Source organism: Leguminivora glycinivorella, chromosome 16 (genome assembly GCF_023078275.1).
Source record: "Leguminivora glycinivorella isolate SPB_JAAS2020 chromosome 16, LegGlyc_1.1, whole genome shotgun sequence".
Classification (NCBI taxonomy): domain Eukaryota; kingdom Metazoa; phylum Arthropoda; class Insecta; order Lepidoptera; family Tortricidae; genus Leguminivora; species Leguminivora glycinivorella.
Genome location: NC_062986.1, coordinates 14374284 through 14496179, shown reverse-complemented (window position 1 = coordinate 14496179; position 121896 = coordinate 14374284). Strand labels below are relative to the sequence as shown.

General features: G+C 36.9%; 16 protein-coding genes and 1 long non-coding RNA gene across 19 annotated transcripts; 9 read left to right on the top strand and 8 right to left on the bottom strand.

The window, feature by feature from the left end:
* Positions 1-313: 313 nt before the first annotated feature.
* LOC125234566 lies at positions 314-7296 on the top strand. Of its 2 annotated transcripts, XM_048140856.1 has the most exons (5): positions 314-529; positions 739-927; positions 1464-1559; positions 1688-1841; positions 6963-7296. In XM_048140856.1, the coding sequence occupies exons 1-4, from the start codon at positions 443-445 to the stop codon at positions 1835-1837; spliced, it is 522 nt and encodes a 173-aa protein (XP_047996813.1). In that variant the 5' UTR covers positions 314-442; the 3' UTR covers positions 1838-1841; positions 6963-7296. The 2 variants fall into 2 exon arrangements, with proteins under 2 accessions (XP_047996813.1, XP_047996812.1); XM_048140855.1 differs by lacking the exon at positions 6963-7296 and having other exon boundaries at positions 1688-2665.
* A 612-nt stretch (positions 7297-7908) lies between these two features.
* LOC125234636 lies at positions 7909-13481 on the bottom strand. Its single transcript, XM_048140964.1, has 5 exons — positions 12870-13481; positions 12235-12732; positions 11752-11785; positions 11007-11135; positions 7909-8723 (listed from the first exon to the last, which is right to left on the bottom strand). Exons 2-5 carry the CDS (start codon positions 12679-12681, stop codon positions 8611-8613), a joined length of 723 nt encoding a protein of 240 aa, XP_047996921.1. The 5' UTR covers positions 12682-12732; positions 12870-13481; the 3' UTR covers positions 7909-8610.
* Positions 13482-14098: 617 nt separating this feature from the next.
* Positions 14099-15756, top strand: LOC125234936 (proline-rich protein 2-like). The gene is made up of 2 exons (XM_048141358.1): positions 14099-15262; positions 15742-15756. The coding sequence occupies exons 1-2, from the start codon at positions 14099-14101 to the stop codon at positions 15754-15756; spliced, it is 1179 nt and encodes a 392-aa protein (XP_047997315.1).
* A 182-nt stretch (positions 15757-15938) lies between these two features.
* Positions 15939-96992, bottom strand: LOC125234508. 2 transcript variants are annotated; one of them, XM_048140773.1, is made up of 3 exons: positions 96779-96992; positions 19546-19705; positions 15939-16570 (listed from the first exon to the last, which is right to left on the bottom strand). In XM_048140773.1, exons 1-3 carry the CDS (start codon positions 96977-96979, stop codon positions 16221-16223), a joined length of 711 nt encoding a protein of 236 aa, XP_047996730.1. In that variant the 5' UTR covers positions 96980-96992; the 3' UTR covers positions 15939-16220. The 2 variants fall into 2 exon arrangements, with proteins under 2 accessions (XP_047996730.1, XP_047996731.1); XM_048140774.1 differs by lacking the exon at positions 96779-96992 and adding an exon at positions 21957-22099.
* On the top strand, positions 32450-37266 carry LOC125234513 (neuropeptide-like protein 32). The gene is made up of 2 exons (XM_048140779.1): positions 32450-32555; positions 36848-37266. Exons 1-2 carry the CDS (start codon positions 32547-32549, stop codon positions 37136-37138), a joined length of 300 nt encoding a protein of 99 aa, XP_047996736.1. The 5' UTR covers positions 32450-32546; the 3' UTR covers positions 37139-37266.
* LOC125234511 (glycine-rich protein 3-like) lies at positions 44831-46723 on the top strand. The gene is made up of 2 exons (XM_048140776.1): positions 44831-45013; positions 46384-46723. The coding sequence occupies exons 1-2, from the start codon at positions 44860-44862 to the stop codon at positions 46569-46571; spliced, it is 342 nt and encodes a 113-aa protein (XP_047996733.1). The 5' UTR covers positions 44831-44859; the 3' UTR covers positions 46572-46723.
* LOC125234506 (cell wall protein DAN4-like) lies at positions 46982-49861 on the bottom strand. The gene is made up of 2 exons (XM_048140771.1): positions 49225-49861; positions 46982-48764 (listed from the first exon to the last, which is right to left on the bottom strand). The coding sequence occupies exon 2, from the start codon at positions 48191-48193 to the stop codon at positions 47159-47161; it is 1035 nt and encodes a 344-aa protein (XP_047996728.1). The 5' UTR covers positions 48194-48764; positions 49225-49861; the 3' UTR covers positions 46982-47158.
* LOC125234504 lies at positions 51372-53108 on the bottom strand. The gene is made up of 2 exons (XM_048140769.1): positions 52999-53108; positions 51372-52892 (listed from the first exon to the last, which is right to left on the bottom strand). Exons 1-2 carry the CDS (start codon positions 53014-53016, stop codon positions 51726-51728), a joined length of 1185 nt encoding a protein of 394 aa, XP_047996726.1. The 5' UTR covers positions 53017-53108; the 3' UTR covers positions 51372-51725.
* LOC125234514 lies at positions 58507-59418 on the bottom strand. The gene is made up of 2 exons (XR_007178009.1): positions 59186-59418; positions 58507-58751 (listed from the first exon to the last, which is right to left on the bottom strand). It is a non-coding gene; the product is annotated as an uncharacterized LOC125234514 (long non-coding RNA).
* Positions 60285-63579, top strand: LOC125234512. The gene is made up of 4 exons (XM_048140777.1): positions 60285-60641; positions 61315-61362; positions 61886-61924; positions 63299-63579. The coding sequence occupies exons 1-4, from the start codon at positions 60552-60554 to the stop codon at positions 63431-63433; spliced, it is 312 nt and encodes a 103-aa protein (XP_047996734.1). The 5' UTR covers positions 60285-60551; the 3' UTR covers positions 63434-63579.
* LOC125234507 (salivary glue protein Sgs-3-like) lies at positions 64243-66602 on the top strand. Its single transcript, XM_048140772.1, has 4 exons — positions 64243-64368; positions 65013-65231; positions 65444-66020; positions 66410-66602. The coding sequence occupies exons 1-4, from the start codon at positions 64339-64341 to the stop codon at positions 66556-66558; spliced, it is 975 nt and encodes a 324-aa protein (XP_047996729.1). The 5' UTR covers positions 64243-64338; the 3' UTR covers positions 66559-66602.
* On the top strand, positions 68271-68913 carry LOC125234510. Its single transcript, XM_048140775.1, has 2 exons — positions 68271-68355; positions 68487-68913. Exons 1-2 carry the CDS (start codon positions 68332-68334, stop codon positions 68871-68873), a joined length of 411 nt encoding a protein of 136 aa, XP_047996732.1. The 5' UTR covers positions 68271-68331; the 3' UTR covers positions 68874-68913.
* Positions 72711-74021, top strand: LOC125234505 (integumentary mucin C.1-like). Its single transcript, XM_048140770.1, has one exon. It carries the CDS (start codon positions 72747-72749, stop codon positions 73884-73886), a length of 1140 nt encoding a protein of 379 aa, XP_047996727.1. The 5' UTR covers positions 72711-72746; the 3' UTR covers positions 73887-74021.
* A 7425-nt stretch (positions 96993-104417) lies between the features above and the next one.
* LOC125234934 (leucine-rich repeat extensin-like protein 3) lies at positions 104418-104951 on the top strand. The gene has a single exon (XM_048141357.1). It carries the CDS (start codon positions 104418-104420, stop codon positions 104949-104951), a length of 534 nt encoding a protein of 177 aa, XP_047997314.1.
* Positions 104952-105089: 138 nt separating this feature from the next.
* Positions 105090-106130, bottom strand: LOC125234933 (glycine-rich protein 23-like). Its single transcript, XM_048141356.1, has 2 exons — positions 106044-106130; positions 105090-105518 (listed from the first exon to the last, which is right to left on the bottom strand). The coding sequence occupies exons 1-2, from the start codon at positions 106050-106052 to the stop codon at positions 105090-105092; spliced, it is 438 nt and encodes a 145-aa protein (XP_047997313.1). The 5' UTR covers positions 106053-106130.
* Positions 106131-114090: 7960 nt separating this feature from the next.
* LOC125234984 (TATA-binding protein-associated factor 2N-like) lies at positions 114091-115794 on the bottom strand. Its single transcript, XM_048141419.1, has 2 exons — positions 115713-115794; positions 114091-114605 (listed from the first exon to the last, which is right to left on the bottom strand). The coding sequence occupies exons 1-2, from the start codon at positions 115719-115721 to the stop codon at positions 114195-114197; spliced, it is 420 nt and encodes a 139-aa protein (XP_047997376.1). The 5' UTR covers positions 115722-115794; the 3' UTR covers positions 114091-114194.
* A 3095-nt stretch (positions 115795-118889) lies between these two features.
* LOC125234991 (glycine-rich protein 3-like) lies at positions 118890-121709 on the bottom strand. Its single transcript, XM_048141433.1, has 3 exons — positions 121576-121709; positions 119141-119411; positions 118890-119021 (listed from the first exon to the last, which is right to left on the bottom strand). The coding sequence occupies exons 1-2, from the start codon at positions 121582-121584 to the stop codon at positions 119166-119168; spliced, it is 255 nt and encodes an 84-aa protein (XP_047997390.1). The 5' UTR covers positions 121585-121709; the 3' UTR covers positions 118890-119021; positions 119141-119165.
* Positions 121710-121896: the final 187 nt, after the last annotated feature.

Here is a 121896-nt window from a genome sequence, read left to right as displayed (position 1 = left end):
ACTGTATGGAAAAAAACGCTGCGTCGACATTGCGTCGACGTCGACGTCGCGCTGACGCGCCGTCAGGCTTTACCCGCCGTAAATAATCCAAAACATATCTCAATCAGTTGCGATATAATAATAATAACGTGAGTACAACCGTTTATTGATTACTTCCATCTTCTTTTCGACATTCATTTTCTTTCGACAAACGGTCCACCACGTCTTAAGTGCAAGAACAACAAATTTTTGAACGAATATGGAACGCATCGATTATTGAACGTGTCCTAGTATTCAAATCAAATGTCAATGTCAGATTTGATTTGACTTTTGGTAAGCTGCTGGCACATTTTGAGGTTTTGCATTTCCACAATATTTAATCTCTTCTTTCTTGAATGAAATACCTTTCGATCCAATAAATAAAATAAAGAGAGTAGTATAACACATATAAATACAGAGCAAAATGAGCGCTTGTACAGTGGAAGTCGTGAAAATAATTGGAAAATATCTCAACGCACCGGTTGGCACTGTTTGCTATAGCACGGAAAAGGTATTGTATTTTAATAGTTATTCTAATCCAATTGGAATGTATCTATATTCTAATTAATTTACCTAAATCGTCTTCTGTCCTTACTACGGCTTTTGACAAAGTAGCTCGTCTATTGTTCGTCTAAGTTAGTGCCACGTGAAAATCAATCACATTTCATAAATAATGTCATTTTACGATGTTTATGTAATATTTTGTATCACATTTTACAGGTATTGACAGCCGTAATAAATAAGCAAAGCGTAGAAGGCTTTGCCACGATAATTATGCGTTTAGCGGTTCAAAGTGGTGTACAAATGTCGCAGGAACAGACCTTGCAGTGCTACCAGTGGCTGGAGCACATCTCCATGTACGCTAATCAGGCGGCAGCAAACCCGCAATTTGGAAAGAGTTTCCTGCAAGTGAGTATTATTACTTTTGTATTATTTTGTGGACTTGTTATGGGCAATTCCACAGCAGAATGTATCATAAGTGACCAATAATTTGCCTGTTTCAGTAATTAAGTCATCATGCAAATTTAAATGTCAATATACCAAGATAAAAAAGTAACCCACATCGAGATAAATTAATACTTGCATCTGTGTTATAAATAAAAAATAAATAAACACACAATGTAATGGTCACTATTGGAAGGTCAGATGGCAATCGCTTTCGTAAAAACTAGTGCCTATGCCAAATCTTGGGATTAATTGTCAAAGTGGACCCCAGGCTCCCATGAGCCATGGAAAATGCCGGGAGAACGCAAGGAGGATGAGGATGATGTAATGGTCACTATTGTTACATTTAGGGTTTCCCCAAATATATTGGCGCTAGCTTTATATTATTATTTATGCATCAGATAGCCAAATCGGTGTAGATATGGTTGGGGAGACATTAGATGCATTTACTTATATTAAGTTAAAATTGGAGCAGTTGTGAATGAATGTTTTTTTTTCAGGATATTAATAGGGCTTTGCAAAGAAATACATACCTAACAGGACAATCATTAACCATAGCGGATGTGGCTGCCTATCATGTATTATATCCTTTACTGGTAAGTATTGTTTTTTCAATGTAAAATCATTTGAAAAAGCTATTAATATGTTCTAAGAAACATTGTTCATACAATGTACATGTCTGTAAATGGTGTGGCACAGGAATAAAACCAAATTTATTTTCTAGGAGCGACTTTCCATCTCCGAAAGAGAATCATTGCTGCACCTCTGCAGGTGGTCAAAGCACATCCAGGCTCAGCCGAAAGTGTGTGTTAACCGGCCGCCTCTACAGTTGAACACCCTAAACCTCACAGTGTTAGCTCCAGCTGTGCATTAGTGTTGTAAGTGTGAAACAATGAGTTGTAGGAGAGGTGTAAATTTTAAGAGATGTGACCTTATGGACTGGAACAATACTTGGTAAAGTAATAATTTTGATTGTCAACTTTTAATACTGCTTAGGCTCGATTTCCATTGTAACATTGGTCACATATGATAAAGAAAAATCACACAATGCGAAACCAATTGCCATACGGAACCAAACTTGCGTACAGCTCAGAGATCAGTGGTCTCTAACATGATGGCTCATATCAATAAATCTGCCGCAGACTTCAGCATTGTTGTGCGGTGGTCCATAGATATTGTTTATTGTTTTTACGCTTAACTGAAATCAGCGTCCGACGTTGCACACTGCACGCCGCTGGCTGAGCGTCCATTCAGGCGTAACACCTACAACTTGCAGACAATTGATTAGTATGTACAGTGAACTGAAAAAGTGCATGGCGAATTTATCAATGACTTCATTCATAATTTCTCCATGCAATTTAGCATCAGGTCACTGTACAGGTGCCGTAGCCGAATGGCATTTCTGGGATGCGAAACGAAAACGAAACGCCGCGAAAGATAGTCTGGCTCTGTCGCGCCAATAAGCAAGAGCGATAGAGATAGATATCTACGAGCGTTTCGTTTCGTGAGCGTTTGTGCCATTCGGCTACGTACACTGTCGAGTTCACAAACACTTTTACAAACTAACATTCTAAATACATGTACACGACCATATTGTCATTTGTAAGTAAATATTTTTTACTAGCTTTTGCCCGCGGTTCCGCTCGCGTTGAAAGAGACAAAATGTAGCCTATGTCACTCTCCATCCCTTCAACTATCTCCACTTAAATAAATTTATAGTTTAAAAAACTCTAGAAAAACACGCTTTTATAAATTCACGTAAAAGCCAAAAATAAATTATGGATCGTTCAAGTTGTCTCTATTTCTGGGATGAAGAGTAAACTATGTGCTTTTAATTATAATATTTGATTGTAAAAGCGTGGGGCGCTGCAGTCGTGCTGCAAGTCCAGTTAGCGCGCCAATCTGTGTAAACTGCTTCTCGTAATATAGTTTAACTTGATTTCTCAGCAAGTTATACAAAAAGATTTTCCTGTTACAGCGCCCCACGCTTTTACAATCAAATATTATATGTAATTAAAAGCACAGAGTTTACTCTTCATCCCAGAAATAGAGACAACTTGAACGATCCATAATTTATTTTTTGCTTTTACGTGCATTTATAAAAGCGTGTTTTTCTAGAGTTTTTTAAACTATAAATTTATTTTATACTTTTTAGTCGTTAATAATGAAATATCTTTAAAATTTAAACATAAATTTATTCCAAGTAGGCGAATTTCGCAAGCCATTTGTGGCTAACACGTATTGCTACTTAATAATAATTAATACCACCTGATGTATAGGTACCAAGCTTATCGCAATAAAGTTTTTCATTGATTCATTTAATTTTAATTTTTATTTCAATTTCTATTTTATTGAGCCCACATTCTCTCCATTTCCGCCAGTGTGTCTGTATTGCATGGTGTTTTACCTGTCAGCTTTAGAACAATCTAGCTCTTCTATCTGGAGAGCACTAAGTAATTTTACTCTACTCAGGGCCACATGAGCCTGTCCAACCGCAAAAGTAAGGGACCCTAAATACACCACTGCGTAGTGCCTTGCATCTTGTGCACGGTAGATGCCCAACTTGAAATCACTAGGAGTCAATGCCGGCCAGTGCCGGCCTGTGCAATCGATTAGGGTTGTGTGGGTTTATTGAGCGAATTTGAGTTTCGGCAGGTTTGGGAAGAAATTTTAGCATGTAGGGAAAAAATCGCGATCGCGAGCGTAGCGAGCGCGAAATTTTTTCATAGTGCTGCGCTAATTTGAAGATTAATGCAATACGGAACTTAAGGATTTCATCTTACTCTGTAAGAGGATAGAGACAAAGGGTTGAATTTTCTCAGTCGCACTCTAGTATATTTACGTTGGGTTGAACCTGGATATGGAACGTGGACGCGACATTTTGCTAAGCAACTAACCCTGGGCGCACACGGAGGCGACAGTTGCACGGCGACATTTTTTGTCTCTGTCGTTACTACATGCGTCCAAGACAGACAAAAAATGTCGCCGTGCAACTGTCGCCTCCGTGTGCGCTCAGCCTAAAAGACTGATAGTGGCTCTGGGAACTGTAGACCTTCGCGACATGGTTAGCAGTAGCGTGGCGTGAAATTTTTCGTTGATAAAGCCACCCCCCCCCCCCCCCCCACCTTATTTTCGCTCTTAAGGGTCGCAAAAAACCCACACCCACCTTTTTTATATACTACGTAAATCTTTCTTTTTTTCGGGGCCGAGCCCCCTTTATTTACTCTTAAGGGTCACAAGAAAACCCTAACCCAACTTATTTTTAATATTACGTTAATCTTTCTTTTATGCGGGGGGCTTCGCCCCCCGAGCCCCTCTTACTTTTGCTCTTAAGGGTCACAAGAAAACCCTTAACCAACTACGTTGATATTTATTTAGGCAATCATGGTCGCGCGATAAATGATAAAACAGCAGGCCGTCCCTATCGATGCCCGATGTTTTATCGTTTATCGCGCAACCATGATTGCCTGGCTGGGCTGCATATTTAAGGGTCACAAAAAAGACCCTAACCTGACTTAGTTTAGATATACTGATTCGGTCTTTCCTTTTTCCGAGAAAACCCTAACCTAGCTTAGGCCTCGCTTCGCTTCGGTCAATAATAGGTTTGTTATAACGTTGAAAACGTAACGTTCGAAGTTCATTACGTGGCCTTTCTCACAAGCGCAAACAGAACTATGATACGATATGCCATCATGTAATGCCAGTGCCGGTGCCTATCTTCGGGCTTCATTATCAGACCTTGAAACCTAATCGTGGTCAAAGTTCATTATAAGACTTTTCTAAGAAACCCAAAAACAGCTATGATAAGAAGTTCCATCATGTAGTTCCAGTTCATATCTTCCGGCTCCAACATCAGACCTTGAAACCTAATCGTAGTCAAAGTTCATTACAATACTTATCTAAGAAACCCAAAAACAGCTTTGATACGATGTTCCATCATGTAGTTCCAGTTCATATCTTCCGGCTCCATCATCAGACTTTGAAACCTAATCGTAGTCAAAGTTCATTACAAGACTTTTCTAAGAAACCCAAAAACAGCTATGATACGATGTTCCATCATGTAGTTCCAGTTCATATCTTCCGGCTCCATCATCAGACTTTGAAACCTAATCTTAGTCAAAGTTCATTACAAGACTTTTCTAAGAAACCCAAAAACAGCTATGATACGATGTTCCATCATGTAGTTCCAGTTCATATCTTCCGGCTCCATCATCAGATCAGTTCAACAGTACCATATTATTGTATTGTCATCAGAACTGCATACAGCTGCCAATTTTCATTACGCTACGATTCTTGGAAGATGGTTAAATTAGCCTCCGTAGATTCCATTACATAGTTAGTTACATACACGACAACCTAATAAAAGCGTGTTAAAAATCACATCAATTCGTCGCTCCGTTTTGCCGTGAAAGACGGACAAACAAACAGACACACACACTTTCCCATTTATAATATTAGTATCCACAAAGATAACAGATTTACATTAAACATACAGGTAGCAACAGGCGGTCTTATCGCTGTAAGCTATCTCTACCAGACAACCTTAGGGTAGCAGGAAATAAAGAATATAAATTTTGAAGATTTTGTCATAGAAAAGTGTAATTATATTTGTGGCATGTTGGCTTAGCTTATAAGGATGTTTCTGTACTGTACAAAATGAGTGGGGGCTATGATTTTGCATTAATATTTTACACCTCTTACAATCAACTCTTTCTGATTTAGTAACTGATTTAAACTATTTGATATCTAGTAAAAAGATCTCTTGAGGAATAAGTATTTAAAGAGTTGATTGACCTTGCATGTAAGTAATAGTAATAAAATGTAAGTTTCAATTTAAAATAAATTATTTCTTGGATGAGGTTGGTTATGTAAGTATTCAATAGTTTTATTTGAACTCTATCAGTGGCCCGTATTTCATGTAGACTAGAGTGTAATAACGTAGCTATGCTTCTTATATTATTATTTAGTGGATTTACCTTATATTTATTAGGGAATTCTATGATTTGTGTAAGTATTACATTTATTACATATGTACAGTCAACCAATTGGAACCCTAGGCCACTGTAGAACTATGTCATAGTGACGTTATAAATCAGATGGTGAGAAATCTCTTACTGCTTGTCATTTTGACATGGTTGTAGAGTGGCCTAGGGTTCCAATTGGTTGACTGTACGCTAATCATGTGAGGCCAATGTGGGTGAGTGTCTCATAAGGGGAAGTGTGTCTGGGGCCCGTTTCTGGAAAGGTACTTGTATTACAAGTGCGCGAACTGTCAAATCGTATGGGTTGTCATGGATACACACTTGTAATACAAGGCTTGTACCTTTCGAGAAACGGGCCCCGGTCTTCACATTTGGCCTGTTTAAACCAATGATCAGTGTTTATTGAGAGTTCATACGTTTACCACTAATCGTGAATAGCAAGTAGCAAAAGTATGAACGCAAAAACACCTGTAACAATGAGTAAAAAGGTCAAATGTGAAGACCAGACACACATCCCCTAGACACACTTTACCCGTATTGAACTTAATGTATTTGTGCAAGTATACCTATGTCGGCATTTCCTCTTTTTCTGTGCTAAAGAAAAGTGCGTGCTCCGCCTTGCGTCAGTTTACTTCTGAGGCAATCAAATTGTATTTTCGATATACTTGGGGACTAGCCACACTCAGGTGACACACGTCGTAAGACGCGGAACGGACGCCAGCGCCGCGCCGTCAGAGTGTAATTTAAAAGTGACGCGGCGCGCGCCTCAAGCGACGCGTCGCTCGAGTGTGGGTAGCCGCTTAGGTGCTCTAGAAGTGAAAGTCATTTTTAAAGCGCTCTTCTTTCCACATTCAGTACCAGACAAAAAATGGCACTTCGTCAGAAACGGTTGTAATTTATAACCGCCCGCGAGAACCCGCTCAGCGGGTTTTCCGGCTGCTGAGCAAATTTCTCAAGCCCACCAGGCGGGTTCTTGATTGCAAAAGTGTTAAGAGACGTATGTGTTACCTATTTCAGATCGGAGCGCCACTGGACACGGAAGGGTTACCAGACCCAGTATTACCACATCAAATTAGAAATATGACGTTTAAAAACGCCTCTCACTTCATATACTTCCCGAATCCGTTCTCCTACCCGCGCTATCCGATTATAGTATATGCGTAAATTAAATAAATCAGCAATCGAGGTTCAGAATTTATTCTGATTTGCTTCTATCTCTACTGGTGACACTTTTTCATACATATATCTAATTACAGTTAAAAATATACATAATATAATGTAACTATTAAAAAACTGTATTGCTTGGTTATACCTACCTTACCTATTACAAAATAAAAACATATATACACAAATAACTTTCGCAGGTTATGTGGGGGTTTTTGGGGGTGAAAAATCGGTCTAACTTATCCTTAGGTCCCGGAAAACGCGAATTCCCCTTCGCGCGCCACATCTAGCGTCTCGCGACCGAAGCGTCGGGCCAACTGCATGGAATGACGCCGACTCGGCGCGACGTCGCGGGCTTTACCATACCATTGGCTCAACGCTACGCTCGCGACACGCTAAATGTGGGGGAGGGGGAGGGGGTTTAATAAGATGCTAATAACAGGCGGGCTTATCACTAAAAAGCGGTTTCTTCTAGACATCCTTTAGTGCGAATCCTAAACTGCGAAAATAGTTAAGGAAGCCGTTTTTGTTACAATATCCTATCAAAATTATCATTTATCAAATACTTTAGCAATTTTTCATCACATTTGCTGTTTAAAGGTCTCATTGCGTCTACGTGTACTGAGGTATAATGTACTATTTTGTTCCCAAGGGAGTAAAAGAAAAAAAAATCGTTCAATTATAATATGCTTCTTTGAACATTGCATTTAATTTATATGCAGTGTTTTCGTTCAAAAAGTGTTTGTTATCAAAAACTATGGATTTATATGAATAATCTGATATAGATGAAGATACACTACTGGACTGGTCGCAACGCCGCCGTTGAAGGTTTTGCCTTATGACTTTTCCTCTGTTTTTCTCTCAAATGTGATGAAAAACATTGTGTGTAACTCAGGAGGTAAGGATATTAAATACTCGTGTCTATAATTCACTCCAGTCTGTGGCTGTCATGAATATATCACGACACTCGTATTTAAAATCCCCATTACTTCCCTTGTTGCACAATGTACTATTTATTACACACTCATATGACTCACATTCACCTGATTCAGTGCTTGCAAAGAAAGATGTTTACATACATGTAAATAAAAAAAAACATGTCTACTTATTTAGTATGATAACTTATCTATAAAATATAATAAAGTAATATGAAACTTTTTAACCTTTGACGTCGCTATATGTTGTCGAAATCCTTTAATTGATCGGGTAAATAGGATATGTTGCAGATTTTCAATAGTTAGATCTATATAGTGAAATATTCATCTCCTTTTCAGTATGTTGTTTGAAAGAAGTATGTATCATTGTAGGACAAATAAATCGCACGCGACACGCCAGTTGTCCTCTCTGGGAGTTCGCTTCACTTTAAACTCGCAGGTGTTATAAAGTCTCTCAAAATTTGCTCATACAATGTTTCGCTAACTTTGCACTCTCTCAAATATCTTCACCGACTATAAATCTGTCTATTCAAAAATTTGCCAAAACTCAAGCTCCTAATATATTATTATCCACTACTTTGAGATTGGGATCCAGAAGCGTTTGTTTTTCTGTCAGCAAGCCGCAGCATCAGGCATCGCTCTAGTTTGTTGGAGTATGAGCAGCCGTTGTCTTCCGCTTCTGAAATATAATTAGATTCAGTTTATTGACTGTAGGCACACCTCGGACACTGGCGATCAAATATATTGAAAGAGGCGCATTCCTAGCACACAGTCTTAGCTCGTGTAGGTGGACGCGTACTATGCTTGTATGAGTGAAATATGATAGGTCGACTGTTCGTGTTTTTGACAGGCGGTAACTGTGAGGTAACCGAGAGTGGGTGGGCGGCACTTTCACAAGCGCGGATCCAGCTTCGTGCCCAGGGGGGGGTCACGTGGTAAAGGCCCGGGGCCCCAGGGGGGGTCACGTGGTCTATTTGTATGGCCAACTCAGGCTCCAGCGGGGGGTCATGACATAATTGTACCAGTTAAAACAATTAAAACAATAGTTGTACCAGTTGTAAAAAATAAGACGGGAGACTTATCAGATAAGTGCAACTATAGACCAATATCACTTGCGACTATTGTTGCAAAAGTGCTCGACAGTGTGCTTAATGCTCAGTTAAGTAAAGTACTTAAGCTGCACGATAATCAGTTCGGTTTCAGACCCGGACTTTCGACTGAAAGTGCCATCTTAAGCCTTAAACACACTGTTGCGTACTATGTTAATAGAAAAACGCCAATTTATGCGTGCTACCTAGACCTGTCGAAGGCATTTGATCTGGTTTCCTACAATCTACTATGGAAAAAGCTGGAGTCGATAAACCTACCTCAGGAACTCATATTTTTATTCCGATATTGGTATGGAAATCAGATCAACTACGTTCGGTGGGCTGGTACGCTATCTGACGCATATGGTATGCAATGTGGTGTTAGGCAGGGGGATTGAGCTCACCAGCTCTGTTTAACCTGTACATAGATGAGCTGATTGTCGCGCTCAGCAGCATGCATATTGGGTGTCATGTAGATGGTGTTAACGTTAATAATCTCAGTTATGCTGATGATATGGTGCTGCTGAGCGCGTCAGTGTGCGGTATGAGAAGACTGCTCCAAGTATGTGAGGACTATGCTCTAGCACACGGGCTGAGATATAATGTCAGTAAAAGTCAGTATATGGTCTTTGGGGTCGGTGCTATTCTACCATCTGAAGTACCACCGATTCGTCTGAATTCGGTGGAGCTTGAAAGAGTATATAAATATAAATATCTAGGGCATATACTCACCACAGACCTCAAAGACAATACTGACATTGAACGTGAACGTAGGGCCTTGTCTATAAGAGCTAACATGATTGCCCGCAGGTTTGCACGTTGCTCTAGGGACAGCAAAATAACTCTTTTCAGGGCTTTTTGTACCAACTTTTACACGTGCAGCCTGTGGAGCAAATTTACAATAAAGTCTTACAAGGCCCTACAAGTTCAATACAATAATGCGTTCCGGGTTTTGATGGGGCTGCCGCGCTATTGTAGTGCGTCACAAATGTTCGCTGATGCAGGAGTAACGTGCTTTAAAGCGGCAATGCGTCTGCGAGCCGCCTCGCTCGTACGACGCGTGCGCGCCAGCCCCAACACCATCCTGGCCATGATTGCGGACAGACTTGACTGTCCGTACATAGTGCACTGTTGTGAACTTCACAAGCCCAGTAACGGTGTACCATTTAGTTAAGTTATTTATTGTATCACTAACATAGTTTTTAAGTATTATTGTACATAACTAACATCTTATGAGCCATGAGCTTGAAATAAATGAAATTTAATTTAATTTTAATTTAATGACCCCCATGACCCCCCCCCTGGATCCGCGCATGCACTTTCAGCGGGGAGCGGGAGTGGCCATACTGTACGATAGTACTCTTTATTATACTGTGCTGTAGGTATTATCTGGGTGCGTAACACAGGACCTGTATCTACACGTAATTACTGTTCCGTAGTTAACTGTGGGTGTCAGTTATGTAGGTTTAAAGAAAGATGTCATTTGCAGTCTTCACTGTCCTAGGATCACGGCCCTGCTGTGCATAGAGTACTTACTAGCCATCCATTTCTCAGTCCGTAGGTGTATGTATATTGTATAGACTGCCGCCTGTAGTGACTGGCCATCTAGCCATCCTAGGCTACCTATCAATTGTCACCGACTTCAGATAGCTTTAGGATTTCCTTGGTCCTGCCCACTAGCCAAAATAACAAACTGAGATGAGAGTACCTGACTGTAACTCTTGAAAGCACGCCTTAGTCTAGTCATATGACTGTTGTGACGTGACGGAGTCTTGGATGCGTGCCCACAACTCACTCTTTCGTGGAATACCCCTAGAGTCCACCTGTAAGATAATATTCCTGACCACTGGTGGTACATCTAACCATGACCGTACCTGACTGCAACTCCTGAAAGCACGCTCTGGTCTGGTCATGTAATGCTGCACGAGACTGCTGAGATGTCACGGAACCCTGGATGCGTGCCCACAGCTCGCTCTCACGCGGAATACCTCTGGAGTCCACCTGTCAGATAACAATTATTTTATCTCTTATTGCGGCCAGGGGTTTGTCTCTAAATAGCAGCGTTCAAAATATTGACAACACGTTTGACCCTCTTTTACCCAACCCAAATATATAATACTAGCTTTTGCCTGCGGCTTCGTACGCGTTAGAAAGAGACAAAACGTAGCCTATGTCACTCTCCATCCCTTAAACTACCCCCACTTAACAAATCACGTTGATTCGTCGCTCCGTTTGGCCGTGAAAGACGGACAAACAAACAGACACACACACTTTCCTATTTATAATATTATAAGTATGGATAACTGATGGTCAGTTAAGAGTGATGCTGTTAGAGGACTTAAATGTGAACACCAAAACACAAGTTTATTAGTTTTAGCTTAAATGTGAACACCCATGATGCTGAACATGATCCACTAGGTTTCCCAAAATTAGTTTTAGCTTTCCTTTTTTGTTACCGAAAATGTATAGAAATCTGGTAACAAAAAAGGAAGGTTTCATACAAACTACCTGGGACATTTTGGGAAACCTAGTGGATCTTGCTCAGAATCATGGACTCTATCAGTTTTTATCAAAATCGGAGACTGATCCAAATACCAACTTTTCGAAATTACTCATTTGCTTGAAGATTTGCGAAAACGCACTGGCTAAGACACTGCAACAAAGTCATAGGTTTTGAGAACATTTGCTAATGATATTCTGGCAGGAGCATTAATAATTATTTGCGTTAAGTAACCAGCAATAAGCTTAGCATAAGGTACGGCGGAGCAAATCTCGACTGGGGGACAAATGTAACTGGTCCATTTTTTCCATATTTTACAATGTTTGCATAATTAAATAGAGTGTAAACCGGTATATAGTAGGTGTGTTCAGTGGATACATGTAGAACTCAACATCATAGTGTAATAATGAAAAAAAATGGATTAGTTACAATTGTCCCCCAGTCGAGATTTGCCCCGCAGTACCTTATATTCCTTATGTTATATGGCTTCAAGCCATTTTTTACATTATTTGCAATAGGACATTTTGTGGTGTTTTATTTTCATATATACTCATATTCTTTTTCTCAGAAGGTTCGAGATTTTTGAGAGTTTCTTTACTTACTTGATCGGAGTCAGGTTTGTTAAGTAGCGGCTCGCTCCGTCTAGTCCTGTTCAGTGACGTCATATTCCCTGAGTCCCCGCCGAGCGCCGGGCGCGGCACCGTGTTCACCAGCTTCTCCCCCCCATTCCCCGCCCCGTACCCCCCGTAATCGAAGTCAGTCGCGTTCAGAACATGTATCTGTTCTTTCATGGATGTGTTCCGTCTTTCGTGGCCGTACTGATTAGTTTCTGGCTTAGAGTTGTTATCAATGCGAGGTGTCCTATCAACATATTCGTCGTATCCATATTCTTCTGAACGCCGCTGACGCGTCTCTTTACTGTCCTCGCCAGGTACGGAACAGGAGCGCAAAGCTTCAGCTATGTCGTCTTCAAGAAGATGAATATTTCCATCTCCAGTGCACGATATAAGCACGGGCAGTAGAGAGAGTATGACAAACGTTCCCAACATTGCAAGTCCAATGCATGAATTAGCGTGGTTTGCGGAATTTAAGCAAATCTGGTAGCACATGATGGCCGCGGGAGTATGTCGCCGCGAGATAGACTACCCGTCCTTATGTCATTAATACAGTTAGAAGAAGACGTGGCATCTATCTCGCGGCGACATACTCCCGCGGCCATCATGTGCTAGGCCTACTGGTCAGGAAGCGCTCATCACGTTGACATGTGACTGTCAGACATTGTGTTGCTCGCGTTGATTGGGTGCATTTGCGGCATTATGGTGGACATTGACGTGTTGACAATTAATGGAGGCCTATAGAAAGTTCCTATGAATGGGAGGGAACTACCGGGGTAATTTGACCTATAATAAGTAAGGTACAGCGGGGCAAATCTCGACTGAGGGGCAATGTAACTAATCAATGTTGTCCATTATTACCTACGCTATGATGTTCTACATGTATCCACTGAACACGTCTACCATATATAAACGGTGGACACTCTATTTAATAACGCAAACATAGTAAAACATGGAAAAATGGACCAGTTACATTGGCCCCCCCAGTCAAGATTTGCCCAGCTGTACCTTATAGTGATTTCAATTATATGTAGAACCATCTTTATATGAAATTGTAGTGTAGTGTGACAACCCTGATGATATATAACTCATCTCATACAGAGTGACAACCCTATGCTCATGCAGCTGTAGGTATGTTATGGATCATAGAGTTTTACGATGTAATTATAAGTAATCATAAAGTTTATGGTATAATTAAAGTAATGATTATTGGTCATAAAATATACAATAAATGCTGCGCAATAAATGTATATAATAAGCAATATATATGCAATATATAATAAGCAATATGTATGTGTATGTGCAATAAATGTATATAATAAGGGCTGCGTTTGGGGGTTCTGGAACAGTTGGAGATAATTAGGTACAACAATAGGGGGTTAATCCTTAATGAGCAGTTGAATGTTGCGTCATCGCCGTTATTACGAATTTTTCCATCTAACTTGCTTTGTAGGGGGGGTGGACAAAGTATAAATATGGCCGACCATTCTGGGGACGATCAGGCGATGAAGCGTCGCGACTGTGTCACCGCCCACATCCGAAGCCCGACTGCGCACGAATGACCCGACGCGCGCCGAGGTGCCCCCCCGCCCCCTCGGGCAGGGTGGGTACTTCGAAAAACGCGACGGGACATCTACCCGCAGCAGGTACGCCGAACCGCGAGTTTCTCGGCGTACCCGCAAGAAAACCACCGAGCCACGAACCCGCCGCCGGCCACCCAGCGCCGCGGCCCACCGTCACACAGACCCCGGACGCCCTTTCGCTCCCGCGGGAAGCCCCGATCCGACCGCCCCCTTGCGGTGAACAAGATCGTAGTCGTATCTTGGTCAACCGCCTGGGTAAAGTTGGGCTCATGCCGCCTGGTATGGTGGCGTGGGCGCAAACCTTCTTTAGGTTGCAGGGGCACGCCCGCGGTGAGAACGTCGAGCTCCGGCAAGAAGACCACAAGATCCTCCGCGCCATGCAGGGCCACCCTGAGGCGATGGAGTTGATCGCCCCACCAGCCACTGAAGCCGCCGACCACCACGGCACATTTGACGCCCTCATTGACGAGGCCCTGTCGAGCCCGCCGCGGTCACGGGACTTCACAGCCCTTGACGCGCACCTCGTCAGCGTCTTGTCGAGCCCTGGTGGTCCCCCGCAGCCAGCAAACCCGCCACCAGCCAAGCAGCCGCCGACGTTTGAGGAGATCCTCCAGAGCGTCGGCCCACCACTGCGCGTCGCACCCACACGCTACCCCAGCCTATGGCCGCGACCGCCAGACAACCCCACGCCGCAGCAGACCGCAGGCCCCTCCAAGGGCCCCGCCGACGCTCCGGCCAGCCCCACGGCCCCCAACCCGGAGGCCGTGGCCACCACAAACCCACCAGGCGCCGACCGCACGCCCGCCGCGCCCGCAACAGCGGACCCCGGACCCGAGGCCGCGCCCATAGCATCTCCGGATACACGCCACACCGAGCCGCAGCCGACCGTGGACCCCCCCAAGGGCCCCACCACAGCTCCGGCCCGCCCCGTCGCCCCCAACCCGGGGGTCACGGCCACCGACCAGCCCAACGTCGCGCCCGTCACCAAGGCCCCGTCGCGGGCCCCGGACCCACGGCCGCGACCCAAAGAACCCCGGATGCAAGGCTGCCGTCAAAAAAAGACAGCACGCGCCAAAAAGCGTACCAAAAAGAGCGGTGGTACACGGCAGCCTTGCAACGACAAAGGGGAGGGTAGAAGAGAAACCCGTTTTCTCAAATACCCACCCCCAGTCTCCGCACCTCAGAAAACACCGCGCCCGACTCCTCGCCGGCAGAGCACCGCGCCGCTCCACGCACGCCCACCAGACAACACCTGTCGTCGACCGCTGTCAGCCCGCGGAGCTGACAAACTGGGGCAACGAAGCCAGAGTTTCACCGCCCCACTACGACACACGCAGAAGCCATGGGACACCCGCACCTGCCCCCGCCAGCTCCTAGGAGTAGGCGGGCTCGGACGACGAGGTTGGAGACTCATCGCCCACCGGGGACGATCAGTCAGTTGCGGGACTTCGGACCGTCAACATCAGCTCCTGAGGATGCCTCGTAGAGAGGCGAAACACGTGTCGAGTTTTGTATTTTTGGTGGTGGGTTGTTATATTTATTTGCGTATTTATTTTTGCGGTGGGAGGGTGGGAAAATTAATTGCATGTAAAAAATACGCAAGTAATTATAACAGGTTAGCACTGATTGATTTGCACGTTATCTATTCGCGGATTAGCAAAGGAAAGTTCTAGTTTACGATATACAATAAATGTAATGTTAAAACAGATGGGAATGACTATTGACCGTGACCAGGATAGTATATAAGCACGATTTTTATTGAATAAAAAAAAGAGTATTGACTCGACTTTTGAGTTATCATTACACCTGAAGCACCCCACGCTTCAAAATGCTCATATAAACTACAAAGTAGAAATTAAGTAGATTTCTATGGTTTTGTAAGGTAAGTAAGACATTTCCCGTGTGATGCCAGGAACACAGTCGCTAGTTGTTAACTTAAATAATAATATCATTGGAGACCAAGATTATGGTTGGCTAATAATTATAATAACACAGTTAGGTATTGTGATTCAAACAGACTTGTGAATTGAATTAGCGATGCAAATATGTACCTACTTATCAGGAAAACGTAGGCAGGAAAATGCGATATTATGAATAATCGTTCGATGAATTATAGCTAAAGACTTTATAATGATCATATTAATTGTGAAAAACTTTAATTTTTTATGTGACGTGGAAAGGTGAATTGTGCTTTAATAAATTCGATGTGCTATGCCTCATTCATCATTAATTCGGTCATTTGCCTCAAATATTTTTTGGATTGAACTGAATTATCATAAGAACTAACTATCTACCTGTTTATGCTACATAAGCTAGGTACATACAGTTCGGACCTGATGTAAAGTCAAGTAACTTAAAAACAAACACAATAATGTTCTTAGATTACAATATTTATTTCTTATCCCTTACCATAATGCCCCCACTTCCCATTTCCCCATCCACTCCAAGAGGCTCCTCCACTCCCGCCATAGATCCTAGTCCCGGGACCAGACCTGTACAAGCCATAGCTACTTCCAGCCAGTCCCGACTTCCAAAGTCTTCCGATACACTGGCGTAGCTACTCCCCATGACGCCAGGTATGCCAGTTCTGTATGAGCTCCCGATAATTCCAGTGGGGGCAGCGTTTGCCCCATAAGTTCCAGTCAGGCTGAAGGTCAGAGGAATGTGGATGCCTCGGATCCCGTATGATGGTTGGGGCCAGAATGTTCGTGCTTGCGGTTCTTCAGGCTCCTCTGTAGAATCTGAAAATGGACAGTGAAATATTACTAAACGATTGTACAAGTTACATAAACTACCTACGTTTTGAATAAAGCAGTCGTGCCACAGTATAATAAAGAGTACTATCGTACAGTATGGCCACTCCCGCTCCCCACTGAAAGTGCCGCCCACCCCCTCACACCCACCTCACCTTCGGTTACCTCACAGTTACCGCCTGTCAAAAACAAACAGTCGACCTGTCATATGTCACTCATACAAGCATAGTACGCGTTCACTTACACCACCTTACACTTTCATATATTTGATTGCCAGTGTCCGAGGTGTGGTAGTGCTTTTTATTATTCTTTGGAATAGTACTTAACCTTACTCATACGAAAACTATACGTTTTTTTAACTAAAACCATCACCATTTGATGAGTAATCTTTGTCATCAACCTACCTAAACACTAAAGTTACAACATCGTATCTCATTCGTTTGTTTTACTTCAAAGCTTAAGCTTATTCTCAATACAATAAAGGTACAATTACAATAAAATTTCAATAAAACATAAAAACACGTTATGAGTTATGACTTTAGGTACATATTATTTATAATTGCAAGTTCCACGATCCAATAAAAGAATCTTTCATAAACTTTATTCTTACGAGATATGATCTATATTTGACTTCATAAAGTTGAAGTAAGCGGTGATTCCCATGATTCCGGATGTGAGGACGAAGCCCTCAAGTGCCCAGCAATGTCGCTGATCTGGTTTTGAGCACTTTAAATTCTTTATTTTAATGTCAATTACACTAGGCCGGAGTATTTACCTGCATAATTGTAAACGTAAAATTTAAAACTTCTTACTACGAGTCGAATGATATGGTTGACATTTTTTATTAAGTTAGGTGCTAAGAAATCTTTTGGTTACGTGCTGAGACGAATTAGGAAGCGTTTTTTTTGATAGTATGACATAGGTACTTTTAATTTGACGCTGATTGTGCCCACTTAGTAACTTGGTAGCAACTACCTACATCTTTAAGAAAAGTTCTCTATATTATTTGCTTAAGTGGGGTAAACTCGCCTCATTCGGTGAAAATTCGGTGAAACAACAGCAAAAGCTTGTATCACCGAATTAGGCGTGTCACCGAATGAGGCGAGTTTACCCTAAGCTGAGGAAGTTGAATTGCGCAATCAATTTATTAAGTGTTGCAATAGGCAATGTACAGAGGTCAATTTAGACTGGCGTTTATTTCAAGTAATCGAATTTTTTCAATTTTTAGCAGTTTTCACATTATTATAAAGAGACTCCGTTGGTCACATATGGTGTTTAGGGGATACAATATGGCACTCAAGTTAATAGTGTAAAACATGAACAGTATTTCGATTAAGTAATTGAAATTACCCGCCAGTTGAAATTGCTCGTCCTCTGTACCTTATTTATTAGCAAACAGTGTTGTTAATTATCTCATTTGCTTTGACTTAGCTGCGGTGTCGGGTTTCCTTTGCATTACTTAATGTGTTAATAATATAATAACACATTCATTTGCATAAATTCTACAACGCATTCAATACCTATACTACCTATACACAATATTCACATACCAGTTTGTATAATATGAGGCAAAAAAAAACCTTATTCCTAATCAGAACGGAACATATAGAATGTGCCTTTGAACGTATCCCTACTATTTTTTACATTATACAGGGTGTCCTAAGACTATGGAACATGAAGGAAAAGTACCTAAGATAACGTAGATTAGGACATTTTTTACTGAAATAAGTCTTTATTTTGTTTTTAAAAGTTAAGTAGTAATTCAAAGATTTTCTAAGAATTACCTACTTGCCTCGTCTGGGAATCGAACTGACTTAAATGTGGAAAAACATCACACTTCCATGATGCCAATCAAAAAAAATGTAGGTACCGAATTGGCCCTGACGGGAGATCAGCGTTGGCCCTCCCAGGCTAACACCATGCTGAGTCAGGACCATTTCGTGGCAAATATGTACCTACCTACTTAATTTATATATTTTTTGTAATTTGTAAATAATTTTCTGTTGTCCTTTTTTGTACTTGTGACTTTATTTCTTTTGTCAATGTTATGCCATGAATAAAAACTATACTTCTATTTCTACTTACCTTCTTTCCCTTCATGTCCCGTAGTCTCGGGAAATCCTGTATATTCATATCACTTTGCAAAATATTGACGATCGACTTGTCAAACTCCGCATTACATTTTATGAGGTCACCCCTGTTTTGCGTGTTAAATAATAATACGCGCATATACTCTGCGCTATAAGATAAGAAAACAGGAATCATTTCAAATAGGCCACGAAGAACCAATAGTTGGGACCTTTGGGCTCTATTTAGGCCCACATGCACCAACCACTTAACTCGGGGTGTGCGCGTATCTGTCAATTCCATATAAAATGGTGGGTTAACCCTCGGGTTAAATCTTTTTCGTTGGTGCAAGTTTAGGCCCTTAATGTCATTAACAGCTATAACCCCGTGTGGTGACGGGTTAAGAAGTCGACTGTGGGATATGGGCTAAATTGTGGCGCAGGCGAGAGGCTGGCAACCTGTTACTGTAATGTCACAATTTCGATTTCTTTCAACCCCTTTTTGCCAAGAGTGGCACTGAAACTTGAGTAGTTCATGTGCGTGATTATATGTATGTAACGGCTCTAACTAGAGCGATAGATTACATTATTTACCCGGCGTTAGCTTTGACTGGTTTCTCCACTTTTAACCTAGATTTGGACTTTTGGAGACCACTGAGTCAGGGCACGTATCTCTCTCGTCAGCGAAGAGGAGACTCAGTAACAGGTACAGGGGGGGGGGGGGGTTTACCATACTAAAGCCGTTCAGTTTAGGTCCTGAGAAAGGAACACAGCTATACCAGTCGTATCGCTCCGTCCCTCTCTCTCAACCTAAATTGAACGGCGTTAGTACTTCATGGTAACCTCCCAGGACAGTAGCCTGAGTCATGTAGACCACCAAACATGTTAATAAGTTACCTGATTGCTGTTCAGTTTGCACAGACTCAGTAGAAGCTTGTTCCCCAGACCACTGAGTTAGGGCTCTGGGCTCGCCCGTCAGTGGAGGACTCGGAGACAGGTACAAAGCCGGGTCTAGGACAGCAGCCTGCACTGTGGAGACCACCAAACATACTAACACCTGTAATAGATGAAGATTTTGAGGGAAAATAGTTAAGGCACGCAGTCCGGAAAATTGCGGGTCGCAACTGGATGAGACTACTTAGCTCAGGACCGTGAGTGGCGTACTAGAAGAGAGGCCTGGGTACGTAGCCAAATGGCACAAACGCTCACGAAACGCTCACGAAACGAAACGCTCGTAGATATCTATCTCTATCGCTCTTGCGCATTGGCGCGACAGAGCCAGACTACCTTTCACGGCGTTTCGTTTTCGTTTCGCGTCGCAGAAATGCCATTCGGCTACGGCACCTGTGCAGAGCAGTGGTCGATTAAAGGCTGATATGATGATTATAGAGACAGGTTAAGGCGAGTATATTTTGAGTTCTCGTTTTGTTTCAAAGATGCTACTTATTTCCGATGATACATGTTTTCCATAACACATATGTGTGTTAAAGAACTGCTAAACATAATGTATGTAAATGAGTTAGGTAGATAAGTAATCTAAATAATAGACTACGAGTTCATGAATCAGGTAAATACACATTTGATCTAACTAGTTGATTCCTTGAAAACTATAAACACACGGCAATCAACTCATTATTACACATGACTATTAATCAGTGAAATCATTAAATATTTTCCGAAGATTTTACCTGCTAATATTTGCTTATAATGCATTACTTTACTTTAGGTGCTTGCTTAAGTGTTTTTGCGTGACTTGCAGTAATAAGCCAAGTTCTCGAGTAGGTACTGTCATGTTGTTAAATACAGTATGTAAACTAACGAAAACCATTTACTGTAACCCGTAAATGTCCAGGTGATACTGAGAAACTTTTACTATGGGATCAACCCCGAAATCACGAAAATATCTTCTGACAGTTTCATAGGTAGTTTTATTTTATAGTAAGTATTTCCTATGGGAGAGTAAATTTTTATTTCGCGTTTTGGGTGTTGGTCCCATAGTAAAAGTTTCTCAGTATCACCTGGACATTTACGGGTTACAGTAAATGGTTTTCGTTAGTTTACATATTGTATAGATGCAAACAAGTGCCAAAAATATGAATACACGACTTTATTGCTTATACGTTACGATTGTGTTTACACTTCTTTGGCACGTTGTTCGACTGTTCGTGTCTATATTTAATACTTTGACAGTACTTGTACCGCTTACATTTCCTTAATGCAGATAATTTAGATTGTTGTGTTTTGTAGAAGGGGTCATTGACTTTAACGTTTGCTGTGTAACGCACGAGGACTACTAATGCGCAGAGAAATTGTAATTTCAGAATGATATCATCAGTGATCGGAACTATGGGAGCAAAACTTTAACAAAACTTGCTAAGTGGACATTATAGAGTGCTTACAGCCCTGAAAATATTAATATCATTGTAGTAAAGTATTGTAAATCTTGGATTCTGGTATAGAATCAAATTTAACACTGATCTGAAAATAATAAACTTGTTTTTTTTTTTAATTTACGTCAGCTCTAAGGTTTTGTTAAAGTTTTACTCTCATAGTTCCGATCACTGGATATCATCAGACCTACTTGAACTATGACTGACGTATAAAGTAGAAAAGAAACATATAAAGATGACTAACAGACCCTGTAATAGGTAAATAATAGTTTTTTAAAATCTTAAAAAGCGGCCATGCTACAGAAGGCGAGCCAAAGATTTAAAAAATCTTACTCGACAAAACTTAGATAGTGAGATTAAGGAGGCACAATGGATTATAATAACGTCATTCGAGTGTTATATTATTTATTAAGTACCTATACTCGTAGATATGAATGTATCGACAGCAATATCGATATGGTACCTAATATAACCAAGCGTCAGCTCATTATTGCCTCAAGTCAAATAGGGCTCTTAAGGGCCATACAGCAAAATAATCACCGTCACGTCACTCACAGAACACAGAACTTTTTTCGGGCTCCTTTATGATACCTAAAACATTAAGTGCGTATCAGCTAATATGGAATGGTAGGTGGGGCCTAGGTGATTCCCCGTGTACGAGACTTTTCCACCTGTTTACATGTTTTAATAGCCATTAAATTGTTGTGCTATGTTATAAATTTGTGGTTACTGATTCAGTAACTAAAGTTTAATTCATTCCAAAACAAATAATATTTCTAACACATATGATGATGATTGACATTCTTTTGTTAAATTAATGTAGTTATTACAGTTACAATATTTTCATTGCACCAATGAATTACTCTGATATTTTTGATTGTTGACTCTTGCTGTCTTAAAAAAAACCGATTGACTTACCTGTATTTTATACATATCGCCCATATCGCCAATTCGTATGTCACATAAAATTATAATTCGATAATTACTCGAAAAAAAAAATATTAAAAAAAATGTTGCACCGAACGCAAGCACTATACTAAAATGAGGATGGGATGGAACTGATAGGCTTTCCTCGGGACCTTTCTCCCACCGGTAGTTTTATTTTATGGCCTATATGGCGGCCAAGGGCGGTCGATGCATGGTGACGTAATGTGAAAGCGTATTTGTTGGATTTTATTACCAAGTTAGACTACTTAAGAGACTGATAGCACCCGATGACCTTGAACTGATGTTTAAGCAGTTAAAACACATACCTATCTATTTTAAGTACATAGTTAAGCAACAAAAAAATTGAATATTCATTATCCTTAGTCGGATTCGATCCATATATATATACAGATTTAGTGCGAAAAGGGTTTCCTTCGGAAACGTTCGTATTTGTCATGCTAATTCAGTCAATGTCAGTACATCTTGTATTGACACTGACTGAAATAACATGACACGTTCGTATGTTTCCGTAACAATTCGAAGGCAAATCTTTTCGCACTACATCTGTACTGTACTGATTGGATGAAATTGTCTCGATAGAAAATGATTACAAAGTTTGGTCTAAACCATGATTAAAAGGTTCCTTGTTTTCATTTAATGAAATTAATGGTTCAACGTGATCTTCCTTGAGTTGTCCCTGCATTCGCCACTCACGTTTTGACAACTAATCCCAAGATTTGGCGTAGGCACTAGTTTTAAGCGACTGCCATCTGACCTTCCAACCATAAATTATTGTATGTTGACCATATATTTTATTTTTATTGTTTTACTAAATCTAATTGTTTAAAATGCTTAAGTAACGTCAATTACAAGGACATTGAGTGTTGACAGCCCCTTAACGTAAACTTTTCTATGACAATATGTATTATACCTATACTCTTTACACTTGTTTATCTGAAGTGCTTGAAAGCAGCTGGAAGTTTATAGTATTTTATGCAACTGTTGGTTTAGAGAGGTCAAAAAATGCGAGTGGCTTAAGTAAGAATTTGAGACCGAAATTTGTTAGTAAAGAATTCTCGACTAATTATTTAACCCTTAAATGCATGAATTTTTCTTTTAGCGAGATATTAATATATGTGATAGACAATGGTTTTCTGACTCTGGGAAAAAAAAAAATTAACATCGTTTTTTATACTAAATCATTGTTAGAAGTTAAATAGGCCAAATTTTATTTATATAAATATATCGTAATTGGTAAGTTTTATTTTAAAAAACTGACTACTATTAAAAAGGTACACTATTTGTGAAACCTCTATGATAAAATGTTTAAACATAAACTAATTACTAATTTCGAAAAAATCAGCATAAACCACATACTAAAAATCGCCATCGTCCTGTTTTTTCACACTTTTCCGAAATGGCGGATCTTAATCCTTAAATAATAAATAGTAAATCATTATATTATTATTTTATTTAATTAAAAATAGCGTTCATTATTGGAAACAGATGTATTGTCTGTAGGTAGGTAGTGTATCTAATAGGTAGATTGTTATTTTTAGATAAGATGTTTTACAGTTTGGCGAAACTTTAATGATATGCTTGTGTACATTGTCTTTCTTTGTTAAAAAAAATGTTTATTAAATAATAATAAATAATAATTAAGCAATAAATGTGATTTTGGATAGTTACATATCGAGCCACGGGCCATCAAATATATGATGCATATATACATCACCATGCATTTAAGGGTTAACTCATGTAAACAACGCTGTATACAATACTTTTTCTACTTATGCACTACCTTTTGAAATAGTTTCTTGAAATACACACTATATTTACTGATCTCTATAATGTTATGTAGGTACCATGATTACCTACTTAATTATCTGCTGCTTATGAGTATATCGGGTACCCTAGATGAATTATTAGGTACCCATAAGCTAATTAAAACATAATGATGTTAGCCAATTACCATATTTTAAGCATTATCTAAGCACAACAAACTATAAAACGTGCTAACCGCAGAAATTAATCGTAAACCTTTTAACTGCTCGAGTGAATGACTAACGTACTGGTTTTGAGGAAAAACCACAACTTCTTAGTAAATATTTACGCTAAACGCACCTAAGACAAAGATCGACCATAGATCTAATAAACATAGATAATGTGTATATGTCCGTGAGGGGCACACACAACATATGCAATGCGCCGAAATTAAAAACACATAATTATGACATAAACATTCCTGAGACATACCATAGGCAGTCAACGTAATTTGTTTGGCCTCATTGTTACCCACCAAAATGTTGGCGGGCAATAAAAAGCGTCTACTTCTCTTTTGAAGTACTTAGGCATAAAGCAATTATTGCACCCATGCAGTTAAGACTGCAAGAGGCCATCACTTGGTGAGGAACAGCTGCTTAAGGAGGGACCTAGTCTTCAACAGAATGACATGACGTCATGATACTCAGCATTGAGGAAACGACTGAAGAAGAAGAAAGCGTGAAGCGTGATATAGAAAGAAAGAATATTTTTATTCAGGACGTTAACAATATTCCTTACGTCTATGGTACACATGACGCTGGTCTTCCGTGGAGACCTGTCCAAGCGATCGCGTCAGTACATATTGATAACAAAAATTAAACTTACGAGATCTGGAAAGATATTATAAATATTAAAACTAGATATATGACCTACTATTACATTAACATTGAGCATTAATTTATTATAAATTGAAATAGATATCATACACGAAAGAAAAAACGGCAAGGCCCACTGGTGGCTGAGCCGGGAATCGAACTCGGGTCTTCAGCTTACGCTGCTAACGTCTTTACCTCTAGACCACACGCCCTACTGAAAGTTCTATAAGGACGTGACGTATCGGTGACGTGGACTAACCATTGATTTGTTTTTGAGTTCGTGAAGGTAAAGTTTCGACCGTGACAGATTTCAAAATGGTCGTAGTTCCGGTAAACAAATGACAAACTGATAGAGTAGCGCGTAGGCATGTCGCCAATGTGCAATGTTTACAATTGTATTAGTGGTATTAATCAGTATTTTTAGTTGCAGTTAAGGCACTGGTCCCACCGCGAGCTAGTAAGCTATGCTATGAGCTATCGGCTATAAAACGATCAAAAGATAAGCGCTCCCGTGCAAATAAAAGAGACACGGCTATTTTGATAGCTCACCGCTGGGCGAGTAACTATAAACATCGCCGTGTGTCTTTTATTTGCACGGGAGTGCTTATCTTTCGTTCGATTTTATAGCCGATAGCTTACTAGCTCGCGGTGGGACCAGTGCCTATCTAGCAAAAGTTTTTATGTATGTAGGTATATGTAGATTACATTATTTAGGTTGAGATTAGGTACCTAATGGTAATGCAAAGTCATAATTTCTATCGATAATGACGCAAAAAGTAAAATTCGATTCAAAAAGTAGCCATGACTTTGAAGCGGACAAGTGCGCTGATGGTATTGACCTCTGTGTCTTCTGCGTACACGGTAGAGCGGGCCAAGTTCGATCGTCATTGATGTAATATGTAGGATCGTAGGTAAATGTACATAAACTTTAAGTACTTTTTTTATACCACGTCGGTGGCAAACAGGTATACAGCCCGCCTGATGGAAAGCGGCCACCGTAACCTATGGACGCCTGCAACTCAAGGGGTCTCACATGCGCGTTGCCGACCCATTAGAAACTTGTACACTCATTTTTTGAAGAACCCCATACTGCAGTTCATCGGAAATACCTCGGGACCTATTAGAAGTTGGGCACAGCTGCAGCTAAGGCGAGTACTTTGTACTAGTTTACGTATATCAGTACTCACAGTAAAAATCAGGACTGAAAACCAATTTTAGGGACAGCAAAATGGTCCAATTGTAGATGCAGGAAGGTAGGTACAAGGTGTTCCCACAACAAAATATGGTCGTACTCTTCACCTCTCAAGAGGATTAGAGGACTGCCGATTATGCCTATACACGACAGTTAGAAAGGCAATTAAGGGTCTAATCAAATATTGCCCCATCGGTAGGTGTGTTAGCACTTGAGCAGCCGCTGTCGGCTGGTGTCCACTAATTATAAGGCGGATTCTACTATTATTTGACACTGTCAAATACAATAGGAGTTTAAGATTAAACAACTGTTGTGCAATCTTTAACTGCAGATTAAGAAACTTGCCAACATTTTCGAACTTGGCTCGAAATTTACTATATTTTTTTAGAACCGCAAAAAACATCAAAAATAATAATCATCACCTTCGTTTTCAAAATACTTATTAGTTACCTATTACCCGAAAACCCAAAACCAAAAGCACTTAAGATAATATTATTAATAATCCTTAGTAATTTGAGAAATGTTATTGTTTTGTTTTAACCAAAGAGGATCAAGTATTATAGAGAGTTACTGTCAAAGTAAAATGTGTAATCACAGTGCATAGACTGCCATCTCTCGACACAGGCTTAAAACTTTTGAACCTCAATTTTGACAATTTGGCCCATATTCTTAGCTTGATATTTGTTAAACTGTCAAATATTAATATTAGCGCCATCTAACCGAGCGCCTCCCAAAGGTGTAAACACCATCTAGGCCACCGTACCTTTTCCTATATGGTCCTCAGGTACGTTTTTAGGGTTCCGTAGTCAACTAGGAACCCTTATAGTTTCGCCATGTCTGTCTGTCCGTCCGTCCGTCCGTCCGTCCGCGGATAATCTCAGTGACCGTTAGCACTAGAAAGCTGAAATTTGGTACCAATATGTATATCAATCACGCCAACAAAGTGCAAAAATAAAAAATGGAAAATAATGTTTTATTAGGGTACCCCCCCTACATGTAAAGTGGGGGCTGATATTTTTTTTCATTCCAACCCCAACGTGTGATGTATTTTTGGATAGGTATTTAAAAATGAATAAGGGTTTACTAAGATTGTTTTTTGATATTATTAATATTTTCGGAAATAATCGCTCCTAAAGGAAAAAAAAGTGCGTCCCCCCCCTCTAACTTTTGAACCATATGTTTAAAAAATATGAAAAAAAATCACAAAAGTAGAACTTTATAAAGACTTTCTAGGAAAATTATTTTGAACTTGATAGGTTCAGTAGTTTTTGAGAAAAATACGGAAAACTACGGAACCCTACACTGAGTGTGGCCCGACACGCTCTTGGCCGGTTTTTTCTTAGACTGTAGCTGTCTATACGGAGTTATATATGTCTTTGGTTTTAACGGACCTAATAAATAGTAGGTAAGTATTAGAGACTTGAATTATAAGGTTTTATAATAAAAAATAAACATTTAACTATTTCGTGTAGTGGTGTAGTGGTTCATTTATGTCATAAATTATTCTAGTTATAAGAAATATGTACCGTTTGTGCACTATTTTTAAAACCCAAAACCCAGGCCCCGTAGCCGAATGGCATTTCTGCGACGGAAACGCCTCCGAAACGCCGCAGAAATGTAGTCTGGGTACATAGCCGAATGGCACAAACGCTCACGAAACGAAACGCTCGTAGATATCTATCTCTATCGCTCTTGCGTATTGGCGTGACAGAGCCAGACTACCTATCGCGGCGTTTCGTTTTCGTTTCGCGTCGCAGAAATGCCATTCGGCTACGGCACCTGGCCGATGTTCTCAGGTTCGTTCCTGACAGCGATCTTTTTTTTTATATATTTTGACATGACCAAAACAAGATCAATCAATCAATCAAGAAATAATAGTTCGGTACCTAATTTAAAAAAGTCAGGACTAAAACTGTGAAGTCTGAAAGTCGAAAATGTTCCCTGAAGTATAGTGAGAGTTGAAGCAACTTATTGGTAACTTATCACTTATCAACAAAATAGCTAACTGTAATAGACAATATTGTATGTGTAATAACATAATATAGTTTTATATTATGCCCATTTAAACTTTATTTTAAGTATATTCTCTCGTTTAAACAATAAATTTCATGTTGCAGGAATGTTCTGCGAACATTCTCAAGAATGTTTTCGCTTTTTGGGAATGTTCTGCAATTTCTACATTACTAATTCGGATACGCACAGATACATTGTTTCAATGGTCACATCCTGTCTCAATCATAAGCTAGATTGTCCCACAAGGTGGATTAGGTATGGTGGATATCACCCGCGTAATTATTTATATAATTATGTAATCATGTTTTTCTTAAATATTTTGGAAACCAACTTACTAGGTACACCTTTCCTAGCAAAAACGTGAAATAATAAGTCTGTATTAAATTCGAGGGTTTAGAAGAATAATAAAAATGAATAACGAGTCAACATTAACATAAAATACTAACTTAAATAATAGGAACTCCACTCGACTTAATTTATTTAAATTTCATTAAAATGATCTCTTCCTAAAAAAACAAAATGTTGGTCATCCAAAATGAAGGTTAAGTGGGGAATACTCATAGAAGTCATAGAACTTGTTTATCAACTTGTACAACTTGTTGTGGGCTTGGCCACTACGTAAACTATCTACATCCTTATACGTGGTCATTCGTAAATGTCACTAGTAAGTAACATGTTCTTATTGTAACATCGTAGGTAAAGAATGTGGGCTTACTCAGTCCATCCGCAAAGAATCTACCTATTGAAATGTTAAGGGCCACTTGCACCAACGAAAATGGAGGGTTAACCCACCATTTTGTATCGAATTTGACAGATGACAGCCCACTAACCCTGAGTTAAGTTTGGTGCAAGTGGGTCTAAGATGTTGAAATTAGTTCTGCTGCTGTCAGTAGCACGAACAAGAACGACCTTCAAAATAATAAAAACAAATATTTTTGAATACCTATGTCAAAAGTCCAATTCAGTTAATCTTTATATTTTAGAGATAACAAAATTCTGTAATTTCTGTACCGATAATATTTTTCCGACAGTAAATATTTTTGCTTATTTAAGTGAAAATCCAACTTTGATAATGTTTTTGTTTCTGTTGAGAATACTTAACTGCTGCTGCTGATGGTGATAATGACTATTCTGAATTCTCAAGATGAGGACGCCTAAAAAAACCTTCTCTTTTGTGCGCAAAAAGTAATTTTATCCTTGAACTTTCACACGGATGTTACATTACAATATAACCTGAGAAGAGATAAGAAAAAACCCTGTAGGTTTTGTTTGAGAGACAGGTTATTCTTCAACGTATTACGCTTTGATTAAGATCTAAACTTAGGCAGGTGCCATTGTCTACTCTTTTAATTGGCAGATATATATCTCAGTAGGTACCTGCAGGTATTACGAGGATACCTAATTACCTATACCGTATTATAGAAATAAGATGTACAAATAGTCAGGGAACATAGTAATAACTACGTGACCATATTTGTGCCGTGTTTTGCCCCCCTCCCTCCCTGGGTGACCAAGCGTAGTATATGCCAAGATCCCCCCCCACCCCTTGTAGTTTTCACGTAGTATTTATAAATGAAGTTTTAAATATTTTTTAGCAGAAAATTGTTAAATAATAAATATATAAAATTTAATATTTGATTTTAATGACTGAGTGTTTGTTTGGCCTATAAACAATGATTTTCATCCCATCACCTTCATCATCATCACCTGCCAATATATGCGTCCCACTGGTGGCCACTGCTGGGCCAATATCCACTGGTTACGTTCCCTATACTGGTGGTTAGTACAGCACCCTTTGTTTGGTTTCTTCAGGGCTCTTCGATGCATCCGTTCTTTCTAATCACAATAAGTACTATATTAAGACGTTGTTGGTCTCATCTCATCTATCATATGTACATATATCATATACGGTATATGATATAAATTATTACCTACCTTACAAAAAAAAGTTGCGTCTGGCCGTCCTTCGCGATGAACTCTAAAAGTACGGAACGAATATTCAAGCAATTTTAATAAAGTGATTCACCTGAAGCAGTGCGTTAGATAATACCCATATGCATATAAAAATCTATATCAATTGTCATACTTCTTATCAACCGCTAAATAAGCCTAAACAGCTGATTAGGTAAAAAGCTGATCATTCCTCGTTTAAAGGTGTTTTATAAGACTTTTTGCGCTACTTGATAAAAACAGACAGTGATAGGTGATGGAACCACGGTGCTAGGCAACGGGGTCATTACCTTCACTACCTTCATCAAAACCACTGTAATTGTCATTGTCAGGGCCGCGAAAGTAGTTCCATAACATGTTATTATGTTGCGATATTAACATACCAATGTGCGTTTATAACACGGATGGGGTTAATATTTTACTAGTAGATAATAGTAGCGCGGAATTTATGTATTTTTCAATGGGATGACTGACGAAGTGGATTATATTAATAAAATAGAGGTCTCTAATAATGCTTCCACAGATTAGATTTAGATAGAAGAAACAAGATGAATACTTTTGCATGTTAAATTGTATCTTGTTTTTAATGCATGTTAATTATAAGATGTAATGTTTTGAAAAGAAGTGGCCCGCCGAGTTTCTTGCTTTTCCCATGGTGAAAACCCCCCTCCAACTGAGGGGGGACTGAAATCTTCTCGAGGCTGAGGCGTAGGGTTAGAGCCGGCGTAACTTTATTTGACGTTCATATGCGCATTGTAATATGCCTACTTGGAAAAATAAATATTTCATTTCATTTTATTTCATTTCATTTCAAGTTCAACTATTTGTATGGCGGCGGAGCGTGTCAGATTTTGTACTGAAGTGATTGCCTGTGATTTTGAATATGTCTCCCTTGAGTGTTCATATTTTTTGTGTTGTTGCAATTAAATATTACGTAACGAGGCATTTTTAATGTTTTTGTTGACTTCAACTTACAAAAATTGACGCCCGATAGCTGCAAAGCTGCGATTAAAGACGGTGGATATCATTGAATTCATTTGACACGATAAGTACATAGATACGTTAGCTTGATCTATGTATATACCTACGTTATGACATCTGTGAATGCTTCAATTCTGTCCGACTTCAATTGTGTCTGTTTTTCTTATCTTATTTGAAGGCAAGTTTGAGGTTGTGTTTTTAGAGACTGATCCTATTTTGCACACATTATTAAAAATCAATTCTACCAGCCATCTTTTGACAATCACGTTGATTAATTACTTTTCACTCTTTTGGTTAAAAAGCAACTTTCTCATCAGTTTCTTTCAATTTTATTGTGAGTTTTTATAGTATTAATTACCAAATTAATGGTTTCCAATTGTCTCTGGTGACAATTACGTGGATGTCCGCCCGACTTCCGCGTGGGGGCGTTAGGAGTTAAATTACATTAATTTGCCGTGTAGCAATTTGGCACAATTTTTTGGTAGCGATTATTCCTAAAAATATTTAATTAAAAAATGTATCTAATTGAGACTGCACATTGATATCAATTTGTCGCCCTTTACTGACAATGACTACAGTGCTTAGTACCTAACTAATAACAAGGACCATATAATACGGAACAGACAAAGCCCATACAAAAAAGCGTACCTCTGAAATGTATGGGTCTTTTAAGCTTAAAACTAGATGGCGTTGTTTCGCAGCCTGGAAGTGGCCAAAATCATATTTTCCCCAAATACTTTTGTGTGTTTTTATTTTTTATAAGAACAAATGACATGCTTATTTATTTTAATATCATTATATCAGGTCAATACATAGGTATTTTGAAAAAAAAATGTAGGCATCTTCAGTGTAGTTATGATAATATTTAATAGATGGCGCTAAAAAATGGAGGTACGATTCTTAGTATGAAGATTGTAAATCCTATATAAATAATCCTTGTTAAATAATGATGTTGAAAATCATCATTTCCTAAACGGACATTTTTGTGAGACATAAAAAAATCCCAAAGGATATATTTCACTAATTCTAGATCTTTTCGATGGCCCGTCATTACGTTCATCATTTTACGTAGATCCTTATTAGACTAGCTTTTCCGTTATAAGGATAAGAATCCAGCAACATTAAGTTTTTTCATAGTATGTAAGTACCTACATATCTTTGCAATATGGGCATTTTCAGAATTTGGGACCCCCCAATTAGCGTAAGTTGTTAACTCACTGTCAGTTTTGTGACGATAATGCATGAAACTTCAATAAAAATATTGTTTTTGTGTTAATTACAAACATAAACTTTAAGCGATAATCTACAAAAGTAAATTTTTAGACAGATTTTATGCTTAATTGTCGTCACAAAACTGACAGCGAGTTAATTTTTGTTAACAACTTACGCTAATCCGAAGTTCTGAAAATGCCCATATAAAGCACGAAACTGACAGTTAAAAGCTTGGACGATAATTACATACAAAGTTAAAAACAGATCAATGTCTAGACACCTATCGAGTCGAGTTCAGGATAACCCAGTATAACAAAACAGCTCTTATACTGGTCAACTTAACTAAACTTTAACTGCAGTGATCAACGTGATGTCCGAGAGATAGACTGACCGTCCTTTTCTATTTAATACAGCAAGAAAAGGACGGGTAGTATCGAGATATCCTGCTGGTCTCACCCTTCGAACTGTCTTGGACTATGAGTATTACATTGAAAGCCATTTGTTGTGGTGCTTTAGGTACAGCTGAGTCACTCATCTCTGGATATATAAGAACTCGTGTACGGATCACTGCACAGTACCTCAGGTGTTGATACAATGAATAAGGTGAGTACTTAGTGTATTGATTGATTTGTTTAGTTAAATATTGGTGTCGTTAGTAAGGGCGGAGCGAAGTTAGTAAGGACGTAAAGACGACAACGGACGAAAACGGTTTGCATAAGAACGTGGTCCTCATTATTATTAATAGATTATAAATAATATTATGATTGGAAATATTTTTAAACGATTTTGACAATAGCTATGTCCGAACCCTACTTACCTTTTACCTTTTAATTTTGTTTACCTTTTTAATTTTGTTGATTATTGTAATAATTGGGACCAAAAATGTGTTTTCATACATTTTTTTTTATTTTTAGTAATTTAATTAAAGGCCGCGCCAGGATAAGCGAAGTGATTCTGCCGCCCTTAAGTTGGGGCTTGTAATTTTTATGGGTGGTTGTGGTTACATTAGTAATTATTGTGCAAAATTTGAGCACTCCAAACTTTACATATTTTGTGATAAAAAAAAATTAAGATATATTAATCTAGTAAACTAATTATAACGTGTTTCTCATATATTTTATATATGTAAGATACAGTGGGGCAAATCTCGACTGGGGGGCAATTGTCACTAATCCATTTTTAGGGTTCCGTAGCCAAAATGGCAAAAACGGAACCCTTATAGTTTCGTCATGTCCGTCTGTCCGTCTGTCCGTCTGTCCGTCTGTCACAGCCGATTTACTCGGAAACTATAAGTACTACAGTGATGAAATTTGATGGGAATATGTGTTGTATGAACCGCTACAAAATTATGACACTAAATAGTAAAAAAAAGAATTGGGGGTGGGGCCCCCCATACATGTAACTGAGGGATGAAAATTTTTTTTTCGATGTACATACCCGTGTGGAAAGGTCTTTTAAAATGATATAAAGTTTTCTAAAAAACATTTTTCTTAAAGTGAACGGTTTTTGAGATATCAGCTCTCAAAGTCGTAAAAAGTATGTCCCCCCCCCTCTATTTTTATAACTACGGGGTATAAAATTCTAAAAAAAATAGAGGTGATGCATGCTAATTAACTCTTTCAACGATTTTTGGTTTGATCAAAGTATCTCTTATAGTTTTTGAGATAGGTTGATTTAACTGTAATTTTGGTTAAGTTATTGGTTTATTATATTTGCTGCTACGGAACCCTTTGTGCGCGAGCCCGACTCGCACTTGGCCGGTTTTTTCCATTATTGTACTATGATGTTGAACATTGTTGAGTTCTACGTGTATCCACTGAACACGCCTACCATATATAACCGGTGGACACTCTATTTAACTATGCAAACATTGTAAAACATGAAAAAATGGACCAGTTACATTGGCCCCCAGTCGAGTATTGCCCCGCTGCACCTTAATAAATGATTTAACTGTAAAAGATGATTAAATGATAATAATTACATTTTAATTATGTCATACAAAAAATAATAGAAAAGATTGATTACATTTTTAATTAGTTTTCTGTACATACTTCCAGGTTAGAGACCGCTCCAATTTTGTCAATTTTTTCAATAATAATAACCCCACTAAGAAAATTTGCATAAGACGCGAGTTGGTGCAGTGGCTTCACAGCCACTGGGCAGAAAGCGGTGTACACCTCTCGACACCCTTGAGTTCTCACACCGGTGTTGCCCTTGAGCCATCTTGGATGTCGCTTTTTGTGGGGGCCCATCTTGTAGGGACGAGTCACCGTCTGCCGGAAATAAAATTGGATACCGTTTTATTAGGCAGGCGTCCGGTTTTTTATCCATAGCCCAGTATTTAGTCCATCACTTTCATCAAAATAGACCAGTTCATTTTAGATTCCATTAACTCTCAAATAGTCCTTACACCCTGGCGGGTGTTGCCTCTGCGCAGCGTGTGTCCCATGATACGGGTAAGGGCAACATCCGCTCGGTGTACCCCTTACATTTCATTAAAGTGTCGAAAGGGCCTCTACGTGTTGGCTTCGGCCCCGCGCACGCCTCCCAAAGGTCCGGAATACCATTGTTCCGTGATGGGAAAGACCCCACTAACGTCATATAATAATTATGTATTTTTTTTCAATATTTTGCCGAGGGAGAACAAGGAGAATTTTTTACATCAAATGCTTTTACATACATTCCTAGAACTGTTATAGAACATTGGCAATATAAAACGCAATGATTGAAACGTAGGTCAGCAGTTCTCAAAAAGTTTGAACATATCCACGTCAGCAAATTTTAATTGATCCTATTTTGTTACCAACATTTAGTGATATAAGTCGACTTTCGTAAGATATATACAGGATAATTGTTATGATTAAGTAAAATATAGATACTAGAGAACCTTAATGACCAAATAAAACTTACAAAAATATCAATTCATGAAATAAATCTTGGTAACAAAAAAGGAATAAAAAAAAACAACTTTTTCCTTAATTTTTGTACAAAAATTTCGAGAACTGTTGAGGTACGTGTTACTGCTGGGGGCCGATTTTTGAGTCTCAAGGCGTTCGAATTCAGAAAATTGTCACTGAAAATAGTAGGCAAATCACCGTTTTCAACCGGTATTTTAGTGACAGTGAGACTCAAAAATCGGCCCCCTGGTCACTTACATTTCATTACGTTTAAAAAAACAATAAATATTTTTTAAATACGACCTGAGTGAAATGTAAGTGGCCAGTAACATGTACGTTTCAATCATTGCGCTTTGTAAGAGCGTGCGCAGACAGAGAGCGGTCTGCGTTCTGTCAGAGTTCCGCGTTCTGGTGACCGTTGACCGCTCAAGAGCTCCAACGCACACAGGCGGCGTTCAAATTCTCGCGTTCTAGTTTCGTTTGTATCTTTGTACATGCAACATGTCACTGAAAAGTTCGTTTTCCTATAAAGAACTATTTCTCAAAAATTCCACTTATTTAATTCTCCTTACAGATGAACAGCGATTCGATATTTTTATTCCATTGTCGATAAATAGTTTCATTAATTGAAAAAAATAAAGGCTGGCTGTATTTTAGGGCATTGTAATTATTTATTAAGGATAAAATAAACATAACAGCATTTCGTCGAGTACTATCCGTACATTCGACCTCAGAAATCCTTCCTTTTCCTAAGAAATTCATTATTTTTTCTGTGTTTGCAACCTCAGACATCTCCGCGTTCCGGCGTTCTCTGTCTCGGCGGGAAAAGAACGCTAGAACGCGGCGTTCCGCTCTGACCGCCGCGGGCAGACTGCCCGCTGTGTGCGTTGCTGCTACACAGACTCGGTACATTCTAAAGAACGCAGAACTCGGAACGCGGAACGCAGAACTCCGGACCGCTCTCTGTCTGCGCACGCTCTAAAGAAAGGCCAAATTGAGTTATATGCAAAAATAACGCAAGTATGACGGGCCAGCACTGATTGATTAGTACCAATAGTACCTTTGTTATCTATTCGCGGATTAGCAAAGTAATTTTCCGAAAAAAGCAAATTTCTTGATTTTAATAGAGCTACCATTTTTGAACTTTATTCGATGTAAGTCTAGTGAGGTACGTATAATCACGCCTGTATCCCATAAGGAAGTAAGGTAAAAGGGGTAGGCAGAGCACATGAATTACTAAGGTGGTGAAATTCTTAACCCGTCACCACACGGGGGCAAGTGAGGTGTATATCTTTAAATATTTAAAAGGGCCAGGGTGGTATAGGCTCCACGGAAGACCAGCGCTGTGGCACCATCATAACATATATGTTATTACTCAGTTAAAGATTTCCTTGATGATAACCTATGATTATTATTTTATTCTTTTAATTTTTTTTTAAATGATTATTAATATCTCAAATGTGAAATTTTAATTTTTTCTTTTAATTAATGTTAATAATTTATTGATTCTGACTATGATTTATTTTCTAACTTTTATAAAATGAAATTTATTATAATTGACCAATTTATTGTACTAGACTTAGAGAAAACATTGTATATTTTTTATTTATTTTTAGCCTAGATTAGTTAAGATAAGCTTGTTGTATGCCCTCACAGGGCGTCATGAACTGACCTACCTACTGCATTACACCTGCATTTTAATGTATGTACATGACTTTACAATGAATAAATGAAATGAAATGAAAATGAAACATTGCCAGAGCACATGCTGAGATTGCTGAGTACCCAACCCAACCCAACCCAATGTAACTGATTTTGTACTGTTTAGATGTAAGTGTAATGTAAGTGTCATATTGTCATATTCTATTTTTTTTTTGTTGCAATAAATACCTTTTCTTTCTTTCTTCTATAGCGACACAACCCAAATAACGAGGGTAAGGAGGGTGTTTGTATTAAAAATTAAAAACACAGAATTTTACAGCTCGTTTTAATTTTCAGATTATTTGCTTCGGACTCGTGCTTTGCGCTACGTTAGCGCTAACATCAGCTTACCCAGCCGAACTGGCACCCGAGGCCCCTGAAGCCCCTCCGCATGAGGCCCTCGCAGAAGTAGAAGAGCTTCAGCCAGAAGAGTCTCGCTGGGGGCACGGCGGCGGCTGGGGACACGGCGGCGGCTGGGGACACGGCGGTGGCTGGGGGCGCGGTGGCGGATGGGGACGTGGGGGCTACGGACGGGGGTACGGGGGCTACGGGCATGGCGGATGGGGGCGCGGTGGATGGGGCCGTTAATGCACTACACTTGAAATACTTGAATCCGTCTGAGAATTAAGTTTTTGGATTTTTTTAGATAAGTAAAATTACTAAGTGATTTTTTAAGACTGTGATGTAAAACTTAATAAAAGTACTAATTTTGTAAATGTCATTTTATTTATTAAGTCTAAGCAAAAGTATAAATTTTTAATAATTTTTAGGGTTTCCAAAAATAGTTATGATCATTGTTCATTTCTACAAATTGAAAGTAATATATTTTTGAAATATAATCTGAAGAGAGACAGAGAGAGAGAGAGAGAGAGAGAGAGAGAGAGAGATGTACATATAATTATGCTTTCATATTATCCGATGTAGGACCAATATCCCATACATTTAAGCCGCCATCTTTGATTTTTGCGTTTGAAATCCTTCCGACATCCGATCGGATAATGTGAAAACGCACTTATACTTCATCTGCGAAGATCGAATGTCTGTTGGACATGGAATTTCTGATAACATTCTTATTACCATTAAAGCATAAGGACCTTTCTTTGTGAAAAGTACTATTCAGATTTAAGAATTTGCCACAGTTTATCAAACTGGTGTAGTGTGTGTACCACACCTTACCCACACATGTGCATAGCTTAGTATATATTGGCATGTACTTGTTATTTAAGACACATTAAACGTATACTCCATACGAAGTAGTTATCATTTACGCTCCACATCACATGGCGATCCTGCCAGTGCGGCCTCGAGCTGCACTGGCGGCGCGCCGCGCCAGCCAGTATTACTGACCGTGAACTTTCAGACTAAATCGAAAGTTACGGATTGGTGCTTATTGCAAATAAAAAGAATATGTGCAGTGTGGACTAAATTACATTTCTAATATCTACTTAATAGACATGTTATCAGGAGATTTTGAAAATAAATCATTTTTCGAATAAACGAAAGTGGCAAGTTGTAAGTTGGACGTTGCAGCTGGGAGATTGTTCGCGTCACGGACACCGGGCGTGGCCTTGCCGACGTAGGACGCGACGACGAGGAGACTGGACACGAAGTCCTGGTCCCGCCACACAACGGTCATGGAATGGTCGTTGGTCGTAATCTAAACTAGGTGGTTATATGGTTTTAGTTAATAAGTATAAGCAGTTGATTGACAGTTTCTTCTTATGTTTAAAATAAATATGAAGCGTGTTATATGCATTATTTTCATTAGATAACTATTTTAAATTTCGTTTTTTGAGTAGGTAATAAAAATTAAGTTTCAAAATTGTGTCTATGTGTACGTAATATTAGCAATTTCTATTATTTACGGAAATTAAGTTTAATAATATAGCGATGTAGGAATACAATGCATATGCAAATTAAATATTATGTGGAATCTAATTAAATGCTGCTTGATGACGAAATGGTAATATGGTTAAAAGTGCGGCACGTTTTAATATTAAATCATTCGATCTCTACTTTGCATTCAGTAATTCAAATTGGTAAACTTAACAAATGATTTCGTGCACTTGGATACAACATTCGTCATAGCGTACAAGTGGGCCGTGTCATCCGCGACACGTGTTCACATATAAGGGATCGGTATGTAGCTTCTGTTATTACGTCTCGAATTTCAGTTTCAACATAATGCATTATTAATGTATTGTGCAATAATTTAGATTACTTCAAAATTATCGTATTTAACTTGGCAATTGCATATAATTAAAATCTTACCGACTTTTGACCATATTAAACTGAAAATTAGTATTTAGAACTAGATTGTTAAGAAATAATAATAATGTACTTGGATTTTTCAGATTTTTTTCTCGGAATTGACTATAATATGTTTACACGGATTTAACAATATAATAATCACGGCAAATGACATTATACTGTGGAAAATAAATATATTTGAGATTTAATGATTTTGTAAAATGTTAAAAGTGAATTGTTGGTATATGAAATGTTTTTGTTATTTAGGTATAGGAGTGTTCAAGTTTGATTTTATGGCTAGAGGTTTTATTAATGTTGGTAATTGTATGTACTTATAAGCAAAGGGTGGAATAGAAAAGAATGGTTTGTTTTTTGAAATTAGGTATGTGTGCGAGATTTTGGAAGTCGAGTAAATTGAAGCAGGTAAGTTTTTCAAAGAGCGACTGGTCTGATCAACCAAGGGTTGTTGAAATTCTTATTTGTTGAAGTTTTATGGTGTTGGTTTAATTGTGGTTGGTAATTGAATGTTTTTTTTTAATGAGTGTTACTGAATCGATATACTTATAAATATGCCTATCGTATCATCGGCAGCCCGAGAGGGGTCATGAGCGATATGGTATAGCAAGGGTACGCCAGGGTACAAGGCAGGTAGGGAATCCTTGGAGATCTGATCATGATTTGATCGAGCATCAATCGTGAAGACTCCTTGGACACATGGAAGGTTATTATGTAAGGACGTGTTAAAAGAACTGCCTGTGTGAGTAAATATATTGTATGTGTGCGCGCTTAAAAATAAATATCCTTGTATCCTGAGCAAATAAATAAATAAATATGTAAGGTCGGCCGGCCAGGTAAGTAAATGCGTTGTGTACCCTTGCCATAAAAAAGAGAAGCACGCTTTAGATGCACAACTATATACAATGTTATTATTATAATAAACAAAATGAAGACGTTTATCAATTAAAAATAATACTTGCAAGTCAGTAAATTATGAAATAAGAAATATGATTGTTCCCAGGTACCCATGGTTGAAATTATATACTCTTAACGTACGTTGAATTTGGATTTAAAATGTATCGACGGATACTTATTTGTCTGTGGAAATGAAATATATACCTACTTAGTGATGGTTTTAAGGTTTTTTTAAAGTCTATGATGTTATTCGTAGTCTTTTCTGCTTAGTTTTATATAAATAGGTATATTGTTTAACACACGTTTCGTCATCAACGCCGTCATAAAAGTAACTGTATAACCTATAAGTTGTATAACCTTTATAAAAATACATGGGTACCCACCCATGGTAATAACTATTGTATGGTGCCTAGCGTATAATGGAAATTTGTGTTTATTTTAGACAAATTTTGTATAACTTGTAATTTTCATTTATTGAAAAATGTATGAGTAACTCTTTAAATTGAATTTATTATTCAGCAAATATTCTTTCTTTCAACTTCAAAGTGTTTTTACTGTACCTACCTAATACTTGTATAAAAAAAAAGATTTAATTTTGTATAATACATACGCTAAGAGCTTTTGCTTACATTAGATAGTCTTCCTTACTTTTTACTTTGTGTAATTCTTTTTTTTTAATTTAGAAAAAAAAATATTCCTCATAGTATAGAACAATTTTTTTTTTCTCTGAGGGGGAAGGTGTAGTGTGTGTACCACACCTTACCCACACATGTGCATAGCTTAGTATATATTGGCATGTACTTGTTATTTAAGACACATTAAACGTATACTCCATACGAAGTAGTTATCATTTACGCTCCACATCACACTGGTTTTGACATGACTTTGACTGTCGTCTCATGCTTAATGCGAAACTCACGCATCAGTCGCATCACGCACATCATTCATTTATTTAACGAGCTATGACTATCACGGTGTTTTCAGTCAAAGGAAATTGCAAATCCGAAGTACTTAGGATATGTTTAGGAAAATCAACGATAGAGGTCGTGAAAAACAATTATTTGCCATAGTGCAAGTTGTTCTCTAGATGTCACTTACCGCAAACTGGGTAATGACTTGTTATCGTAAAATGTATAAGTATTTTTTGACGTCCAAATATTTCGCTAGATGTCACTGTACCACCTGCAAACTAGCGAACGATATTCTACGGTTAATTACATGTAATTAAATTGTAAATTTTAATATTTTCATCTTTTTTGACAAATAAGTCCGTTTTGAAATAGTTATTTATGTGACTGGTTGATGAATGATTACATCAAATTTAATTAAAGATCCCGCCATAAATATGTGGCGTTCCATTTTTAAAGGGTCCACATCCTTTATGTGCTATAAGGAACCTTTAGGCATGGAAAGTCACATGAAAAGTTGTCGTAACTTAATAATAGATGGCGCTGCATTCGAAAATCTTGACTGATAACCAGAGATCGGATTTTTGTGCGTCATCTCATACTAAAAGTCATTAAAATGATGTAAGTCACTAAGAATGTCGCAAATCCGTCCGATCTCTGCTGATAACTCACCATACTATTCAATATACTCTATGAAGTCTAAGATAGTCGTTATTGATATTTTTCTAGCACGAACGAAGTGACACCAGTGGCTTCATTCCGATATTTAGTTCATCGATAACTTACATTGTGATGTCATGATGTGTCATTAAGTATTATAATTATGTCATTAATTATTGCCGTGGCCCTGAATCTTGAGTAGTTTCATGTGCTCTGTCTAGGTCTACCCTTTTTAGGGAATATAGGCTTGAATTTATGTGTATATAACATTAATGTTTTATACAAAAGTCACATGTTTGAAAATTAATGCTCAATAATAATAAAACGAACCATCCTCATCCTCCTTGCGTTATCTCGGCATTTGCCGCGGCTCATGGTAGCCTGGGGTCCGCTGTGACAACTAATCCCAAGATTTGGCGTAGGCGCTAGTTTTACGAAAACGACTGCCATCCGACCTTCCAACCCAAAGGGTAACTAGGCCTTATTGGAATTAGTCCGGTTTCCTCACGATGTTTTCCTTCACCGAAAAACGACTGGCAAATATCAAATGATATTTCTCACATAAGTTCCGAAAAACTCATTGGTAAGTACGAGCCGGTGTTCGAACCCGCGACCTCCGGATTGAAAGTCGCACGCTCTTACCGCTAGGCCACCAGCGCTTAATAAAACGAACCATATTATTTTTATTTTGTCAATCACTAAGAACTTGACGTACTCGCTAGAAAAATATCTAGGTATAGACTCGTATCAAAACAAAAATCTACTGTGACAGTTTGTGGTATCTGAATCTAGTCGTCGTTTGGTAAATCCCCGGGTGAAGTGCGGTGCCGCAGGGTCCGGTACACGTACGACAGACTGTAATAATAATAACGGTAAGGCAGCTTGGGCCCTGCCCCGCTGCTGGCGGCACCCTAGGTTAGGTTTTTTATAATGTGTTTATATATTTTGTATTGTTTTGTATGTGGTTTTGTATTTTACTTTTATAATCATATTATAAAATAGCCTAATCTAAGAGAAAAGATAAATAAAGGAAATAACGGTAAAACTAGCATAGTCACTGACTGGGATACAGAAATATAAGTTGAAGGATTGCCAACAGGATATGGGACATTTTTACTTACTTAAAAGTTTATAGAGTTATCCATCCTCCTTGCGTTATCCCGGCGTTTTTCACGGCTCATGTGAGCCTCGGGTCCGCTTCCAAGAGTTTAAAGTAGTAATTTTGATAATTTAAATCATGATAGTTTCCTACTAGTTAAAGTCGCTCTTAAGTACCTATCCCAACAAATCTCAGAACTTCTCGAAAGTGCAAAACCCAAACTAGGATAGAGCTACCGTACGTACCCATAATGAAATAAAAATGTGAAAAAGGGATCGGCACCTACCAAAACCTGTATGCTAGGTTATTATGTACGAAACTCGTATCTACATTATTCATATATTTTGTTCTCAAAAACGACTATGTAGGCAAGCGTGGTATCGCTAATAGAACCATGATGACATTTTAAACTGTTTTGTGAAGTCATTTTTTTTTCTTAACGATTAAAACTATTTATTTGGCAAATATATCAAAAAATAAGTACCTATAGGCACGACCAAGGCACGACTATAACTTGACTTAATATAGTTAAAGCTGCCCCAACTAACTTTTTTTTATATACCTCGTCGGTGGCAAACGGTCATCGTAACCTATGGACGCCTGCAACTCAGGGGGTGTCACATGCGCGTTGCCGACTCATTAGAAACTTGTACACTCCTTTTTTGAAGAAGCCCATATTGTAGTTCATCGGGAATACCTTGGCAGGAAGCTCATTCCACAGCCGGAGCGTCCGCTGGAGAAAATTCCTCTGACTCCATTTAGGTTGCAAGGAACTTTTGTAGTTCCGGAGTATGATATCGTCACTACTTTTAAAAAATATCGTATTTCACGCTGTTCCTCAAAGTTAAAACGCAGTAAGTCTATATGTATTCCATACATACTTACTACAATTTTCTTTTCATTGACAGACGAAAATACAAGTTTTTTTTAAAGTAGTGACGATATTTAGTAGTAGTATATCAAGATTAGAATCTGCAAACTTGACCGCCATGGCGTTTGGGAAGTCGCGTGACGTTTAATGGTACCCTGTTATTTATGTAAATTTTGTTTATTCGGACGTGTTGATGGTTAAAACGCAGGTAAAATTGTATCCAGTATTTGAACTTCTCCGATTGGAGAAAATGATAAGAACAATGAGCGAATTTTAAGACATTTTTTTTTTTATGATTTTTTAATTCCTACAAGTAGAAGTACAGCACGGTTACGTTGTGCATATAGGCTTAACTAACAGTAGCTGATGGGAAATTGGCTCTTGGAATTGTATCGATGAGGATGAACTCTATAAAATAGTACATTGTGTATTAAGGGCGAAAAGTGAAGAATTACGAACGAGAGGCGGTGTGGCTTTAATTACTCGAGTTTGTAATTCTTCAGGCGCCCGTGATATACACAATGTTTTTCATCACACTTGCGAAGTAATAATTAAATTTTAAACTATTTGTATTCAAATACCTACGCTGACATTTTGGACATTCGTCCGCCATCTTGTAATTTTTGACAGGTCGTGGAAGGCCCCACTCAGCCCTAGGGCAGTAAAATAGCTCATTACGTATCAGTATGCAGGTACATGGTGTTTGCTTTGACGTTCATATGCGCATTGTAATATGCCTACTTGAAAAAATAAATATTTCATTTTCATTTTCAGGCATGTAATAACACCGTTTACGAGCGAGTGTGATGAAAATATAATGTAATTATTGAGAGAATTTATGGCACTTAGGAAAGGTATTTGTGCTGGGAAAATCCTAGTAAAAAGTCAAACTACTGTTTCTTACTTTGATCGCGAAGAGGTCAAATCCACGGTGCGTACGCGCCGTTGACTCACTCATCTCTGGATATATAAGGTCTGCTCCACTGACCACGGCACACTTGTCAACTTGACACCATGAACAAGGTGAGTGCTGAAGACATTTAGGTTTTAATATTGTTACACTTACAAAAACGTGTCTTGTTTTGAACTTGGCACAGTATCTTTAAACATATTTAATAACCTCATTTTTTATTTTTTAAGAGCATTTTTTTTCTCTATCAGGCTCAACTGTCGTTATTAAAAAAAAAAACTTCACATTAAAAAATGTAGGTACATAATCACATTAATCACAGTGCCGACTTACGTTTCTTTTAAAATGCGTAATGTTTTTTAATTTATGTATTTATGATATTATACTAAATAATAGAAATCCAAATTCAAGTAAGTTGTTACATATAACGTAGGCAGACTTGTCTAACCGGTCAATAAGAAAGACATATCCAAACTATGTGGCTTTAAGGAATATCAAATTTTATTTCGAAAAAAATGTTGACTTCAAACCGTATCAACAATATTGATGCTACAAATCCTTTAGTAAATGTAAATTCCTTCAAGTTGCGTGTCCTATCATCTTTACTTACAGGGGTTCACAAATTGAATTACTTTGTGATGACTTAACAATTAATTTTCTTTTTAGATAATCTGCTTTGCTCTCGTGCTCTGCGCCAGCATGGCGCTTTCATCAGCATACCCTGCGGCTGAACCAGCCCAGGACGTTCCCTACATAACCTTGGAAGAAACAGCTCCAGTGGAGGAAGAGACCCTGCAGCCTGAGGAATCACGACACGGCCGCCACGGCTGGGGAGGCGGCTGGGGGCATAGAGGTAATTTTATTTATTTATTTTCCCCTTACTACTTTAATACCAGCGGATAAAAACACATTTTATCCACTAGTGGGTAAAGCAATTTGACCTTGAATATAGTCAAATTAACTGCTTTAAAATTGATAAAAGTAGGTGAATCTAGTGATGAAGATGATTTACCACCTCTGGAGTTACTGGAAGCAGTGATAAACGCATTTTTTGCGTTGTAGTTTCCTCGCTATAGTGAGGCGAAAAATTTTGTGTTACACTCGGGTGCAAATGTATTTTACTTCTCATGTGTTAAAAAACCCGCAAGTTCAGGATTCTATTCTCGAACCACTCGCTTCGCTCGTGGTTCAACTATAGCATCCTTTCACTTGTTCGTTTTTCAAATCCACACTCGGCGTTAAAATATAACTTTGCCCCCTTGGATAACAAATAACTATTATTTATTTAAGGTTCATCAACAAATATACAACCAAATCTTGACATTAAAGAAAGGCGCGAAATTTTTTATGACAATTAAACCTTCGTGTCGTCATCTACATTTTCAATCAATTGTCAAGTGTTATGGCTCATCGATGATTCCGCCAACATTAAGGTTTAGGAAGGCACGCGTTTTTCATGAACCCTATGTTTTTCAAATTTGCAGCCTATTTTGTGCCTAGATTTGTTGTTGATAGTTGACCGTCTGATTCAACACTACAACAATTACAGATAGAAGAGCTAAAAGACACATCAATAAGTATCTTTAGTGCGTTTTTACTTTATCCAATCTGATATCGGATGTCGGAAGGATTTCAATAGAAAAAATCCGAGATGGCGCCTGTAATGTATGGGATATCGGTCCGACATCCGATATCGGATCGGATAATGTGAAAACGCACTTATAGTCACGACTTGCGACAATACTTCCTTATAGTATAAATCTAAGACCTATCATAATATATATTGAGTAAGGTACAGCAGGTCAAATATCGACTGGGGGACAATTGTAACTAATCCATTTCTTCCATTATTACACTATGAGTTCTACATGTATCCACTGAACACGCCTACCATGTATAACCGGTGGACACTCTATTTAATAATGCAAACATTGTAATACATGGAAATAATGGACCAGTTACATTTGCCCCCAGTCGAGATTTGCCCCGCTGTACCTTAATATAACTTATGTACACATGGTACAATTTATTAGCTAGATGTAGATAGCGTTTATACAAGAATCTATTAAAACTAATAAAACTAATTTGACTTAATGACAATATATTTCCTTGGGTAGCTTTGTACGACTTGTTGTGTTCCCTACTTATTCTGGTTCTGGATAAGTTTTAAATAAGAGCAAAAATCTAAAGGTCTTGGCACTGAAATTCCCTATTTTACTTCAGGTTGGGGGCATAGGGGCTACGGACATGGCGGATATGGCCCCGGATGGGGTTACGGCGACGGATGGGGCTACGGGGGCGGCTATGGAGGCGGCTACGGGGGCGGCTACGGGGGCGGTTACGGGGGCGGTTACGGGGGCGGTTACGGGGGCGGTTTCGGCTACGGCGGAGGCTGGGGAGGTGGCTGGTAAACCTGACTGCATAACGCCTCTTAAGAGTTTGTGGAATACTCAATAAGCTTTAGTCATGTAGATAAATAATGTGTGAGTAAAATGTGCATGTAATGAACAAAGTCGTGTTTAAAAAAAACTGTGATAAAAATTAATAAAATTATTTAAGATGAGTATGGTCATTTATTTTCCAAACGTTTATTTACTTGGTAACAGAAACATGTAGGATTTATATTGTGCATTTGGACATTTAATTTACTTAAGTATATAATATGACTATTACAATCATTTTGGCCGTTAATGTGGCCTACTAACTAACTAAAAACTACGTATACTAACTTAATAAATAAATAAAAGGCAGCAAACATATTATCCTAAATACATTCTACGCGAGAGTATATATAAGTATTAGGTAGAAAAAAAACATTTTTAAGTACCTACGGTCTATAGGCATTCATTACCAACTGATATTTGAAGATGCAATACACTTTTTCTTATTTGATATACAGTATAAATCACACTTCTTGGGTAAATATGTAAAATCAGTCGTCAGGCAGATTCAGATCGCATTAAGCACAACACTTCAATAAAATCTGAAGTGTTTTAACTTATTTTTCTAAAAAATCATCGTCGATATCGTAAACTTCTTGTGGGTTGTCATAACACACGATCCGGCCATCTTTCTCGACGCAATATTCGGCATCGTCGATATATGGGATAGGAGTTGTTGTTGTAGTTGTTGTTGTTGTTGTTGCACTAGTTGTTGTTGAAGTAGAAGTAGTACTAGTAGTAGAAGTAGTAGTAATACTAGTAGATTTAGTACTCGGTGAAGTTATATTAGTATTAGTTGTAGCAGATGTTGAAACACTAGTATTAATAGTAAAATCAGCGGTACGGGTCGAAGAGTTTTCGTTAGATTTTCTGCCTGTCATATTGAAAACGTTTGTAGGCTCTTTTAAGGTAGACATTGGAGTAAAAGATTTATTGCTAGCATTATTAGTTTTGGAAGTTGTAATAGCACCAGCTGAGGATAATATTTTTTCAACACGGTCAATAAGTTCGAAAATTTTCAAGCTGTCAAATTTTGTTTGTGTTTCTCTAATCGTCGTAGAAGAAGGTGTATTTGTCATAGTAGAGGTATCAGTGAAAACCCTGGGAGTAGTTGTTACAGAAGTAGTGCTAATACTTGCGTTTGTAATAATGAGAGCAATGCTTTTTTCGACATCTTCTAGTAATTCTTCTGTATCAATTTTTGATAGCTCTGGTTGATCTTCAATGCTACTAACACCAGAACGAGTATTAACTTCAGTATTGTTGAGTGGAGGAAGGGTGTTAGTAGTTTTATTTGTGGCATTTGTATAGGAAGGGACAACAATTTCAATAGCATCTGTTGTTATATAGTCAGTCACGTTTTGAATTGTAGATCCAGCTTCTACGACTTTAATGTCTTTATTATTGCGCCTGTTATCAGTCCTGCGATTGACATAGCCACATTCGATCCTGTCCCCACGGGGAATGCAATCCTTGTTTGCTGGTTCGGGCTCAATAGTTTCTAATCCTTCATTGTTATAGCCACATAGAACTCGATCACCTCTCATTTGACAATTATTATCATTAAATGCATAACCATTAGATTGTAGCATAGCGCCATATCGACGACTTTTCGGCGTAACTGAACTTTTCTGGCCTACACTAGTTTTCACTGTTGTTTTGTTTACTGGTAGATCCCATGTTACCTTTTCTTTTTCCAAATGCTTTTTAGTTTTACCCTTAGTACTGTTTTTTAGGTGAATAATACGTTGTGTTTATTTTGATAGTAGTGAAGGGTACCGTAGACGCAAATGTCGACGGAAAACTTGTAGTAAGATTATTATTTATGATTCCATTAGAATTATTGAAAAGAGAATTATTAGAAATAGTATTAACATTATTATCAAGAAGCTTTAATTTTATATTATTGTGCCTCCATCTTGAAATTTCTGAGTTATTCATTGAATTACTAGTTAATTTGGCATATAGCGATGTACTATTTTTAATGTTTGTTCGGTAAACTGGTACTCGTACATTAAGTTCTCTTTTGTAGTTACCATTAGTATTATTTTCGTCGTCCATAAAAGTTTCAAGAAATAACTGTTCGAAAAGTATACCTCCAAGTCTAGGTGCACATTGTCCTCCATTTATGATTAAAAGTAGTTGAATTGAAAGTAGTAACTTCTGCAATGGAAATATTTACCAGTTTATTTACCATTCAACTACAAGTGTTGTTTACAAGCAGTGTACGATCAGTTTTTTTTTCGCAGCGGCCAGTGCACGCGTGCAGCGGCAATGTAGCCACATTATATTTTTTATATTTTCATGAATTCATTAAACATTAATACACGGTGATAGAAAAAGGACCGTTCAAACTTTGCATAGTGACTTTTGAGGTCATAATGAATAACTTTTATTATGGGACCAATGACAAAATCACGAAAAAAAATTTGGGTGTTTCATACATTTCGATTCTCATAATGCCGCTCAATTCTATGGAACAGCCAAGTTTTTTTTCGCGATTTCAGCATTGGTCCCATAATAAAAGTTGTTCATTATGACCTCAAAAGTCAGTTGTTCACTATGCAAAGTTCGAACGGTCCTTTTTATTTCACTCTGTATAAGTAGGTGTTAATTTACATACATAAACATCTTGGAGGAGTGAAGCGCACATTTTCAAATAAAATGCTATAAACAACCAATCAATGGCCAGCATCTATCGTTAGACATTGTTCAACAGTCGTTACATAGTATACTCAAACTTACGTGACAAGAAATAGCGATAACAGTTTTATGTGGTGTTTTACTGTTACATTCAACCTTTACCCTTCGATTTTAAATATAATTAAAATGTTACATTCTTTTACAAAATCTCACATTTAGGTGCAGTAAATGCAACTTTATAAATGTTTTTTACCTAAATTTATATAGTACTAGATTTGGCCCGCGGCTTCGCTCGCGTTACAAAGAGACAAAATGTAACCTATCTCACTCTCCATCCTTTCAACTATCTCCACTTAAAAATCACGCCAATTCGTCGTTCCGTTTTGCCGCGACAGACGGACAAACATACAGACACACACACTTTCCCATTTATAATATTAGTATGGATAAAATAAAACTATGGAAACGCATTAAATGGACGGATTAAATGGATTATTATGGGCCGGTTTGGCTCAGTCGGTAGTGACCCTGCCTGCTAAGCCGCGGTCCTGGGTTCGAATCCCGGTAAGGGCATTTATTTGTGTGATGAGCACTGATATTTGTTCCTGAGTCATGGATGTTTTGTTTTCTATGTATATAAGTACCTATGTATTTATCTATTTAAGTATGTATATCGTTGCCTAGCACCCATAGTACAAGATTTGCTTAGTTTGGGGCTAAGTTGATCTGTGTAAAGTGTCCCCAATATTTATTTATTTATTTAAATCGCGTATAATGAATTTACAATTCATCCCGATGTTTCGAACAATTTACAGCTTTCGTGGTCAACGGGTGACTAAGGAAAAATTACAATGTGCAAAAATCACCCCGTTGACCACGAATGCTGTAGTGTTCGAAACGTCGGGATGAACTGTAAATTCATTATACGCGATTTAATCCGTTTCCATGGTTTTATTTCATTTCACAATATTAGTATGGATGTTAACAAATTTGTTTTACGATATTTCTCGTATTTATGAATCTCGATGTTTCAATTAAAAGAAAACATATTTTCCCCTCACTAGCTCGGAAACACGTGTTTTGTCCTTCAATACCAGCGGGTAAAAACGCATTTTATCCACTAGTGGATAAAGTAATTTGACCTCGAATATAGACATTTTTAATGCTTTAAAATTGATAAAAATTAGTGAATCTAGTGATGACGATGTTTTACCACCTGTGGAACTACTGAAAGCAGTGATAAACACGTTTTTTTTGCGTTTTACTTTCCTCGCTATAGTGAGGGGAAAAGTTTTGTGTTACACTCGGGTGCAAATGTATTTTACTTATCGTGTGTTAAAAACTCGCAAGTTCAGGATTCTATTCTCGAACCACTCGCTTCGCTCGTGGTTCAACTATGGAATCCTTTCACTTGCTCGTTTTTCAATTTCACACTCGGCGTTAAAATACAACTTTGCACCCTTGTATAACAAATAACTATTTTAATGTTCCCAATTATGCCTTAAACCGTAATTGAATAATAGTCGGTGAACCCAAAATCATCAGCAAAACTAAATATCAAACACTTCGTTGGTTCGGTCACCTCTTGCTTTGATTGCATGATCTTGTTTTGGAAGTTAAGTCACTATAAAGGTTTTGAGGAGCCATATTCATTAGGTTAAAATGTAGGTTAGAAATCGTAACAAACGATTCTATCTCCAATTTCCACACAATTTTCCAATTTTACTGTAGGCCTTTGGCTTCTTGTTTTACAACTTTTCGATGTTGTATGTGTATCTACTTCTACTGTAGTAGTGGTAATTGCAGTAGTGTCAGTTGCAGTGGTGGTAACTGACGTAGCAACGTCGGCATCTGAGGCACTATTGGTAGGTACTGGTACTCCATTGATTACATTCACAGTGTCAGAGAAACATAGTAATAGTAAACTAATCTGTAATAGAAATTACGTTTTGTAATTAGTCTCGATATCTATACATCTGAACATACTTACCAAGACAATTCGTTTCCCTTTGCCTAGGTACTTGCTTTTGTTGGATGACTGATGTTAGAATAGGCGTTGCCAATGCGATTAATTGTAATACAATTTAGATTTTTTTTTAAATAATAATATGATTGTATTGAAATTATTGTTTGTTTAAATATGGACTTACGGAGTCAACTTACCGATATAAGCATTAACATTTTATGAGACGTATGACTATGATTTTTTAATTTATTTGGCGTGTTTAAAAGTTGTGTAGAGTAAGCAAATCGTACATTTTGTTAATGTAAGTAGTTTTAAAGTAGCTGAATTATCAATCTAAGTACCTACAGACATAAGTACGAATAAAGTAGGTACAGCGAGCTGCAGAGGTGCATGACGAATTTATCAAAAAAATATCATAAATTATCCAAGTAATTTTGCAGCTCACTGTACATATTTCATTTGGGCTAATACTTGCCTACAAACTAAAATACTTTTACTTCTACAATACATTTTCATTATATTAATATTGTACGACAGTATATTTTTCCATTTTTCTCTACACATTTTTTCTCTCCCTTTTTCTCAAAAGGCTTTGGGATTGTATCACCTGTAGGACAAAATATACGCCCGCCTTTCTCGACACATTTTGTCTCGCTCTCTTTTTTAACATACTTAGGAGTTGTAACCTCAGTGCCAAACATAAGATGTGAAAGAGTTAATTTTGAAGTAGTCCCACTACGTAAATTTAGTATTTTCGATAGATCTAAATATTGTTCTGGAAGTAATTTGGTCGTTTCTTTAGTAGAAGCATCAGTATTTGTAGACATAGGAATGGTATAAGGAGTGGTATTAAGAACTCTATTGGATACAGAAGGAATTCCAGTATTTCCTGGAAGTGCAGCCACAAGTTTTGAAATTTCAACTCTCAATTTTACTATTTCGTTTTGTAATGAGTTTGGACCACTTCCCATTCTCAGTGCTTCGCTGTAGTCATTTGTATCATTTAAATCAAGATTACCACCAGATCGCGCTATATTACTAAAATAATTCGATAAAACTATCTTAGCAATCTTATCCTTTTCCGGGTCTGGATTATATGGATCAGGGTAAGGACCAGTCACATAGCCACATTCTATTCTGTCTCCATGAGATCTGCAAAGATCATCTAAATCAATGACTTCTTTTTTCCTGGGTTCATCTGGGTTTTTATCATAGCCACACAAAACTCGATCGTCTACATATTGACAACGATTAAGGTCATAAACGTAGCCCTCCGGTTGAAGCTCTGACTGACTTGGAGGTTCTTTATCTCTAGCACGACGGTATCGTATTCTTTTTCCAGGGGACTTGGTTTTGTAAAATAATTTTGGTTTTCCAGATTGTGTTACGTCCATATGCTCCGTAGTGTTATCGTTTCTTCTTGACTTGGAATTGTTTACATATTGAAATGCTTGCATATTTTTGATAGTTGATTCAGTATTTGATAGTAATACAGAAGTACCACTCTTGGTGTTCTGCATTATAGTATCGAGTTTGTTGGTAGAATTTGTAATGGATATTCCGAATTTATGACTTTGAAGAAAGATTGTGTCAGAAGCAGGGTTAGAAGTTGAAGCTACTTCAAGTACAGTGCAGGGTAATTCTCGTATAGTTAAAAGTATGCAGGTCAAGAGTAATGATGGCTGCAATTAGAAAATATATATCGATCTAAAACACAGCCGGGCAATCCAAATTCTCTGTGTTACTGTAGGACATAGGTTGGAATTAACAAGATAGCTTAAAACTTACCCGCAATCGCTCTATCATTGTTATTTTTGAAATAAGTCTGATCAAAATGTTCGCTTTTAAGATTAATTTTATTCTTTTAAAATAAATCGGCTCATCGACTGAATGCAAAATCTTATCATAAACTACTCGCCTGTCAGCTCCATCCATGTTAGATTATCATCAAAAGTACACGCCTCCTTAATGCGAAACAAATCAACGTTGAAGAATGTGGTGGATGCAATAATTGATAAAAGTGACTTACAGAAACTCCGCAGAAATATGACAGACTAGCTTTTGCCCGCGGATTCGCTCGCTTTAGAAAGAGACAAAAAGTAGCCTATGTCACTCTCCATCCATTCAACTACCTCCACTTAAAAAATCACGTCAATTCGTCGCTCCGTTTTGCCGTGAAAGACGGACAAACAAACAGACACACACACTTTCCCATTTATTAATTAGTAAGTAAGTAAGTTGGATTATAGCGGCACCATTTTACTTATTATTTAGTCAAAAGTGTCAAAACACCAAAAAGTCGGGTGCGTCCCACGAGATATAACGTTAATATATATAATTTCATGTTACTAACGTTCAGCAGCAATAATGAACGTTAGATATAACACCAACATCAATACTTTTGTAAGAAATAACGCTGAATTGCCATAATATTAGTTTCACATAACGTTTTTTAGTATAACGTTTACGTTACTTAATTTCAGTTTATATACCATACACAACGGATACCGTTCACCATGCATAACATTTCTTAATATAATATTTAAATTAGCTAATTTCAGTTTAGATATCATACACTAAGTATACCGTCCACCATAAATAAGATTACTTAATATAACGATTATAATATTAGCTTAATATCAGTTTATACACCATACCGTTCTCTATATATAACATTTAACTGTTGCTAAGAAAGTAGGTTTAGGTTAGGTTAGAACTGCGACCCCCACACAAAACTGTTACTAAGAAAGTAGGTTTAGGTTAGGTTAGAACTGCGACCCCCAAACAAAACTGTTGCTAAGAAAGTAGGTTTAGGTTAGGTTAGAACTGCGACCCCCACATAAAACTGTTGCTAAGAAAGTAGGTTTAGGTTAGGTTAGAACTGCGACCCCCATACAAAACTGTTGCTAAGAGAGTAGGTTTAGGTTAGGTTAGAACTGCGACCCCCACACAAAACTGTTGCTAAGAAAGTAGGTTTAGGTTAGGTTAGAACTGCAACCCCCACACAAAACTGTTGCTAAGAAAGTAGGTTTAGGTTAGGTTAGAACTGCGACCCCACACAAAACTGTTGCTAAGAAAGTAGGTTTAGGTTAGGTTAGAACTGCGACCCCCACACAAAACTGTTGCTAAGAAAGTAGGTTTAGGTTAGGTTAGAACTGCAACCCCCATACAAAACTGTTGCTAAGAGAGTAGGTTTAGGTTAGGTTAGAACTGCGACCCCCACACAAAACTGTTGCTAAGAAAGTAGGTTTAGGTTAGGTTAGAACTGCGACCCGCACACAAAACTGTTGCTAAGAAAGTGGGTTAAGTTAGGTTATTATGCATTTAAAATCTTACACACAGAATGAACATTACGCCTACAGTTTTATTGGATTAGTACCAAAGAAGTTAGTATCTGTAGGTCGCAAAGAAACTTTTTTTATATAAATAACATTACGTCACAATGACAATGCTTGCCAAGATGTGTCTGAGATTTGTTTAAAGCAAATCAGAATTAGGAAAAATGTAGTTTTTACATATAAGTTTATCAATAAAAAACGTGTTACAATAAAATGCCTTCCACCAAAGTCCCCGTCGAGATACTTTCTCTGAAATTATGAAAAGCGCTGCCCACTTAAAGAAAAGAATGGTTTAAATTTCATTGATGCATCTAACCAATATTGCAACATATAATTCGTAAATAATAATCAGCAACACCATGGATAAACAGGACGAATGCAAAATGTACGGTACAAGTACTATGCCATACCTTAAAATATAAAATACAGCTTTCAGAAAAAAATTCATACCCATGATCAAGTATGAACCAGAAGTAACAATTTAATCCAGAGAATAATTAACTTTTATCTTGCTCAGTAACTTGCAAAACCTTCAAAATGAAGAAGAATTTTCATTCATCGTTCCGCTTTCAGCCAAATGAATTTGTTCGGGAATTAGGTCTCAGAAAGAACAAAGGGAAAGTAATTACAAGTACTTACATACCTCAAACAAGTAAAAGTGACAGTAATCTTTTAAATAAATTGAAAAATCGGAATTTAGAAAGGACAAGATCTAACTTCAATATTATCAATCCACAAAAACTTGAAAGTTCAGGAAAGGAACAAACATACTTTTTGGACTCGAAGGAAAGAACCCATACTCCTATAGTATATGATAATAAATTAGCACAACTAGCAACACTCAGGGTAAAACTCTTCGCACCTTTGGATAGATTATTGGAAAAGTTCAAATTATTCTTATTTAGCCGCAATAAAAATGCTCGTATCAATACTGATAGATATTGGTTCAAGAGAACAGGGGAGTATCAAAAAACATATAAAAGTGCCACAGAAAGTAAAACTTTTTTTTTAAAGGGACCAGCCGGGGGGATTTCCTCCGCTGACCCCTTACCAAGGGTGGTACTGTTCAGCTTTAGATATCCTAACCCGTACCCATATATTTATCATAGGGTATTTTATAAATATAAGGAAAAGGACAAGAAAGAAGTTGGCGATGACGGAGACAAAAATAAATAGTCAAAAGAGAAAACAGAATCGAAAAAAGAGTGAAACAAATCAAACGTAGTGACAAGGCAAGTTTTGTTATATATTTTTCCCATATCCTGTCAAATGTTGTAATAAAGTCCTTCCATGTCAGAAACATTATTTTTATTTCGTTAAAATAATCTTATTCTTGTTTCATTGTCTAACAGGTAAGACATCTGCCGTTTAAGTCAAAGCGAATGGTTTCACTTTACCATTTACAATTATTATAATATTTATAATTGTAACTCATTAGGAGTCTTACAAGACACGCACTCACAGAAATCAAATGCCTGTGAGTTTTTAAATAGCAATTTCAACAATGCGAAGAAAAGTTTTAAAACTTAATGCAATAACACTAAAGTTTGCAATCAGAAACGGCCTATGCCATCAGAATCCATAATAAATTCAGATCAAATTTGCAACTACAATATAATTTCTTTCAACCCCTTCATTGCAAAGTGGCACTGGAATTTGAGCAGTTGTATGTCCTGTGCCTACCCTGATTAAGAAAACATATACATTAGGTAATTCCGAATGATAGAAATGCTCTGGTAATTGCGAAAGGGGAATCTTGATATGATGGAAATAATGGTGGTTTTGTGCGACTTTCGGAATTACCCGAATGCACCTTAATACTATTTTTACAGTCAAAATTTTGCTTTTTTTGGCTTTTACCGATCAGAGACCGTAATACCTGTGGATAATTTAATGTTATCTATAATTTACTTTAAGTTTTCTGTTGATTGTACTAATCTCTGGTTAACTTGATAATTTTAATTGATATTGACATGAAAATGCAATCAAAATAATGATAAGAAGCAGGTATGAACGCATGTTTATGTAATATACCAAACAATTTACAAAATTATTATTTTTAAATGCAAAACAAATATTGAGATATGAATGGCAGTCATTTCAGTGTATTTATGGTGAGTGTACGTATCACTTAGTATAAATTGTTAGATTTAATATAAATTTAATTTATTTAAAGAAAATAGTGATAATGGTAAAATTTAACAAATTGTATTTTAGATGAGCGTAGCACTAACATACAGCGCCCCTCAAAGAAAATGCATCTCTCGAAGACCTAGCTCATACACTGACGACTCCGGTAGAATAGTTGTAAAAAATAATAAAAATACAAACAATGTTGGAAATAATCGGAACAATAATCAAGGAAATAACAAAAATCGTGGGAATAATGATAAAGGAGGTGTCAATTACTTGACGCTTAATAGGTTAGCACAGTTAAAAAGTGAGACAACCATCCGGCCACGAAAGAGGTGTTGCCCTTACGATTTCGACAGCGAAAAGTGTATTTTCGTGAATGACAGGAAGGTGTGTGGGTATGATTTGAACAGTGGGGGTCCGGAGGCGAACCCCGCGGAACTGACCTTCAATGCGGGCAACGGTTGTATATTTCGTCGGGGACGACTCGAATGTGGGTACATAGATGCACCCTATGAAGGTAATGTGTTTCTTCATCTTGTCTTTTAAACCTTTCATTTTATCTACAGGATTGGCAAATTAATACTTATGAGGCAGATTTTTTGTTGTTTTCTCATGTTAGAGGTAGAATCGAATTTAATGTGATGGTTTGGAATCATAATTGTTTAATAGCGTCAATTTGGATTTGTTTTTTAACATTTATTGTTAAGTAGTTGTATCCTTGCGATGGACTGGTGAAATATTTGTATTTCAATCAAAGCAATCTTTGTTTATACATTGATGCTGCCTTGAAACCCTAAAGACTCAAAAGACGCGATCTTAATAACATAAATTATAATGTACCTACAGCGTAGAATTTGCCTAAAATTTTGAATAATGTCAAAGTATCTGAAAAATTGTTATGGTGAAAAATTCACTTCATATTTCCGCACCTTTTGTAGGTATCCGTCGACCCCCCGTGTACGACAGAACAGAAACTCCTGCCCAAGATAGTGCGGATGATAAAGATATCACGGATCAAACAATCGACGATCAAGACTACGACGATAAAAAGCAGAGACTTGTATATACGATGCATGCGCGCCCAAGAACGAAAACAACTCTGCCAAGCTGCGTGCAGATACGGAGGAAGATAGTTTGTAACACGATTAAAGTATAGAGCATGTGCAAGTACTTTATTTCTTAGCAAAACACTTAAGTGAAAAAAGAGTCCCAAGGCGCAAAGGCCCCCCACGTATCCCGGTCTTGACCCATTTCCCACCAGTACCAGTCCTTATCAAAGTCGTCAAAATCATCTCGCTAACGCAGTCTAGTTTTTCCACGACCCTCATGTTCGATTTTGTGGGACTCAGTGAGTTGGCGTTTTAGCCCACAAGAACAAGTTCAACTAAAAAAATATTCTCGATATGAATAAAAACCTCTAGGTTAACTCCGTCACTCAAATACGCTGGTTCGAATCTAGTTCCCACTGATGGAAGGCTTGTACTTAGTAATTTTTGAATTTATAGGAATGACATCTATTTGTGTTAGAAAATAATGGGCCATTAGTTGAAATGCATGACTGGTGCTGCCCTCTTTGAGACTCCTAAAATGACTTCCAACACTACGACTACTACTACTACGATTACCTAATGTTTGACATGATTCCATAAGGTCCTATACCCATTGCCTTTAGGCAATAAAAACTTACAAGGACCCTACTGGCTAAATGTAGCTAAGCAAGATGTCGCCATAAATTCGACCATTCGAAAGTCAGCTAATCAAACATAACACTTGTAGGTAGGTCTAACGTTTAATGGGATCAAGAAAAACCATACTAATTAGCAGGAAGTAGTTTATCTAATCCCCCCAAAATTTTTCGTAAAAGCTCTACGCATTTGGGGGATTTTGGTTTTACAGTCTGTTGCACTATCACACGAGAGGAAGTCTGGCTGTTTAAAAGTATTTCTTGTTCTTCGCTGTCACTGTCCAGCTGGTGGTCTAGCTTGGTCACGTTAGTGCGGTGGCTAGTTGCATATATTTTGTTTGGCCTCATGTATTTTTTGTCGTAGACTGGCGGTCGGCGAATACCTGGGGATCCAACACGGTAATGTTCATTTTTAGGTCGGCCTTAATGCGTTTTCACATTATCCGAAACGATATCGGATGTCGGACCGACATCCTATACATTACAGGCACTATCTGGAATTTTATCCATTGAAATCCTTACGACATCCGATATCGGATCAGATAATGCGAAAACGGCCATAAGGCAAAAAGCAAAAAAGCTATAAAGCAGAAAGTGACAATCTTTAACGTTACGTGGCAATCGAAATGCAATATGGTTCTGTCACGTGGGTTGCACTACTACAGAAGAGAAGAGATGCTGATGATGATCGGAACGGAACTCTTCACTTCCGCTACATTTCACATCTCATTTTTAGCTGTCTGTGATGTATTTAGTGTTATAATATGTACTTATAATATACAGTATACAGTAAATAAAACGGTAATAAAACGCTTACCATCATACATAGACCTCCGATATCCACATTCGATTCTGCCTCCACGGCGTTGACACAAGTTTGGCAAAATATTCTCAGATTGTCCTCCATTCTTATTGTCCCCTCCTTCCACAGAACGATATGTAAAAATCATGTAAAAGACGATTAATAATGCTCTCGTGTCAAATCTCATTCGGACTAATGAAGTTTTTGTAATAGTAAAATGTAAAATTCTAAGGCACCAGCAAACATAGAACTTGTGTTAACAGAATGGTGGCCGCTCACAGATGTAAGAAGCGCTTGGCATCCGTTGGCTCGTTGGGTGGACGACATCCGGAAAATTGCGGGCCACAACTGCTCAGCAGTGGGCGATAAAGGGCTGATATGATGATGATGATGATGATGAAACATAGAACTGTTGCATAATATACTGCTTGCTTCTCGTGATTTCCTATCATTCTGTTATTTTGGTATTTTAATAAGTAAGTACTTGTTTATTAGCTATCCTGTCTTATTTTTTATTCGTCTCAAATATCTTTAACCTGTAGTTAAATTATGATTCTTAATTAATTTACTACGCGTCAGCTTCACATTTTAATGTTGTGATATTGATATAACATTGAACGACGTAATATTTTTCTTGGCTTCTGGGAGACTCATTAGGGCCTTCTTTATAAACTTTGCATCCTCTCCATTGAATAAAATCATCTTAAACTTGTAGTTTCGATAAAGGGACTTCCTTTTGGAATTACAAGCTTTAAGTCAAAAATCCATCATACTTAAAATAATAAGTTAAGAAAAGAGGCTTAAAATTGCATAAATCCAAATTGACTTAGATGTTTCCAAATACTTTTCATCTTTTAATTTAACAATTTAGACTGTACAGGAACATAATGAAATAAGAATGACTACGCATGTGCCAATAAGTACTAGAATTTTTATTACTTTTGCTTAACGAGATAATTATTTACCTGCCTACAACGATAACAGTATAAGTCGTCATAGGCTTTGATTGTCTTACGTCACTGACTGCAGTAACGTTAGCAGAAAATTGAAATAGAACAGAATTATCAACATAATAATATAACATAAAAAATGTAGGTATCAGAATCTAAAGCACTTTATAAAGAATTTGTTTACCCTGGTGACTCAGTTAAAGCTAGAGTTAGAACTGCAATAGGCCAAAACCATGACAAAATATTATGGAAATCCAAGTACCAAAAATAATGGAGGGAATTAAAGTCGGATGGCACCTTCGAATTTGATGTTTTGAAAGGAATAAATCTAAACAAGCGAATAGTATAACCAATGACACTGGACAGCGTTGCGTTTTTAGCCACGTTTATAATGATTGGTACTACATATTGTTCAGTGGGGGAGATTATGAATGGTGGACAGTCTGAGAGTGGTTTACCAAACATGTGTCAGAGCCGTAGTGGTAGAATCGAATGTGGATATCGCAGATCAATGTATGCAGGTAAGCGGTTCTTTATCTTTTACATTTTTAGCCTTTCGCGGACAATTAATCAACGTGTAGGCCATAAATATAACTTCATTAAATATTAAGTTGCTAAGGGATTTATGTTCTATTTCTCTCTGTTTGACGACCGGTCTGGCTCAGTCAGTGGTGACCCTGCCTGCTAAGCCTCGGTCCTGAGTTCGAATCCTGGTAAGGGCGTTTATTTGTGTGATGAGCACAGATATTTGTTCCTGAGTCATGGATGTTTTCTCTTATATAACTATGTATTTATCTATTTAAGTATGTATATCGTCGCTTAGCACCCATAGTACAAGCTTTGCTTAGTTTGGGGCTAAGTTGATCTATGTGAGGTGTCTCAAACACATATATGTAGATAGGTACAAGTGGCGGCTGGTGAAAATTTCTGATAGGCAACACTGAGCAAAAAAAAACCTAATATTAACCTAACATTAGGTACTTTACTACTTAAATAGTAATCAAATTTAAGAAGTATGAGACAAGCCTGCGGAATCGGCTATATGGACCAGCCGCTGCTGATTGGTACATACCGTCACACCTTCCTTTTCTACGAAATGAATACTTACCTACCCATTTTAAGATCCCCTTTACATTCCCCCAAATTTTTTTTTGTTTTATTTTTGATGACAAAATGTTGGATTATATCACCTAGGTATCCGCCGACCGGCAGTTTACGACACACATCACAAAGGACCAATTGGTGAGCATCGGAACATTAGTGTTCTTCCTATAAAAATTAGGTTATTTTTTAATTATAAGTACTTAATTCTGTGTATAAATACCAAAAAAGTCCAAAAACACGGTAAAATCGCCGTCAATAGAAATTGTCAACAATGTAAACAACCCATTCTATAAAATATCAATATTCTAGCACAATTTTATTACTTTAATAACATAAATATGAATTGATTAAATAACACATGGATTTAGCCAGTATCTGATGAGTTAGAATGAAAATTCATTTTGACAAGGTTTGTTTACATTGTTCACAGCGTCTATTCTTTAGAGTAAATTGACATAACATTATAATAACGTGTCTCACGCTGCTTCTCAAAGTTAAAACAACTATATGCCTTCCATACCACCACAATTTCTACTTGTGAGTTCCTATAATTGGCTCTGTATTTTTCAAAATGTATATTGTATCATTATAATGATTTGAAATTGTCATTACTATAAATAAATAAATATTATAAATAACAATAATGTTGGATTTTGCCTAGGTATTCGTCGACCGCCAGTCTACGATACGAATCACAATGGTGAGCATCACAGCAGTTTCGACTTTCGATTCCTATTAACTGATGTCCCAGATTCTGTATTTGATTTGATGTGTGTTTTAGTGCAACATACCTGTCCACTCTAACCTACTTAACCGTACATACTACCAACATGGTAGAATTAGTTCAAGAACAATTGCAATGATTATGAAGGCATCGCCGGTGCAAATAGTTATTTGTTTTACAAGGGGGCAAAGTCGTTGTTTAACCGCACGTGCCAATATTGATACCCAAGCAATCGAAAGATTCCAATATTGAACCGCGAGCGTAGCGAGTGGTTCAAAAAGTGGAATCTTGAGCGTTGCGAGGGTTTCAAGGCACGTAGGTTAAACAAACTTTGCCACCGAGTGAAACACAAAATTTTTCACCACCCCAACACGAACAAAATACTTACTGACTATAAAATCAAACTAAATCAAATCCAGCAATCTATTCAATAATTATGATTCAAATTAATTATTCGTAGGTTTATTAGTAAGTAAAATAGCATTTTATCCACAAGAGCGCAATTTTGCTATCCGTTTTCGAAAAGTAAAATTGATCTTTAACAGTTGGTGTCGTGAAAATGAAATTATATGTTGCCAACTTATCGCAGGGCTAAGAAAGATGGCTGTCTATCATTTGTCTGTCTGTCACGTATGTAAGTGACGCATTATATGACGAGTGACAAAAACACGACTATGATACGGCCACTGGCCTGCTGACTATAGTTTTTCAATCTGGCCTTAAAAAGTTCACTCCCCCTGGATCTGTCAAATTTGACAGGGGTTTGTTTACACTTTTTTCAAGAGCCAAAAGTACAACTTATAGAATCCGGCCACGATAAGTCTGCAAAGATTTGAACTACCCCGCCTCTGCATGGGTTAACTATTAAACTTCATAATTTCATTAGTTTGACGTTTAAAATTATTATTATTGTTTATTTCGACCCGACGCAAAAACTATGGGGTGTTATAAGTTTGACGTGTCTGTCTGTCTGTCTGTCTGTCTGTCCGTCTGTCCGTCTGTCTGTCTGTGTGTGTGTCTGTCTGTGGCATCGTAGCTCCCGAACGGATGAACCGATTTAGATTAAGTTTTTTTTTGAAAGCTGAGTTAGTCGGGAGTGTTCTTAGCCATGTTTCATGAAAATCGGTCGGTTTTTACAAAATTTTAAAAATTGTGCTTGGTTTTTAGTAAAAACATGTTTACATGACATTACAGTAAAACCAATGCGTCACGAAACTAAGATAACAAAAAAGAGAGAAAATAAAGAGAATTGGTCGATGACATCATCAAATAACATCTGCACTGGCGAGGCTGTGAAAATCGTTGGAAACTTATCTTGGATTACCTATAATGACAAAAACCTTTACCTAGGTATTCATCACCCGCCAGGCCACGACACACAAAACAACCAGGAACCCCCCACAGCCCAACCAGACTTCCCCCAAACAGACGACGAAGCTGATGAGGAAGAGCTCAGTAGTGAAGAAGAAGAAAAAGTCTTATTAAATAAAGATAATACCATCCGGTTTAAAATAATAGTTCCAAGGGCAACAAGAACTAGCGAAACACCATGTCAAGAGCTTTTGCGAAAAATTTTGGGAGACGTGGATAAACTTCTTCCCTGTTGATATGGTTAGGTTTCCATAGTTGGATCATTAAATTATGTACCTATATGTATTCTATCATTATTATCATTATGTTGCTCGGAAAATGATACAATACAAGTACCTTTTGTAAAGGAAGTACCAAAAGTAAGGAAGTTCGTAAAGAAGGAGGTAAGGATTAGATAGGTTAGCTGGAAGAGATCCGTTATAGGGAAAAGCTCGCCTTTGTATCTCTATTCCTACAAATTGTATTTATTTTAATAAAAAAAATGTACTATATAAATACAATAAATTACAATTCAAGTTACAATACATTTCAATTAATAACCGTATGTCAAGTTACCCCGAGTTATGACCCATAACGGTCATAAATAAGCAAGTGTGGCTAACAAAATCTTTGCCAATCGGACCTCTTAGCACAACTTGGCTTGTCGCGCGCGAGTCCATACTTGAAGTCGCGCTTGATGTATGGACTCGCGCGCGACAAGGCAGGTTGTGCTAAAGGGTCTGATTCTAGTATTTTTTACCCCGACTCGAATGACAAGTGTCATTATACATTTTCTATCGAGTTTGAAAAGTAGGTACCTAATGAAAATCAAGTGTCGGTATTGTGATCAGTTGTTCAAGTATCCAAATTGTTTAAAATCGTAATATTCTATTCTATTATAAGATTGATCTCAGTTAGGAGTAGCACACGTAATATTCGTAAAACGGTAATCGGGATTTTATATTTTAATTTATATCGATATTGGTTGGTACTGATTGCTAAGTTAATTAAAATATCCATATACCGTGACGAGAAGGGACATGAAAAGCCGCTATGCCACTATAGTTATGGTAAGTCATATGTTTTATTTCTATGTACTTTTTTATAATAGTTATTTGTTATACAAGGGGGCAAAGTTGTATTTTAACGCCGAGTGTGGAATTGAAAAACGAGCAAGTGAAAGGATTCTATAGTTGAACCACGAGCGAAGCGAGTGGTTCGAGAATAGAATCCTGAACTTGCGAGTTTTTTAACACACGAGAAGTAAAATACATTTGCACCCGAGTGTAACACAAAACTTTTCCCCTCACTATAGCGAGGAAACTACAACGCAAAAAATGCGTTTATCACTGCTTCCAGTAGTTCCACAAGTGGTAAATCATCTTTATTACTAGATTCACCTACTTTTATCAATTTTAAAGCAGTTAATTTGACTTTATTCAAGGTCAAATTACTTTACCCACTAGTTGATAAAATGCGTTTTTACCCGCTGGATTAAAGGACAAAACACGTGTTTCCGAGCTAGTGAGGGGAAAAATTATAAGTAGGTTATTTCCAAATAAATACTTATTGTCAGGCTTAGCTGAGTCAGGAACGATTTTGGTAGCCTAGACATTTTTCTATCAAAACTAGCTTAATGCAAGTCACTTGGGTTGGGACAGCTCTCTTATTAAGATAAAAAAACAATAATCAGTTATTCTTTCAAAATGTCCAGATGACCGTAACTCTAGCATACAGTGCCCCCATTGAATACGAGTATGTCTCCCTGGAAGTAACTTCGAGCAAACCAATCGAGCGACGAAACGACAATGCTCCCTGTTGCCAATCAGGGTCGCCAAGCTGCTGCCCTTATGACTATGATGACGCATGTGAGACGGCTAAGAACAGGACGCTGTGTGGGTACAATAAAAACCAGAAGAAATCAGATGAAATGGTAAGATTGTTGGTAGTACGAGCCCACTGAATTCATTCGCCGGATGATAATGGTGTTATTTATGAAATTATATTCTACTGCCTATTTATGTTGTTGAAACGTGCGCTTCCTTCTACTGAATGCCACACCCTGACAACTAAAAATTGACGCTATTTCAATCTTCTTCTGTTTTATTTCACCTAATTTAATACTTAAAAGCCATTTTATTACAGACAAACGTATCGATATACGGTCTTCCTTGTCGGGTAAACGATGATCGTCTCGAATGCGGATATAACGGGCCTTACATAACTGATCGGATACCAAATATTCAAACCAATACTCCCCCACCAATAAATAACAATCATAAACAAAATAACCAAAACCAAGACTGTTGTAATTGTTGTAACAAAGAAACTACTAAAGCCGCTGATTGTATAACAACAGAAATTCCTACAACATCAACAACAACTAAACCAACTGATCCGACACCTAACATTCAACCAATACATAATCCTCAAAATAACCAAGACTGTTGTGATTGTTGTAACCAAGAACCTAGTACAGTGGATGATTGCACAACAACAACATTGCCTACAACAACAACAACAACGCCAACAACAACAACAGCAACGCCTACAAAAACAAAAAAACCTATAACAACACCTACGCCTACAACAACACCAACAACAGAAGCCACTACTGTAACGACTATAAAAACTACAGCGTCCACCACCAGCACTAGCTCGACTACTACAACAACCACAACTAGTACCACCACCCCAAAACCTATCACCACCATTGAATACGGTAAGTATTTTTCAGTAAGTACATAATATACGGTGCTTTTTTTTCGCACTAGTTTGCAAAGTATGTACTACATTTCTTGTTAGGTCGAAACTTCAAAGGGCCCTATTTATTTTACCTGTTTGTAACTAGAAACTGAAATAAATATCATGAAACACATATACTGAAAGAAATGATCAAGGTCTCCAAGTGTTCAAAGCTGTATTCAAACCAGCGTCCCTCGATAGCTACGGATGCCTGAATCACTCAGCCATTCGGTCCCGGTGGCAAGGGTCGAAAATTTCAAGTATATGACACAATTACCGAAGGCGTGTGGAATACAAATTATTTTCAAAATATTTTCTATGAAGATACTTAATTTGTTCTAAGAGCCTGTTTGTAATTGTTTCCAGAACAAAGCACAAAGATCAGGAAGTTGGATTTCACTGTCACAAAGAAAGCTACATCATGCGCGACCGTGGAGGAGAGATGTGTTATCATCTACGATAGTCCCTGCATACCGGAGCAACCTTGTGGGCAGGTTGATATTAGTGACGAATAGAAAGCAAGCTTCAACAGGGCAATAATATAAATGTAATAACATCTTAGATAATTAATATCCTTTTCCCTGGGTCTAATATCATTCTACTTCAGAAGTTGCATAATTACATGTATCGATATATTAATTATAATAATTATAAGAAACTATGACTACACTTATAAACTATATTAGCTTATATACAGGGTGCCCGGTAATTAATGGACAACCTTTTATCCACCAAGAGGGCACCTTATACTGGTCCAGAAAATCGACTTTAAGGTTTAGTAAAAGTCGCCTGGTTTTCGAGATTTTCACACTTTTTAAAATTTCAATGGATATTAATGCACAACCTTTTAACCACCAAGAGGGCACCTTATACTGGTCCAAAAAACCGACATTAACGTTTAGTAAAAGTCGCCTGGTTTTCGAGATTTTTACACTTTTTAAATTTTTAGGTAGTATTAAAATTTTAAAAAGTGTGAAAATCTCGAAAACCAGGCGACTTTTACTAAACCTAAAAGTCAATTTTCTGGACCAGTATAAGGTGCCCTCTTGGTGGTTAAAAGGTTGTCCATTAATTACCGGGCACCCGGTATACGAGTAAAATAGGCCCTTCAGGCATTGTAGGTACCAAGGATGCTGGTGACATTTCCTCAATATCTTAGATAGTCCTCTGGGACCTGTATTTATAAGTAATATTACTGATTCATCGTAAAAATTCTCGGTCATAAATAAGTACCTACAGCAATACGCTGTACTTATTTATGTAAGTTATTTTTTGGAATGCTTAACCTTATTGCTAAATATAAAATTAAATTAATTTGAAAATCCATTTCCTACAATAAGTACCTATTTTATTAAATACCAAACCAACACATTCCTTGTTTGTGTGCAATTCAAGGTAGTTTTGCAAGGATTCCGTCTTGCTAAAATTTGTAGAGTTTTTATAAGCTACTTGACCCTTTTGTAAAGTCCGTCGTATATGATTAAGTACTGTCCAATTAACCGAAATAAAATATTAGGTACCATATTTTATTATGACTTAAAAACAGAAAAAATATTTTTAAAGTATACTTTTACGTAATGAGGCGAAAACAACACAGTCATGTTAATCTATAGATTATCTGTGCATCAGGTCATTCTACTCGAAAACAACATTTTCTGACTTTTTAAGTATGAAGGCATAGAGTTCAATATGCAGTGATTGTTTTGACATGCAGTAAGGTTCGAATTCGATGACGTCACATACATCGCTGACAGCGTTTTCAGTGGCCAAAATAAATAAAAAATTACACACAGTTTTAATCGAAAATACGTAGTCATCATACACTTTTAATATATCTATAAATCAAATCAAAATCTATAACTGTTTTTTTTTAATGTCAAATACTACAGAAGACATTCATTTATTGTGCCAAATTCGATATGTCTAGTAGCCTATTGCCTATTTGTCGTTATGCAGTATATTAAAATTACCACAGTAATATCAAGTTTAGTTCAAAAATATTTTTAAAAAGCTCCCAAAAATGTGACTAATTTTTTATTTATGTGTTGCTGTACTCGTATGTATTATAGTTTGCCTAATTTGAATAAAAAAAAAAAATGTCTTACGCAATAAATATTATGTTTTAATATTATTAATTCGTAGTTAACTAGTCAGCAACGTTGATTGCGAAATTGCATGCCCAGCTAATTCGTACTGAAATACAGTTTGCTGGATTTATAGCATTGAGCTATAAAAATGATTTAATTAAAATGAAACTTTAACAAACATGGAATAAAAACCACATCACCATGTCATACATCAGTATTTTTATGGTAAGTATCAAGTATCAAAACATGTACTTATTGATTTTCCATTAAATCATTATGGCAGAACGTTCCTGATGCTTCTCAGTGCATAGTTCTACCATTTGTGGGACATATGGATTACTTTCTTTTCTTTTCAGATGAGCGTGGCCATAACCTACAGTGTTCCCATAGAAAATAGCACAGTTACCCTGAATTCTACAAGTATTAGTTCTACCTCAAATGTCTCTACAACTCTAGACAAACCTATCCTTCGAAATCTGGAAGACAATACTCCAGGAAAGTGCTGCACTGATCCGTCAAAAAAGTGTTGTCCGTACGATTACGACGCTAATAAATGTGAAAGTATAGAAAGTAGGAAGCTTTGTGGATATAATAAGAACCAGAAGAAACCTGATAGTGCTCCAGTTCATGTTACCAAGATGGGTCTGGATTGTAAGATAGTTGAGGAACGCGTTGAGTGTGGGTACGAGAAAGGACCTGAAGTTGCGAATCTGGAATCTAAAACTGGACCACAAAAATCATAGTAACTAAAAAATATACAGCGCTATAAATAAAGTCGCAGAATGTGATAATGATAATGCATATTATAACCATCACCAAACATTTGGCTCATTTTACTTAACAACTTGGCTTAATGACTATCGTTACCACTAAACGTTCTACTAAGTAAAGTTACTCGTGAAGTCTGCTACGCCATTATTTATAGACCTACTCAATATTTGGACAGATAAATGTAACATAGGTATTGACTATCTTATTTAAATACTAAAAGCTAGAAATACACCAAGGTTTTGTGGACATGCACAATTAAACAAGTTATAACAGCAAGCTACTAAAACAAAAGTGAAATAACCATTTTTTCCATAAAATTAAGTTGACGTCTTATCAATAGTGAGTGGCGGACATGAAAGGCTGCCATATCACTATTTTTATGGTAAAGTGCATTTTTAATTAATTACCTTCCACACATAACATGCTTTCAATTACTTACGCTTATTTTAATTCTTCACTCAACATTGCAACTATTTTTCTCCAGGCGCCTGAGTTAACTGCTTAATGGACTTTGTCTTGTGTAGAGATGGGCGGCGGGAAAATACCCGGGGTAGATATCGGGTATTTACCGGGTATTTACCCAATCTACCCGATATTTACCTTTTCTACCCTAATGGGTGGGTATAAATAAATATTGTAATAAAATGGGTCATAAATTGAATTTAATCGTGAAAAAATGTTTTCTTGGTATTGTATAATATATTTATATTTTATTAATATAGTTCTATAAACATATATCGAAGTATTTGTATTGAATAAGGAATTTGTTAAATATCATTGACATGCTTGTGTGTTAGTTACCTCCTCCTCCTAAACGGCTGAACCGATGGGGATGAAATTTTGTGTGCTTATTATAGTTCCTCTCAAGTAACAATTTCTGGTCCTATAGTGGTCGAGGACACCAAATTAAATCACACTAAATGGTCCTATAAATAGTCTATATTGGTACTGTAGAGCCGATTTGGCGCAATTTGCAGCCATTTAGTGATATAATAGGCCTATAGCAGTATCATCCGTGACGTTTAAGGTCTATAATGGTGATGTAATGATGACTTGTGCTAATTTGTTGACATAGAGGACACAGTAACGCTATTATAGTATCAATTTATGCTATAGTAGCATTTGAGATTCCGTTATACAGGTTATTTTGTTCTATAATAGCAGTTGCCGTCCCTTTTAATGCGAAATTTCTAAAATAATTTAATGTGTGTAATATTTAACAAAAACTGTTCTAAACGAGGAACTTAACGAAAAGTGGCGTGTGAACTTGTGAAGTTTAGTGTCAATTAACATAATTTGGATTACGTATACTTCCATCATTAGAATCATCATCATCATCATCATCATCATTACTGCAAAAAGGTATGCGATGGAAATTTTACCGTTAAAAGAATATTAGTTTAATGGAGTATTTTAAATGCGCCCTCGATTTATACATGTTTTGAATAAAATAAATAAATATAATTCAATACAATAAAATTATTGGCACCATAGTTTCTACTATGGATCCAAGAAGTAAAACATACGCTTTTATAGTTCGACTATATCACTTATCATACGCATTCACTGCCATAAGCCCGCCATCGTGGATTCAATTAGGGTTGCATGAGAATTTAACTATGATCCAGTTTAACTTATAAGTTCTTTATATAGAAAACAATACTTGTTTTCAATGTTTTACTATAGAAAGATCTTTTAAACAGTATTAATAAATGTTGTTTTCTTTTTAGTATGAAAAATCTAAACTACAATTGGTCGCTATGTGTATTTTTAAAGTTAATTTCTAGAAAAACACTGTACGGAACCAGATACCGCATCTTTGGCCTGATTTCATAATTACGATGTATAAACACCTTAAAGCAGCCTTTTAAGGTCAAAATTGTCATTTAAAAGTAATCGTTTTCTACTCTTATATATCTGATTTGGTTTATAAAACATATAGTAAACTCAGCTATAACGCTATTGTGTTTTAAAAGAGATACCGAAACCATTATTCAACAGGTCTGTGATATTTAAAGAGTCATTGTGGCGTATACGGCGATGAGATATAAAAGGCATTTGAAAACGACTATAACCTTTTCAAAGCTATATAAACGTATCCTGAAAACTTCATTATACAGCAAAATAGCTCTATAATGGTATTCATATCACTACTATACAGTGTTAAATACTATAGCAGTGTTTTCCAAAACCACTATATCCAAAAATAGTGGTATAGTTAGGTTTTAAATCTCTTAAAACACAACTACTAAAAATACTATAAGCGGCTTGTTGGTAACCTTAATAGCGCAAATTGATAGCATAACAGTGATTCCTAACACTATTATACAATAATATTGTTCTTATTTGATCCTGTTAGAGACCAGGCCTATAACGGCTCTATAAAATGGTGATATAAACGTTTACATCACTTCCTAATAACACCTTTTAGCTGTATAACACAACAACTATAGCGGCTTGTCGGGAACCTTAATAGCGCAAATTGATTGCATAACAGTGATTTCTAACACCATTATACAGTAATATTGTTCTATAATAGTCATATTTGATCCTGTTATAGACCAGGCCTATAGCGGCTCTATAAAATGGTGATATAAACGTTTACATCACTTCCTAATAACACCTTTTAGCTGTATAACGCAACAACTATAGCGGCTTGTCGGGAACTTTAATAGCGCAAATTGATTGCATAGCAGTGATTCCTAACACTATTATACAATAATATAGACCTATAGTAGTCATATTTGATCCTGTTATAGACCAGCACGGGAAGCATGGTCGCGCGATAGACGATAAAATATCAGGCCATCCCTATCGCACTTACAAATAGTGCGATAGGGATGGCCTGCTATTTTATCGTCTATCGCGCGACCATGCTTCCCGTGCAGGCCTATAGTGGCTCTATAAAATGGTGATATAAACGATTACATCACTTCCTAATAACACCTTTTAGCGGTACAAGCTTATAGAGCTAAAAGGTGTTACTGGAGGCTTTTATACGACAGGCGGTCACGCCGGAGACCTTTATACGACATCTATAGTAGCTTCTAGCGTCGAAAACCAAAATTATAGCACTAAAATGTTACTTGCTGTTTGTTTGGTAAAGCCTACTATCTAGCCGAAGTCCAGTATCTAGCCGAAGTCACATAGAAGGCATTATTACAGTCCGAATTCAAAGCAAGTGTTAATTAAAATCACACATGGACGTGGCGCTTGTTTAGCTAAGTACAAACTAAAGTATAAGTATCCCATAAATAAAAATAAAAAAAGTAACTGACCGGTCAAGTGACTTATTGCACCCTTTCAATACGGATGCACCTACCTGGCGTTTTGCAAAGCTGTGACCTCATTGGCTAATGAATTTGAATTTGTCTGTCCACCGTGTTTTAAGTTAAGTAAGTTATTTGAATACTTAGTGGGCCTAAAACATCTGGGGAATACAACTTTTTAATTGAATGTGGTAAATTACACATGATATATGGAATATTTGGAATCTCTGTTAACATTTAAATATTAGTTAGTCAAATATATATATTTATTTTAGTAGAAAAATATATTTCAGTCATGTAAATTAAGAATAATCTTTAATTTCATAGATTATTTTTTATACCCGCTCATTTGGGTAGATACGGGTAAATACCGGGTAGATTGGGTAGATATGGGTATTTTCCCGGTATTTACCCGTCAGCGCCCATCTCTAGTCTTGTGTCATTATTGTTCTAGACATCAACATTTTTAAATAGGTACTCTAATGCAGAAAAGTACTCAATAACAATACAACAAATTATTTTTAGATGAGCATGTCTCTTGCATACTGTGCTCCTACAAGGAACTTTACGACTGGCATGAACATCTCTGAAGCCGACTCTTCCACAACCATGGACTTGCCTCGAGGACTCACACCTGGCAAACAAAATCTCCGCAGCGAAACAGATAACACACCTGGAAGATGCTGTTCCTCTGACTTGTCAAAGAAATGCTGCCCTTACGATTACGATGACAGCAAATGTGGAATCTCTGATAACAGAACTCTGTGTGGTTACAATAAAAACCTGGAAAAACCTAAAGTAATTGAAACGACTACAGTTAAATATGGTCTTATTTGTCGGCTTGTAAATGATCGATTAGAGTGTGGATATGATAAAGGATCCCCTGTCGATGAACCGGTTACACAAGAACTCATAACAGGAAATTCAAAACTTACTTCAACTGTAACTTCAGAAAAGATTACCTCTAAAGCTACTATAGGAACGAGTACCGAAACAACAAAAAAAAGCACCACAACTAAAATTATAACGGAAACTGCAGAAAAAACTACTAGCACCACGCCTACAACAAAAACAGAGACTACAAGAGAAACCACAACTACACAACAAACCACAACTACAAAACAAACCACTACCACAACACAAACCACCCCTACAAGACATACTACTATTGAAGAACCCACATCTCAAAGTGCTATTCCAGGAAACTGTTGCTCTTCGAATTTTTCAAAAGGTTGCTGTCCCTACGACTATGATGACAGCAATTGTGAGATTTCTGACAACAGAACAGTATGTGGCTACAATAAAAATCAGAAAATGCCAGACGATGATACAACCAAGCAATTTACTAAGCAAGGATTAAACTGTCAAAACAGAGACGATCGAGTGGAGTGTGAATACAATAAACGATCTGATATTACCGATAGCTTTACTCCTTCAACTAAATCACACAGTAAAAAGCGTTTAATCCACAAGGTACGCCCAAAGACTAGGCGTATAACATCAACTTCAAAGGTAACAGAAGCAACACTCCCGCAAACAAGTACGCCAACAACAACGACAGAAATGAAAACAACAACACCACCAACAACAACAGCACCACCAACAACACCATCAACAACAATACCACTAACAACAACACCGACAACACAACACCGACAACACCAACAACAACACCGACAACAATACCAACAACAACAGCAGCAACAACAAAGGTGAAGTTGACAACAGGGCGCCGCACTACCATAGAATGCGTTGAGATTCACTCCAAAAAGGCTTGTCGCGTTATTCGTATCGATGAAGAATTAAATTATGAATAAACGCAAATATATACAAAAATAAAGATATACTTGTGCAAATAAATTAATACACACTACCTAACACGTAACGTAAGCGTCTATGTATTACTGAAGGTTTTTACTGAGATTAATCTAATAAATACATGCCAAGTCGAGCAAAAGAGGTTTACTTTTGTATACGGATCGTTGTGTCAATGGAAATTGTCGTTTACAGCTTGCTCGGCAAAAAAAAATGAAATGCAACTATTTTTTTTATTAAAGCAGTTTTACTGTTCTCATACAAAAGTGACGCAAAAGTTGCCACATTCAAAACGGTTTACATAGACGGTGGCGCCCTGGGTGCGTAGCCGAATGGCACAAACGCTCATGAAACGAAACGCTCGTAGAAATCTATCTCTATCACTCTTGCGTATTGGCGCGACAGAGCCAGACTACCTTTCGCGGCGTTTTGTTTTCGTTTCGCTTCGGAGAAATGCCATTCGGCTACGGCACCTGGTGCCCCTATTATTGTCTACAACTTTTGCCTGGCTGTAACGTTATGTAAGCAGGTCCTATGTCCTATTTATATTTTGGGGTTGATTTAGAACCTACCTGGGGTACCTTAGAACTTGTACACTCCTTTTTCTGCGTATTTAACACAGCAAAATGGAGTGTACAAGTTTCTAATGGGGTGGAAACGCGCATGTGACACTCTTTGAGTTGCAGGCGTCCATAGGTTACGGTGACCGCTTTCCATCAGGCGGGCCGTACGCTTGCTTGCCACCGACGTAGTATAAAAAAAAAAATATACAACTTGGGTAATTGACGACCATAAACTACATTTTATTTAAAAAATCATACGACAGTCTATCAGTTATTGTGAGTTAGTCAATTTATAATAAATAAATAGATTTAATACACGACGTTTTGACGACCGGTCTGGCCTAGCGCGTAGTGACCCTGACTGCTACGCCGCGGTCCCTGGTTCGAATCCCGGTAAGGGCATTTATTTGTGTGATGAGCACAGATATTCTTGTTCTTGAGTCATGGATGTTTTCTGTGTATATAAGTATTTTCATTTGTATATTATATATATCGTTGTCTGAGTACCTGCAACACAAGCCATCTTGAGCTTACCGTGGGACTCATTCAATCTGCGTAAGAATGTCCTATAATATTTATTTATTTATATTATCTAGAATGATACATCTAAATTACATAGTGCCGCAGGAAAATGTATTAATATTGTGAATTAAAAACATTAAAGGTAGAATTCAATTTCAATTTAAGTATATTTTATCATTACAAACTTTACGACTAAACTTTATTAGTCAACCAAGATGGCTATACACGTCATTCTATTCTTGGTAAGTGCTTAAACTTATACATATATGTAAACAGTTACACTTAAATCTGACAGTCAGTCAGTAAGAAAAAAGAAGTTAATAAAAGTTTTATAACCTTATTTGCTGTTCGTGTCATCAATAAGTTATACTCGCTGATCCTAAACGATAAATATTTCGTTTCTCTTAGATCTGTGTCACTTCAATAAGCAGTCTGCCCTGTAAAAACGTATAACAGACGAGTTCGAATCCGCGCGGCGTAACAACGGATTCCGTTACTACTTCCACACAACTACAACCACAACCCCGAGGCCTACAAGAAGTCCATTTACCTTCAAGACGATAACTCCTAGAGGAAAGATTTGCGCCCCCTATGAGTTCAATGAAACGATTTGCGAGTACGTTGGGGATAGAGAATTATGTGGATATAATAAAAATCCAGAAGTAGTGCAAAGTAAGTCGAACGCAAAAGTGAAGTTTCTGTCCAATGGTTGCTGGTTGAGGAAAGGCCGAGTGGAGTGCGGGTACCACGAACCGTTCGACACTATACGCCGGCCGCCTATAGTCTACCCAAACTTCTTCCGCAAGGAGAATGATCAAAACACCGTCCACTACCTTTTAAACGGAAGAAATAAATTAGTTACGGTAACGACTACCACGAGTACTACAACGACGACAATGGCGTCGACTACGGTCTTTAAGGAATGCGTGGAGATACATTCTCGGATTGTCTGTCGCACTACTCACGAAAGAGTTGTGGGATAGAATATTAGTTAAGTATTTTAGAAAAATATTTAATTGTTCCTTATTAAAAATGTAGTCATGAATTATGAGATGTATGTTGATCCTATTAAAGTCGTTTGTATAATTTCTTCGTAATACTAGAAAAGGTTACTTGATTCACTGTTTTCAGTCACCCTTCCTTTTTCTGAACCAGTCTCCAAATTTGCCCATTTCAAACTATATCACATTAATAAAGAGCCTAAACTGAATTGGGATTTATGAAAGGAACGATGAGAACACATCGCGGTTTCTTTAGTTTGCCTAATGATTGGGGATTCCTATTAAAAAAACACCAAACTTTTACTTTAATGTCTATTAAAAATAGGCTACAATCATAATTACTAATTAATCACTACTTCAACATAAAACATAACCTATCTAAAAAAATAAATCCCACATTAAACCCTGGCATCTTGTAAGCCCAGGCGAGTAATCTGCTCAAGTGCTCATTTCTTGTTGCCTCCGCTGGTAAAATCTGTGTATTTTTGACGGTCGTTTTTAATTATATCAAAATTACTCGAACTACTAGAAGCAGTAGTGAAGGCACATCACTTTATTATAAGTAGGACCTCTAGGCGCTATTTTCGTCGTTACTCAGTCCTATAAACTGACTGCTAAACTGGGAAAGTTCTAAATCAGAGACCAGCATAAATACCCGCTTAAGCATTAAAGAACTATAGTCATCCTTTGGGAACACCTCATCCAGGTAATACGACAGTGCATCTGTCATGTCTAACCGGCCTTCCTCCTGTGAATCTCGTGACTGTGTGACTTGTTGGATATACTCTTTCATCGCGCCGCTGCGCGTGACGATTAATATGGTAATGACCAATAATTCATTGACTATTAGCGTTCGCATGGTTGTTTCTGGAAATGAAAGAGAAAGCTGTCAATACACGGTTGAAATAACATAGCGTTAGTGATGTTGAGGTTAATAATTGTTTAGGGGGATCTGAGAGACTAGGTGGGATACTTCGATCACGGTAGTAAAAAGTGCCAACTTATTTTTTCTTTTCAAAAATCACAATATCACCTAACTATATCTATCCGGACATGACGCATATGGTAAAAGGTATTGAAATGTTTTTATTGTTATAAATTATAAAATGATGCAAATCTTCGTCCAGACTCCCCATACTTTTCAAAATTCGATATCACCTAATGATAATTATCTATTCGGACATGCAAAAAATTTTTTATGTTTTTATTTTTTTAGTATTGGATCAAATTTCCCGGACATCCTCTAGTTTTAGGTTCTAATACCCAATTTTTAATGCCTTACTATATTAACGGAAAATTATTTAATGATACATTAGGCCTCAAAGTAACAGGCTGTAACGTCGGGCGCAGAAGGTAGTATGTGGTAGTATTACCACTCTTGGCCGTGGCTATTGACCGTAGGTGTTGACTAATTATTGCTAAAAAGGCTTTTTAATGTCTTTCCGTGTTTATATTTTGAAGAAACTCATCCTGTTACATAACACTACATTTTAATTTAAAGTGATTTGTTTGTCCATCTAATTCAATATATTTGCCTTAAAATATGACGTCCTTTACTATTACAGAATGAAATAGAAATGGAACTATCAAGAACTTTGATGTAATAATTCTCATCTTTATTTTGATATGTTAAAATATATATAGAACCATTAGATATATAAGCTAATTTTAGACATATTCTTCTTTAAATTTTTAATAATTGTTACTATATTTTTTTTTGGTGTGGAATTAAAAGGCTTTTTTATTTTTATTTATTTTATTTTGATATGTAGCTGACATTAATTAAGCAACTGGGCCAAGTTTGCTATCGTTTATCAAAATAAAACTTTAGCTACTTTGGAGGATTGGGCTGTAAATGGCAAATTGGAAATACTGTGTTTTACGAAACCTGAGACTACCTCAATTTGTGATTGTTTAGGTATTTATAAATCCGTTTTGCCGTGAAAGACGGACAATAAACACACACACACACTTTCCCATTTATAATATTAATATAGCATGGATTATTTTCCGTGTTTGGTCGGACAAAATTTACACAATGACGAAGCCTCTTACGGTACAATAATATAATACACCACAAAAGTTTAAGAAACCCATATTTTCACTTACTTCAAATGAATACAGCACTCTCGTTTTCTATGAAGAGCTAACATAAGAAGGTATCACTTGTTTCACTTCAATCCAACACTTTTTCAATAATTTCAATTCAGAAATAGGGCAGGAGCACACATGGTGAAAGGAGGCAGCACTGTCGAGTGTCGGTGATTGTGTGGTGGACTGGTGCGTCCACGACCACCACACATCTAACTTGGGGGGTTTGGGTTGCCTAAATTAGGCTAGTCAAAATAATAAAGTCAGAATTAACTGATCCTTTTGGTTACATTTTATCCTCTTTGAAAATAAAAATTTTTAGGTTTGTAGGTTCGTTGTGTTATAAGTTATAAAAACGTATTCTTACCTACTTACATAAACTTATTGTTAACTAATAATAGTTATTTTCCCCTCACTAGCTCGGAAACACGTGTTTTGTCCTTTAATACCAGCGGGTAAAAACGCATTTTATCCACTAGTGGGTAAAGTAATTTGACATTGAATAAAGTCAAATTATCTGCTTTAAAATTGATAAAAGTAGGTGAATCTAGTAATAAAGATGATTTACCACCTGTGGAACTACTGGAAGCAGTGATAAATGCATTTGTTGCGTTGTAGTTTCCTCGCTATAGTGAGAGGAAAAGTTTTGTGTTACACTCGGGTGCAAATGTATTTTACTTCTCGTTGTTAAAAAACTCACAGATTCTATTCTCGAACCACTCGCTTCGCTCGTGGTTCAACTATAGAATCCTTTCACGAGCGTAGCGAGTGGTTCGAGAATAGAATCCTGAACTTGCGAGTTTTTTAACACACGAGAAGTAAAATACATTTGCACCCGAGTGTAACACAAAACTTTTCCCCTCACTATAGCGAGGAAACTACAACGCAAAAAAATGCGTTTATCACTGCTTCCAGTAGTTCCACAGGTGGTAAATCGTCTTTATTACTAGATTCACCTACTTTTATAAATTTTAAAGCAGTTAATTTGACTTTATTCAAGGTTAAATTACTTTACCCACTAGTGGATAAAATGCGTTTTTACCCGCTGGTATTAAAGGACAAAACACGTGTTTCCGAGCTAGTGAGGGGAAAAATTAATTATTATCACTACGCCAACTGGTAAAGGCTCTCTTGATTCTTCAAAAACAGATAAAAAAGTTGTATTTTATTCACAAGAGTGCAAAAAATAATTTCAATTTCTAGTTATATTATTAGTAAAAACGTAATATTATATAAGTAACACAATTATGATAATACTATATGAATCATATAGTATTATCATAGTTGTGGTACTTACTTAATCATATAATGTGATTCATGCTGTATAAAAATAGATAAGTATAATAACTTAATAACGGCTTTTCTCTATATTTTTATTTTGTGTGGTGACGGGTTAAGAATTTCACCACCCCCTATCTTCCCGTGGGTGTCGTAGAAGTCGACTGTGGGATTTGGGTTAAAATTGTGGCGTAGGCGAGAGGCTGGCAACCTGTCACTGCAATGTCACAATTTTCGTTTTCTTTTAACCCCTTAATTGCCAAGAGTGGCACTGAGACTTTAGTAGTTTCATGTGCTCTGCCTACCCCTTTATGGGATACAGGCGTGATTGTATGTATGTATGTATAAAATGGAAATATGAACCCTTTAGGTGGGACTTGAACCCGCATCTTTTGCACACCGGGCAACAACGTAGCTACGGTTTTTCATATGATATATAAATTTAAAGTGTCGTCTTAGCGGACTTTCTGCTTCTTAAAAATTGGTTTCTTCACTCCAGAAATTAATGTTTTCAATGTAGGTATGCATTCTTTATTTCCTAGACATGCAAATAAGACTTTAATAAGAAATCACCTATTTTTGTAAATAAACTTATCAATTGAATCATAACTGAAATTAGCATAGCTTCCATTGTAGACCTGAACTCACGCTAAGGCCACTTGATTCATCGCTCCGTTGACCCATTAAATAATTGTTGTAAAATGAGCCAGATGACCTTTAAAATAATAAATATGGTTGACGTAGTACAATACGAAATTGATCCGATCTTCACTGTTCAGGTACTTAGTCAGTCAACCCATACAACCATTTCGGTCGCAAAATCTTCAAATCAGTAACTAACTGTCAAATGTGACATAATGCCTAAGCATTGAGACCCGAAGACCTGTGTGTACCTACACAAAATAGGACGATTTGCGTAGGAACGGCGACCGATTATGGTTATATGGGAAGGGGATTGGGTCAAAGAAAATCAAAGGCAAAGTTTATTTATTTATAAGTATTTTTTAATGTTTAATATCTATTCAATAAATACTAACTTATTAAAGCCTCCATAGTTATGACTAAGATAATACTTGAACCTTTGAACCCTTTATTTATGGTTTTTTCACGGTCATTGCGTGAAATGATTTAATACAATGAGGAGGCCCACTCAAAACTTATGACAGATGGCGCCACCCTATTAGTCCATACGTGAGAGCGAGAAGATGATATGTTTTTTTCTCTCTCACATATGAATGACAGTGACATGCCTAGACACTTGCACAGGTGCCGCCTGGCGGGATAAAATGTCAGTGTGCCTCCTCATTGGAGCTAATCCAATGTTGGTATTATTTGTACTATTATTTTGTACATTATTTATTTTAAACTGCACATAAATAATGATACCATATTTTTCGTAATTCTATAAAAAACACTATTATCTAATTGATATGATAAAATTGTTTAGGTACTGTTATTTGTTTACCCTATAGCACGAATATTTACATTATATTATATACCTAACTATGTACAACTCCAATACATAACATATGTACTTAGGTACTTCAATCATTAATGTAACTGTAGTTATTTACCGCCCTTACCGATGGTCTAATAAATAATAATTCAACTTTCTGATTGGAATGTCACAAAGTAACTCTGGAGTCTCTGGATACGATACTAACGTTTTTGTTTTAAAAAAGATTACTTCTGATACTTTCATATTCGATCCGTAGGTATCGTCTAAAGATTTTTTTGTCATAATGTTACAGTTGAAAACAGTCGGCGAATGATATTTTTTTCCACTTTTCTAAAAACTCGACAAAACCCTACCAGTTTTCTTGTAAATCTACAAATTCACTACTGAATTCTATAAAATTGTCTGCAGTAAACAGCATGAATATCCTCTTCAATATCGTAGAAGTCCAGTCATCCTTCGGGAAGAGATAATCCAGGTAGTTGACCAGGGCATCAGACATGGAGCCGCGGCCTTCAACGTGTGACCCTGACTCTGTGACTTGGAACCAGTCTTTGATCGCGCCGCCACTGCACGTCACTATTAGCATGGTAATAACTAATAATTCCTTGGCCATTGACGCTCGCATCGTTCGATTTCTGGAAACAAAAGAGAAAGTTACTATGTGGTTAAAATAATACAGTAGCGTAAGTTGGCACTTAGAGTAGGTACAGATGTAGTGAATGCACTTATGCAGTGCATAATTGTTTACCATTGTTGTTTCACGGAAATGTAGTATGACCATAGCTGGGCACCGTTAATCAAATAGTTAACTTCGATAATCGTTAATCCGTTACTTAAAAAGTTAACTTCGGTAATCGTTAAAGCGATACATTTCGGTAGATTTAACGGAAGTTAAAGTTAATCGATAATCCGTTAACACGTCATAAATAAAAGTAGGACTCCACTGTAGGTATTATGTATTTCTATTTACTAAGTATTCACCAAAAACTATTAAAACCTGTGACGCCAATCGGTAAAAAACCGAAATGTAATAATTTCGGTCTCTTCGGGCGTGTACCGCCGTTGGTTGGCTAAATCCTAGGTTTTACTTCGGATTGGTAATTATTGGGTCATTCATGCGATCGAGATCGTGGTGCGTCGGTTCTTCAGATTGAGATTTGAGATGACAACTCGATGCTGTGGGCCACGATAACTTGGTAGAGTAATCTAAGGCCCGCGCCGGACTCTAACTCGTCGATGCGTCGGTTGCGCGATATGTCTGTCATGCCTGATGATTGCACTCTATTCCCAGGTTAGTTGATCGATCTAGCACGCCTAATAAGATTTAGAAGATCTCGAATAAGTGATCCAAAGTCGCCAATTGGTCTTTAGACTGTTTATAACCGACGGATCTGCTTTTACCGATAAAACCTAGGTTTTGCCGTACTACGGGCTTTTACAGTAGCAGTAAGAACGTGGTTTTCGCGGCGCAGCGAGCCGCTTGGGGTGCTGGATTAACGATTAACGGACTCTATGAAATTAAACGAAAGTTAACGAGTCCGTTAACATTTTTTAAAGTTAACTTAAAAACTAATCCGTTAATCGAAATGTTAACTTCGTTAATTAACGATTAACGGATTAACGTAATCCTCCTTTATGAAGTAAGCATCAACTTACTGTAATCTACTCCTCCTTTTAAGAAATCGCTTGTAATTTAATTAGGTACCTCAGTACCTTTTCGGACTGTATTTCATTTTATTCTGTCTACATAAGTACAGTTATACATAAGTATTGTACATTTGGATCACGTTATTTTGATAAAAATTGGTAGGCTGATAGTTAGAGCACATAGTTAAATAATGTATGTATAGAAATCTGGTAGAATCTACAATTTTTAAACCTAGTGGATCTTGCTCATTTTTTCACCTACCAATTTTTATCAAAATCGTCCAAATGCCTCATATCTCTCAAGAAGGACGGTTATCAAGTCGTCTGTATGTTTTTTATTTTTTATGTTTGTTCCTTGATATCTCCGTCGTTACTGGACCGATTTTGAAAAATTTTTTTTTTGATTGAATGTATATGCATACAGGTTGGTCCCATTTTTCTCAGAACCTAGTTCTGATGATGGGATCCTGGAGAAATCGAGGTAACTCCTCAAATCTGAATGGCATACATATGGTGATTTTTGTGTTTTTAAAGGAACAGCATGCATTTAGGTACGGAACAGTGACATTTGGTGCAGTGGAACTGCTGATGATGGCCAGAACGGAACTCTTCAAATCTGAACGGCACGCTTATAGTGACTTTGGTATATTTATAAGAACAGCATGCACTTTCGTCCAGAACAGTGACATTTGGTGCAGTGGAATTGCTGATGATGGTCAGAACCGAACTCCTCAAATCTGAACGGCACGCTTACAGTGACTTTGGTATTTTTATAAGAACAGCATGCACTTTCGTCCAGAACAGTGACATTTGGTGCAGTGGAACTGCTGATGATGGCCAGAACCAAACTCCTCAAATCTGAACGGCACGCTTATAGTGACTTTGGTATTTTTATAAGAACAACATGCGCTTACGTCCAGAACAGTGACATTTGGTGCAGTGGAATTGCTGATGATGGTCAGAACCGAACTCCTCAAATCTGAACGGCACACTCATAGTGACTTTGGTATTTTTATAAGAACAACATGCGCTTACGTCCAGAACAGTGACATTTGGTGCAGTGGAATTGCTGATGATGGTCAGAACCGAACTCCTCAAATCTGAACGGCACACTCATAGTGACTTTGGTATTTTCGTAAGAAAAGTATGCATTTAAGTTCAGAACAGTGACATTTATTTAGTTATGTTTGTTAAGCATATTGAGTTTTCAAGTCAAAAATTGTCAAGCTTCGATTTCTTATAATATAATCGGATTCATGAGGAATTGAGGAAACTCCTCAAACCTTAACGTTATACGTATATTCATTTGTGTTGCCATCTAATAATTAAAGCATTAAAAGCAGTTTTAAAAAATATTTACACATTTCTACATAATCCAACATTCGCAAGTAGCTTTCACCAGAACCCGCAAGGCGACGGTTTTTTTTTCTTAAAAATTATTTATTTATGTGTAGGTCAGTGTAGGGAAGACCGTCTACCCGGAAAGACCGTCTACTTAATATACCTTTCGTATATTTATATATGTAGGCTTCTTACACCTCCGAAGGTATACCAGTTTTACATCCTTAATCCATTGGTCTTCAATAGATATCCCTAGGACGAACACTAGTTAACAATAAACCTGATTCTTGTTTTGAACTCGAACATCGAGTTCAACATGGTTACGCAAAAAATTTAAATAAAATAGTAGCAGTCGGAATATTTGTGCATTATGTATGTAACGTAGTAATTTAATAATCGTTGTCCCTGCTCTTAACACTTTCGCTACCAAGAACCCGACTGTCGGGCACACCGCTCGTAGAAGCGTAGTTACAATGTTGTCGTATTTTCGTGTTAAAACGAGTTCAATTTATTGTTTTATGTTCTGAAATATGTAACTTCGAAATTGTGCCTAGTCCACTCAAACTTTATTTGAAATAAAGTATGCCGGTCTTGTCCCCACTGACCTTAATACAAACTTGTGCTAAAACTATTATGTATATACGCGGTTAGAAAGATTAGTAGGGCGTGTTTTCGTGAGTGTTATAAACAAAGTAGGTACCTATAGGGGGCTTACCGTGATAATTATATAATATATACCACAAATGGAAAATTCCCCAAGGTCCGGTGTGGAATTGGATGCAATCAATTTACATATCTGCTGTATAGTTTACCATGTGAAATGTGAAAGTGTTGTAGGCTTAATATATGTTGATAAAAACCTTGCGTTTAATTGTCAGGCACTACAGAACCTGTATGGAAAAATTGAGGAACTGGTTTTTAGCGGGTTTTGTTTTAAGGGAGTTAAAGATATTGAGGATGCGAATGTTAAGGTCATAATTCTGCGAAACATTGCGAAATATATATTTTTTTCTATTTTGCACAACATTATGTCCATTAGGTATATTATAATTTGTTGAACAAAAATGTGTGATGTAAATATAGGAAATTTTTATTCTTATATACTATGTTATCTGTATGTAAACAGATGCAACAAACTTCTGCTTATTTTTCTCTTCATCCAAAAAATATTTTACATGAGATTATGTTTATAGTAATTAGAGGCCTAAGTTGCATAAAATATAAAATAACTTAGCAATAAGTACCATACATTCATTAAATATTTTGCAAAAAAAAAAAAAAAAAAAAAACATTTATTCAGAAAAAATAACCTGGCTACATTTATTAACGTGCCCGCCAAACCGTAAAAACAATTGTTAGTTAAGACGATACGGTAGGGGTCAATTCTATATACAAAACGCTCTCGACTAGGTATTTCCTCCCTAGTTTTTGAAGATAGAGCAATGATTTTTTCAACACAGATTGTTATTATTTTTATTTGTGTCGGACCGTTTTGATTTTTTTGATATTCTGCTTTTTAAAGACTCTAGAGCCACTCGAAAATTTCCAAAAACGGCCTTTTTCATTGTGGCGCAAAAAAAGGTGTGATACTCAAGATTGATAAGAATTAACCAAATAATTTTTAAGAAAAAAAAACCGTCGCCTTTCGGGTTCTGGTGAAAGCTACTTGCGAATGTTGGATTATGTAGAAATGTGTAAGTATTTTTTAAAACTGCTTTTAATACTTTAATTTTTAGATGGCAACAGAAATGAATATACGTATAACGTTAAAGTTTGAGGAGTTTCCTCAATTCCTCATGAATCCGATTATATTATAAGAAATCGAAGCTTGACAAACTTTGACTTCAAAACTTATGCTTAACAAACATAACTAAATAAATGTCACTGTTCTGAACTTAAATGCATGCTTTTCTTACAAAAATACCAAAGTCACTATGAGTCTGCCGTTCAGGTTTGAGGAGTTTGGTTCTGGCCATCATCAGCAGTTCCACTGCACCAAATGTCACTGTTCTGGACGAAAGTGCATGCTGTTCTTATAAAAATACCAAAGTCACTATAAGCGTGCCGTTCAGATTTGAGGAGTTCGGTTCTGACCATCATCAGAAATTCCACTGCACCAAATGTCACTGTTCTGGACGAAAGTGCATGCTGTTCGTATAAAAATACCAAAGTCACTATAAGCGTGCCGTTCAGATTTGAAGAGTTCCGTTCTGGCCATCATCAGCAGTTCCACTGCACCAAATGTCACTGTTCCGTACCTAAATGCATGCTGTTCCTTTAAAAACACAAAAATCACCATATGTATGCCATTCAGATTTGAGGAGTTCCCTCAATTTCTCCAGGATCCCATCATCAGAACTGGGTTCTGAGAAAAATGGGACCAATCTGTATGCATATACATTCAATCAAAAAAAAAAATTTCAAAATCGGTCAAAAACGACGGAGATATCGAGGAACAAACATAAAAAAAAATAAAAAAAAGAATAACATACAGACGACTTGATAACCGTCCTTCTTGAGATATGAGGCGATGGTTAAAAAGATAAACGGTCCGACATATTATTTCATTGTTATTCAGATTCTCAAATCTCGTTCCGATTGATTAAGTTTTGAAGGAGGAAAGAGTCGAGAGCGGAACCTCGATTTTAAAGATTTTTTTGAAATATCTTTTGACTGAGTTGTTCTTAATGGACAATTTTTTTTCGATAAATCTAGTTAATAACACTTGTATATTTAACTAAAACTCTCAAGTTGAAAGGGGGCTCTTTCCATTTTAGCATTTTCGCTACTGTATCTTCTTAACGATTATACGTAGACGAAGTCGACGGCAGAAGCTATTTAGATATATATATTTATTTTAATGAGTTGCTCTTGGCCGTGGCTATTGACCGTATAAAACACATAAATTAATGCAGATCATCATAGGCTTGAATTTTAATGTTGTTACGCATATGTCTAAGAAGACATTCATCTGTTACATAGGATATTTGAATTTAATATGTGTCGTATAAGTAGGCACAACCACGGATTGAATGGGCGTGGGCACAACATACTAAACACTTAATTCTTGGTGTCATTATAGCAGTCAGGTCACATTAATAGTTTTAAGCGACATATATGCTATTGTCGCTTAAGTCCTTTATGACAATTCTCACATTAACAAAAAAATCAAATAAAGACGAATCTGGTCACAATTTTATTACGAGAATTGGTTGAGAATTGCAACCTGTAGAGGAGAGCATCCGGACATACAAAAAGCAAAAACCTATGCCCCGGATCACAAGTGGTTTTAGGTAAAGAAACTCCGAAATTAAGATGCGCGGTGCGTCATGCTTGGTTATTTATTCTAGCCGTGTGCTAGCTGTGTGGATATCCTGTGCTAAGTAGAAAGTGCGTGTGAAATGGCTTAAAAAAACTAGAACGCCCAAAAATGTAAGAGCTGCACAGACTTTTCAATAAAATTGTATGCGATTTTGAAAAAAAATATATATTAAAATAAACTTAAAATGCTGTAGGAAGGCCGTAGGTATGTTCAGAAAAGAGAGTTATAATATGGCTGACATAAAAACTAAGAAATGTTGAATCTTTTCTGGGCGGACATACATTTTTCATAATAGTCATATCTTTTTGGTTTATGTAAAATGTAGGTTATCATTATTTAAAGTGTATTTTAGACGTACTTGACACAAACCTGATTTATTTCTATCGAACTTAAGTCATAAAATCAGGATTCGAACACTATAGTTCTTTTAAGAACGGCGTTAGACTGTTTTCACATTATCCGATCCGATATCGGATGTCGGAAGGATTTCAATAGCAAAAATCCAAGATGGCGCCTGTAATGTATGGGATATCGGTCCGACATCCGATATCGGATCGGATAATGTGAAAACGCACTTACAATTACAATTCCTAATTAAATTATGACCACATTTTTAAAATTTTATTTTCTGTACCTTCTGTTGTATCTTAAGTTTGAATCTCAAAGAAAGCTAAAAACCGGTCATTCGTGTGTTGTATAACGAATTCATAATATGTGCCCACGGCCGGCAAACCGTCCTACTTCCTCGCTTACTGTAAGACGAGATTTGCTTGTATATGTATACGAATGACGTGTCAAATCGTCTTTATCACGCATATTAGTGGATGGTATACATAGTAAACTTTTTGTGTAACTTTTTATTTATTTATTTATTTAATTTTAAGAAACAAACGGCCATATACAAAAATGTCTACAATGATACTGTCTACGCTAAAGACCTACAGTTTCCTTAATTAATTATAGATGTGCTAATTATAATATTACCTATATGTATATTAATATTAAAAATTTACAAATCAACAAAGGAGAAAACTAAGACAGTTACACATGGTGTTGTAAAATGTAATACTTAATTGTATGTAAGTATATGGAATCTAGTGGTTTTAAGTAACAATGGCAAATCGTAATACTAATCATTGGAACAATCTCTTCAAAGATGTTATACTCCCGTTAAAAATATCAAAGTCTGTTAGTGTATCACATTTATTAAAAAAGTTGCAAGCGCGTCTAATAAACATATTACGGGCATAACATGTTTTGCTAATAGGGATTGAGAATAATTCCTTTCTGCGACATTTACGTATATGAGCACGAGGGACCTTGAGAGAAACCTTTTCAAGTAAGCAAGGGATTTCTAATTTTGAATTTAAAATTTTATAAAGAAATACAGAGTCTGCACAGTCACGCCGATTACTGAGCGGCTGCATTTTATGACGCTGTAGAGAGTTAGTGTAATTAACATAGTGATTACCAGTTCTGAAATCAAGTGATTTTATAAATTTATTTTAGAGCTTTTCAATTCTATTAATATGAATAGAATGAAAAGGCTTCCAAACGGTGCAAGCAAATTCAAGTCGGCTACGGACATAGCTGTTGTATAATATTTTATAATTTAATGAATTTTTGAAATGCTGATCACTTAATCTTACGGCCAGCAAGAACAAAATATGGTAAGCGCAGTATAATCTACGAAGGTGCACAACTTTATAACAGGTTGCCAAAAGATATCAAGGAATCTAAATCCTTGGCTAGGTTTAAAAAGCATTTAAAATTTCATATAATAAATAATGTAATTACTAAATGATCTGCATATATATTTGTTAGGCAAATACTATATACTAATTATAAAATACTAATTATATTTTTGTAGGTACCTATCCTAAAAATTGTACGCATGAAAATGAATATTAATATTTTATGTTTTAATTAATAATTATCTTATATCTCCTAAGTACTCAAATTTAATCAAAATACCACCTATAAGCAAAATATGAAAATACCATTATAAATATTAATAAATAAATACAAAACTATACCACTCATTTGATTATTGTAAATATATATATATATATATATGTTTATTTATTTATTTATTTATAAGTAAACAACCATACATACATACATAAATACTTAAATAATAGTAATAATAATAACAAACAACATTAACATTAATAACTATACTTACCCAGCATGTTTATAATCTCTAATATACTTAGTAGCATCATTGTAATATATAACCAATTGACTTATCCATGCTAACCGCTTCGTAGCTCGCCGACACTCGCACGGCAACGGGTTCCCATAGACCCGCTGACGGACGCATGTTCAGCTCACCAGTATAACGCGACTCCTCACTCTTAATGACCGAGCTAAACCGAAAGACCTAATTATACTTGGTAGCGTAAACTCGTATGCGCTAGGTAAGCGTTGGGAATGCACCACAGTTACTTGCAAGAGTTTAGTTACTCAAGCCGACTAGTAACATACTTCTACCCACTTTGTTAATATTTTGTTATGATCATTTATTTATCACTGCCTGCACGTTAGTTGTAAGATATATTAAAACAATTATTGTGTTCTCAAGTAAGCGAATTTATGTAAATTCTTATTGAGAATAAATTTCTTAAACCATAAACCATAATTTTTGAAGGGTTTTCCGACACGTAATATAAAACCTAATTGTTTAAAAGATTTTTTTAAAGTATTTTCTATATGAGGAATGAATGTCAATTTTGCATCTAGTGTTACACCAAGGTCTCTAATTTCAGATACTCTACTTAAAATTTATTACAAAGTGTATAACGATACTCAATATTTTTTTTTTCTTGAGAAACTAATTATGTTACATTTATCATTATTTAAAAATAGATTATTGTCCAAGCAATACCTTTCAAAATTTAGTAAATCCTGTTGCAATAGGTCACAGTCGGAGACATTTTTGATTACTCTAAAAATTTTAGTATCATCAGCATACAGTAATATGTTTGAATATTGTATATACTCTGTGATATCGTTTATATATAACATAAATAGTAAGGGGCCCAAGTGAGAGCCCTGTGGTACCCCAGAAGTCATAGATTTGTATTGTGATGTATATCCAGACAAAACAACAGCCTGAGTCCTATTTTCTACATAGGATTTTATCCAGCGAAATAGGGTGGTTTAGCCGGTTATCCGACCACCTCTGGTTGTCGGCCACCACGCAGTTAATCTACAATAACATGACAACTATATAGTATTTCTTCAAAAAATGAGGGTAGATACATAAAGTCACTTGATATTGACATGTCCTACATTTATTTTCTTGGTGACGTATTGATTCGCTCGTCAGTGTACGGAAGCAATTTGAGCAGTGTGAATGGTGGACAAATTTTATAAAAAAAATTAGGATACAACATTTTTTCGAGGTATGTAAACATATTGTTTTCGTGGCTTTGAGACCATTGTTGAGGTTAAAGTAGATTGTGAATAAGTTGAACTCATGTTATTTCAATTTAAATGTTCAAAATATGTAATATAATTAAATTAAATTGGGTGGTCGGGTATCTAAATGCAATTTTACAAAGATATTTAGTTGTCGGCCCCCGGCCGAGAACGGACTTGAAGGACGTCATTTTTAATCGATTGTCTTTCCTATATTATTAGAGCAAATAAAATAAATACTTCAAAAAACACTTATTTTGAACAAAATTGATATTGCATTTAACAGCCGGCCACATGCTTTCTTGGAAATAATTGGTTAAAATCTGATTTATTTTTTGAAATATTTGGCGGCCGAGAACAGGCATTTTTAAAGTTGATTGTCGGCCTAGCCAATTTATGACGGCCGAGAAACAAATAATTTTAATTTAGTTGTCGGCCCTGCAATATATTCTCGTCCCAGATTCAAAATAATTTGTCTTTGGGGGTCAATTAATTGCGTTGTTTGTAAGGATTATTTAAAAAAAATGCATTTATTTATTAATAAATACAATAATATCCAATAGCAACACAACTTGTTCTTAGGTAATTATTATACTATACATTTTTGCTACAGGTATTTTTTTAAGGATTACACCAGATTTTATACAGTCTAATACATCATCATTATGTACCTACCTGCATATAATATTTTTACTTTAGCAAATTTAGTTAAATTGTTTTGTGTTTGTTGTTGTCTCCTCATTAAATGTAAAATATTACTAAAAATACATTGTGACATTGACTATTACTTGTTTTATTCCAAAATAAATCCTGTTAGTTCTGACATAAGATTCATTTTAAAACCCTAATAACAGTGGCCGACAACTAACTAAACAAGCGGCCGAGAACCAAAAGAAGTGGTCGACAACCGGCTAAATTGCTACTTTTTCATATTCGGAGCTATATAAAGAAAACTAAGTTAGTTAGTCATAATTTTTTATACCAAAAGGAAACTGTATTAAATTCTTTGCCTAAAAATCATACAATGACAAAATTTTGTCGAATATGTTGTACAGAAAATCCATTTGAATGCGTAGTTTTGCTAAACTGGCCGACAACCGGCTAATTCACCCTAGATCGCCATGTATACCGAGTCGCCAAAGCTTGTTTAATAAAGTGTTGTGACAGATTTTATCAAATGCTTTGGCAAAATCAGTATACACGGCGTCTACAGCATGACTATCCTCCATTGCAGTAAGCGCTACTTCTGTAAATGTTAATAAATTAGTCTCCACAGACCGCCCTTTAAAGAAACCATGTTGACATGTGGTTATATGATGTTTAACGACTTCAAAAAGCTGTTCTTTAATATTTTTTTCAAGCATTTTACTGAAATGACAGAGTTTAGAGATAGGACGATACTTTTCTACTTCTTTAGAAACTGTTCCTTTAGGTATTGGAGTTCTCCATGCTTTCTTCCACAATAATGGAACATGACCTTCACTTAAAGATTTGTTAAATAGGATACATAGCGGTTTTGCTAAAGAATTTGAACAATTCCTAATAAAAAGAGGATGAATACCATCAGGGCCAGAGGTTTTATGAATATTTATGGAGTTTAGAAGTTTGAGTACCCTATTAATATTAATTTCTACAGTATTAATATCTATAAGATTGTTTCCATTCGGCATTAAATTATCAGTGGATAATATATATCAACATTATAGTCTACGAAAACTGAATGGAAATGGTCATTGAAAAAATTACAAATTAGTCCTGTGTCTGAAGACTCCACTCCTCTGTATGACATTGTTTGCGGAAGTCTGTTTGTAGAAAATAATGCTTTGACATAAGACCAGAAGAAAGCAGGGTGAGTTTTTATTTTTTGTTCAGAATAAGATATGTAATGGGCTTCCGGGATAATGTAAGGGGCTTCCAGGATTGCTTTGACCTTTTCAGGTGATTTGTGAAGGCCGTTCCTGTCGATTATGTAACCTAAATACTGCACTTGGTCTTGGAAAAATACGCATTTTTCTTTTTGCAAAGTTAACCCTGCATTTTCCAACCTTTTTAAAACTGCGTTTAATCTTTGCAAATGTTCCGTGTCGTTTTTCCCCGTTATCAATATATCGTCAAGTAAACACAGTACTCCTTCCATACCACTAAGCAAATTATCAATCGCGCGTTGAAATATAGCTGGGGCACTAGCCAACCCAAACACGAGGCGTGTGTAACTAATTTATAATATCAGTCTTCTTTTTCTGAAGTCTATCAATAACTTTAGCATAATAACAGGTGTTTCGAGCAGAGATCGAGATGTCTAGGTCAATAGTGTCTTAGTTATGGAATGTCCGAGAAATAAAGACACGTTTTTAATAGTATTGTGATTGTGAAGGATTCTGGCCGTAATTAGAATAGAATAGAATCAGTTTATTCAGGCGTAAACACACAGACAATAAACAATATTTATGAATGACATAGAAGAATAAAGTGCCACGAAATGGCCTTACGTCAGCATATTGCTGGCGACTTCCAGCGCTGGTCTTCCGGTGAGACCATTAAGTGAGAAAAATCACGGATAATCAATTCGTATATTTACTTTACCATCAATGTGACGTGACGGGGTAAGAATTTCACCACCCCCTTTTTTCCATGGGTCGTAGAAGTCGACTGTGGGATATGAGTTAAATTGTGGTGTAGTAAGCGAGAGGCTGTCACAATAGGCTAGTTTCCAACTAGTCAAATCAGCTTATTTTTAAGAACTGTCAAAACGATTTGCTAATATGAAATTACTATGAAATACTGAGGAGTGACGTCACGGTCAATTCATTCACCTACTTTATATATCTTTCTCTCTGACTTATTAAAAAGAAATTATGTTTAAAAATAACTACTATCAATATTTCTTCTAATTTTGTGGTGCTTTATTTCGTGCACTGCATTAAATATTTTTCCCTCACTAGCTCGGAAACACGTGTTTTGTCCTTTAATACCAGCGGGTAAAAACGCATTTTATCCACTAGTAGGTAAAGTAATTTGACCTTGAATAAAGTCAAATTAACTGCTTTAAAATTGATAAAAGTAGGTGAATCTAGTAATAAAGATGATTTACCACCTGTGGAACTACTGGAAGCAGTTATAAACGCATTTTTTCCGTTGTAGTTTCCTCGCTATAGTTAGGGGAAAAGTTTTGTGTTACACTCGGGTGCAATAGTACATTACTACAGAGGCCGGGACAAAGGGGGTTGCCGGCCGAAGATATATAGACGGCCGAGCGAAGCGAGGCCGGATAGGTCTGAGGCGGGCAACCATTCGGCTACGTACCCTAGTTTAAACCTATACTTTCTGATTGATTTAAAATTAAATGTCCATATAAATAAACTTTGTATAGGTAGTAATTAAGCAATAACTCTAGTTATAATTAGCTCAGTCCTGCCACAATTTCTCGGTCACCAAGCCGCCATTATCATTCACGGCGTGGTTCATGCGTTGCCTTAATGGCAGTACGTAGTTTATGTGGTGCCTTAAGAGGCAGCAGGAGCGAAATGGCTAAAATAGAAAGGGGCCCCCATTTCAATTTGAGAGTTTTAGTAGTTGTCGTTAATAACGCGATATTGCGGAAAAATCTTTGAAATCTAGGTACCGCTCTCGACTGTTTCCTCCTCCAAAACTTAATCAATCGGAACGAAATGTGAGAATCTGAATAACAATGAAATAATCTGAGTCGGACCCACGTTATGTGGTCGGACCGTTTAGTTTTTTTTTGGCTAATTACTTAGCAATGTTAAATATCACACCCTTTTTGCGTCGTAATTAATAAGGCCGTTTTTGGAAAATTTTGATGGGATTTTGGTTTTTTATTACAAATAAAAATATCAAAAAATCAAAACAAACCGACAACAGATAAAAATAATAATCTGGGTTGCAAAAATCTTTGCTTTAGCTTCAAAAAACAGGAAGGAAATAGTGGAGAGCGTTTGTATAAAGAATTTCAATCAGGAGGGGTCCTGTGGCGTCTTAACAGCAGTACATTTATGCGGTGTCTTAATAGCAGTAAATAGCCACACTTACTTGCTTTCAATCTAGATTATTATTATCTTTATAATTATGTTGTTAAAAATAGTAAGATTTCAAACTTAGTACTTATAATTGTATGGTTTTACGCTTGTAATTAGCCTGTTTAACGAGTTGTATAAAAAATAATAATAAAAGTTGTGTATTTTTCTTCTAAAGCTGATTAATTTATGCTGCTTTTTTGTTACCGAAAATGTTTAGAAATCTGATATCAAAAAAGGAATGTTTCATACAAACCACCTAGGACAGTTTGGGGAACCTAGTGGATCTTGCTCAGCATCATGGACTCTATCTGCCTACCAAATATTCTCAAAATCGGAGACGTGATCCAAATGTACAAACTTTTCGGGAATTGCTCATTTTATCCTGTAGATCAGTGGTTTTCAAACTTTATGGTGTCACGGCCCTTTATGACCCCTTAATTTTTTTCGCGACCCCCATACCTCGTTTATTTGCCAAATATTAGCTATATGAAGTACTAGCTTTTGCCCGCGGCTTCGCTCGCGTTAGAAAGAGACAAAAAGTAGCCTATGTCACTCTCCATCCCTTCAACTATCTCCACTTAAAAAATCACGTCAATTCGTCGCTCCGTTTTGCCGTGAAAGACGGACAAACAAACAGACACACACACTTTCCCATTTATAATATTAGTACGGATAACAAAACTGGATTTGCAGATTTATTTTCTGACTATGTTTGGCTATTGAAAGTGGCAAACGAGTATCTTGCCGCGATATCTTTGATGAGAACATAATTACAGCAGATAGGTAAAGTTAACGGATTTCTAGCAAAAATAGAGTTGTGGACAACATTTTTACACAATATGAAATTTGATTATTTCCCTGGCATAGCTAAAATCATTCAAAATACTTCATCAGATATCTCCGTGAACGCAGAAATCCATATTTCTGTTATGGTAGAGAGCTTGCAAAGTGAAAAAAACCAACTCTCAAGATATTTCTTTAAAAAGTTGGATTTTGAATCCTTTTTTGAATAAGTCTCGGTAAAAGAAGCAAATTTTGGAACTAGCATCTGATAGATTGTAAGTAAATTGGAGTTGGTATCCATTTTAATTGGTGTGTTCTGGGTTTTCAAATAATGGCTTGATCCCATTTGCTACTTCATATTTATGTGAGCTGACATTTTCAACAAACAAATAAAAGAATAAGAATTTGACTTTATTAAGTTACTTAGTAAAAATCAAATCAGCCAGTCATAAGTTTCTCTTAAACCTAAACTTCGTGACCCCCCAGGATAAGTGCCGCGACCCCCCTGGGGGTCGCGACCCACACTTTGAAAAACACTGCTGTAGATATTAATTACTTACATAGGTATAATATTTATAAATACCGACCGTTTGTAACATCCATTACATTTGGTTTGTCTTGACTGTTAAATGTTAATGCAGGTTGTTTGTATAAGTGACAGTAAGGAATACTAAACAAAAGGAAAAACTGATAATGTATGCACTGACTCATTATTTACCTATACTTAAACAGTAAAAGTTACCCGTCCATTTAAATTCTACATTTCGCTTTCATTTTTTTGTACGAAAGTGGAAATTGTGTATGTAATTTATGTAAATAGGTAACATATTAAGTATGAACATTTTATGAGGTAAGATGAAGTAAGTACAATATTATACAAATTGCATTCTTATCAAATATAAATAAAAGTTACATTATCAGCGTTAACTACGAGAGTTTAGCGAAATTATGTCTCAAATATAATTTTGTTCGGGAAAGTTAATAATAATAATTATTTTTCTCCTCTGCCTCTGTACTGTACTGAAAAACGTCGTACGATACACGTGCAAAAAGGAAGTTCGTAACTTGTGTCGATTTAAAACACTCCCTTCGGTCGTGTTTTAATTTTTCGCCACTCGTTTCGAACTTCCTTTTTTACGGACTTGTATCGTAATGTACTATTTTATTTGTATGTTTTTTAGTCTGTTTCAAGTCACATCCTGTCTATACAGACCCTTACTTTAAAAGTAGGTACTCTGATTTAAACAATATCCATTTCTTTTATAAAATATCGAAGCATTGTATCGTATAGCAAAACTCTTGTTTTCTACAAAGAAAGTTGCTAACCTGAATGTCACTCGATATCTCGTTCCACTTCAATCCAAGTTGTAAGTCATTCGACACTTCAGTTCCATAGACACTTTTTTTTTCGAACGGACACTTTTTTTTTAATTTTTTCGGAAGAGGCAAGGAGCGCTCGTGGTGAAAGGAGCCAACACTGTCGAGTGTTGCGCGTGTGTTGGTGCCTCCACCACCATACACCACCATGCCAGTAATTTGGGTAGTTTAGGCTGCTTTCCCACGATTTTTTGCTATGGCTTTTTATTTGTGGAAACGCTTTTTGTACAAAAATGAAGTAGATAGATAAAAACAGATAAACAGTAATAAAAAGGAATTAACCCCAATCAATTCCGTTAACTTTAAATTGACTTGAATTTTTGACAAAGCTTTATTTATTTACAAAGTACAAATGATATAAATTTTACATTAATAATATGACTACAGTATTAAAACTATAAGATTAAAACTAAACCTAAACCTAACAACAAAACTAAATATTGTGCATTGGGGTAATTTCGAAGCACAAAAAATGCTCGGGTAATTTCGAAAGGGGAATCTTGATATGATGGAAATAATGGTGATTTTTATGTGACTTTCGAAATCAGACAACTTCCGAACTTACACCAATGCACCCTAACAAACTTCGTACCTATAAAAATACTTAACTACAAAAATAAAATAAAACTGTTACAACGAGAAGACCCCGTCCGAATTGAATTGACTGAAAATTTATTTGTGTAATACTAATATTAGTTAGTCTCAGAATTTGTTGCTAGCAATAAGCAGAATTTGAATAAGGGGCACAGAAGGGGAATTTGTACACTATTTTTTTCTGTATACTTAACACAGCAATAGGGAGTGTACAAGTTTCTAATGGGTTGGCAACGCGCATGTGACACTCCTTGAGTTGCAGGCGTTCATAGGTTACTGTGACCGCTTTCCATCAGGCGGACCGTATGCTTGTTTGCCACCGACGTAGTATTAAAAAAACAGTAAGTAAGCATATGCAGTCGCCCTTAAGGCAATAATGTATTTATGACGACAGGTTTTCACCTCTACCGATCGAAGTTTTTAACTGATGAATCGAAAATCATTTCGATCATGTTTTCGTAATCAAATATCATGGCTTTCCAATGTGCTGTTCAATTTCAAACTCAGATTAGTGACAGAACAAATATTCACCTACTCGTACTACATAATACCATTTCAAAGCGCTGGTAGCCTAGAAGTATGTGCGACTTTCGTTCCGGAGGTCGCGGGTTCGAACCCGTAAGTTTTTCGGAATTGATGTGCGAAATGTCATTTGACATTTGACAGTCGCTTTTCGGTGAAACAAAACATTGTGAGGAAACCGGACTAATTCCAATAAGGTCTAGTTTACTCTTTGGGTTGGAAGATCAGATGGCAGGCACTTTCGTAAAAAACTACTGCCTACGCCAAACCTTGGGATTAGTTGCCAAAGCGGACCCCAGGCTTGAGCCGTGGCAAACGCATGGAGGATGATGATGACATGATAACATTTGATTTCTGGATAATGATGAGGTTCTTTAATTTTTTATTTTAGGTACCTACATGAAAAAAACCGGCCAAGTGCGAGTCGGACTCGCCCACCGAGGGTTCCGTACAAACTTTCTTTCAAACTACCTAGTAAAAATAATCTCATATTTTCATATAACTCTAATGACTTGACTAGAAGACAAAAGTATAGGCACTAATGAGTATTATAGTGTATAGCGCCATCTCCCGGTCAATTTGCTAACTAATTTGCGCGACCTGGTTTTTCAGGGCTAATTCTTTATAATGTTAACCGATTTAAACAGTTTTTACTTTATTGGACAGACGATGGTTTACGTAACATCTCGTATTAATTTGAAGTACGATATGCATCCGCAAGGGTGGGTAAATTGAAAGTAAAAATTTGAAAAGTTTTTTGTGAATTAAAAAAAAAAGTATTCATAATACAAACACGATTATATTTTTCCTGTAATATATAGCATAAAACCAATGTTTACTAAAATTTTCATAATTTTTCGTTGGTAAACTTCGGAGATAAGGGGGGGAACGGTATTTTTTTTTACATGTTCCTTCAAAATTCTTTTTTTTTCCACAACAAAAAAATTATAAAAAATAGCTTATTTACGTTCAATTTGAGCTCTTTCCAACGATACCCCACTTGACCTAGTAACTTGAAATTTACAGTTTGCCCCCTTTCATTTTGGCCATTTTCTACAATTAAAATTAATATATTTAAAAAAATTATACTTTCTATTTGTAGAGGTTTACAATGTTCACAACTATTCCAAATTTCAAGTTGATAGCATTAGTAGTTCTCGAGATATTTAGGAATGTGACAGACGGACAGACAGACGGACAGAGTCGCACCATAAGGGTTCCTGTTGTACCTTTTTGGTACGGAACCCTAAAAACATACATATAAGACATACCTTTGTGTCGATAGATATTTTTCAGTACAGATGGTGTTTTTTTTACGCACTAGTGCGAGAAGTGGTTCATTATATGCCAGGTCGAAACTTCGGAGGCTCATCTGTACTGAAAAACGTCGTACGATACACGTGCGAAAAGGAAATTCGTAACTCGTGTCGATTTAAAACACTCCTTTCGGTCGTGTTTTAATTTATCGCCACTCGTTTCGAACTTCCTTTTTACGTACTTGTATCGTAATGTACTATTATTTTAAAGCACATAAAATTCGAATAAAATACACTGCTGACACGGGCCCGCTCACTGCTCAGTTCAGTCTGCGCCCAGCGCTCATAGACAGTGGACCTACGTTCGATAGTCCGGCGCACCGTGCTCTCGTAAGCGTAAGCAGCTAGGTAGTTCTGAGAAGTGCTGTATAGGTACTGCGACTAAACAAATTTTGATCCTGTTGGTGGCAAACAGGCATACGGTCCGCCTGATTTTTACACATGCAATTTTATCCAAGAAATTTTACTTGAAATCTGATGAGAGTTTGAATTATTATTATATTTCGGGACCAGGGGAGGGGACCGATTTTTGAGTCTCACGCGTTCGAATTCAGAAAATTGTCACTGAAAATACTAAGCAATTCACTGTTTTCAACCGGTATTTTAGTGACAAATCCCATATGTGAGATTCAAAAACCGGCCCCCAGGATGAGGTTCTGGTTTTCATGGTGGAGTCAGGATATGGTCAACAAAACTGCTATTTTACTCATTATAACTCCACTATGTTTGGGCTTATTACATTTGGACTGATGAGCAGCGTCGATCTCGATGATGTCCAAGGTCACATGATCGAGTCAGGAAATGAATAACAGAACTGCTATTCTACTTATCGTAACTCGACCATGTTTGATCTCATTAGCCGGGCCAATAACACATGTAATTTTTTGCACACAGCTCAGCTCTTTGAAACTGTTTATTTTAAGTTACTTACAATTAGTAGGTACCATATAATAATAATATATTCTTATCTCTTGTAAACTTTACAAAAAAGTTAACACATGAAACCAAAAGAATTGTTACTAGCAATTAAATTCAAAACTATCAAGATCATTCTTGCCTGTGTGTTGCGTTACCGGTGGCTCGCGTACCGAGCGCCAACGCCATCTATCAATGGCTTTTTCACGAAATTGATGAACGCTCTAAGGAATAAGGGCTCTTAGTGTAGTGGTTATGCCAGTCGACACTAGATGGCAGCATTAAAAAACACTGGGTTACACTGTATGACATTTTTTCATTTCATCTTAAGTAAATAGCATTCGTTATAAGTAAATAGTATACGTTAATTCGTCGCTCAGTTTTGCCGTGAAGGACGGACAAATAAATAGACACACACACACATTCCCGTTTATAATATTAGTATGGATTAAAATAAACATTAAGTTAATGAAAACAAAATGCAGTATTATTGTGTGCTACTTAAAACTTTCCTTGTTAGTATAAAACCCGGAGTTCTTAAAAAAAAATAAGAAAGTCTTAGAGAAAGAAATAAGCAGGTAAATAAAATCAAATAATCCATACTGATTAAACTGGAAAGTGTGTGTGTGTCTGTTTGTTTGTCCGTCTTTCAAGAGAAGCCGCGGGCAAAAGCTAGTAGAACATAAAAGAAAAAAAGTAAATAAAAATGCAAAAAGATTGCGTGAGCCGAGATTCGAACTCACGACACTCATGGCGCAAACGGTTCCACCTAGAAGTCAAACCCGCTAGACCATTTGCACATTGTGAAAGACGGCGAATCTTCTGATTCTAATCACCAAATGGTAGTGCCGAAGTTTCGCGCGATGGATACGCGATGACCTTGAGCCATCGCCGTCGCATCGCGTCGCGTCGCCCGTCGCTCACGCAAGACAGAGCGTAAACTCATTGTTTCTGCCGGTGAGTAAGGCAGCCAGAGCTCAACGAGGGAGGACCTACGGAACTAATTAGGAGAATAGATTGTCCTTTGAGTCGTCGGCACCCAGGCCCCTTCTAAGTACCTACAGGTTTGTACAAGTTTCTAATGAGTCGGCAACGCACATGTGCCACTCCTTGAGTGGCAGGCGTCCATAGGTTACAGTGACCGCTTTCCATCAGGCAGACCGTGTGCCTGTTTCCCACCTACGTGGTACAAAAAAAACTGTCGTCGAATTCACCTTAAACATTAAAAACTAAGTCAAAATCGATTGATTCGTTCGGGAGCTATGATGCCACAGACAGACATGTCAAGCGTCAAACCTTAAATTATTATAAAACACTCCGTCGTTTTTGCGTTGGTGGTTAAAAACAAGAAACTTCCTTCAAAACTATAATAAAACACAACTTTCTATGAAAATTGGTCAAGTGCGAGTCGGATTTCGACATTTCCATACAAACAGGTCATGAGCGCCTGACGAAATGTAATGGCAACGTACATTAAATTTCGTACTTAGATTTCGCGTATATTTCGGAAACGATAAGAGATAGAGCAAAATGGACTTCTGATTTTGGTTGTCGATGGCACAATTTTTTTGTTTTCGTATATATACACCTTTTTTTGGACCTATGTGGGCAATATTATGGTCAGTGAAGTTCTAAACGGTCTTAAGCGCCTCTTTTTTAGTAGGAACTTAAGTCATTTTGGAAAATGATTTTTTCTTTTTAACAATTTCTATAACAAACGAAACCGAAATTAATTTCTTTATACCTGTCCAACGCGATTACAACATTTTAAGACGTTTAGTAACTACTTGCAGCGGCAGTGAGTGAAATTCGTAATCTGAGTTTTTTTCTCTTAAGTCCGACTTACGCTTGACTGTAGATTTCTAATAGGTTTTCCTGTAATCTACAGGTAGAGGGCTATCCTGTGTATTTTTTTGAAAATTTTACGCTAAGTAATTTCGGAGATAAGGGGGGGAATGGTCATTTTTTGCGTATTTTCTTAAATTACTTCTAAATTACCAAAATAAAAATAATAAAAAATATATACTTCAAATGCTTATAAAATGCTCTTTCATTTTATATGTAACACAATATAGTTTTAATAACTTTGATTTTTAATTTTCAATGTTACCCCCAAAAGTGGCCCCTGTGATTAAATTTCATTTAATTAAATTACATGTCCGTCTTTGGGCCACAGGTTTACATATGTGTGCCAAATTTCAAGTAAATCGGTCCAGTACTTTCGGAGAAATCGGCTGTGACAGAGGGACAGACAGACACGCGAGTGATCCTATAAGGGTTCCGTTTTTCCTCTTTGAGGTACGGAACCCTAAAAAGTGTTTATGATCTGGCTGCGTAGACAAAACGCCGATCTTTCGCTTATAATATTTCTCTTTGCCGCAATAATACTGAAGAGCGACAGAAAGACTTACTTACGATACGTTATGAAGCGTAAACGACTAGTCTCTTGTTTACGCGCCCGTTATTCGCCGTAGAAAAGTGAAAATTATGGTATAAACACGGAATTTTCCGAGAAAGCAAGTGTTAATTTTCTCTTAAACGTTCTATAATTGTCGTATATAATTAGTACTTAAATTTCAATGTTCCTAAACTGGTTACGGCACGATATCGTAATTAAAAACTTGGTCAAGGAATAACTAGATTAATTTTACTTTACTTTACTTTTAGTTCACTAAGTATTTAGTCCTTAAGATTATTGCCATGCCCTAACAGGGTATCATGTACCTACCTTATAATATTTGAATACCATCCTATGTAAAATGAACATGATTGCAATAAATAATGATATGATATGATATGATAACAACTCTTATTTTCTTTGGATAAACTAAATGTCAATTTTCTTGCGCTCCTCTTTATCGGAGACAATATTCTCTCCTTGGTATTAATTATTGACATAGTTTCAGACTAAACAACTTCAGCAAACACTTATATTAGAAAAACTGTTAAACGACAGATAAACCTAACTAACAATGATACAGTTCAAATTCCAATAAAAGTAATTGCATGATACTTCTTAAGTAGCATCTCTTGAATAGTGTTTCGTGATTTAGATTTTTTTTCCTTCGATTGTTCTCTTGACTCAATTCGAGTTTATTTAAAGGGCTCTTGGAAAAATTTTCTCATTATTTCTCAATATCTCGTGCAATATGGCTGCCTTTAAGGTAATTTCCTAATATTTGTTGATTGTTAATTACGAGTTTAGGAAAAACAAAGTGTGTTGTGCTCATTCATAATAACCTCGGCGGATTTGTTTTTGTTTGTGAAATTTTAAGGGTTATTTTTTTATATCTTCACTCAATTTCGTATATTTTGATAACTAGCTTTCATTTTCTTTTATTGTTTTTTTTTTATATTAAATTATATAGCTTTATTAAATTACAAATTTATATGAAAGTATTTACGTAATTATATAAGAAACTTAAATTACTAAATATAAAAGTATAAATAATAAAATTACAGGTTTTTGGTAAAAAATACTTAAATAAGTTAACTAAGTATATGTATATTAAACGGAGTCGATTGGTACTCTAGGAAATGTGCCTTTTATTGATTGTATAATATATTTAGATTGCGTGTTTACATCGTGTGTTTTTCAAAAATAGTATTTTGCCATTTTTCGTAAAATTTCAAGTGACGATCACACGAAATAGAAAGAAATATCTTCGCTTTTTTTTAAATTAATTAATTAATTTTGAAAGTTGTACTTGCAAAAGTTATTATGTTTGGAAATCTCTTTCTAGCTAGAGATAATTACAATCATAAAAGCGTACAAGATTTTTAACTAAGTGGTTAAATTACGTAGCAGTTTTACTACACTTTTATCTACTATAAAAATAAGACAATAAACCATACTCGTACTCACTTAAAATGTTCTTTTGCAGATCCTAATGTTATTCGTCGTTTTTCAAATGGTTACCTCAAAACCATTTAAGGAAATTAATTTTAAAAAGGACGTTGAGCTCTCCATCAAACCGCCAGTGTTGCCGTTCAAACATATCAAGCCTTTCAAGTTTATTAAACATAAGTGGTTACATTTGGGGCACGGTATAGTAAAAAGAAGTCCTTTTGAGGTGATTCCGATGCCAGAAGGAGATATCGACAAGAAAAACTCACTATTTAGAGTGTCGTTAGAAAAGGAATTTGAGATTGGAAACCCTTTGCCACCGTCTCCACCGCCACCACCTGAGGAACTAGGAATTTCGAGTTCTGCGTCGGCAAGCATACCACCTGCAGTAACAATGTCGAGTGTACTTGTAACTGAGGAGTATCTTTCAAGATTGCCTGAAGAGGGCGCGGAAATAATAGTAATAACTCCTCTTCCGCCCGTGCCTGTGGTGAGCATGCCACCCCCACCACCCCCACCGCCGCCTCCAGTTCCTGTGCCTATACCTGGACCTCCCCCGCCAGCAGTCCCGACTGTAACTCAAGGCAATTTACTCACGGACATAGGCAGAGTGGAAGAAATCAATGCGTACCTCAAAGCGGTAGAAAGTCTTGGTGTGTCTCCACCTCCCGGTTTCCTGATGCCTACTCCAGCCGGGCCGCCGCCGCCGCCTCCTATAGAGGCAGTACTGCCTGTGCTCAATACCAATAGCATAGAGGTTGAGGTGGATAAGGCCCCACCTCCTCCGCTTGTTGAGAAGACGAGTCCTCTAGTGAAAGGATCACGACTTGCGCTCTATTTCGGGAATATATTTTTACAAGTGATGTCGGAAGTCATATCGAGCGCGAGATCAGCTCTTAGTCAATATTCTCCGCCGGCACCTATTTAATGTTATGATATTTATGATTTAATAAAACTTCGAATGTACATTTTATAATTTATTTTTAACACAACACTTAGAATTATATAACAATATGTTACTATCACAATGTTTTATTTCAAGTCCTTATAAACGTTGCTATTTAAATTAAAACCCAATTTGGCCGCCAAAGCCCCCAGGGCCGAATCCTCCTTGGCCACCGAATCCTTGTCCTCCGAATCCTCCTTGACCAAAGCCTGGCCGTCCCCCGAACCCGCCTTGTCCAAAGTTTCCTTGGCCGAAACCTCCCGGTCCTCCGCCGAATCCTCCCTGTCCATAGCCTCCTTGGTTGAAACCTCCCTGTCCGCCTGGTCGGTTTCCGAATCCTCCTTGGCCGCCAAAACCGCCTGGGCGCCCGAAGCCCCCACCGAAGCTGTCGCCGGGGCGCCCGAAGCCGCCTTGGCCCCCGAAGCCTCCGGGGCCTCCAAAGCCGCCTTGGCCTCCAAAGCCGCCATTGCCGAAGCCTTGCCTACCTCCGCGGCCCCCGAACTGGGCTGACACCGTCGCAATCACGACTACAGCTAGCACGAACGTTATCTGTAACAGTTATGGAAACTTAAATAAATACACTAAATACAGTATTGTATGTACTTTCACAAGAGTCAGCATCGGATGTAAAAAAAAGAGAATCCGGTTATGGGCATATTCGGTAGATCATGCTCTAATTAGAAAAAAAGGACTTTTTTATCGAAAAATGTTTGCTCTTTGTATTGAAGTGCTAGCCGATTTACTAAAGCTGACTCCATAAAAAAACGGCACACAAATTAACCTACTTTTTCTAATCAGACTTACTATTTTTATTACTAATTGTTTTACATATTTGAATTGAACTGAAAATAGAAGAGTCAGATTAAGAGTAGGTAAGTTGGCAACTATTTTAATAGCCCAGTCTGTGCAAAGAAGGGTCACAACAATTTTATGCCGTTTACTTAAGTTTACTTTTAAGTAAACGTCATAATTTGACATAATTGAATGTTTAATAATACAAGTTGAAGTCAAAATCGCTGTAAAAGCCTGATATGGCTTTAGCACTGGTTGAGTATTATAAAACGCACGGCGTACCTTGAACATCTTGCGAATCACACTTGCTTCTAAATCACACACTGATCACGACACACAAGCATCCTTGCTTAAATATGATACATCTGGGTATTCCAAACAACTGTATGTTAGCAAATATATTTATGCGTTTACACAAAACATATTATGCCAATAGAACCTATGAATAGAACTTTGTGAATGTCGTATGTGACGGAACGCGTAAATTTGTCGATTTTATGGTTCCGGTTTTGTCAATGAATTAAAAAAAGTACATAGAGTAATTACGTTCAAACAGTCCCCTTACTTAAAACAATATATTGATATGAATACAAGGCTACGTCAAGAGGCAACGTCTGTCTTTGAACAAGATTTTTGTAAATTGATGAATAACAGTATATTTGGTAAAACTTTAGAAAATACTGAGAAAAGGGTTGATGTGCGCTTAGTTAATCAGTGGACAGACAATGATAACACAACAAAAAAGAAAATCACCGCTGACAGATTAATTGCAAGGCCAAATTTTCACAGTGTATCAGTTTTTACTGAAAATTTGGTGGCAGTTCAATTGAAACCAGATCTAATAATTTTAGATAAACCGATCTACATTGGTTTCGCTGTACTAGAGTTATCTAAAAGTCATATGTATGATTTTCATTATTCAGTATTTAAACGTTTTTATGATACTCGTCTACAAATATGTTACACGGATACAGATAGTTTTGTTTATTATATACAAACAAAAGACTTTTTTAAAGATTTAAGAATGCATTTTTTAACATATTTCGATACTAGTTGTTACGATATTGATAATAAATTTTTATTACCTGTTCAAAATAAAAAAGTGCCAGGACTTTTTAAGGATGAAATGAAAGGAAAAATGATTAAAGAGTATGTTGGACTTCGTTCTAAAGTGTATTCTATCAAAACAGTTGATAAAATTATTAAAAAAGCTAAGGGTGTGAGAGAACCTGTAGTATGCAAATTTGAGTTTTCTCATTACGTGAAATCATTATTTCAAGGAGATGAAATAAAAAGAAGAAACATATTATTTAAGTCGATTAAGCACAATATATTTACCCAAAGTGTAAATAAAGTCGCCCTTTCAGCTAATGATGATAAGCGTATGATATCTGACAACCAAATAGTGACGAAAGCTTGGGGGCATACCTCAATACTTAATGTTTAATTTGTAATTAATTGTCATGTTTTGTATAAAATAAATTGTACTATATGCAGTCAGAGGTCATTAGTAAATTGAATAGCACATATAATTGAAACAACATTTTGATATTAATTTTATATATCTATTAAAAACTATAAATATAAGTTGAAGATAATAACTAATTCAATTATATGTCCTAAAAATAAATCTTTCTTCTACTTATTATACTTATTGTGTTTTTATTAACAATATTATTCAGTGATGTCTTATGATAAATAAATATATTATCTTATTATTTTCTTGTTTTCATTTTAATTTACCTTAAACATTTCTATAGATAGTTTATTCATAAACGTGTTCATAAAACAAGTTGTGACTTGTTTAGGTAAAGACATACACACGTGTAAAGTTAAAGCTATCATATAACAGGATTGCGCATTTATATTTTGCTGAACAAACAATAGCTAACCTTTATAACCTTTATAACCTTTATAAGGGCAGATTCGTATTTTCGTATTCGCCCGAATCTGAGTAAGCCCGACTCTGTAGAGGCCAGATTCGCCATAGGTATCTTTCTGAATAAAACAGTATCGACATACGACTTGTGATATGGAAGTCACTTTCTTTTTAAAATAATTTCTGAGTAGGTCAGATTCGTATATGTTATGGTCCCGTGACATGACAGTAATACGTCTGATTGGTAAGAAGTTGGGATCGGATTTATGCAGATTAGCAACGATTCGATTAAGATATTAAGCAGATTATTTTAATGATGAATTCTGGAAATAACGCTTTCTTATTAGGTCAGATTTTATGTATATTTAATTTCGAAAAGGCCAGGTACAATCAGCAGATATCTGAGATACTGGCCACTTTAAGATTAAATATGATAAAGTAATGAATAGGTAGTTCTTAATGACAATGTCACATTAATGTCTGTTCTGTATTGTATTGTAAGTCATATAAAATTGTGCTCTGTAAGTTTTATAATGGAACATAAAGACATTAAAATTGTTAAAACTGCTAAAGATCGGCCCTGCATACTGTTGAACGGATTTAAATATTGTTTCAATGTCAAAAACATAAAATCAGAGACATTAAATTTTAGATGCAATAACAGAGATTCGTGTAGTGCTTCTTTGACGATGAATGCATCAATGAGTGCTGTTATTCGGGTAAGTGAACATACCTGTCTCCCGGACTTTGAAAGAAATTCCATTGAATGGGCGATGTTTGGTTGTAAAGAAACGGTAGCATAAAGTTTTGAGCCTATACAGCCTATTTTCGAGGAGTCCTTAGAAGATCTTAAAGATTTGCACCATTCGATCCTACTGCCTACCTTTTCCTCCAAAAAAGACTCCTTATATGCCTGGAAAAAGCGGGCTTTGGGTACCGAGGCGTTACAATTTGATAATCCCAAAGACGTGCAAATACCAAAAATAATAAGCGAAAATTTTTTGGTTTTCGAAGAAGGCGACGATAATGACAAAATGTTTATTTTCTGCACTCCTTTGGCAAGAAAAACTATAAGGAAGACTACTCGATTCCTCGGGGATGGCACTTTTAAAGTTGTTCCGAAACCATTCTGTCAACTGTATACGATACACGCCATGTTGAACTATGAGTCCGATAGTAGCCGCACCATTGTGCCGATCATATACGCTTCTGCCTGACAAAAAGGAGGAAACGTAATTCAGACTGTTTCAAGCACTTCAAACCGTTCTGAATGCAAACATCCAACATTATAAGGCTGACTTCGAGTTAGCTCCTTTGAATGCTGTATCTCAGGTCTTTCCGTCGGTCAAGAAATCGGGATGCTTCCTGCATTTTATAAAAGCTATTTGGAAAAAAGGGAAAGAAATGAATCTGCAGTGATGATCATTTCTCAGGTTACTGACGTATCTGCCCTTGCTACCGAATGAACATATTCCTGAAACATGGCGTGCTCTTGTTTCACCTGGTGTGAATAATATCGACCAATTTATCAAATATTTTAATGATTTTTGGCTGTCAATGATAACTCCGGAAATATTTGGTTGCTCGCAGGAAAAATATCGCACAACCAATCATTTAGAAGGTTGGCATAACAGGTTCAACAAAAAGCTGTGTAAACGGTCAAATATATTTAAATTTTTGTTTGTGCTAAAGAAGGAGGGTAAACATTTCGATATAAGTATCAGACAAGCCTCTGCCTACCGAGAAACTAAAAAAATCTAGAAAAATTGACCTAAAATATGATAAGCACGTGCGAAATCTACTCACAGACGTGAAGCAGAAAACTATCGGGTTCGTAGATTTTCTCAAAAAAGGCCGCATACTTGAGCTATGAAAGACATGTAACGAGAGAATTATTTGGCGATAGCAAAAATGAGTCTAGCAGTGCGAGTTCCGAGAGTGAATCTTCCAGTGATTGTTCAAGTGATTCTGAAATATTTTGAATGATTATTATCTTTATAAGTTATATGTATCTAACGCGTTCGAAGTAAAGGGTGAATTTTAAGAGGACCTTACTTTAGTTAAGTTAAAAATGTTTCTAAGTTCTAAGCTACTGAAAACAAGTGGTATATTACGTTTTTTTATTAGATACCTGCCTGAAAAATATTGTAATCCATCCATATCCATACTATCCATACTTCCATACTATCCATACTATCCATACTCCATACTAATATTATAAATGCGAAAGTAACTCTGTCTGTCTGTCTGTTACGCTTTCCCGCTTAAACCACGCAACCGATTTTGATGAAATTTGGAACAGACAATCTTTAGACCCTGAGACAGAACATAGGCTACTTTTTATTTCGAAAAAAAGGGATGAAGGGGTTGAAAAAGAGGTTGAAAATTTGTATGGGATTTCTTAATTTTAAAAGATAAAACCATGAAACTTTATATTTTAGCACTTGATATGAAATCATTGAACATCTTGATAACGGATAGGGATAGGGATAGGGATAGGGATAGCGATAGGGCTATCCATATCGCTATCCCTATCCCTATCCCTCTCCCTAGCTCGATAGGGATAGCGATAGGGATAGCGATAGCGATAGCGATAGCGATAGCGATAGCGTTAGCGTTAGCGATAGCGATAGCGATAGCGTTAGCGATAGCGATAGCGATAGCGATAGCGATAGCGATAGCGATAGCGATAGCGATAGCGATAGCGATAGCGATAGCGATAGCGATAGCGATAGCGATAGCGATAGCGATAGCGATAGCGATACGGATACGGATACGGATACGGATACGGATACGGATACGGATACGGATACGGATACGGATACGGATACGGATACGGATACGGGTACGGATACGGGTACGGGTACGGGTACGGGTAAGGGTACGGGTACGGGTAAGGGTACGGGTACGGGTACGGGTACGGGTACGGGTACGGGTACGGGTACGGGTACGGGTACGGGTACGGGTACGGATACGGATACGGATACGGATACGGATACGGATACGGATACGGATACGGATACGGATACGGATACGGATACGGATACGGATACGGATACGGATACGGATACGGATACGGATACGGATACGGATACGGATACGGATACGGATACGGATACGGATACGGATACGGATACGGATACGGATACGGATACGGATAATATGGGTATCGTTAGAGGGATACGGATAATCGGTCGGCGGTCTCTTACAATCAATGTGCTCTAAGACGATCGTTGTTTGCTTGCTTGAAGATTACGTTTGCGATAAGTATAAGCAAAATGTAAATTTTTTTAAGGGATAATAGAAAAAAGTACTTTTTACCCACCGATCATAGTGTCGAAATACGGGCTATGTGGGATGTTTATAAAGGTTTCCCCAGTGTATATAGAATTACCTACGCTGTGGTCGATGTGTAATATTTCTACAATCATTGCAAGCAAGAGTATTATGTGCAATCGAAATAATCGCAGATAAATATACCTACAGAGAAACCGAAGGATCTAAATGAAAATCTTAATGAATACTTTTATTACGCGGGCGAAGCCGCGGGTAAAAGCTAGTAAATATATATATTTTTATTAATATAACTGATATTTTATTTTTCCTTTGACTGTACATTCGCCTGACGTACCCAAAAATGACTGACATATACCTGACCTTCTCAGAATAAAGACTAAACAGAATACAATCAACATCGAATCGGTCGTACTCGGAATTGCACATACTAAAATTCTGGTTATGTGATTTTCTGACCTACTCAGAATCTGGCATTATGAGAATCTGAAGAGCTAGAAATTTGAGATCTTAATAACCTGTCATCTTAGGAACTTGGATAACTAATAAAATGCCCTATACATTATCGAACTTACTCAGAATCAGAATTAAATAGAAACTGGCAACATTAGAGTCATACTTACTCAGATTTTGGCCTAAAACTCAACTGGTTTAATACGAACCTGTCTTGCCCCGCCTAAAGGCTTTCTTGGACGTTTTTTTTTTTTTAAATCTTTATTGAAAAAAAAAAGGGTTTTTTCACAAATGAAAATGTCACCCTTATTGTGACATAGCAAAACATGTAAACTCTTAATTTCTACGCTTAATACCTATATTTACCACTTCATACAAATTTATTGACTTTTCCGATTGTGGGTAGGCCAAAATTGTGTTAACCTCACCTATATTATATAAATCACATCCATATTTCTGCATGAAATGGATCCTCTCAGCCTCGTTTCGGACACATTCCGCCAATCACGCCAAGCACATCATCATCTTAGGAACTTGGATAATTAATAAAATGCCCTATACATTATCGAACTTACTCAGAATCAGAATTAAATAGAAACTGGCAACATTAGAGTCATACTTACTCAGATTTTGGCCTAAAACTCAACTGGTTTAATACGAACCTGTCTTGCCCCGCCTAAAGGCTTTCTTGGACGATATTATATATGAGGGACGCAAACTTTGAGCACTTTTCTGACGCATCGAATGTTGAGCATTAATTATCTTTTGTGAACGCTTAACTTTTGATAACGTCACCGTGGTATTACGCAAAATTCTGAGTAGGGTATGCCTTTAGCAAACTTCATTAAAATATACACGGGTGTCGTTTTATGAAACAAGTCAAAGGCGAGTTTCATAACTTATACAAGTTACCCTATGGTTTGGGAATTTAAGGATAGTGGGTACTGCACTCTGGCATGACAGGTCATCGATATGTAGAATATGTACCACTGTATTAACATAAGTCGGGTTGTGAACCTTGGCCAATAAGTGTGTCCACATGAGAAGTCAAAGTAGGGTTTATGCATATCGCTCTACATACTACTACTACATGCTCTACTCCAAAGCTCTACTCTCTGTATTTGGGACGATAATAGACTCGGGTAATAGTTTGAATTAAAATAAATCGATGGTAACGTGCAAGAACCAACATTTTCAATAAGGAAAATAATGCAATGGAAATCTTTCAATTGGAAGTTTTGTTTCTAAAATTCTAATTGACCAATTTACTAGTTGTTACAGTGCAAGTATTTTTAACCGACTTCAAACTTCTTTTTATTTTTTTGTATGTATGTTACTCAATATCTCCAAGAATCGTGAACCGATTTTCAAAACTTTTTTTCAATCGAATGAGTATAACCCCGAGATGGTCCAATTGGCACCAAGTTGGGGTCTGATGATGGAATCTTGGAGAAATTGAGGGAACTCTTCAACTGTTATAGGCACATGTATTGTATTTTTAGTGTATTTTTCAAAGGTACGCCAGGATTTACGCCTGATGGTAATAATTTTATGTGGGCTGTGCTGATGATGGAAGGTCAACTCCGACCGACCGACTATACCGTACCGACTACAAAAATAATTGATTTGTTTGTAATTTGGATGTTTAGATTATTGCAATCCGATAAGAAATCGGAATTCAAAGGTTTATTATTTTTTGCTTTTTAGTTTTTCCGTGTTTTCTAACGCGCTTATTTTTTAAGGCGGGCTTGTTTTTTTTTTTAAGTCAAAACTTATATATACGAAATTCATCATCCTCTTTGCGTTATTCCGGCTTCCGGCATCCACGGGTCATGGGAGCCTGGGATCCCGCTTTGATAAGTAATCTCAAGATTTGGCGTAGGGCACTAGTTTTAAGAGATTAACTGCCATCTGACCTTCCAACCCAAAGGGTAACTAGGCCCGGTTTCCTCACGATGTTTTTTTTTACTGAAAACCTCAGCTGGGGTTCGAACCCGCGACCTGCGGATTGAAAGTCGTACGCTCTTAACTGTAAGCGACCAAGCCCTTTTCAAACTTCTATGAAATTATGGCGTACTTTTAAACCCTTACAACAGTGATATGGAAATCGCTGCCAGATTTGCTTGGTATGCCTAGTTATTTCCGTTTAAGCCATAGCGCGAGTGCCATGTTTGCTACACTGCAATTTTAAGGCGCATTCACTAGCGTAAAGAGTAACTAATCAATATGGTTGCTACAATATTATTTTCCGTTACCTCTCTCTTAAATACATAAACTAAAATAAATATCATATACGAAAGAAAAAACGACAAGGCCCACTGGTGGCCGATCCGGGCATAGAATCCAGGTCTTCAGCTTACGCGGCTAACGTCTTTACCACTAGACCACCCGCGCGCCGTGGTACGTACCCGACGAAATTTCTCTAGTTTATAAATTATCTCTGATAGGGCTAGGCGCCTTTGACCAACTCTAAACTTTCTCTAGTGAATAAAATAATTTGATTTGCGGCTAGTTGTATTCCTACATAATTTTATTATAATTATTAAGTTGACTTAGTTTAATTTAGATTAGTTTTTAATTTAATTGTATTTTATTTGTCTTAAGTTAACTACTAATATGTACTTTTTATGTTAATTTTGTTAATAAGTTATAGAATAAACTAAATACATTTTATTTTAAAAATAAAAAACAATACCATTAACATCACATATTTATTTTTCTATAACAACTCATAGTTCAGTTCAGAGTATATAGTTCAGTTTACTCGTACATTCAGTTATTAGATAAAACCAGTCAACTTATTAGCCTCAAAAACCTTGTCGTCCGAATCCACCTTGTCCAAATCCACCTTGTCCACCGAATCCACCTTGGTTACCACCGAATCCACCTTGGTTACCACCGAATCCACCTTGGTTACCACCGAATCCACCTTGGTTACCACCGAACCCGCCTTGGTTACCACCGAATCCGCCTTGGCTACCACCGAATCCACCTTGGTTCCGGCCAAAGCCTCCTTGGTAACCACCGAAGCCGCGACCACCTTGACTGCCACCGAATCCGCCCTGACCGCCTCCAAAGCCGCCCTGACCACCTCGATTGCCGCCAAAACCGTCTTGACCAAAGCCGCCACCACCTGGACCTCCGAAACCTCCGCCTCCGAACTGAGCGGACACTGCCGACATTAAGACGGCGAAGGCGACTGCTAGCAACAATGTGATCTGTAACAGCCATTTATTTATTTATTCGTATGGCTACAAACTGTGTGCGTAGATGAATGCGCAAACGTTCACGATAATATTTCTTTCGTAGCTCCTTATCTCTATCGTTCTTGCGTATTGGCGCGACAAAGCCAGAATACATTTCTTTTTTTTGCGCTTCGCATCGCAGAAATGCCATTCGGCTACGGCACCTGGAGGGCGATTTTTGAATCTCGCATACGGGATTTTGTCACTAAAATACCGGTTGAAAACGGTGACTTGCTTATTATTTTCAGTGACAATTTTCTGAATTCGAGCGCGTGAGACTCAAAAATCAACCTGCTGGTCGCTTAATAACAAAATAATATATACATACATACATACATACAATCACGCCTGTATCCCATGAAGGGGTAGGCAGAGCACATGAAACTACTCAAGTTTCAGTGCCACTCTTGGCAAATAAGGGGTTGAAAGAAAACGAAACTGTGACATTGCAGTGACAGATTGCCAGCCTCTCGCCTACGCCACAATTTAACCCATATCCCACAGTCGCCTTCTACGACACCCACGGGAAGAAAGGGGGTGGTGAAATTCTAAAAAAACATAATATATATATAAATAATAATAATAATAATATATACTTGTCGAAAGGGCCTCTACGTGTTGGCTTCGGCCCCGCGCACGCCTCCCAAAGGTCCGGAATACCATTGTTCCGTGATGGGAAAGACATACAAAAAAAATATATACTTATACAATTTAAGGATTACAATTTTACATCTAACTTCTTCACCCAACCATTGATTTGTTAAATAACTGTTTTAATTATAAAGTAAATGAGATTTAAAAAAGACTCAAAATGCGTAGAGAAGTATTATGGTAAAGCAAATGATTCCACATTTAGTTTAGTTTCACCTTTTTTAAGTTAACAGATTTAATAGGCGATAGTTTTGTACCAATTTATGAAATGATCAAGATGAAACAATTATTGTAATATTTTTTCATGTTATTCAGAAACTGTTTTAACAAAGGAAAACTAAAATAAATATCATCAAGTATAGCATCATTTGATAATTGCATTGTTTCATTAGATTAAAGTTACAAATGTGAAGATGATATTTTACTTACTTTGAACATTTTGTTCTTCGGTTCACTAACTGCTCACAGATACAATAATGCAATACGTGCGAAGATCTTGACTTAAATATCATGGTTCTCTATTAGATTCGGTATTTCTATGAAGATTTGCGACAAATTTATCTTTGCGGTTCCCAAAATAATCATTCCTAAACTACCTCAGCCGGTCTAGCCGAAATGACAAGCGTTGACGCTAGACGCCGATCGAAACGCAGTCTGACTCTGTCACGCCAATACGGAAGAGCGAAAGAGATAAAGATATTATCGTAAGAAGATCGTTTGTGCATTTGGCTACGTACCCAGTTGTTGACATTTCGGTGACACTATCGTGAAATTTGTTGACGTTGAACTTTATCACAATCTAGTTTCTGTGAATATTAACACTTTAACCAACTTTAACCAAAATGCACCTCCGATGCTCAAACTTTACACTCCTTGGTTAAGCACTGGTCCCACCGCGAGCTAGTAAGCTATGAGCTATCGGCTATAAAAACGAACAAAAGATAAGCACTCCCATGCATATAAAAGAGACACGGCGATTTTGATAGCTCACCGCTGGGCGAGTAGCTATAAACATCGCCGTGTCTCTTTTATTTACGTGGGAATGACTATCTTTTGTTCGTTTTTATAGCCGATAGCTCATAGTTTACTAGCTCGTGGTGGGACCAGTGCCTAATACGGCAAACTTGTACTACTAGACTTTTCCTCGTACAGTCAACCAATTTGTATCATAGGCCACTGTAGAACCTTTGCACAGTAAACGTAAATGTGATTTCTTATGGCAAATAGAACACGGTTTAAATGAGACAGGGTTCTAGAGTGGTCTAGTAGTACAAGTTTATGCCGTATTAGGCACTGGACCCACCGCGAGCTAGTAAACTATGACCTCTCGGCTATAAAAACGAACAAAAGCCTACCAATCTATTTAATGATGGGACATTGATTACGTGGTCTACATACTTCAGAGAAGATATTACGATATTTCTTTACCCATTCATTATAATTTACATTTTCTTAGCCCGTAACCTGCGGGCGCGCCAACAGGGATAAACTGGGCGTAATATTAACAATTAAGTATGTATATATATGTATATAGTATACTGTAGTTTTAGCTGCCATACGATAAATAATAATAGTATGTTTCTGGGACTGAACTGGGATATTGTGTAAAGGGATGGACTATTTAAATGGTAAGATTATTTAGTTTTTTCTTAAAATCTTAGGCTAGGTTATTTAATAAAAGTAAAATACAAACCATTTACAAAACAATATGAAAAAAAAAATTTAAAAAACCTAACCTAGGGTGAAGCCGGCAGCGGGGCAGGCCACTTTAGCTAGTACTACAATAAATTCAGGTAATATTATTCATGATTATGAATATGATGATGATTGTCTTTAGTTACAAAATAAATACCTATATAACTTACCATGAGCATGATATTGAATTTCTACTACTTACCTACAAAGTTTGAGATTCACTGACCTGAAACTCCAAAAAAATCTCATAGATTTGACACTGTCCTACTAATTTATTTCAATGTCTATGTAGTTTTGTGTACTGACAAGTCTCAGTTCATGAAGTGTCAGATAACATCATGCTCAGATCATGCTTCTTATAATCCGGTTTTCCTGCTTGGCAACATTTTATATTTGAAATAAAGAAAAGAAGAAAAACAAATATTTATTTGCTGTATGAAAACTATAGTACAACACAATACAAATAGAGTGAACCGGTATACCAAATAGGATGCCGCTCAGCGTAGACCGTGTCTAAGAGACACGGCACTGATTTTCAGGGCACCCATAATCAAAACTAAACTTAAAACTAAAACTAAACTATTTGAAACAATGAGGAGGCACACTCAAAGTTTATGACAGATGGCGCCACCCTATTAGTCCTTTGCACTTGCATTGCACAGATAAAGAATTTCATACGTGAGAGCGAGAAGATGATATGTTTTTTCTCTCTTTCACATGTGAATGACAGTGACATGCCTAGACACTTGCACAGGCGCCGCCTGGCGGGATAAAATGTCAGTGTGCCTCCTCATTGTATATGAGTTAATAGGCGGCGATCTTATAAATCAATACATTTAGTGAAGTTTGTTACTTGAACACATTTTTTCTGGTGTTACAATAAAGAGTTTATTTACTTACTTACATTTTGTACAACTACACAAGTTTTGCTCTGCAGTTGAGGGTAGTCTTTAAATACTGATTGAAAAGCGCTGGTGACTTAGCGGTAAGAGCGTGCCACTTTCGATCCGGAGGTCGCGGGTTCGAGCCCCGGCTCGTAGGTACCAATGGGTTTTTCTGAACTTTATGGGTTTTAAAATGTGCGAAATGTCATTTGATATTTGCCAGTCGCTTTTAGGTGAAGGAAGACATCGTGAGGAAACCGGACTAATTCCAATAAAGCCTAGTTACCCTTCGGGTTGGAAGGTCAGATGGCAGTAGCTTTCGTAAAAACTAGTGCCTACGTTAGTAACCGTTTGGTGGCGCTCTTCACTTTCTCCATACAATGATTAGAGGCTTAGGTCTTTATAGTGATTACCTGTCAAACTAAGCAAATCTATAGTTATTGGTATTTAATACACCAGTCAAAGTGACACTTACTTTACGCTACGACAACGAAATTCTTTGCCTTTCTATGACCTCTTTCATAGCTTTTCATCACACAAACTGGTAAAGGCTTTCTTTGCTATTCGAAAACAGATAGCAAAATTGCATTTTATCCACAAGGGGGCAAAGTAATTTCATACAAATTTTAACTCGATGTCTTAATCTGGTCGCTAGATTTTACCTATAAATGATGATTTTGAATCATAAATATTGAATATAAATAAATAAATATAAATAAATAAATTGGTGGATTTCATTTATTTTGATGTTTTATAGACAGTATTTTGTTAATGTTGGTGTGGTGATAATTTTTGTATTTCACTCGGTGGCAATGGCAAAGTTTGTTAACTACTTTGCCCCCTTGCAAAACAAATAACTATTTCGTTGGCAACGTGCCCTACGTAATACAAATATATAATAAGCGATTGACATGTTGGCGAAGTTGCTGTGTTCACACGTAGGTAACAAAATTTACATTGATTGAACTCCTTTTTTTATTTGTAAAATAGGTAGGTATTTCTTGAATTTAGATTAATAAAAAAACAATTTTGTGATGTTATTTATTTAATTTCATTAAATTAACATAGCAATCTAATGTAATCATCTTTAATTAATTTAATACTTATAGTTATAAATCCAGTATAAATGCCGCTTTATTTTAAAACCATGAACGTCCAGGGGCCGATTTTTGAATCTCACGGCGTTCGAATTCAGAAAATTGTCACTGAAAATAGTAGGCAATTTCGGTGACAATTTTCTGAATTCGAACGCCGTGAGATTCAAAAATCGGCCCCCAGAAAAAATACGAAATTACTCGTAGTATTAGTAGCGTCCATATCCACCGAGCCCACCGAATCCACCCAATCCCCCGAACCCACCGCCGTAGCCACCTCCATAACGGTTCCAGCCATATTGGTTACCGTAGCCCCCTTGGCCGTAACCACGTCCTCCCCAGCCGTAACCGCCTGGGCCGTATCCGCCATAACCGCCTGGGACTCCGATACCGATTCCGAACTGGGCAGAGACTACTGATAGCATGGTTAAGGTTACAGCGAACACCAGGAAGGTCTGAAAGCAAAAACGTGGTTAATCTATATGTTGAATATAATTTTGATACTCCATATAATTAGGGAGCCTGTGTGGTGACGGGTAAAGAATTTCACCACCCCCTTTCTTCTCGTGGGTGTCGTAGAAGGCGACTATGGGATATGGGTTAAATTGTGGCGTAGGCGAGAGGCTGGCAACCTGTCACTGCAATGTCACAGTTTCGTTTTCTTTCAACCCCTTATTTGCCAAGAGTGGCACTGAAGCTTCAGTAGTTTCATGTGTTCTGCCTACCCCTTTATGGGATACAGGCGTGATTGTATGTATGTATGTATATAATTAGGTTTGTCATGTCATTTGATATTTGCCAGTCGCTTTTCGGTGACGGAAAACATCGTGAGGAAACCGGACTAATTCCAATAAGGTCTAGTTTACCCTTCGGGTTGGAAGGTCAGATGGCATTCGTAAAAACTAGTGCGTACGCCAAATCTTGGGATTAGTTGTCAAAGCGGACCCCAGGCTCCCATGAGCCGTGGCAAATGCCGGGATAACGCAAGGAGGATGATGATGATAATTATAATGAGGTTAATTAAATTGCCTATTGTTGTATCTGCAAAGAAAAAAACCGGCCAAGAGCGTGTCGGGCCACGCTCAGTGTAGGGTTCCGTAGTTTTCCGTATTTTTCTCAAAAACTACTGAACCTATCAAGTTCAAAACAATTTTACTAGAAAGTCTTTATAAAGTTCTACTTTTGTCATTTTTTTCATATTTTTTAAACATATGGTTCAAAAGTTAGAGGGGGGGGGACGCACTTTTTTTTCCTTTAGGAGCGATTATTTCCGAAAATATTAATATTATCAAAAAACGATTTCAGTAAACCCTTATTCATTTTTAAATACCTATCCAACAATATATCACATGTTGGGGTTGTAATGAAAAAAAATATCAGCCCCCACTTTACATGTAGGGGGGGTACCCTAATAAAACATTTTTTTCCATTTTTTATTTTTGCACTTTGTTGGCGTTGTTGATATACATATTTGTACCAAATTTCACCTTTCTAGTGCTAACGGTTACTGAGATTATCCGCGGACGGACGGACGGACGGACGGACGGACGGACGGACGGACGGACGGACGGACGGACGGACGGACAGACGGACGGACAGACAGACATGGCGAAACTATAAGGGTTCCTAGTTGACTACGGAACCCTAAAAAGGTTTTTAACCTTATACCTAAGTGTCCTGCACAGATCTCTTTTTCACTCGTTTTGTCAATGACAAGGATCATGAGATCATGATAAGATAAGATAAAATAAGATAATATCTATTGTGAACGCTTTGTAGGTACATAGGTGTTTTAAATACGATATTTACAAAGTTGCCAGCTTTTTCAGCTTGCCCATTTCGGGCGTACAATAATAAACGTAACTAATGCATGCAACAAACAAAATAATAACAAATTTAATTTTCTATACATATTTGTAGAAATTCATTCAAATTGTAGAAACTTTATGCTAGAATCCATTTCTTGAGCTTGTTTTTAATGTCCTTCTGTTTAAGTAAGCTAGGCTATCTGTTTCCCGCTGTGTACTTGGCCTTGTGCAGTTTTATTATCTCAGGGAAATGTCCTGAGTTCTGGCCGGCAATTATGGTCGCGCGATAAATGATAAACCAGATCTGGCGGGCAATTATGGTCGTTCGATAAATGATAAAACATCAGGCCGTCCCTATCGCACTATTTGTAAGTGCGATAGGGACGGCCCGATGTTTTATCATTTATCGCGCGACCATGATTGCCCTGCTGGCCACTATTTCTAAGTGCGATAGGGGCTTGATGTTTTATCATTTATCGCGCGACCACGCTTGTCTACCTGAGGTCTCGTCCATATTGTCTGATAATTTATAATTTTCTTTAGGCTATCCGGGACGGGGGCGACGTGAAGTGTGTCCTAATCCTAAGTAAGATAAGAAAATAGTTCCTGTGGCATGTTTTTGATACTGAACCCCCTCTAATTATACAAATTAATAATATTTTTAAATTGTAATTCAAGCATGAATTAATTAATGATCATTTTATTTGCATTGAGGTGTTCAAAAATATTTACAGGACGATTCTTGTTATGCTACGACAGGCGTACGAAATATCGTTACTAATGAACTTACTTGAGATTAAATAAAACTTACTTTTAGCATTTTGAATGTGTTCACTTATTAGCTTATTACACTAGTACCTATACTGGAGGAGCCTTCCTTAAAAATGATGATTCCATTTGTCGGGATTCCCATGAAGCAAAGCGTAACAAATGTATATTTGCAGCTCTCAAAAGCAATAACTTCTGTATGTTTAGTACATTGTTGTTTGACAGTAACCGCAGTTGTAACTTTGTTTTTTATCGAACTCTCTCGTTTTGGTCAATATTAGCACATTTATCAAAAACACCATAGATGCTCAAACTTTACTTCGATTGGACTATTGAGGCTGAGAACAGAATGGTAGTTCATAAT

Excerpts from the sequence above, each read along its gene's own strand:
- LOC125234566 (XM_048140856.1), top strand. The coding sequence starts at position 443 with ATGAGCGCTTGTACAGTGGAAGTCGTGAAAATAATTGGAAAATATCTC. Across the intron at positions 530-738 it reads TTTGCTATAGCACGGAAAAG|GTATTGACAGCCGTAATAAA; the intron begins GTATTGTATTTT and ends CACATTTTACAG. Across the intron at positions 1,560-1,687 it reads ATGTATTATATCCTTTACTG|GAGCGACTTTCCATCTCCGA; the intron begins GTAAGTATTGTT and ends TTTATTTTCTAG.
- LOC125234636 (XM_048140964.1), bottom strand. The coding sequence starts at position 12,681 with ATGTTGGGAACGTTTGTCATACTCTCTCTACTGCCCGTGCTTATATCG. Across the intron at positions 11,786-12,234 it reads ACAAACCTGACTCCGATCAA|TGTCTTAGCCAGTGCGTTTT; the intron begins GTAAGTAAAGAA and ends ACTTTGTTGCAG. Across the intron at positions 8,724-11,006 it reads CTTTCAGGAGTTGCAGTCAG|AAGCGGAAGACAACGGCTGC; the intron begins GTACGGTCATGG and ends ATTATATTTCAG.
- LOC125234936 (XM_048141358.1), top strand. The coding sequence starts at position 14,099 with ATGCCGCCTGGTATGGTGGCGTGGGCGCAAACCTTCTTTAGGTTGCAG.
- LOC125234511 (XM_048140776.1), top strand. The coding sequence starts at position 44,860 with ATGGCGCTTTCATCAGCATACCCTGCGGCTGAACCAGCCCAGGACGTT. Across the intron at positions 45,014-46,383 it reads AGGCGGCTGGGGGCATAGAG|GTTGGGGGCATAGGGGCTAC; the intron begins GTAATTTTATTT and ends ATTTTACTTCAG.
- LOC125234506 (XM_048140771.1), bottom strand. The coding sequence starts at position 48,193 with ATGCTACAATCTAATGGTTATGCATTTAATGATAATAATTGTCAAATG.
- LOC125234512 (XM_048140777.1), top strand. The coding sequence starts at position 60,552 with ATGGTGGACAGTCTGAGAGTGGTTTACCAAACATGTGTCAGAGCCGTA. Across the intron at positions 61,363-61,885 it reads ACATCACAAAGGACCAATTG|GTATTCGTCGACCGCCAGTC; the intron begins GTGAGCATCGGA and ends GATTTTGCCTAG. Across the intron at positions 61,925-63,298 it reads CTACGATACGAATCACAATG|GTATTCATCACCCGCCAGGC; the intron begins GTGAGCATCACA and ends ACCTTTACCTAG.
- LOC125234507 (XM_048140772.1), top strand. The coding sequence starts at position 64,339 with ATGAAAAGCCGCTATGCCACTATAGTTATG. Across the intron at positions 64,369-65,012 it reads GCTATGCCACTATAGTTATG|ATGACCGTAACTCTAGCATA; the intron begins GTAAGTCATATG and ends CAAAATGTCCAG. Across the intron at positions 65,232-65,443 it reads AGAAGAAATCAGATGAAATG|ACAAACGTATCGATATACGG; the intron begins GTAAGATTGTTG and ends ATTTTATTACAG.
- LOC125234510 (XM_048140775.1), top strand. The coding sequence starts at position 68,332 with ATGTCATACATCAGTATTTTTATG. Across the intron at positions 68,356-68,486 it reads CATACATCAGTATTTTTATG|ATGAGCGTGGCCATAACCTA; the intron begins GTAAGTATCAAG and ends TTTTCTTTTCAG.
- LOC125234505 (XM_048140770.1), top strand. The coding sequence starts at position 72,747 with ATGAACATCTCTGAAGCCGACTCTTCCACAACCATGGACTTGCCTCGA.
- LOC125234508 (XM_048140773.1), bottom strand. The coding sequence starts at position 96,979 with ATGGTGGTGTATGGTGGTGGAGGCACCAACACACGCGCAACACTCGAC. Across the intron at positions 19,706-96,778 it reads AGATATCGAGTGACATTCAG|GTGTTAGTATGTTTGGTGGT; the intron begins GTTAGCAACTTT and ends CATCTATTACAG. Across the intron at positions 16,571-19,545 it reads GCAAACTGAACAGCAATCAG|ATTCTACAGAGGAGCCTGAA; the intron begins GTAACTTATTAA and ends GTCCATTTTCAG.
- LOC125234934 (XM_048141357.1), top strand. The coding sequence starts at position 104,418 with ATGTCGAGTGTACTTGTAACTGAGGAGTATCTTTCAAGATTGCCTGAA.